The sequence below is a fragment of the Crocodylus siamensis genome, chromosome 1 (assembly GCF_052110815.1).
Source record: "Crocodylus siamensis isolate JL-2025a chromosome 1, ASM5211081v1, whole genome shotgun sequence".
Classification (NCBI taxonomy): Eukaryota; Metazoa; Chordata; order Crocodylia; family Crocodylidae; genus Crocodylus; species Crocodylus siamensis.
The window spans coordinates 43,643,113-43,787,291 of record NC_143395.1 but is presented as its reverse complement, the minus strand read 5'-3'; the positions used below and the strand labels follow the sequence as shown (position 1 = coordinate 43,787,291).

General features: G+C 45.7%; 1 protein-coding gene across 2 annotated transcripts; it reads left to right on the top strand.

Moving 5' to 3' along the window:
* The first annotated feature begins 58,105 nt into the window (after window positions 1–58,105).
* GCLC (glutamate-cysteine ligase catalytic subunit) lies at window positions 58,106–116,110 on the top strand. Of its 2 annotated transcripts, XM_090033807.1 has the most exons (16): window positions 58,106–58,396; window positions 84,850–84,962; window positions 87,223–87,405; window positions 90,863–90,976; window positions 92,041–92,099; window positions 92,180–92,316; window positions 95,002–95,076; window positions 95,975–96,091; window positions 96,797–96,935; window positions 97,395–97,507; window positions 98,090–98,182; window positions 98,930–99,034; window positions 112,356–112,437; window positions 112,532–112,635; window positions 112,729–112,849; window positions 114,412–116,110. In XM_090033807.1, the coding sequence occupies exons 1-16, from the start codon at window positions 58,247–58,249 to the stop codon at window positions 114,615–114,617; spliced, it is 1,911 nt and encodes a 636-aa protein (XP_089889933.1). In that variant the 5' UTR covers window positions 58,106–58,246; the 3' UTR covers window positions 114,618–116,110. The 2 variants fall into 2 exon arrangements, with proteins under 2 accessions (XP_089889933.1, XP_089889943.1); XM_090033817.1 differs by lacking the exon at window positions 58,106–58,396 and having other exon boundaries at window positions 87,184–87,405.
* Window positions 116,111–144,179: the final 28,069 nt, after the last annotated feature.

Genomic DNA, 144,179 nt, shown 5'->3' with positions numbered 1-144,179 from the left:
ATCTGAAATTTTGCTGCCATATATACTGATGCTCCCCTTCACCCTTGGGTCACACATGGCTGCCAGCATGTGGACCGTACTAGACTGCAAGGGATCAAGCTTTCCTGATGCCCTCCTTCAGCTGCCTCACCAGTGCCCGCATGTCTGGAGATAGCGGCTTGTCCCAGCCAGGAACACTGATCCCCTGGAACTTCTCCATTTGGTACTAAAGTTCTCTCACTACAGGGATCACCTGGCTAAGGAGGGCATCGCCAGTGCTGAGGCTGTCAGTGGCCTCAAGGAAGGGCTTGAGAACCATCAAGATCCAGGAGATGGTATCCCACTCAGTTCCTTTAAGGGGGTAGCTGATCCCAGTCTCCCCAAGCAAGGCCATTTTATGGATGGCTTTCTGTTGCTCCACCACCCTCTTAAGCTTCAGCTATGTGGAGTTCCACTGAGTCTCCACATCCTGTATGATTTTGTGCCGTGGGATGTTCAGCTCTGCCTGTTTATCCAGCAGCATCTTGCCCCCCTTGATGTTCCAGTGGAAGTAGCCTGCCACCTTCCTGCATTTGAAAATGAGTTTCCCGGTGGTGCTGGCATCATCACCAGGAGCCCTGTCCCCCTTCAAGGCATCCCTGACAATGAGGTACAACTTGTGTGCCACGTAGCAGATGCCAACAAAGTTGGCATTATGGACCACCTTGACCATATTGGCCCCATTGCCAGTGACCATGAACCCATGGGTGAGCTTGCCTGGCCCAATGAGCCCCCCCTGCACCAAATGGTCCATGATCTTGGTTGCCGTGTTGAAGGAGGGCCCATTGATGGCCTGACTGTTTGCATCAGTGCCCTGTGTGGAAGAGGTATGCATGATCTCCACCCCAGCTGCTCCAGATGTCTGAGGTGAAGTGTAAGACTACATGCAGACTAGTCTTGTGCAGCTCCTCCCTCAAGTACTCCTTGCATGCCTCATACAGGGAGGGCACCACCATCCTGCTGAAGGTGGTGCATGTGGTGCACTTGGTATGATGGGGCCACGAGCACCATGTGTCACCTGAATCCTGGCTGCTCAACTAAGGAGAAGGGCTGGCCATCCACAGCAAGCATCTCCCCAATGATCTGGATGATCTTGCTTGCCTTTGCAACGCATCCCCCTTTCTGTCTGCCTTTCTCCCACTGTCCCAGGGTGGCCTGCCTCTGGTTTGGGGGGGGGGCACAGGCTTTGGAGCGAGAGGGGGACTTCTCTTTGGGCACACTCCTGCTGGTATCAATCTGAGGAGGAGCAAGGGCAAGGGGGTGGTGCCTGCGGAGGAGCATCAGCATCCCCATGGTGCTCATGTGTTTCATTCCCTTGCCTCAGCTGGTTTTGGCTCAGCAGTGCAGCCAGATAGCACATGTGGGATCATCTGCCAGCTCAGAATGATCCCAGACCACACTACCCACTTGCTTTTGGGGTGCAGTGCATGTGCAGATGCTGCCTTTTCCCCCTTCTCAGCAGGCAGAGGCACAGAAAGAGGAGGAGCAAATTCAGCTGAGTCACTTGCCTCCACAACCTGTACCTCAGTCTCATCTGAAGTGCCTTCTGGGGAAGGAGACCTGGCTCTAGGGGAAACTTGAGGGGTGTGGAGAACAAAATCAGATGATTCGTCCTTCTTCCTCTATGGCACTCAGACGCAGATCCAGCTCTAGCTCTTCCTCTGGCACTGGAAGGCTCTGGATGGGAAGTGAAATGGGGGTAGAGAAGATTGTCATGCTGGTGCTGCTTGTTGTCATGGCAGTGGTGGGGGTCATGTAATGGCTGGTGCTCTTCAAGGGGATGCTGACTCAGGCAGTGGCACTGCTCCCCACTCCTTGCTGCTAGTAGAACTGAAAACCTCATGCCTGCTAGTTATAGGAAAGAAGTTGCATCTCAGTTCGGTGGTGGTGGGGGATTTACAGCTCTCCCTCTACCCCCTCTTCCACCCCTCCCTGAAGGCTTGCCATCTGCCTTCAAAGCACACTTCATGGTTTGTTTCACAGTGTGTTTGGTGTGCTGGAAAATCTGTATGTTCTTCTGTAATGCAATCTGTATTTATGTACTATATGTAGATAATTGTATGCATGTATTTATGTAATAGATAAAATAAATAAATGTATGTAGTATGTATTCCTGAATATATTCTATATAGACTTTAATAGATTTTGTAGACATTAGGGCTGGAAGGGACCTCGGAAGATCATCAAGTCCAGCCCCCTGCCCAAAGGGCAGGAAGTCAGCTGGGGTCATAGGATCCCAGCAAGATAAGCATCCAATTTACACTTGAAGGTGTTCAATGTAGGTGCTTGAACCACCTCCAATGGCAGGCTGTTCCGGACCCTGGGGGCTCAGACAGTAAAGAAATTCTTCCTTATGTCCAGCCTGAAACACTCTTGTAGTAGTTTATGACCATTCGACCTCGTCATCCCTTGGGGTGCTCTGGTGAACAAACGTTCACCCAGATACTGATGATCACCCCTGATAAATTTATAGGTGGCCATCAGATCACCCCTGAGCCTATGCTTTTCCAGGCTAAATTGCCCCATGGCTCTCAGCCTGTTGTCATAAGGTCTGTTTTCCTGACCTCTGATCATGAACGTGGCTCTTTGGACTCTCTCAAGCTTCTCCACATCCTTTTTGAATTGTGGAGCCCAAAACTGGATGCAGTACTCCAGCTGCGGCCTCACCAAGGCCAAGTACAAGGCGAATGACATCCCAGAATTTGTTTGAGAAGCACCTATGGATGCAAGCCAGCGTTTCGGTCACTTTACTAGCCGTAGCATCGCATTGCAGGCTCATGTTCATCTTGTGGTCAATGATGACCCCCAAGTCGCTTTCTTCTGTAGTGCTAGCCAGCGTAGCCGAGCCTGTAAGGATGCTGCAAGTTTTTCTTCCCAAGGTGGAGAACCTTGCATTTTTCGGTGTTAACACCATCAGATTCTCGTCCAACCATTTGCTGAGCCTGTCCACGTCAGCCCGGATCACCCGCCTGTCTTCTGGTGTGGATGCTTTGCCCCAAAGTTTGGTGTCATCAGCGAACTTGGCCAGTCCACTTCTGACTCCAACGTTCACATCATTAATGAAGATGTTGAACAATATGGGTCCAAGGACAGAGCCTTGGGGGACCCCACTGGTCACAGGACACCATGATGAGTGACTTCCATCAATTACTACCCTCTGGGTCTGACCACGGAGCCGATTTTCCAGCCAGTGGATCATGGTGGACCCAAGGCCACAATTGGCCAGTTTCACCAAGAGGTAATCATGGGATACCAGATCGAAGGCTTTTTTGAAGTAAAGATATATGATATCAATCTCTTCTCACTTGTCCAAGTGATAGGTAACCTGCTCAAAAAGGAAATTAGACTGGTCAGGCAAGACCTACCTGCAACAAACCCATGCTGGCTGTCCCTTAGGATGTTGGCATCGGCCTCTTTAATAAACTTTTCTAAGATCTTCCCCAGGATAGAAGTCAGGCTGATGGGCCTATAGTTAACTGGATCTACTTTCCTCCCTTTCTTGAATATAGGCACCACTTTGGCCTTCTTCTAGTCTTTGGGCACTACACCAGAGCACTAGGAGTTTTCAAAGATCCGTGCCAGAGGCTGGGCTATGATGCTCAGCAGCTCCTTGAGTACCCTGGGGTGTCGATTGTCAGGGCCGGCTGACTTGAAGGTATCCAGCATCTCAAGGTGTTCCTTCACGAGGTCATCATTAATGGAGTAAGAGAAAACAACTTTCTTAAGTAAGAGAAAACAACTTTGACAGCTTTTTGGCTGAAAATGAGTTGATGCTGGACAGTGATGTGAAAAGTGAAATTGAGGAACACTCACTGGCACTCAAGCCTCAGTTTTGCCAGTACTTTCCTGAAATGGGAGATGAGGACAAGTGGATACGTAACCCTTTTGTAGCAAACTGCACCTTTAGGTCCTATCCACTAGCTAAAGAAGAGTAATTATTTGAGTTAGCCTGTGAGAAGGGACTGAAAACTTAAATTTAAGCAGGAACCTCTTGCTCGATTTTGGTTGAAAATAAAAAGTAGTACCCTGATCTACAGATAAGGCCATTAAAATTTTGATGCCATTCACCACCATGTACTTATGTGAAAGTGGGTTTTCAGCCTTAGTATCCACACACATGAAATACCGAAACGAAATGGATGTTGAAGGAGATCTGAGACTGAAACTGTCACCTGTCCTACCAAACTTTCACATGCTTTCTGCCAAGAAGCAAGCTCAACCATCTAATTAGAACTGATGACAAAATGGTGTGTTCACAACATTGTATTATTGTTATTGTTGATATTACTTTTATTCCCAGTGTTAACATTTTACAGTGTTAATGCACAGTAGAATTAGTCTACTGTGCATTAGTGTCACCTTTGCTACTGTGTACTTTTGCTACTGTGCATTAGCACTGGCTACTGTGCATTTATGTAGTACCTCATATTAGAGGTACTAAATTTAATGCACAATAACAAAGGTGCATCAATGCATGTGTAGACGTGCTCAGTTTGTCAGTAATTATCTACTTATGTTCACTAGCCACCCACTAGAGTTCCAAAGGGGTCCGCACCGCTATTAAATTTTTTTAAGGGTCCACTAATAAAAAAAGAGATGTTTTCATGTTACCAGAACTTTTTTACAATCTACAGTTGTTAAAGCCTTGATAACCTCGCCATAGTGAGAAACGTATATTTATTTTTTTCACATGTGGATGTTGTTGCAATTCTCCCTGCCTTTGTCAGCTTGAAATTAAACATCTGTAATGTACATGGGGTTATGCAGTGAGTCCATCCAAAAATGGAAGTTTGTAAAAAATCAGCAGCCTACTTTAAGTGGTGGATTGCATAGAAATACAATATTGCTACATGATGACATTGTTTCTCTTTTCATAGATCATTTGGAAGAAATATCCATTAACCAGGATATGAAGGAAAGAAAATAGTGGTGAAATACATCAGGAAAGGGTTCCAGTCAAAAAGGCCATGTGGAAAGGAAAAAGAGTGGGAAGATATAAAGGGTGGCTATTTGAAAATTTGGGAGAACAAAAAGACAAATTCAGAAGGAGGAAGCATGAATACAGAGAGGTAGTCACAAACTGAACTGTGCCAGAAAACAAGGAATGATTTTAAGTGAATACTTCGGATTATTGTATAAATGACCATGCTTTATTTATTTGAGGCAGAAGGCAGGGTAGATTTGCACCCTAGATTTGTACATTAACTAAATCACAGATTTACAGCATAAGCTTTTGCAAGCAGCAGCTTGTTTCATCAGATGCTGTAAAGGGACTACAGGAAGCAGAGCTTCTGCCTGACTTCAGACTAACACAGCTAATTATCTCTGTCTTCTAGTGGCTATTTCAGTCACTTACATAAATTAAATTGGTATGAGAGTTCACACAGATTAAGGAGCTGGACATTGTTTGAAAAAAATCTAATGGTCACTGGGTGCAGCAACAGGTGTGCCTTTCTGTGCAGTTGACTTATTAGCTCCTCAGTAAAGCATCACCACCATCTACATGTGCGCTGCTATTAGGGCACAGTAAATTAATTAACATCGCTATAATATAGTACTGCTGGGGACAGTGCTATCCTATGCTGAAGTACTTAAGTGCACCGAAATGCACATGAAGACCTTTTGAAGTGCTGCAAAAACATACATGGCAAACATTAATCCATTTCCCGAACTCCATACTTGCAAATTAGATACCGGGAAATACCAGCATCTAAAAACCATGCCAAAAAAAAAGGTGGCATGGCTCACATGGCAGCAGCATGCACCACCAGACTGGAGCCTGGCCAGCCAGAGGCATGGTCCAGCTGCTGGCCAGGCTCCGAGTGGCCAGCTCACTACCACTGCTACCCTGGAAGGCTCCCAGGACCCCAGGTAAGAGTGCTGGGGTCAGCTCAGGTGATGGTCTCAGCCTCCTCTACCCTACCCAGGGCAATTTGTCACATGCCAGAGCATGCATGCAGGGGTGTACCTGGGAAAAACTAGCAGCTGCACAAATATGTGCCTGGGGAAATGCATACTCATGCTAATGGGGACGCACCCACTATGTTTATCTACTAAAAGGGTATTAAGAGTGCATATTAATGAAAGACAGTCTTTTTTGAGAAGTCCTGGTTTGTGTGTCACTGTCCCCTTGAATCTGAGAAATCCAATAGCTGCTGGGGCCTATTTCTTCTCTCCTATACTTGAACGCAAATTAAACTGACTTCCAGGAGAGCTGTGTGTAATTGCTGGAGGGCAGGATTCTGGTCCATGGCCACAGCGTCACATAGCATTTGCTGAAGTTCAACATTACACTATAACATCTTACAAAATCATGGGATGTGAAGAGGACATGGCCATAAGACAAACAGTAAGTCATAGGATAACAAATACAGCATATATAGGTAAAGAGGGCCTTTATTTATTTGGATTTACCTGCATCTACACCTAGATTTCATAGACATTAGGAGCTGGAAGGGACCTCATGAGATTGAATCCAGCCCCCCTGCCATAGGCAGGAAGTCTGTTGGGGTCAAATGATCCGAGGAAGAAAAAGATCTAAACACCTTTTGAATGAGTATAGAGTAGGTGCTTGCACCACCTCCAGGGAGAGTTTGTTCCAGACCCTGGGCACATGGACTGTAAAGTAGTTTTTTCTTATGTCCAATCTAAATCAACCCTCTAGGATTTTATGGCTGTTAGACCTTGTTATCCCTTGGGAAGCCCTGGTGAACAACTATTCTCCCAGGTCCTGATGCACCCCTTTATATACTTATAGGCTGCTACCAAGTCTCCCCTGAGCCTTCTCTTCTCCAGGCTGAAGAGTCTCAAGTCCCTCAGCTTCTCCTCATAAGGCTTGCCCTCTCAGCCTTTGATTCTATGGGTTTATCCTTTGATTATATGGGTATATCCTTTGGGCTTTCCCACATCCTCTCTGAAGTGGGGGGCCAGGCTGAGTAAAGCAGGAAGATGATGGTCCTTGTTTTGCTTGAGATGCATCGGTGCAAGCCAGTGTTTGGTTTCCTTTGCCAGCCATGGTATTGCATTAGTGGCTCATGTTCATCTTGTTGTCAATCAAGTCCCCCAAGTCTCTTTCAGTCATGGTGCTAGCAAGCATAGCATTGCCAAGCCTATAAGTATGCTGCTGGTTCTTCCTCCCAAGGTGAAGCATGCTGAACTTCTCTATGTTGAAGGCCATCAGATTTTGGTCTACCTACCTTGTGAGTGTGTCCAGGTTGACCTGTATCCCCAGCCTGTCTTCCAGTGTGACTGCCTTCCCCCATAGTTTAGTGTCATCCTCAAACTTTGCCAATCCGCATCCGATGCCAGAATCCAGATCTTTAATGAAGCTGTTGAAGAGTACTGACCTGAGTACTGAGCCCTGAGGACACCACTGGTCACCTTGCACCAAGTTGATTCGCTCCCATCAACTAGTACTCTTTGGGTCCAAGCCCAGAGCCAGTTCCTCAGCCATCGGACCATGATATGGTCATGGCTGCAGCTCCCCAGCTTAACCATGAGGACATCATGGGAGATTAAGTCAAAGGCTTTCTTGAAATCCAGATATGTGACATCAACTTAGTCTCCCTTGTCCAGGCAATGTGTCACCTGGTCATAGAAAGAAATAATGTTGGTCAGGCAAGACTTGATAGTAACAAAGCCATGTTGGCTGGTATTCAGATGGTTGCCTTCCATTAGCCTGTTGCTGATGGATTGCTTGATGATTTTCTCCAAGATCTTTCCAGGGATGAACATCAGACTGACTGGCCTGTGATTCCCTGGATCTTGCTTCCTTCTTTTTCTTGAAGATTGGGACCACATTGGCCCTTTTCCAGTCTTCCGGAACCTCACCCAAGCACCATGAATTTTCAAATATCTTCAGCATAGTGTGTGCTATGATGTATGCCAGCTCCTCCAACACTCTCAGGTGCATCCCATCTGGGCCCATGGATTTATGGATGTTTTGAGGTGTTCCCTCACCTGATCTATGTCAATTGTGGGCCTGTCTCCCACTCCCTGGGTGTTTTGTCCTGTTAGACAGTGTGACCCCCTTGGGCAGGTGGAAAACTGATGCAAAGTAATCATTTAGGAGATTGACCTTTTCTTGGCCCTCAGGGGTCCAATGTTGCCTTTGTTCTTTCTCCAACTTCCCACATATCTGAAGAAGGACTTTTTGTTGTCCTTGATTCCCCTGGCTTGCCTGAGCTCAGTTTCTGCCTTGGCTTTTCTGGATCGCTTTCTACATGTGAGGGTTAGTGCTGAGTAGTCCCTCCTTGGTGATGTTTCTGATTTTCCATCTAGTGCAGGTGTCTCTTAAGATTCAGGAGGTCCAAGAGGTCCGGCAGGTCACCTCCAGATAACTTAAGTATATTAGACAATTCAAATTTAAATCTTGAAACATCTGTTTGAATCCCCTATAACCCTGGCAGTGGCACTACCCACAGCCACATCCAAATTTTTGGGATCGTGGGGTGCCAATAGGTCTCGGTCTACTCCCATTCTGTTTACAGACTGGCAGCACCGCTCATTGGTGTGCTCTCCCATGGTCCTCCCCGCACCAGACCACACACTAAATAACTATTTACAATAATAACTGAGAGATTGACAAATTTGACATCCCATAAATAACAAACAAAATATTTTTGATGAGCTCAATAATAATCTATACCAACACATAAAGAAAATACTTATCATATAACAAAAGCAATTATGTTATTAACTTTAACACTCAGGCAACTTATAGCAGGTATATACACTTAATCAACCAAGTCTCCACTAAACCACTCTGCCTGCAGCAAAGTAGCCCACTGTGGAGTGGCTGCAGTGGAGCCCTGGGGAGCTCTGCCTCAAAAGAGGGGTGGCGATGCTGGCATCTGGACAGAAGATGGGGGTGCCTGTCAGGACCTCAGGTGTGGCTGGTCCTGAGACCAGGGTTTCTTCCCTTTTTCCACTCTTTTCTGGGTGCCTGCAATCAATCACACCATTCCCCAGACACTTCCCAAGGCAGGTCCCCTGTGTTTGGCACCTGGAGTGCCCCTTCTTGGCTGTACTTTATTGAGTTCTCTGCTAGAGCTCCCACACAGCCACGATTCCCTGCTGCTGTCTCTAGCTCTCCCAAAAATCCTCCTCTAGCAACCCCTGTCCCCGATTCCCTCCAGTGACTCCCTTCATCCAGGAGTGGGAACCTGTTTGCACAACCCCTGCTCCTTTAGTAAAAGCAATCCTGGGTGCTCATTAGCTGGTGGCTCTTCTGCCCTCAGTAGGAGTTCAATCAGTCACAATTCTTTTGCCAGTTATCCTCTCAGAAGCAATTGTCCTAGTAGCAGCCCCCGCAGATGCAGCCCTTCTCAGCACAGCTTCAGCTCCCCTCTCCCCAGCTGGTCTCCCCTGTTTTTTCCTGGGTGTCCTGCCCTGGAGTTCCAGCTGTTCAAACATGTGCAAGCATTCTGTATACACAGCCTGCTGCAGAGCCTTGTCCCAAGAGTACAAACACCCCGATTGAGCTTGCAAGCCCTGAGGAAACCCTTCAGCACCTTTACATCCCACATACCCTGGCCCTCCATAACCTCATCCCACAAAAGACCACTCAACATCCTTTAACTGGTCACTGCCCAATTCCTGGGAGAAACAAGCTTTGCAGCACATCTGGGAGTTTAACAAATGTCAGTTGTAGTAGATTAAGGGCTGAATTCTAAAGCCAAGGATGTTTCACAGAGCATATTGTGCCAGAAACACCTTTGCTTGCAAAACCGTCTTATGATACCTCAGGTGCCTTTTCTGATGCAGCTTCAAGGGTATCTAACAGGAAGGAGGTAGTTTCCATTTGGTAAAATTTAACAGCTTTACATTCTGCATGAAAACATATGGGTAGCCCATACAAAAGAGAGTGCCAGTGTCTGAATAAAGCAGTGCTTGCTAAATGGCAAGCTTTATTGTGCATCAACTTCAGCATTAAGATGATCTCAAAATTTAGCCCATGTAGTGCATATTATAACAATCAGTTCTGAAAGTGGTAAAGGCATGAATAACAGCAGTAAGGTTTGTAGTGGAAAGTTCTCAGTCTTCTCACTAGCCACATGGGGGAAAAAAAATCCCATAGCCATGGCTGTTATCCAAGTATCTAGTGTAAGATGCCTACTTAAGAATGCTACTTATTCTGTTTGATTCCATACTTCGTAACCCATTTTGTTTAGTTAATCAAGACCTGAGGAGACTAGGAACAACTTCAGAGAAACCTAACCAAACTAAGTAAAATGGGCAACATGATGGTAAATAAAGGCCAATATTGATAAATGTAAAGTAATGTACATAAGAGGAAAAATAATCTACTCCTACACCTTGAAAGAGTTCTAGATTCATAGATTTCTAGAGTCACAAGGGACCTGGTAGATCATCAGGTCCAACCCCCTGCACCAGTTAGGAAAGAGCTCTGGGGCTAAGTAACCCCACCCAGATGCCTGTCTAATCTCCTCTTGAACACCTCTAGGGTAGGGGAAAGCACCACCTCCCTTGGAATCCCATTCCATATTTTGGCAACCCTTACCATAAATAATTTCTTCCTTACATCCATTCTTAATCTATTCTCTTCAGTTTGTGGCCATTATTTTGGGTAACCCTGGGGGGTGCAGTTAGCCTTGCTTATTACCTTGTCACATTGGCAACTCATGTTCATTTTTGCATCAACCAGGACTCCGAGATCTCTTTTCACTGCTGTGGTGCTCTGAATGGTACCCCCAATCTACAGGTGTGTTGGAAATTCTTTCTCCCCAGGTACAACACCGTGCATTTATCCTTGTTGAATTGCATCCTATTCTGATCTGCCTACTTCCCCAGTCTGTCTAAATTAATTGTGTCAGCTGAGAAGAGGGATCTAGGCATCATTGTAGACCAGTGTTTCTCAACCTTGTTAAACTTGAGGCACCCATCAGAAAATGCAATTTTTCCATTGCAGAGAACCCATATTACAGTAGATGAAGATTTTTTTAACACTGATTCTTATTTGTGAAATCTCAATTTATTTTGTGAATCTTGTTTGCAGACCTAACAGTGCTAACATTGTGTGGCACCCTGCAGCACCTTGCTATGGCTATGGCACCCTGGTTGAAAAAAAATCACAGCTGCAGGCATTTAAATGAAGACAATATATAGCTGCGGTGAGATCAATCTGGATGGAGAATAATATGGACAATGTTCTGACACCATCATATATAACCCCAGAGTGCTGGTTTACTGGGAGAACTGTGCGAAGTACTGGTCTTGGTATCTCCCAAGAAATGTCAGAAACTGAGGTGGTGTTCAGAGAAACGTGGCAGGAAGGAAAACCTCTTATCTGAAGAAAGATTGAAACAAGGTAATTTTACCTTAGCAAGGAAAAAAATAAGAGAAGATAGAATTTGACAAAAGTATATAAAATGGTTAAGAGATGACAGATATAGAAATACCTGTTTTACTTTTGTCATAACATAAGAAATAGAGGGGATTCAGTGAAATACAAAAGGACTGGACACTCATATGCCTAACAAGAACGTTCAGAGACTTTCTGGTACTCAAACATTCCAGGGAACATTAAACTTTTTGCTCCAGAGCTTAGTTACACTTCTAATTAGTACAGACTAGGTTGAAATCTGATGTGGAGGACAAATTACCTTACACTTGCTACTGCAGTTCTTATATCTTCCTCTGAAGGACCTAGTGTTGGGTCATGATGACTGTGAATTAGACGAAGCAAAGATTGAATCTAGTATGATGAGTCTTATGTTTCTTATTTAAACTAAGGGCCAGGTTTTAAATGTAGTTAGGGCCCTAATGTCCTAATAGGTGCCTAATGGGATTTTCAAAAGCATCGAAGGCCAGATCCAAGAAAGGACCTAGGTATCTAAGTTGTACATTAGGTAGAATTTAGGCACATGAGTATGACTGAGTGATCCACAAACTCCACTTCATCCCTGACCACTTGGGAATCTGACAGGTGTTAGGCACCTTAGCTTTCTGGCAAAAATACTACTTAGAAGACTAATGTTCCATTGCTATGCTTAACAGGAACTGCTATTATCTGAGATGAGCATTTAGGTGTTTTAATTGGGGATTCATAACCTAAGCAAAATACACCCAGAATGGGCCTGATTCAGTAGGCATGTCTAAAAATGCCTAGCCCCAACTGGCAACATTGAGTACCTATGACTACTTCATGGAAAAGCATAGAGCCAATGGGATCTGTGCTAGATTTCTTTTGTCCAGCAGCCTACTGATTAGAAATTCACTTAGGAACTGGGAGACCTGAGTTCCTGGCCATTCTCAGCCAGAAGGCATTCCAATCAACATCTCTCATTTCATAGACATTCAGGTTGGAAGGGACCCCGAAGGATCATCGAGTCTAGCCCCCTGCCCCAGGTGCAGGAAGTCAGCAGGGATCATAGGATCTCAGCAAGATAAGCATCCAAATGTGTCTTGAAGGCATTCAAAGTGGGTGCTTCAACCACTTCCAGTGGCAGTCTATTCCAAACCTTGGGGGCTCAGACAGTAAAGAAATTCTTCCTTCTTTCCAGCCTGAATCGGCTGTGGTGAAGTTTGTGACCGTTCAATCTCATCATCCCTTGGGGCACTCTGGTGAACAGACGTTCCCCCAGATCCTGATGAGCACCCCGATAAACCTGTAGGTGGCCACCAGATCACCCCTGAGCCTGTGCTTTTCCGGGCAAAAGAGTCCCATGGCTCTCAGCCTGTCATCGTAAGGTCTGCTTTCCTGACCTCTGATCATGCATGTGATTCTCTTCTGCACTCTCTCAAGCTTCTCCACATCCTTTTTGAATTGTGGAGCCCAAAACTGGACGCAGTACTCCAGCTGTGGCCTCACCAAGGCTGAGTACAATGGGAGAATGATGTCCTGGGATTTGCTTGACAAGCATCTATGGATGCAAGCCAGCATATTGCTCGTTTACTAGCCGCAGCATCGCATTGAAGGCTCAAGTTCATCTTGTGGTCAATCATGACCCCCAAGTTCCTTTCATCTGAAGTGCTAACCAGTATAGCACTGCTGAGCCTATAAGCATGCTGCAGGTTTTTCCTTGCAAAGTTCGCCACCCTGGATTTTCTGGTGTTGAACACCATCAGGTTCTCGTCTGCCCATTTCATAAGCCTGTCAAGATCTGACTGGATCGCCTTCCTGTACTCAGGTGTGGATGCTTTACCCCAGAGTTTGGTGTTCTCAGTGAACTTGGCCAGCCCACTTCTGACACCAATGCCTACATCATTGATGAAGATGTTAAGAAGTATAGGCCCTAGGACAGAGCCTTGAGGGAACCCACTGGTCACAGCGTACCATGACAATTGACTTCCATCAACCACCACCCTCCATGTCCAACCACAGAGCCAATTCCCTAGCCAGCAGATCATGGTGTGGTCGAGGCTGCAATTAGCCAGTTTTGCCAAGAGGTGATCATGGATGTGGCAGGGCACTGTTTGTGCCTGCCACTTTAAGGGCCTGGAGCCGGCAGCTGCCAGGTGCCTGATGAGGGCAGCCATTTTGAACTGAGGGCTGCCCATATAAACAGGGCAGTTCTGCTGCAAGAGGCCAGGCAACAACATCGCCTGGTCAGAGGGCTGCTGGTATCATCTGGAGGTAAGGGAGGAACTGTAGGGGATGGTAAGGAGGCTCCTGGTCCTTGGTATGACCTAAAACTGCACCTGCCAGGAGTGGATGGCCTGGTGGGGCTCTCAGTGACACGGGAGCCCCCAGGAAATACCAGACCAGTTACCACCCCGGTGAAAGGCCTTAACCCCTAGACCCCACAAGCAGGTAAGTTACCCCTTGTTCAGAGGGTCTGGAAGGTGGACCCCAGAGGAAGAGTGTGAGGCCATGGACTCATGAACCTGTCTGGTCACGACAGGTTCCCCCAACTGGTCAATGCTGGGGCCGGGGCCAGGACCAGAAGGGTCGAAGGGCCAGGGGCCCACCACAAGGAACAACCAAGAGCTGAGGGCCTGGGGTTCCAGCTGACCTGGAGGTGGGCCAGGGCTAGTAGCCCAAGGTCCCGGGGGGGACCACACTCATGACGGGGAAGCAGCTCAGGGAGCCATGTTGCCGAGAATGAAGGTGGATCAGGGCGCCTGAATGGAGGGTTCGTAGACAGGTTCAATAGTAGGATTCTGGGGCCCAGCATGGGGCTGGTGATGCTGAGAATATCTAAATGCCATCTGCAAGGCTTGGGCTGCAGTGTAGGGAAGGAATGGAGCTGCAGAAAGCGCCCCCTGGGATTGGGGAAGGAAATGGGCAGCCTCCCGCTTATAAACATCTATTAATCAATTAACAACAAGGCATGGCAGGTGAGAATGTGGGCAGTTAGCCCAGAAACAGGTGGGCAGGCCACAGTTAAATCAGCCCTGAGAAGGCCCCCTGTTACAATGGGATACCAGGTCGAAGTCTTTTTTAAAGTCAAGATGTATGCCATCAATCTCTTCCCCCGTGTCCAGGTGATAGGTCACCTGGTCATAAAAGGAAATAAGATTGATCAAGCAAGACCTACCTGCAACAAACCTGTGCTGGGTATCCCTGAGGATATTGCCATCAGTTAGTCTGTTAAGGATGGCCTCTCTGATAATCTTTTCCAAGACCTTCCCCAGGATAGAGGTCAGGCTGATAGGCCTGTAGTTTGCCAGATCTACTTTCCTCCCTTTTTTGAAGATAGGCACCACATTGGCCTTCTTCCAATCTTCAGGCACTTCACCAGAGCACCAGGAGTTCTCAAAGACCTGTGCCAGGGGCTGAGCTATGATGCTAGCCAGCTCCTTGAGTACCCTTGGGTGTAAACCGTCAGGGCCAGCTGACTTGAAGGTATCCAGCCTGTCAAGATGTTCCTTCATGAGGCGAGCTTCGATGGAGGGCAAGGAATCTCCCTCACCCAGGCCTCCCTGACCCACAGTGGGCAGGGGTGTCCCATAGGACTGGTGAAAAACTGACACAAAGTACCCATTTAGCAAGTTCACTTTTTCCTGGGCATCAGTTGTCAGTTGCCCCATCTGGTTTAGCAGGGGTCCAATGTTGCCCTTGCTTTTCCTCCAGCTCCCCACATATCTAAAAAAGGACTTTTTATTGTCCTTGGTATTTGTAGCTAGCTAGAGTTCCATCGCAGCCTTGGCTTTCCTCCGAGATGGGATAGACTTTGCAAGCCTCCTTAGCTTGTCAAAGTCAGCTTTCCTGAAGTCAAGGACTTCATAGTTTCATAGTTTCATAGTAGCTAGAGTCGGAAGGGACCTAGGTAGATCATCTAGTCCGACCCCCTGCCTTGGCAGGAAAGAGCACCGGGGTCAGATGACCCCGGCAAGGTGCTCATCTAACTTCCTTTTAAAAATCCCCAGGCTAGGAGCCTGCACCACTTCCCCTGGAAGCTGGTTCCAGGCCCTAGCCGCCCTGACTGTGAAGTAGCGCCTCCTAATATCTAATCTAAACTTACCCTCCGCCAGCTTGTGACCGTTATTCCTGGTCACTCCTGGCAGCGCACGGGGGAACAGGGACTCCCCCAATACCTGCTGATCCCCCCTGACCAGTTTGTAGCAGGCCACAAGGTCCCCCCTTAACCTTCTCTTGTGGAGGCTAAACAGGTTCAGGTCCCGTAGCCTCTCCTCATAAGGCTTGCCCTGCTGACCCTTGATCATACGAGTGGCCCTCCTCTGAACTCTTTCCATATTGTCCACGTCCCTCTTGAAGTGTGGCGCCCAGAACTGGACGCAGTACTCCAGCTGCGGACTGACCAGTGCCGCATAGAGGGGGAGGATCACCTCCCTGGACCTGCTCGAGATGCATCTGTGGATGCATGACAGGGTACGGTTCTGTATTACTGACTGACTTGCCAGCTTTATGGTGGATGGTGAAGGTGATCAGGTTGTGGTGACTGTCACCCAGCTTCCCTTCAATTAATAGGTCACAATTAGGTCATCCCTAGTTGCCAGTACAAGGTCAAGCAGCACTTTACTTCTCAGTGGCCCATAGACTTCCTGTGTCAGATAGAGGTCATCCACGCATGAAAGAAAGCTTTGCAACTGCTCAGATTTGGCTGAGTGCTCCTCCCACAAGATGTCAGTGTAGTTGAAGTCTCCCATGACAACCATGCAGTGGAAGCGCGCGGCCTCAGCCAATTCCCTGGCAAACTCCTGGTCAAGGCCTTGACCCTGGGTAGGGGTCTATAGTAGACACCCACCATAGTATCCCCTGTGCCACGTTCCCCACTGATTGTAACTCAGAGGGTTTCAAGTCATCCACCATGGGTGCCACTGTCAGCTTGCAGGGATGCATAGCTTTCCTTGACATAGAAAGCTACACTTCCGCCCCTTTTGTCCACTCAATCCCTCCCATACAGTGCATAGCCATCAATACCTGTGGCCCAGTCATGGATGGAGTCCCACCAGCTCTCCGTTATCCCTATGACATCATAGTTATTTGCATTTAGCAGGAGGACAAGTTCCTCCTTTTTATTCCCCAAGCTCCTGGCATTTGTGTATAGGCACACATGTGTCCCCTTGGGGATCCTAGCATCGCCTACAGTTCATTCCAGGGCTGGGACAGGGGTGGGCTGCCTTAAGTGCTTTGGCCTGCTGGCTTTGCAAGGGTTGCTCAGCAGGCCAGCAGTGGTGGTTGTCCCCTCTCCTCTGGTGGGCTTAGTTTAAAGACCAGTGGAGCAAGTCAACCAGTCTGGCTGAGAAGAGCCTCCTCTCCAGCAGAGAGAGGTGGAGGTCGTCCCTTCCCAGCAGCTCACTGCCTCTCTTGCCAAAGAACGGGCTGTGGTCATGAAGCCAAAGCCTTCCCTATGACACCAGCACCACAGTCTTTGGTTAACTACCTAGATCCTCCTTTCCCTCCTCAGCCCATAGCCCAAGAATGGGAGGATCAAAGAGACCACTAATCACCAGACTACTGGCTGTTTCAACAGGCAGAAAGGAATGCAAAACATACATGAAGCCAAGGCAAAAAATAAATAAGAGGGAGTCTTACTCTATAACTGGGTGAAGAGGGACAGAGCCCTAAATTCCAGTCTCTGCTGCTAGGCCTGCTTATGTATTTTATCCATAGTTTCATAGTTTCTAGGGTCGGAAGGGACTTGAACCAAGTATCAAGTCCAACCCCTGTTCTGGGCAGGAACGAGTGCTGGGATCATAATACCCCAGCCTCTATCCAACCTCCTCTTGCAGACCCCCAATGTAGGGGAGAGCACCACCTCCCATGGGAGCCCATTGCAGAGCCTGGCAGCTCTAGCCATAAAGTAATGCCTCCTGATATCAAGCCTGAACCTACTCTAAATCAATTTGTGGCCATTATTCCTTGTTATCCCAGGTGGTGCCTGGGGGAACAGAGCCTTATCTATTTTCTGCTGGTCCCCCCTGGTGAGTTTATAGATCCCCTTTCAGTCTTCTCTTGTGGAGGCCTTTCTTCTATCTTCGTAGGGCCAGGTCTGCTGCTCCCTGACCATGTGAGTGGCCCTCCTCTGGACCCTCTCAAGGTTAGCCACATCCCTGGCAAAACTGGATGCAGTACTCCAACTGAGGCCTGACCAGCGTTGCATAGAGGGGAAGGATCACCCCTCTGGACCTGCTTGTGATGCATCTATAGATGCACGACAAGGTGTGGTTAGCCTTACTGACTCTCAAATGCAAAATATGCCCAGGAGCAGGAACTGGAGCCTAGATTTCTTTCCCACCCACCTGACAAAAGCATACTAGTCACCTCTTCATGAAACAACAAGTCTAGGCAGGAGTTTAAGGCTGTGAAACCAAGTCTTCCCATTAAAGTAACTTTAGTGCCTAGCCTGCATCTCTGGTTCTATTCCTGGACCTGAGCCCTTAAAAGTTAGATGCAGAAACATTCCACATTGCCACACCTAAATGTTTTTCTGTATCTGGCCTTCAATGTATAACTTTAAGTGCATATATGAATCTAGCCAACCAGGCTGTACTGAATACATATTAATTTAGTTGGAGTTATTAATTAATACTTTCTCTCTTAGAGTAGGGGTCAAGCTTGTCCAGCCCAGAGGGCTGGATGAATGTCATTAGGCCAGACTTCAGGTGATCTAGTGAAGCACTGCATGCAGCCTATACAGTGGACCCCCTGTTCTGCATATGTCCAGACAGCATGCTGCAAATACCACACTTCCTGTGCTGGTCCTGCATACTGTGTGCACAACAAGCACTGGAGCCAGCCCTGAGCACTGGCTCTGGCATGGCCAGTCCAGACCAGCCCCAGAACCAGTATGCAGGGCCAGTCATGTGCAGTGCTGCACGCAGCCCACACCCTGGACCAGCCACCTGTGGTGCATGCAGAGCCATGCAGCATGTAAAGTTGGGGCTGGCACTAGCATGTGGAGTCAGTCTGGAGACCCACGGGTTATATCACATGGCTCCAAGACCTCGATGTAGCTCACAGGCCATATATTGGACTCCCTTGGCTTAGAGCCTCTCTTGTCTCATTTATACCAAATTATGCCTAATTGTTGCATATGAAAAGGAAGATAAATGAGTCTTGTAGGACAAGTGATGCAAATAATTTGACAAATACCAGGTATCTGATGGGATGACCTGTATAATGAGCAAAACTATGGCTGGCAGTAAAAGACAGTACAACAGGGGTGGGCAAAGTACAGCCCACCAGGCCAAACTATCCAGCCCACAAGGCCCTTATAAATATTAATTTTCTAAATTTTTTTCTGCCCCTGGCTGCCCGTCATATGGCCTCCATGGCTTGCCAAAACTCAGTAAGCAGCCCTCTGCCTGAAATAATTGGTTTCCCCTGCAGTACAAGGACCCACTTTCCCATCCTACGCCTAAACACATCCAAGCTGAGATTATTAAAATAAAAATGTAGTGTTTTTTGAGCACTAAGGTGTTTAGCATCCTGCCTTGCACCAAATGGCCCCTGTACGACTATTAGCACCCAAAGACAGGCACAATGGGTGTGGCAACTGATAGCAGATTTAATTGCTCCTGCTCTATATGCTTTCATATTTCTCTCTACCCTATGAATTCTGAATTAATCTATCTCATGTGTGAGGTGTGAGGAATGCCTTGGGACAGCACTGTTTGGGTATTGCAGCTTTGCATCTCAGCTAATGCCTCAAAGGGCACAATTTAATTCTCTGCAAATCTATGTTGACCCTCCTTCAATTTAAGATGGTAGCATAGCTAGTTAATAAATGCCAATCTAATGAGCAAGACAGCCAATAGCACTGATGTCAGGACCCTGACACCTGAGAGCATTTCATTTTTACACAACAGAGCAAAGTATAGTTGATGAGATAAAAACTGCTGTCAGGTTTTAACAGTTTCTTATGGGCAAAAGTTAGATCTCCCTGTGTCTTACCTTCATGTCTTATGCATTCTCTGGCAATAGCAGGTTTAGGGCAACGATTTTAATTTGGATGCGGATGTGAACAAATGGGATGACCACATGGACTTTATTCTGCGTTTATTGCAAGAACAAAACAAAGTATTAGCTGGCATTTGAACTTGAAACATGCAATCATGTATAGGCACTGGAAAGAAACCAGACAGCTGTAAAAAAACACAACCATAAAACCTTAAAGAACAATAGAGCCATTAAGGATTTAGTCATGCGCCCTGGGGATTCATTTAATGTTTTGATTTTTTTCATTATATTAAAGGAGAAAAAGTGTCCCTTAGGGCCCCATCATGGGATGGGGTCCCTAAGGAGGGCCGTGTTACCCCTAAGGCCCCTTGACCATGCCAATTCGGCCCGATGGGCACCTTCTATTCTCGCCTGCCACATCTTGATACATTTTTGTAATATAAGGAGGCTGCCTTCACATCCTGTTGGACAGTCTTGATGGATTTCCCTAAACCCTGTGGGTCCCATTTCAAAATGGTATTTCAGGGCACCCTAGCCTTATGGGCTATATGCGTGGCTCCAACCTCCCCTTTACCATGCCCCAAGCCTTGCAGATGGTACCTACATTGTCTGGTCTAGGCCTTGTTGTAATTTGGCTCCCTTGTCCTCCCTGGGCTCTCCACAGCCCTGTCTCACTCTGCACAGCAGTGCAAAGTGCCATGCCCTCTCTGGTGCTGGGGTCTGTGCACCCCAAATGCCACACCCTTTCTGGCACCAGGGTCCCCATGCTGCCATGGGCCCCCAGTAAGGGCTCCTCCTTCCCCAAATAGCCTCACCCAAACCACCGGTCTTATACACAGTAAACAAAACACAAGCACCTGGGCTATAACATAACACAAAAGGTCAGGGTGTGCTCTGACCCTTTAAAAGGATCAGGTTTCATCCCTGGCACTAAGTGTCTAACAGGCAAAGGTACCCGTGGAGCTCATGGAACCCCCTTAGCCCTAGGTGCAGCATACCAGGTAGTTGCAGCATCACTGGGTGCTTCCTCCCTGGAGGCTCCTTCCCCTCTGGCTGCTAGTGGGGAACTGCATTCCTGGTCTCAGCCCTGGGGTTTATATATAAGCCAGAACCTGTCCCTTCTGGTCAGCTGACCACTGGCAGATGTGGGCCAACTAACTCTTCTGTCTGCCCTGGTAACCAGCAGCTGGGGCTCCCCACTCACTGCTAGGGCTCTCTCCGTAGCAGTTTCAGCTCTTTAAAGGAGCAGGGCACCTAAATGCTCTGCAACACGCCCCACTACACATGCAGGTAAAAGTGCGATGGGATCTAATGTGTAATTCACATAATGGCACTTCCTGCTATGCCACATCCTGCCAATCACAGAGGAGGCATGACTGTGGAATCACAAATGAGATCCCATTACACCTTATTGCCAGCACCATCAAGAAGCAAGCTTTTACAGCTGGGTGCTCTCTCAGTTGACAGGGCTCCCGGTTGCAGGGGCACCCCACATACTCCATGGCTGGGAGACCAGAGCTGATGTGATCTCCCAGTCATGGGGTCATTCCAAGAAACCCCATGGTTGCGAGCCCTGTTAGCTGGGAGATCCCAGGATCAGAGGTGCATATGGGCAGCCCCAGCTAGGAGCTGCGATCAGCTGATGGGGCTGCCAGCCACAAGGTCCCCTGGCCACACATTCAGTTAATGGTGTGATAGGAAGAAGTTACAAAGTTATTATACTTACTTTGTGGAATAACTTTGTAGCTTATTCCTCTTTTTCTCACACCATTACTTGATTGAACAGGTGGCCCGGTAACCACATAGGGTGCTTATACACATGCTTCAAGATTGGCGGGGGGGGGGAGCGCTTTAATTAGAGAAGCTCCAAGAGCCATGCTAATTAAAGTGCCCAGAGCATTTCACGTATCAGCGTCCCCATGCTGAAAAATGGTGGCAGGGTGCTTTATCTAAAGCTTGTTGAGTGAGCTTAAGTTAAACCACCCCTTCCAGAATTTTTTCAGTGAGGGGACTCTAATACACAAGAAGCTGGAGTCTGCTGGAACGCAGTAATTACCATGTGCCAGCAGGCTCAATTACAGTGCACTGGAGCAGCCTCACTGCACCTATATAGGTGACATTAAGGTTGGGGCTTGGGTAGTGCAGGCACTAAGGGGCAAAATTGACTGCACAGAGCTCACAAGTTCAAGGCAGCAGAAGTTCATAGCAGAAGTGCTCACAGCACAGTCATTGTCAGATTCCAACAAATCTACAAATTCTACTAAATACCTTGTCACGAGAACATGAAAAGGAAGGACCACTTAAGGCATGGTTAACTTGTTAATTTAGGTCTTAAGTGTAACATGTAGATGGGACCTTAGCAATGGCTGTGAACTGAAGGACATGTACATTATAAGAAAGAGTCCAAATGAAGTTGGTAAGTAAAAACCCTCGTAACATGCAGATAAGCCTCAAGACAACTGTCAGAGATTATTAGCACTGGCATGTCTGAAGCCTAAGTAGTATGACCATCTGTATGACTATCCTGCAGCACATAAACATCTGAAGTCATGCAGGAACTTCCTTACCAGCACCCAACCTCTCAATGCCACACCTAAGGAGACACAACTACAGATGTGGAACAAGAGGCTGAAGAAAATACCTAATAGTGAAAAAATGGCTTGTCTTGAGAAAAAGCAGCTGAGTCTTTACCACCAGGGGTTGACAAACCAATACAAAGGTGATGATGTCTCAACTGCACGCATACTGGAATTGGATGCTCCAAGGAACTGGAATCTGCCCCACAGCTGGCTGGGCTGAATGGGCAAAATTTTTGGCCGTAGTCACTGTCTACACGTGAGTTTGATTGTACATAATTGACTAAGTGAATTAGTTTACTGCACCTAATACTGACTCATGTGTAAATGGTGACACTTCATTGCAAAGCTAAGTAGTCTACTCCACAGTAAAGCGCATGTATAGATGCTCCCAGTCTTATCTTGCTAACTGCCCTTCCTGGTAGGTGAGCCAGCTTGCAATTGTTTGTGTCAAAGGATGTAGAATCTGTGTGCATTATTATTTAGGACAATAGAAGGCCTTTCCTCATTTGCTTCACTGTTACATAACCAATCGCCTATGAAAAAAAGAGATTATAAGCATTAACAGTCCCCATCACAAACTATTCTAATATTTAAACCAGATGAGGCAGAACTGCAACACACAAAAGGCTTTTCTATAATGAATTAAACAAACACAGAGGGAAAACAGAACAATCCAATGTCAGTAAATCGTTGATGTTTCAGGCTTCACAAAAGATATACAGAATCAAACAAAAGTAGGGCTGGAAGGGACCTCTGGAGGTCATCTAGTCCAACCCTGTCATTATAGTTTTAGTTCAACTTCTTAAGTTGGAACTGAGCCACATGCAAACCAATCAGAACTTTGGAAACAAGAAGTTCCAAGCTGAGATCCATATATGTGTCACTTTTTAAAATATTATTTTGGTTTAAGCTCTTTTTATTTTGAAACTCCTTAAATAAATACTAGGGCTATCAAATGATTTGAAATTTGATTGTAATTAGTTGCACAATTAAAAAAAGCCACAGTTAATTGTAATTTTAATTTCACAGCTAAAAACTCAAAATTATGTGCAGAAAAACTCAAAATTATACAAAATTATGCAGGTACTTTGTATGGTTGGGGGTGAGTGTGGGGTGTGTGTGTGGTGGGGGGGAATTTGTGAAGGTCTGGGGGGCTGTGTGTGAGTGTGAGGGTTTTGGAGGCTCACATCCTCTCATGACCTGGCAAGGTGTGGATGAGGACTGAGGGGCAGACACACATACATATACACACACACACAGAGCACCCAGCAGGTAGGCCTGGGGAGAGAAGAGGTGTGGGGAAAGGAAGGAGTGCCAGGGGGGAGGGCAGATCAAGGGCCCCATGGTGAAGAAGGGAGTGGGGCAGAGGCAGGCATAGGGGTTGTGGGACAGAGCCATGGGTGGCTAATCCAGGGGCATGGGGGGGAACAGCAGCAGGGAGCAGAGCGCCAGCCCTCTGCTGGTAGCACATCCTTGCCCTGTGCACAAATTTGGGGGGCACGTGCCCCCCATACCTTCCCCAGGGGTGCACACAGCAGCAGGCACCCCCCCCCATGCTACCTGGACAAGCTGCTCATGGCTCCATCCAGTGCCCCACTCTGATACAGCCCCAGGTCCCATTCACCCCAGTCCCTGCCCCTGTTCCACGCCCTCCCTCACAGTGGGGGCCTCAATCTGCCCCACTGCTCCCCACCCTCTACTGCTCTACACACTGCCGGGCTGTATTCCTGGCCACAATGCAAGAACAAATTAACGCATTTATTGCACATGTCAATTGAAATTAATTGACAGGCCTAATATGCACAGAAAATGTTGGAGTTCAACAATACAAGTCTTCAGTCCTGTATATGGCAAAGAAACCAGCATTTATTGTGGAATGAAAAAAATATTTGGCAAGTTTAACCACTATTCGTGGTTCACTTCTATAAGAAGGAGGAATTGCTATTGGAGTCAGATATTTCTGATGCAATTTTTTTAAGCACAGGAAATGACAACTGGCTCCTGTTTTCCTGCACACAGTAGGAATCAAAACAACAGGCAGCGACTTTGTACATAGACATAACCCTCTGCATTCAATACCTGCCAACACAAGACTGTGCATTACCTTTGGGTTGGCCTTGCACATGTCCTTAGCATGTGGTTACCTATTGTTTCAGCTATCTTACTCCTCAAAAGGAGCTTAACTGCTACTTACACTTATTCTGAATGAAACTGTGTGATGAGGCTTTACTCAACCTCCAACATGACACTTGTTTTGTACAACCATTATGAAGCAACTGGATGGCTTGAATTAATCCTGTCAAGGATTCTAAAGCAGTCCCCTCAGGCAGGAACTATTTTAAATTTGAGTTTTATTAACATACAAATTGAAACAAGTAGAGGGCCCAAATATGAAGTTAATGTGAGCTGAATGCATATACCATGTTGGAAGAGACAAATTAACTTCTGCATGATCAGGCAGAATGAGTCCAGCAAACAAAGGAGCTATTGACATCAATGGGAGTTTTGCACGAATAGGGATGGTAGAATGAGGATCTAAATCTGTAAAGCCCCCAAAGCCCCCAAACAAAAATGATAAAATCTCAGGCGCCAGGCAGCTTCTGAATTTCCCTGAAGAGTTTTGAGCTCTGTGCCAACATGAACTCACTATACACTACAAACTTGCAAGTGTTAGACAGTGTCAACAAAATGATGGCCCCTTTTTTGGAATTAAATTTAACTCCAGTTATATTCAAATCCTACCTTTTCATATTAAAGGGTTAACTTTAAAACACCACATTTACCCAAATATCAGCTTCAACAAGAAATCAAGCTTAAAAATTACATATATAGAAACAAGATTTCTTAAAATAATTCAGTGAATGACAAAAGAATAGGACCCAAACTAAACTCCTCAGCTTACCTTTTTCAACTCAACTCTTTCTGTTTCAGGGGCCACATCTACATGTCCTATTAATTTGCATTAGGCTTATTGCAGGCATGGCTGGTGAACTCAGACTGGTGAGGCGGTGGAGCATCTCCCAGGAGTGGGGGAAGCAGGGTTTGCAGCTGGCCGGGAGCTGGGGGGAGCAGAGGGGGTGGGGAATTCAGCCTCCCTGCTACTGGCTGGAGTGCATGGCCAGCTGCAAAACCCCCTCCTCCCTGGCAGGCTGCAAAACCCACCTTGTTACCGGCTGCTGCAAACCTTTCCTCCCCCCGCTCTCAAGCTGCACCTGGCTTACTGTGCAGTAAAAAACTGTGTAGTAAGCCTTCCCTGGAAGCACATCTACATGTGCTCCCTGTTGGGAGCAGATTTGCTCCCAGTCAGAGCAACCCAACACAGGGCTGCTACTGCCCTGTTCTGCCCCCCTGCAGCAGGCAGGAGAAGCTCCAGTCTCCAGGTTCGAGGGCTGGCAAGGGGCACAGGGCCAAGAGGATTCTGTCAGCTGCAGTGGCAACTGTGTCCCCATGCACATTGGGAGGGAACCTGATGTGCATCAGACCAGGAGACAGCTGCCCCTGCAGCAGACAGCTCTCCTGACTCCCTGTCCATCAGGACAGACAGCTGCTGGCAGGGGGTTCACTGGGAGCTGTCCTAGGTGTGGGGCAGCTACCAGCGAGCCTGCTGCTGGGTGCGGGGTGCATAGGGCTTGCCAGCACATGGCCTGCTTGGGTTCCCAGCCCGCTTGCCCCCTGGGGCAGCTCTGTGCAGTGTGGAGCTGGCTGCTCCAGTGGGGTGGGCAAGGCTAGAAATCCATCCCTCACTTTCACCCCTGAGCAGCCAGCTCCATGCTAGGAGAGGCCTGCGGGAACATCTCTCCCAGCCATGTTGGGATTGGGAGGGTCCCAATCCCCAAGTGGCTGCTAGGCAGTATCCCCACTAGGTGGGGATGCCTTTCCCAGCCATAGGGAGATCTGTCCTGACCCAATCCCTATATGTCTGAGACACAGCAATCCCAACTGGTGGGACAGCTCTCCCAGCCACGTGGGGATCAGGATGGCCCTGATCCCCAAGTGGTGGAACCTTAGTCAGGCAGCAGTTGGGCCTCCTGATTCCTCAGCTGACCAAGACCAAATTGCTCCCGGTCAGCATCTACACCTGCACTATTCTGCAGTTGGTAATGTGGAGCTAATCTACTACCTATTTATGGGTAGTAGAAAACCCTGCATTAGCCTAATGAACTGATTAGTAGCTGCTGCACATGGTTACATGGTGACACTTTACTGTGCAGTAGATTAGTGTACTGCACAATAAAGCTTCCCATGTAGACATGCCAAAGGACTTGTAAGGGTTCCTTCACACTTTAACATCCTAGTCCTGCTCATGATCCACAGGGCTGCCAGTGACAGGCCTTAGAAAGGCTGTTAGTCTCCCTACCTTGTGGGGTGGAGGAGAAAGATTCTCCTTTCTTGCTGTTTTTCAGCTGTCTTTTATCTCATGCTTGATGGGGTTTCTGGATTTGTTCCCTCAGTGGTTCCTTCCTCCTAACTGCTGCTGAAAAGTAATTTCTAGGACAAGAGCTGTCCCTGGTCCCACTGGCAGCTACCCCACCTGCGGGGGCTACAGCCTTTCATCCCATCTGCTGCTAGTCAGCTGCTTGGCAAATGACAAGATTCTGTCCAGTTTGTGCCTCTTATTGTTTATACGCCTTTTCACAGACCTCCTCCCTCCAAAAGCTAGTGAGAGAGTCCTTCAGCTGTAGCTTGACAGGGAATCATTTAGGCAATGGACTCAAAACCCCCACAAAGACTTGGAATAAGTCCACATTTCTGTGATGCCATCCCACCTGGTGCTCCACTGAGAAGTACTGTTGTCAGCTGAAGTTCAGCTGCATAATCCTTGTGAGTAGTATCTTTCATGTCATTTAGCTATTTTAGCTGCTATGGTTGGGCACCTGTCAGAATTTGTACCTGAAAAGATTATACCCAAGGACTTGAATGTTCCTTTTGCTAGCTAGGCGTCCTTCCTTTACTATATAATCATTGCAGGGAATTAGCTTGTGGCAGAGATACAGCACAGGACAGTATTCCCCTTTATGCTCCTGAGACAGACTGCACCTAGAGTGATGTCTGTTTGGAGCTAGAAAGCTTTCTCCCACATGTTCTGACCAAGAGAAATCTGCCAATTGCCTTGAGTCACATCTATCCTGGCTTAATTTCTCTAGAAGTTCAAAACAGGACTTGAGATAGGCATTGAATTTGGAGGGGGGTTGAGCTTTACACAAAAGCTGAACAACTCTTCAGGTTTGAGAACTATCCTAATGAAACTTCACCCCTCACTTGGCAAATCACGCAACAATCCCGTTTCTTCACATTCTCCATTTCTTCCATAACTACATCCAACATTTTTTTGGGAAGTAGTCACTACAAGACCTCACACACCTGTCTAAATTCAGTGTCTAAGTGATGGAACAGTAGCTCCATTTGAACAGTAGTTCTGAAAAAAATGCCTACCTCAGTCTTTCAAATTGGATATCTATTTCTGATGCTTAGGGCTTAGGTGCTCTCACAATGGGACAATAAGTTCTAGGATGATGTAATTTATTTGCTCTTCTTCTTATATACTTCATAGATTTCCCCCATACCTCCTTTCCAAAAGAAGACCTTGCCATTTGGCTAATAGCTGGGACTTGATATTTCTGCCCATTGCTAAGACCCCATATGTAGATTAATATTTTCATTTTCTAGGTTCAAACTCTCAACTGGCGTAGGCCTTGTAGTTCTTCTCTTAGACCAGTTGAGCTCTGGGGAGATTCTGGCTCATGAAAAACCCCAATACTTTCAAAATGTCCCTCACATAATAATGTAATGCACCACAATGAGCATTATGTTTATCTATTCTTCCCAGCCTTCTCACTAGGTGAAGGAGAGAAGGATGTCCCTAGACTGGTGACCATACAGGAGCTGAAAAGAGTGAAAAACCCACTGAGGCATTCTCTTCCAGAGAACAGAATTTTATAATGCTGAAGGTCCAAAACACTTTATCATCCTCTTCAGAGTCTGATTGGCTAAAAGCTTCAGTCTGTGGGTTTGCAAATGGTAGGCTAAAGTCAGAAAGGCATACTTATTTTGGCCAGCTACCCATAGAGGATGTCTCTTGGTCTGTTAAAGTTTCCCAGAGCAGCTGTTCTCTGTGGACTATGGTTGCCCAGTGGATAGCCCCAGGAAGCAGCAGGTAGAATCAAGGGTGATTGATGCCTCCTGAGTCTGGGGGGGCACCAAATCGCCAATGAGGGGGGGAGTTCCCCAGCGGCCAATTGCCGACCAGGGTTGGGGGTTCCCCAGTGGCTGATTGCCAACCGGGGGGGGTCCCCCAGTGGCCAATCACCAAGCCAGCATCGAAACCAGAAGTGCACTTCTGGTTTTGTGGCTGACGCTTCCAGGGGGTGCACGGCCAATCTCAGGGGGTGCACGTGCACCCACTATGTGTCACCAATGTGTAGAAGTATTCACAGGCTAGTATGTACTGATACCTTGCAAAATATTTTTTTGAGGGGTTCTTTACCCAGATTACAGGTAAACTTGCAGGCTGGCTCCTGATAAAAGAGAAAGAGACAAATCTACAGCCTGACCTTTTATTGCTTACATCCCAAAACACAAAAAACAAACACAACTCAAAATGTATCTGGTTACCTGTGGCAGCACAACATAGATTCTTACCAATGCTGGCTGGGAAGACTGGAGAGGTGGGAGGAGGGTGGCATGCAGGCAGACAGCAGGTCTTCTCACATTTTCTGCTTTCTCCAGATCTTCCTCCAGTCTATACCTAATATTTATACATGGCTTATCCTAATATTCTAATAAATGGTCTCTACTTGTTTTTATTTAAATGCATTTGTTTCACTATAATTGTACGGACTGGACTAAAGCAGAGCTTTTGTGGACTTGGAAGATGTCAGTTAGTTGGGATTTCTGCCCTTGAGAAAGTAAAGTGAGGGCTTCTTATCTCCTTCTTCACCACCATAGAATGCTGCTTGCCATGGTCCAGTTTCCTTTTCACCTTTGTTTACGGTCTTCACTGGTAAAACTGCTTTGTTTTTACAACTTAACTAAGAAACTTAACAAAAATACATCTATTATAGCAAACTGGAATCTAACACATTTGGTTACATCAATCACTACTATTAACATTTTAAGATAATGTTCTGATACTTGGTTTATTTAATTTAAGGTCTTACTTTACAATGTCTCCTTTTAGTATTCTGAGGAGGAACAGAGGGGCCCATCTGTCGACCTGATCCCATGACACGTGAGGTTTCCTTTCTACCCAGATCTTGGATTTGGGATGTGACAGAGATGATCCCGAACCTTATCCAGCCCACTGATTATTACCCCATGGTCTTAATCCATGTGGGCACTAACAATGCGGCCAGGAACAGTCCAGATCAGAACTGGTGTTACGAGATGGGCTTTGGCTTTCTGGACCATAACTACAGGCCTCCACACCAGGAAGGCGAGGTAGACAGGGATTGGTTAGCAGGGTACTAGGAAACAAGAGCCTAGATGCTTTGGGGGTCCAGGACGGGTGGTCATTCTTCCAGGATACCATTGTTTGGGCTCAGAGTAAGACAATCCCATGGCAGAGAAAAGGGGGCAAAGGGGCCAGGAAGCCCCTTTGGCTAACTAGGTTCATCCAGGATACCTTAAGGGAAAAAAAGTAGGATACAGGAAGTGGAAGCATGGAGTAGCTAGCAAGGAGGAGTACCATTCCTTGGCCCGCATCTGTAGGAAGTTACTCAGGAAGGCCAAGGCAGCTCTAGAACTCAGGCTAGTGGCAGGGATTAAGGACAATCAAAAGTCCTTTTTTAGGTATGTTGGGAGCAAAAAGAGGGTGCAGGGTAGCATAGGACCCCTACAGAACAGGCAGGGGGGCAGGGACAAGGCAGAACTCTTCAGTGAATTTTTTGCCTCTGTCTTTTTAAATAGGAATCTAGACAAACCCTCAATATGTATCATGGACCTCAACAAAGGGAGCATCAGCTGACCAACGGTAAATGACAACACAGTAAAAGGACACTTGGAGGGGCTGGACATGTTCAAATCACTAGGACCAGAGGGACTCTACCCATGAGTAATTAAGGAATTAGCAAGTGTCATAGCTGAACCACTAGCAAGGGTATATGAGTACTCATGGTGCTTGGGTCAGGTCCCAGAGGATTAGAAGAGGGCCAATGTCGTCCCAATCTTTAAGAAGGGGAGAAAGGAGGATCCAGGAAACTATAGACCGGTCACCCTTACCTCTATCCCAGGAAAAATCCTAGAAAAAATTATCAAGGAACACATCTGTGGGAGCCTACTGGCTAATATGATGCAGAGGGGTAACCAACATGAAACCCACGTCCTGCCTGACTAACCTAGTTTCTTTTTACAACAAGGCCACCAAATGTTTAGATGCAGGAGTTGAGGTGGATGTCATCTATCTGGTCTTCAAGAAGGCCTTTGACATGGTATCCCATACAATCCTTATTAATAAACTGAGGAGATTTGCCTTGGATGATTATATGGTAGAATGGGTAGCACACTGGCTATGGGGTTACACTCAGAGGGTGGTGGTGGATGGCTCAGCGTCAACCTGGAAGGATGTGTGCAGAGGAGTGCTTCAGGGCTCAGTTCTGGGGCCGGTGCTGTTCAGCATCTTCATCAGTGATCTTGACAAGGGGGTGGGAAGCACCCTGTCCAAATTCATGGATGACACAAAAATATGTGGTGAAGCTAACACCTGGAGAGGAGGAACCAGATCCAGGCTGACCTTGACAGGTTAGGGAAGTGGGCAGAGAGCAACAGGATGCAATTCAATAAGGACAAGTGCAAGGTGCTACATCTAGGGAGAAAAATCTGCCAACATACCTATAGGCTGGGGGGTGACCTTCTCAGCACCACTGAGGCAGAAAGAGATCTTGGAGTGACTGTTGACTCCAGGATGAACGTGACTCGTCAATGTGATGAAGCAGTCAGCAGAGCTAATCACACCTTGTCGTGCATCCATAGGTGCTTCACAAATAGGTCCAGGGAGGTGATTCTCCCTCTCTACGCGGCACTGATCAGGCTGCAGCTGGAGTACTGTGTCCAGTTCTGGACACTGCAGTTCAAGCAGGATGCGGACAACCTGGAAAGGGTCCAAAGAAGACCCACTTGTCTGATGGGGCCTGCAGGGATGGCGCTATGATGAGGAAAGGCTAAGGGATCTTAACCTCGTAAGCCTCTCCAAGAAGGGTGAGAGGAGACCTTGTGGCGGTGTACAAATTCATAAGGGGAGAGCAACATGAAGTAGGTGATGATCTGTTTACCAGGGCACCCCCTGGAACAATAAGGAACAATGGCCATAAGCTATTGGAGAGTAGGTTTAGACTGGACATTAGAAAAAGTTCTTCATGGTCAGGGTTGTCAGGATCTGGAATGAGCTTCCAAGGAAGGTGGTGCTCACCCCATCCTTGGGGGTCTTCAAGAGGAGACTGGACAGGCACCTGGCTGGGATCACATAATCCCAGGTTTGGTGACCCTTTTCTTGCCTACCAGGGGCAAGGGGTCAGACTAGATGGCACACTGAGGTCCTTTCCGACTCTAGAATCTATGAATCTATTTATGGATATATATCAGAGACTTGTGCTCTGTTTAACTGGATCTCATTACTGGTTTAGCTGGATATGCTGGTTGCTTCCTTTACTTTGCTGACCAAGCTGATTGTCATATCTGCCAAGGTTCATTCTATGGTCACTCAGTAACAGGCTTTTTGATTTAGCTACACTTCTGCAGCTTGGCATGGGCCCCTTGATAATGGCCAAGGCTGGTAACAATTCCTTCTAGAGCTATGGCAGTCTACTGAAAAGTAGTTCTACTAGAGAGTGGTGAGCAGAAAGCAGGGGTCTCTGATATATGTGTAAATCTTGGTTCAGAAAAAGCAGGTCAATAAGTAAAAAACCCTTTCCCGTCCCCTAAGGGCCCTGCCTGCCAGTATCTCTTGGGCCTATTTTAAGAATTTTCTCCAGAGCTTGTGTGGCACCATGGTTTGAGTGCTCTCCCTCTAACTCTCCTTTTGCCACGCAGTACAAAAAGTTCCTCCAGAACTCATTGTCAGAGAGGCAATCTGGAAATGAATAAGTGGTCTGGCCATACTTAAGCAGACAATAAACCTTTGCCAGGCAACCACAAAGAAGGGACCTCCTTCTTAGCCTTTCTGCTAACAGCTCTACCCTAACAGACCCTACCTTACCCTAACTTTTATTCCAGTTGTTGCCAACCAATTATGTAGCCACAGCTGTGAAAACAGCTGTTCTGTCCATTAACAACCTTGTAGCTATTTACCACTCCCCCTGCCTCCGGGGTTTATATATCCTGTCAAAGCACCAGGGTTTTATAGACAGCTATAAACCCTGCATAGCTTTCATGGACTGTTCAAAGCAGAGGAGAGAAAACAGAAGTATGTTGCTCCCTCATATCTCCTTCCTACCCTGGAACCTGTCCCACGCAGGCCTTTTGGCTGCTTATACATGTGCTTGGGGATGGGGAGAAGGTGGACATTTTAATTGGAGCCATCCCCAGGGAGCCTCATTGTCACATGTATTAAGCCTCCACATATTTAAAAAAGGCCGTGGGACTCTATATAAAGCTCATTTGACAGGGTTTAACTAAAGTGCCCTCACAGATATTTAAAAATGCCTGGGGACTTACTATGTGTGATGGTGCGGTGATGCTGGAGCATTTTAATTAGAACATGAAGCAGGCTTGATTAATCAAATTTTTTCCAACGAGTTCTAATTAGAATGAGAACCAGCACGTGTACAGGCAGCCTTTGTTCTTTGTTACAGAATCAGAGACCACAGAACTGGCCAAAAACTTCAATATTTCCCACCATACCCTAACACTATCAAACTAATAGTCAAGGACAAGCCTAGTCCAGAAAAAAACAGAAAAGGAAAGAATGTTATGATGGATTTGAGTCACAATGGTCTGCAGAGAGTGTTATGCTCTGCAGAGTTACACTCAATGACATTTATACCATGAGTGATTGTATCTCAAGGCAATGCATTTGATTGTATTGACTTGCTTTACCACTTTATCATGACTGCTCTGTAGAGCCTGTGCTCCAAGGAATACAAGTGGCCATCTGTCAATCTCTGGGGAGGGGATGGGCAGGACTTCTGGGGCCCCTCTTCCAGTCAGAAGCATAGAGGGGCCCACTACACTCCACCGTGAAAATGGTGGTCAGCGTTATGCCAGGACCATGAAACCCAGAAGCAGCCACCATGAATTAGGTAAGTCCCTACACATGACTAGCGGAAAGGTATAACAATTGCCCTCCTTCTGTCTCCCTCTCTGAATATAGGGAGATGAGACAGACTCTTTTTGGAAGTACCATGACCTGTTACTATTATAAAAGCAGAGTCCATGTAAATGTGTGACTATCCTAATACATATCAAAAAAGTACAATACATTTCCTAGGGTTTAGTGTTCAGTACTATTTTGTTTCTTTCTTTATTGATGAACCATATCTTGTGGGTATCGTATAAGAATAGAAGCTTTAAGAAGGGCCAAGATACAGAAGAGTACAGGCAAACTGGCAAACTGGGATGAAAAGGGGAGTCAGTGTGAGAGAAAAAAAAGGATTGGCAGGATTGAAAGAACTTAACGGGATATGAGCAGTCGTCACTGGTAGAACAGATTAATAGACAATTCTGAGATTTGCTAATATGATAGCAAATTAAAAGTACAGCTAAATGGAATTTCCCTGTCCTATATCATGCCTGTTGGGTGGAACCAGTAAAATTATATAATCAAAAAAACCAAAATATTTTTGTTATATGTGGCAATGGCTTCCCCAGGTCTAAAAATAAGAGTACAAATCAGGAAGGCCTGTGACATATCTGCACTCATCAGATCTTACAAGGAAATCATGAAATTCCATATTGAACTAAATAAGCATGACACAACCTGTGATCCATTAAATAGGAAATTAGAAATACAAGTTCTTTGCTGAATGAACATGTTGATCCAAATCAATAATGTAAAGAAAATGTAGCTCATCTCTCCTAGAAACGGATTTGCACTTTATACACTAAAATGCAACAAAAAAGGAACAAAAGGTTTTCTTTCACAGTCCCAAAACCTTGAATGAAAATACTGATCTTGACAGTAATATCATACTAAGATAAACCAAAACGCTGGTGAGCTTAATGGAGATACAACTGTAAAACTATTATGGCAGAAGAAATAGACCTTTTCTCTATGGCCTGGCCCAAACCCACTGAGATATGGGCTTCAGTTCAAGCCCTAAGGCTGAGTCCCTCAAAGATGTTTAGATGCATCCTTCCTATGCATGCGCAGGAATCTATCTCCCATTAAAATCAGATACCTGGCCTAAAGGCCATATCCCATTTGGCACTTAGACTCAAATCCAGTTCTACTTCCTAAAAGATGACTCTAAATCCCTGGATTTATAGTATTTTGGGTGGGGGTATTCTCCATGCCTCTTAATGAAGCTGAGCCATTGGCCAACCAGGATTGTAAAAGTAATGACACCAGTAGAACAAGAGAGAGATTCCTCTGTGGCCTAATGAGATGCATGCTCAGTATTGCTTCTAATATACTGAGAAGGGTTTATCTCTCAGGGTGAGTCCAAGTTCTCTCAGGAAGTGGTATAGACATAGCATTAGGTATCTAAATCCTGCTTAAGGCTACAAACAGATGTTGTCAACTGTTGGTATAGTGGATCCAATAGATGGGCAAAGACAGATGTCACCTACGCCATTGTCCAACAAGATTGAGCCCCTCCTGCTTCCATGGCTTTAGGGGCCTGATCATGCAGAAAAAAGCCTCAACATGGACCTCTTCTACATTTCTTCTGTGTATTTAAACAATCTCTGCAATGGTGGGACATTGACAGCCCTTGTGGCCCTGCTTTACCTGTGGCAGGTTAGGGGGCTCTTGGTGTTTTAGGGCAATATGCTTTGTAGCTGTGCAACAGGGTTGATTTGTGTAGTTTTAGGAACAGGATAGATAAGTATTCATATGGGCCAGTTTGGAAATGAATGATTCTGTCTTGAACACAGGTTTGGACTAAATGGTCTCCTGAGGTCCCTTCTAGCCCTACTTTTCTATGATTCTATGAACTGTAAGACATTATAACTGTACTGAGCTTTTACTGTTTCCTATTCATACTTTTAAGGATACATCCTGCTTTTGAAAACCACATCTAATTCCCAGAAATTCAGTGAGAAGTGTACACATAGTTCCAATGATAGGATTTAGTTCTGAGTGCTTACTAAAGATCTGGTGAGGAGTGGTGATAGGCTGAAGGTGCAGTGGGGTCAAGGAGGGTCATGATATTGTTACATATACTGACTGAGGAATTTGTGAAGCAAAGGGCATGTCTACATGTGCATTTACCCTGGCATTTACTGAGCAGTAAGCAGGAATAAGCTGGTCTTTACACTTGCAGGCATTAAGGTACATTAATGCTGTTAATCCCAATACTGTTAAATTAGTCTTAAATCAGTTTACACAGACAGTGTTACTGTGTAGTAAGGTGTCTACACATGCATTACTGCACAGTAACTAATAGGGTGTAAATTTGATACCTGCATAATGCAGATATCAAATTTATGTGCAAGTTGCATAAGTCACCATATTTACTGCACATTATGGGCATGTACATGGAGAAATGTGCCCATATTGAGCAGTAATTTTGGTTACTGTGCAGTAAATGCACATGTGTAGACATGCCAACTATGACCACAGTAGGTAATTCTAGGTCATCTTCTACTCAGATTTAAGAATCCTTAAACTCCTAAATTACAAAGAACCAAGCTTAATGCAAAATGTTTCTGGTAAAAAAAATTAATAGTTAAGTGTTTCCCCCCAAATAACTTGGCCTTTTTTCTCCATAATGGAAGATGTAGTACATCTCAATAGTGGGCAAAATATTCACTATCAAGATGTGACTTCTTGACAACAGACATTGCCAACACCTTCCTGAGGACACCTGGAGCCCCACTATCTCAATGGAAAGCAATATCTACCACTAGCTTTAATCAGCTCTGATGGATACAAGTGGTGTTTGTAAGATGTTACCTGGCAACAGGCAAATTCAATCGTAGAAGACAATGAATTGTCCTAGGGATATATTGTTCTGAAATGTTTTAAGTAGCTCAGTCTATGTGAACCTTTTCCCCACAGAATAGTGTAAAAATGTCTTAGAGAGACAAATAGCACTTTTATAAACACTCAAAGTAATTCTACTGTGTAAGATTTTGCTGGTGGTTAATGGAGGTAAATAAATCTTTATTTCCTCTGTACCAACAACCAAACCATAAGATGTAAAATACTTATGATTTCTAAAGTGTTCTTATTTTTGCCTATTATATTTGGTATGGTACTTAGTAAAGGAAAGTATTAGGTAACAGTAATCTCATTCAGGATTTTAATCTGAACACAGACCTACCATCATGAAATGCGTACACATTCTGTAAGCATGAAGTAATTGAATTTAGATATAATATACCTGCAAAATACTGACTTTCAGCTTTTTTGGAGCTATACAAAGGACAAAACAAGTTGTTATTGAATTTCTAATAGTTTTTACGGCAAGACTGTGAATCTCTTATGAACATGGAACTGACCTGCATATCTATATATTTTGGTCCCATAACAGAGTTCACCACATGCTGTTCTGCTCTACAAACATCACTGAGAACAAAGAATTGAATCTCACTAGGAAAAATGTTTCTACCTACCCTGAGAAACAGTTTAATTGATACAACTATGAAAACAGGTCTTGTTCCTTTTAAGCACAAAAAATGTTATTTTTGCATTAGGACTTTTAGAGAGTTTCTCTTTTAAATTGCTTGGCTTTTCCAACAAATAATTTATTTTTCATCATCATCAAAGTATTAGGTCTTACTAATTTGTTTTTATTTTAAAAATTGACTATTTTCCTTTATTTCAACTTTTAAAATATGTCACAGATATCTAATGCACTGCTAAAACTGGTCTTTTGTATACTGTAGACAAAAAATGTTAAGACAATCTTTTTGGGGGGAATGCTGACTTACGATTTTTGAATGGTGTGTGTTGGCAATACTGTCAGCAGCTCCCATGTTTGTTATGCTGACAAAGTGAGGTACCTGGGAAATTTTATATTATCTACTTTTTCTCTTCTATGGTATTTCATAGATTTCATAGAGTTCATAGACATTAGAGCTGGAAGGGACCTCGGGAGATCATCGAGTCCAGCCCCCTGCCCAAAGGGCAGGAAGTCAGCTGGAGTCATAGGATCCCAGCAAGATAAGCATCCAATTTACTCTTGAAGGTGTTCAATGTAGGTGCTTGAACCACCTCCGCTGGCAGACTGTTCCAGACCTTGGGGGCTCGGACAGTAAAGAAATTCTTCCTTATGTCCAGCCTGAAATGGTCTTGCAGGAGTTTGTGACCGTTCGACCTCATCATCCCTTGGGGCGCTCTGGTGAACAAACGTTCCCCCAGATCCTGGTGGTCACCCCTGATAAACTTAGAGGTGGCCATCAGATCACCCCTGAGCCTGCGCTTTTCCAGGCTAAAGAGTCCCATGGCTCTCAGCCTGTCATTGTAAGATCTGTTTTCCTGACCTCTGATCATGCGCGTGGCTCTCCTCTGGACTCTCTCAAGCTTCTCCACATCCTTTTTGAATTGTGGAGCCCAAAACTGGACGCAGTACTCCAGCTGTGGCCTCACCAAGGCCGAGTACAAGGGGAGAATGACGTCCCGGGATTTGCTCGAGAAGCATCTATGCATGCACGCCAGCATTTTGGTCGCTTTACTAGCCGCAGCATCACATTGCAGGCTCATGTTCATCTTGTGGTCAATGATGACCCCCAAGTCTCTTTCTTCTGTAGTGCTAACCAACGTAGCACTGCCAAGCCTATAAGGGTGCTGCAGGTTTTTCCTCCCAAGGTGGAGAACCTTGCATTTATCGGTGTTAAACACCATGAGGTTCTCGTCTGCCCATTTGCTGAGCTTGTCCAGGTCAGCCTGGATCACCCGCCTATCTTCTGGCGTGGATGCTTTGCCCCAAAGTTTGGTGTCATCGGCGAACTTGGCCAGTCCACTCCTGACTCCAATGTCCACATCGTTAATGAAGATGTTGAACAGTATGGGTCCCAGGACAGAGCCTTGAGGGACCCCACTGGTCACAGGGCACCATGATGAGTGACTGCCATCAATCACAACCCTCTGGGTCCGATCACGAAGCCAATTTCCCAGCCAGCGGATCGTGGTGGAGCCAAGGCCACAACTGGGCAGTTTGGCCAAGAGGTGATCATGGGATACCAGATCAAAAGCTTTTTTGAAGTCAAGATATATGACATCAATCTCTTCTCCCTTGTCCAGGTGATAGGTCACCTGGTCATAGAAGGAAATGAGATTGGTCAAACAAGACCTACCTGCAACAAACCCATGCTGGCTGTCCCTTAGAATGTTAGCCTGGGCCAGTCCCTCAAGGATGGCCTCCTTAATAAACTTTTCTAAGATCTTCCCCAGGATAGAAGTCAGGCTAATGGGCCTGTAGTTAGCTGGATCCACTCTCCTCCCTTTCTTGAAGATCGGCACCACATTGGCCTTCTTCCAGTCTTCAGGCACTACACCAGAGCGCCAGGAGTTTTCAAAGATCTGTGCCAGGGGCTGGGCTATGACGCTCGCCAGCTCCTTGAGTACTCTGGGGTGCAGACTGTCAGGGCCAGCTGACTTGAAGGTATCCAGCTTCTCAAAGTGTTCCTTCACAAGGTCAGCATTGATGGAGGGTAGGGGATCCCCCTCACCCAGATTTCCCTCTCCCATAGCAGGCATGGGCATCCCATGTGACTGATGAAAGACTGATGCAAAGTACCTATTTAATAGGTTGGCTTTTTCGTGGGCGTCAGTTGTCAGTATGATTAATTCTTCTTATTTTTCTCTTTTAAAATACTATTGTTTAGCTTTTTTCATTTTGCTTTGGTTTGGAGGTTCTTTTTGGGGGAAACAGTAGTTGAGGAAAGATATGAAAAGCCAGTAGTTATTTGGCCAGAAGCATAAATGAAACAAGCCAGTTATTTTTATTGACCAAACCAAGTGTAAAGTGAAAAAAAATACAATTTGAGAAAGACAATTAAAAATTACAACTGCATTCACTCCTTTCATCCCCCAAACCAAATATCTCCCTCTCTAAATTCAGGTTTGCAATGTGATGCTCTTACAGGAATGCTCTGATTTCAGCTTCTTAGGAGAGAGAGTAACGCAGAAAGATTTTAAACTATATTACCAGATAAATCTTGGATTAAAGAAGTGCTTAGTTTATGGTCTGTTTGGACTCTGCCTATATTTCTAAAGTTCACATTGGTAAGTTCAAGCATAGTACATTTCTCAGGAAGGGGTTAAGTCAAGTGAAGTCAGTCCCGAGGCCATGCCAAACATTGGGACACCTTTGATATAGAAATAACTTTCCTCCATTCTTCCCAGGCTTTTGCAATCCTTGTACAATCAGTAAGTTTTAATCCCATACAGTCTTTGATGTTGGTAGTCTATCTTGTCCTAGGTCTTCCTCTTCTTCTTTGTCCATCCACAGCACCCTCTAGGATGGTATTGGTAAGAGCACTGGGCCTTCTGGTTATATGTCCAAAACACTGGATCTTTCTTATTCTTATGATTTTGAGTAAGGGTTTGTATTTGCTGACTTCTTGTCTGATTTCATCTTTCACAGATTCATTTGTTCTGTGTGCCATGTAGGGTCTTCTGAAGCACCACATTTCAAAGGTCTCAATTCGCTTTTCCAGTGCCCTAGTGAGAGTCCAGTTATGGCAGCCACAGAGAGCTGTTGAAATGACAACAACGTATAGTACATGGAGTTTCATTTTCATTTTGATGTTACTGCTAGTCCAGATTTTCTTCAGCTATGGCTATTCTTGCTTTACTAATGTAACATCTTTTGCGATGGGTTCTCAAAGGTGTTTAAAGTGTGTTACTTTTTCTAGATTCTCATTACTAATTTTTACTGATGCATCATCATTATTACTGGCTGATGTCATCATTACTTTGCTCTTCTCCACACCAATTTCCATTCCATATCTCTCTGTAGCCTTATGCAGCCTTTCTGTTATTTTCGTAAGCTCTTCTGCAGTTCCAGCTATTAGATCCATGTCATCAGCAAAATGAAGGTTGTTAATTTCTTGTCCTCCAACTGACACTGTTCCAGTGAAGTTCTCTAAGGCATCTCACATGATTTGTTCCAAGTATAAATTAAATAAGCATGGTGAGAGAAGACAGCCTTGGTGTAGTCCTACTAATGTTGCATACCACGCCAGAACGTTATTGTCAAGCAGGACTACACTACTTGTATTGTTGTAGAGTTCTTCTGTAAGACTTATGAAAGTGGCACTGATATTATGCTTCTTCATTGTCAGCCATAGTGCTTTTCACCCAGGGCCAGGATTTCTAGCAAAAGGAAGCTTTTCCCTGGGAATGTGTGGTAAAGTATTAAGGTCTTTGAATTAGGGATTTGGAGGGGAGAGAGAGGGTTTGTTTTTTTTTAATTAAAAAAAAAAATCACATTAATTGCTCAACTCTCCCGGTTTCCCAAACAATTTTACAATGTTTGCAGTGTGTTTGGAGATTCTACTTTTATTTGTGTGGAAATAAAGAATATAATATACAATATAATATTGATGTGCATTTTAAATAATGTTCTATTTTATGTTATGCATGAATCAACAGTTCTGCATGGAATGGTGTTAGTCTTCAGATGCTGCAGTTTATTCACATATCAGTGCCCAAAGAAGTAGAAAACTATATCCAAATGCTGTCAAACCGCATTTATAGTAAAAGATATCCAAGAAACTCTTGTTGCTTGTCCCTGCTATTATGCTAAGCATTGTGTTACACATAAACATGGTTAAAGTCTCCATCACCTGAACTAATTATGCAGTGAAGCTTCTTGATTTTGTGTTGTACACGCATTCCAGGCTAGAAGTAGAATAGGCATAGGCACAAATAGTGTAGGTTCAGAGGAATGAATAAGGGTCTTGAGATAATGAAGGGTAGATCAAGGTGTAAGTGCTTAGAAAACCAGGTAAAATTAAATCTTGAATCCCAAGACAAAGGGTAACATTGGAGGTCAACAAAAAGAGACAAAATGCCAAATAGCACTTTACATTAAATTAGGTCTTCCCTGTTTGTGAATAATGTTCTCAGTAGTTTAGCTTGCTGGAAATGGTGTATGCTTACAGTCAGTGAAACTGAGCAATAGAGTAAAAGGAGCAGGGGTCAATTCAAACATAACCCATTCAGAAAAGTACAAGTCAACTCTGAATTTAAAATGAACCTTCTCTCCCTCTCCCCTGCCTTCCTCCTTCCCCTTCCTCCTCCCCACAAAGATGAGGTGGAAGGACAGGAGCGAGGTGGAGACAAGCAGCAGCTGCAGCTTAGATCCCAACCCTGGTTTGGGGCTGCACCCGCAGCTGCACCCACAGCCAGAACCACAGCAGCCATCTGCCCCCAACACCACCTTGTTGTTGAATCCAAGATGAAGGGCTTTTTCTCTCATGTTAAACATGGAAAAAAGATGTTTAAAGGAGACTTCCAACAAAAATCCAATTTTCAGATCCTGGTCTTCTGACTGCAGAATGGTTCATAAGAGGTCATGGGGCTTTGCGGTTTTTTTTAATAAAATTATATTTTTTTGGTCACCTAAGAACGACTCTGTTTTTGTAACAGGGGACCTTCTTGGGGCCGATTTGCCTGTGGCCCACCCACCTGTTTCTGGGCCAACCACCTGCCTTTCTCTCCTGCCATGCCTTGTTGTTATCTAAATAACTATCTTAATTAGGCGGGAGGCTGACCATTTTCTTTTCCGATGCCGGGGGCGCTATCTGCGGCTCTGTTCCTCCCCTACACCATAGCCCAAGCCTCGCAGATGGTATCCACTGATGTTAATCTCACTGGCCCCACGCTGGGCCCCAGAATCCTCCAGCTAAGACCCCAACTGGATCCCTCACTCAGGTGGCCTACCCCACCCTTATTCAGGGCTGCTTAGATCCCTAAAACTATTTTCCCTCTTGGGCATGGTCCCCCTGGGACCTTTGCCATGCAGCCCCTGGCCTCGCCTCCAAAGCCAGGCCCTCAGCTCTGGGCACCCTCATGGTGGGCCCTTTTGACCAAGGTCAAAAGGGTCCCTGGCCCTTTTGACCATTCTAGTCCTGGCCCCAGCACTAACCAGTCAAGGGTACTCTACATCAGGCCTCTAAGCCTTTAGCCCCACTCTCTCTCTTGGGTCTGCCCTCTGGACCCTACTAGCAGGTGACCCACCTGGTTGTGGGAGCTGGGGTTATTAAGGCACCCTGACCCACCTTTCACCAGGCTGGTAACTGGCCTGGCACTTTCTGGGGGCTCCCACACTACTGAGAGACTCACCAGGCCACCTACTTCTTGTAGGATGCAGTTTTAGGTCATGCCCCATACCAGGAGCCTCCTAGCCATCCCCTACAGCTCCTCCCTTACCTCCAAAGGTGATACGTGTAGCCTTGCAGCCAGGTGATGTTACTGCCTGGCCTGCCAGTAGGGGACTGATCTGTTTATATGGGCAGCCAGGGATCTAAAATGGCTGCCGCAATCAAGCACCTGCTGGCTGCTTGGCTCAGGTCTTAAAGTGGAAGGCACAAACAGTGCCCTGCCACAACTTCTGATATCCAATAGCAAGAAAATAATCATTCTCAATTGGTGATGCGCTGAAAAAAAAATGTAGCTTAGAATGTGGAAGTTTCAGAAAGATATGAGCAACCAAAATAAAGTGTTATTATGGACATATTTTGTAACCTGAGTTATAGTAGTTGCAGTTTTTCCTGAGATAAAGTAGCTTTATATAGTCTCATTATCTTTTCATCTAACAAGATAGCCCACATCAATAAGAAAATCATAGAGAACTGTATTTAAAAGGATGTTAAATATTTGAAATATTAATATTTTTAAATTATTGTTTATGTAATTTGTGTTTATCTGGAACTTACTCTAGGTTCTAGGCATCTCATATTATCTAAGAAATACAGTTAAAGAATGTTTGCTATTACAGTTGGTCAGCTACTCAAGGATCCTGTAACAAATCCAAAATTAATCCATTACCTACCACATTACCATTTAAAATACCCTGCTAATACCCAAAACCCAAACTCTACCCTTGTACTGAGTACAAATACTAATTCTTTTATATATCTACCTTTTTTCCCCAAAGCCTGCATCAAAATAGCTGACTAGAGTACAACCACATAAGCAAACTGATTTCCAAGGGACTGAAATATTAGATCCTTTGCCTTCTTGAATCTTCAGTTTGATTTTTAAACAACAGCTTTTTTTCCTCTCTTTCTTAAAAGGACAGTCTTCTCAAAAATAAGTAATCCTTTTCTCAATATTTAGTTCTGTTTCTTTACCTTCATTTAGAAAAAAAATGGAGCTCAGGTTCCTTTTTATTGTTTTATTGTCACGTGTATTAACACCGTGGGGCTGAGGGAGATCCACGGCGGTTTGGCAGGATGCTGCCAAACCCTCCCAGACCCTACCAATCCCTGTGCAGATGCTTAATCCCTTTACTCCCCCCCCCCGCAAGACCTCTCTTGTCCCTCTGATCCCTTCACGTCCCCCCTGATAGCCCCCTGATCCCTTAGATCAAGTGGTCCTTTTGTAGGCCAGGTGTACATGAGTTTGTACTCCCCTCTTCAACTGAGGGAATTATTGGCAGGGTAGTGTGCTGTGGAGGGACACAACAGCCCAGTGGCTGCCTCTGTCCACTATAGAGTCAGGCCCAGTCAATCAATTACTTAACTATATACAAATTTATTATTACAACAAAACCATTAAAGGGTAAGGGCATAGATTATATATATATGTACAAATTTACAAAACAATAAGCCCTATACCATATATATATATATATATATATACACACACACACACACACTCTTATTACTCAAAAATACAAATGAACAATAGAACAACCCAGAACAAAGGATATTGATCAGGCAACCTTATAACTCTACTAATATACAAATTATTAGTTCAACTTATTCACATAAACTATAAGGCACAGTCTACAAATATAACCAGCAATCCTTAGATGACCTGGGTGCCCTCCAGGGCAGGGGCCCCACTCCCAAGGTACCACTACAGGAAAGGAGGTGAGGGGAAGGAAAAGGAGAGGGGGACCCCAAAGACTCCTAAGCTTCTACCCCCATCACCCAGGAGCGGCTCACATGGTGCCCCTTCACAACCCTGGGTTCCCTTCCCTGGGGGACCCTCTCTCCAGGGTAACTTTTTATTCCACCATCCCAGAGGGTTGCTTCCCATTCTCCAGGTTGAGCTTTCCTGCCAGCTGAGTCTGCTGCCACTGGCCTGGCTTAGGGCCACATACACCGCTGTGTGTAGTGGGCACTTCACCTTGTATTAGGGGTTGGAGGCCCAGGCAGCTTTGTGCAGTACCGGGACTCAGTCTGCTCCCAGACCCTCTAAGTAGTGTCGTCTGCACTGAGCTACTGCCCTGTGTTGCCTATCAGCTCTGTGTTCCTGAGGGAGCCCTGGCACCCAGCTTGCTGGACTTACAAAGGACCTTTTCTATTCTTCATCCCCTCCCCCCCCACACACCTCATCTAACCAGAACTATGCAGAAGAAAAGTTTAATAGGCATCTCAGGCTGTACATTCCCTGGTCCTAGTATGGGAGGCCTACTTTAACTTGATTGACTAAAACTTGGTTGCTGGGTTAGGGAATGCTGAGGCAAGAGACTGAGTCAGAGGAGGTATGGGCAACATTTGAACAATGGTTAAGGGTTCATCACAATGTCCCTGACCACAAATGTTGTCATACTTTTCCCAGGATGACTGTTGGAAGTCCTCCCCACAAAGTTTATGAACACTGCAAGTAATCAATCCCTCTAAGTATGTTAAAAGACTACAGTAAGATCTGGAAGTCATGCTAAGCTGAAGCTTATTCACAACAGGTAAAATACAAAACACCAATGCTGACTTCACAGTGCAAGCATAGCTAGGCCATTTGAGAAGAAACAATGTGGTATCCCTTCCAGTATATCTTCTATATTCATAATAATTTCAAGCTGGCTCCTAGGTGCCTGGTTACTCCTTAAAACTTAATGTTTTTCCTAGCTGTTAATCAGTTTCTTGAGATGTTCCAAACCAGATATCCCCTTGTCACTGAAAAAGGTAATTCATTTAAATTGAAACTGTTTATATAACAGGATTTTCCCTATCAATTATGGCTTGGGACCCTCTTGATTTACACAATTAAAATAATGCTTTGAAGAGGCTGGACTATAGGAAAGCTGTAAAGCAGCAAACAGGGTACTTCAAGAGGGAGAAATCTCTCTGACATCATCCGCTGTTGTTCTTGAGAAGCTGGGAGAAACAGATAGACTCTTCTGGTCGCCTGTTTAACCTTCAACTATTGTGCTAGGAACTTTACCTGTCAACAAACCACCCAAGTGCCTTGGAATGGTGAGATCCCAGCTCTTGCTCTCTCTCTTTCTTCCTCTTTCTCTCTCTTTTTTTCTTTTTCTTTCTAGGCATAGCTTTCTGAACCTGAACTGTATTAGTTAAGCTTGAACTAGGTTTCCCTATATAATTGAAACACGGTAATATTGTAATAGTTTTTGTTTTCCCCTGTATGTCTATTACTACTAATACCATCATAAATTTCATAAACTTAGCAATAAATACCTTTTATATTCAAACTGGTGGTAACCAGGTGAATTTTTCCTTCTCTACTTCCCCTTCCCTACTTGCTCTGCAGCAATGCTTATTTTAACCTAAGCCAAAGATCTCTGTGAAGCCCAGAAATACTGTGGGGTCCACTCAACAAGAGGCTACCAGTACTAGAACAGTTAGGGCAAAAGATTGGGACATGCTGTGTTTGAGACACATAAGGGGATCAGCTCGTATAGGCTTATTGACCCAGGTTGGCTCACACGTGCCCTAATGAACTGAATGCTGGCCCATGAGGGTGTCAGCTGGACACCCAGCCAGGTTCAGAGGTATTCAGTTCACCTGCGTGCTTGTATCTGACTTCATTTTATTGTTACCTTAATGAATTAATTGTTGCCATATGAGGGTATTAGCCTGTACATGCTGATCCACCTGACCAGGTCAGACATGTCACGTTAATCTGTGTGTATATATTTGACAGATTTGGTGGCTGGAGGAACCCAGCCCCATGGAAACTAAGTCCTGCAAGATAGGTCCACTGGCGGTGAGGACTTGCAAAAGAGAGAGATACATCTCTGTATAGAAACACAAATAACACAAGCAGCACATTGATAGAATTACAAAGACCCTAGAAACATACCCCTAATAAATGAGCACACCTCAAAGTGATGGGCAAATCTGGTAACACCTATACCAACAGCTATAGACCCAAGCCACCTCAAATGGCTAGCAGGGTCCCTCACCCTCCATGCAGTGCCTCCTGCACTGAGCTCCTGGCCTCATGCGGAGGTTGGGGACCTGAGCCAACCAACCAGCACCAAAGATCCTGCTTCATGCACTGGCCTGTTCACTGTGTCTCTGGCTGCACAACTCATGGTTGCAGACCCAAGCCACCTCACGCAGCTCCCAGGGTCCAGACGCCACGTGCCGAGTTGCACAGTGACAGCCTAAACACTGGAGCCATCCTCAGCTCCCTGCCAATATAAGTAAGTCTTCAGGGGCTCTCCTGGGCAACTGCTTCACCCTGTGATGCATCTCTCTCATGCTAGGCACACAGCTCCTTTTATACTCTTCAGGGCTCTGCCCCAAAGTTTTCCAGACCTGACAGTGTTGCAGTCTACAATCAGATCTGAGGGAGCTCGTCTCTCCCTCCCCTCAGGAAAGGGGCATGACTTCAATTCTCTTGCCGCCTCCTGATTGGTGGACAGGCTCCACCAATCAAACAACAGAATCTCAAGCCTGGGACTCAACCCAAGCTCTGAAAGATAAGCCTGCTAGACTTTTTAAGTCAATCTAACCTCCCCCTAACCTCCTTGAATTTCTGTATGTACCCTTAGTGACATTACTGTCAAAAGTCCTTTGCTCTACTCCCTGTTTTGGAAGTACTATGTATTGGACATAGCTGGGGATAAGGCACTGGGTAGGCTGGATCTGTGCTGTAAGGTGATATAAAGAATCTTTTTTTAAGATGCCTGGATAATGGGTCTTGTAGTTAGAGGTCAAGCTGATTGTTAGATTTTGGAAAAGAACTTTTTCCTGGGTCAAACTGGCATGGCCCTTCCTAGTAGTTTCACCTTCAGCTGCAACTGCAAACTGATTTCTCCTGTTTTCAGCCTGAGGTACAAAATTGCTTAGTATCCTGAGGACTGAAAAGCTTTTGCCTAACTGAAGTAACTGAACTCAATATAGATGTATCTAAGTGAAATGTAATGGCCTGTGGTATACAGAAGATTGCACTAGATCAGGGTGACTAACCTGTGGCACACATGCCACAAGTGGCACAGTCAGCTTCTGTGTGTGGCACACGGCAGTTCAGAGAAGGGGTAAGCAGCACAAGGCTGATAGCACTAGGAACAGAAAGCAGAGCAGTAGAGCTGGCATAGGAAGGGGATTCATAGATTCATACACTGTAAGGGTCGAGAAGGGACCTTATAGATCATCGGGTCCCGTTCCCTTGCACTAGGCAGGAAAAGACAACTGGGGTCAAGTAGGTGACTGTCCAGTCTCCTTCTGAAGATTTCCAGGGTAGGTGATTGTACCACTACTGGAGGGAGTTTACTCCACAGTCTGGACACCTTGGCTGTGAAGGAGTTTTTCCTGGAATTGAGCCTGAATTGGCCTTCCAGGAGTTTGTATCCATTGCCCCTGGTATTCCCCAGGGTGTCCTGGTGAACAGCTGTTCACCGAGTTCTTGATGTACTCCCCTGATGTAGCGGTAAGCCACTACCAAGTCCCCTCTCAGCCTTCTCTTCTGTAGGCTGACGAGGCCCAAGTCCCTCAGCCTTTCCTTGTACAGCTTGTCTTGCAAGTCCCTGATCATACAGGTGGCTCTTCTCTGGGCCCTCTCAAGTTCTTCCACGTCCTTTTTGAAGTACGACACCCATAACTGGACACAGTACTCCAGCTGCAGTCTCACCAGTGCAGAGTACTGTGGGAGCATCACTTCCTTAGTTTTGTATGAGATGCACTGGTTAATGCATGCCAGCATGCTGTTTGCCCTGCTGGCCACTGCATCACACTGCTGGTTCATGTTTATACGATGGTTGATCACTACCCGTAGGTCCCTTTTGGCCATGGTGCAAGTCAAATGGTCACCACCAAGCCTCTAGGTATGTTGGGGATTGTTTGCCCCCAAATGGAGCACCTTACACTTCTGAGTGTTGAACTTCATCTGGTTCCAGTCCGCCCAACTTCTGGCATGACCACACTCCCCCATAACATGGTATCATCTGCAAATTTGGCCAGTGAGCTTTTCACCCTCACATCCAAATCATTGATAACGATGTTGAAAAGCACCGGTCCAAGCACAGACCCCTGAGGGACACCACTGGCCACTTCTCACCAGGACAACACAGATCCATTCATGAGAACTCTCTGGGTCTTACCATGCAGCCATTTTTCACCCACTGAACTGTTGAGCAGTTAAGCCTGCAATCTTCCAAATTTTCCACAAGGATATCATGGGCTACTAGATCAAAAGCCTTTTGGGGGTCTATGTCGACCTTCTCTCTTGCATCCAGGAGGCGAGAGACCTGTTCGTACAAGGAGATGAGATTGGTAAGACAAGACCTACCCATGATGAAGCCATGCTGGCTGTCATTCAGAATCTTACCCTCAACAAGTATATCGCACATAGATTCTTTAATGAGTTTTTCCAGGATTTTCCTGACATGGAGGTTGGGCTGATTAGCCTATAGTTGCTCGCGTCCTTTCTCTTCCCCTTCTTGAAGATGGGCACAATGTTGGCCCCTCCTCCAGTCCTCAGAGATCTCCTGTGTGCCACAATTTCTGAAAGAGTTTTGCCAGGGATTCTGCAATAACCTCAGCCAGCTCCTTCAGGACTCTTGGGTGAAGTCTATCTGGTCCTGCTGACTTATAAATTTTTAGCTTTTCTAGCTGGTTTTGCACCAGCTCAGTATCCACAGTGGGAAGGCTATCATTCCCATCATGCCCCCTATGATCCTTAACTTGCTTGTCTTTCCCCTTGGTCTGATGAAATACTGAAGTGTCGCAGAGCACTCAGGTGCCCTGCACCTGAGAGCAGAAATGGCTCGGGAGAGACCCCTAGTGGCAGGAAGGGGGAGGCTCAGCTGCCAGTCACCAGGGCAGCACTGGTGGTGGTTGCTAGGGCAACTGGTGGAGCCAGCTGACAGGAAGGGGCAGGGCTTGGCCTTTCTTAAGCCCAGGTGTGAGGCTAGGAGGGCAGTTCCCCTCTAGCGGCCAAGGAAGGGGGAGCTCGGCCAATGCAGTGAGAGGGGAGAAGCCCGACTGCATCAGCATCCCCTGGTTGCTGCCATGGGTTGGAGTATTTCCTGGTAGGGATTGAATATTGGTTTGGCCAGACGGTTTAGCTTTTTATGTTATAGCCCAGGGGCTTTGTGTTTTTGTGTTCGTTGTTACACTGGAGGACTGGGTAAAGCTATTAGGGGTTGGAGGAGGCCCATAGGGACTCCACGGTAGTGTGGGGATCCTGGCGCCAGAGAGGGCGCAGCATTTGGGGTGCATTGGCCCCAACCCCAGAGCAAAGGGGGGCAGTGAGGAGCCTGGAGAGAGGGCCATGAGAAGCGAGAAGCCCCAGAGCAAGGGGGCAGTGAGAAGCCTCAGAGCAAGAGGAGCTGTGGGGAGTGCCTGAGAGAAGGCAAGGGCCACGTTAGTACCATCTGCGAGGCTTGGGCTGTAGTGTAGGGGAGGAAGAAGGAGCTACAGACAGCGCCCCCTGGCATCGGGGTGTGTAAAGTGGGCAGCCTCCCGCTAATTACAATCAATCAATCAATCAATCAATATCAAGGCGTGGCAAGTGAGTAAGCTGGCGGTTGGCCCATTACAGGAGGGTGGAGTCACCAAGAGAAAGGCTCCAGTAGCAATACTCCTGTCACACAAAGCAAAGTGGGTATTCAAAAGTTCAATTTTTTCCTGACTGTCTGTTACCAGCTGTCCCAAGGTGTTAAGCAGGGGTCTCACTCTTCCATTTGTTTTCCTTCTGCTCCCTACATAACTAAAGAAGGACTTCTTATTGTCCTTGACTCCCTTGGCTAACTTAAACTCAGTCGCCACCTTAGTTTTCCTTTATTTCCCTACAAGTGCTGACCACTGTTGTATAGTCCTCCTTGAGGACTGCTCTTAGCTTCCACTGTCTGTACAGCTTTTTTTTCTTTTTCAAGAGGACCACAATGTCCCTATTGAGCCAGGAGGGCTTCCTAGCCCTTCTGCTACTTTTCCTCTTCATGGGAACAGTTTTATTTTGTGCTTCGAGGATCGTGTCCTTGAGAAACAACCACTCTTCATGCACCCCATTCGCCTTCCATTCCTGGTCCTGCATTGCCTCTCCTACTAATGCCCTGAGACTGTTTTTTAAATCCAGGACTTCAGTCTTGCTAGTTTATTTGTCAACCTTGTGGTGGACAGTGAACCTGATGAGCTTATGGTCACTGTCACCCAGTCTACCCTCATTGTTCAAGCCACACACCAGATCATCTTCCTTGGCCAAGACCAGGTCTAGGAGAGAAGTACCTCTGGTTGGCACTTGCACTTCCTGGGTCAGAAAGTGCTCCTTGATTACAGTTAAGAAGCTACATGACTGATTTGACCTAGCCAAATGCTCCTCCCAATCTATGTCCAGGTAACTGAAGGTGCCCATGACAATCAAGTCCCTTGTACATGCAGCCTCTGACAGTTCTCGAGAGAACTCCAGATCCAGCTCCTTCCCTTTGTTCGGTGGCCTGTAGTAAATGCAGGGTCTCTCTCACCTGCTGCCCCTCTCGCCTGCCCCAAAGCTTGACACAGAGGTTTTCAAGCTGCTTATCTTTGGACCCAATGTCAGCGTCATGCCCTGAGTAGTCACCTTGCGTCTGGCTCTGCGCCACGGTCAGGGTCCCTCCCAAACTCTTCTGCCATGACTTGATGGTTTATATAAGAGGAAGGAGGTTCAGTGGTGTTTTCTTTCCCTCTGGTTCTGGGGATGGAGGTACTCACAGGTACCCTGTGGTGTTCCTCAGGGCTCCGTCTCCCCTATACCCTGTCCACTTGCCAGCTGCTCAGGAATCCTGGTCTTCGTCTTGGTGATCGTGAACCCTTTTGGCAAAATGGGGTGTATTGTTGCCTCTAATGATCTGGTCCGGTACACAGATGAAGATTATGCCAAGGGCTTTGGCCCCTAGCCTCAGGGCCTCCATCGCCAGAGTCCTCCTTGAGAGGAGTGCCTGCTTAAATCTCCTTACAGTTGAGGGGCTGGGAACTGCCCATCTCAGCCTGGTTCCAGCTAAAGCCCCCGCTCTCCTGTGGCGAAGCAGTGCCAGCAGAGCTGGTGTTGCCAGTGCACGGAGCCTCCCTCCGTCCAGCGTGCTTCCAGTCGGCTCCCCCACTGCCAGCTTCCGGTGGGATTTTTTAACTCCCCATAGTGGCGGCTCCAGCTGGCATAATCAGCTGGCTGCCACCCCACCTGGGAAGCAGCTGCTTGAAGAGCCAGTGAAATGCTGGCTCACACGGCTCCTGGCCCCTGCCTGCTCCAGCTGTGAGTTCCCCAGGGCTCAGGTGTCTCCTCTTTCCCTTTCAGGAATGCCGGGGTTTGCCCTCAGCATTTCCATGGCTTGTGGGAGTTTCTCGCTGCCACAGTCAGCCTCCAGAGAGATGTACTACTCCCTCACACAGAGCGCTACCCCTCCACCTGTTCTCCCTGCTTGGTCCCTTTTGTGCAGGGTATAGCCCTCTATGGCTATGGGACTCCAATCATGAGAGGAGTCCCACCATGTCTCCATGATCCCTACCAGGTCATATTGCCCACTAGAGAGCAGGAGGGCTAGCTCCCCCTGCTTGTTACCCATGCTCCGGGCATTGGTATACAGGGAGCTGAGGCCCCCAACTGACACCCTTGATTTCCTGAGGTGCTGTGGAAAAGCCGTTGCGTTAGCATTTTCAGAAACAGTTATCTTAGTGTCCTCCACGTGGGAGCTTTCCTGTGTGCTAATCCTGTGTGCTCCACTTGGAGTTCCCCATCCTGCAGCAAAGTCAGTTTAAAGCCCTGTCCAGTACATCAGCCATCCTGGCTGAGAACAGAAACTTTACCTCTGCACATGAAGTGGATGTCATTTCTTCCCAGGAGTCCTCTCTCCCTGAAGTGCATGCTGTGGTCAAAGAAACCAAAGCCCTTGTGGTAGCACCACTGTCAGAGGTGTCTGTTTACTTCTCCCACATAGTCTTCCTTCTTGGACTGCAATGGCACTTTGAAGAGTACAGGGCTTAATTTGTGGCATGCCTGCCCAAAAGGTTGACCCCCACTGAATTAGATGATCTAATAGTCCCTTCTGGCCTTTACCTCTATGAAAAAAAATGTTTTTACAGCTGCTTAACTTTTCTGCTGCTGTTTTAATTTGGCATTCAAAGGCATACACAAGGATGTCAAATACTGCCAACTTGGTCTAATTCCTGTCTATATTTTTTTCAGTGAGGTCAAATACTTTTCTGCATAACTCTTGCTTTAGTCATTTCCTGTATAGATGTACTATCTCCTGAAGGAAATATTAGTGTTGTTGAGGTACCTAGAGAATGTTCCTGTAACAGCAAAAAGGTGTTTGATGTGACCAAGAGCAAACTGAACAATATGTAATCTATTCCTAAATGGACTGTGTTAGGCTTCTGTGGCATTTGTGGGATTCACTATGTCTCTTGGTCCTGCAAGGCTTCAGGCCTCCCCTCTTATCACTCAAGTAATTTAGAAGCAGACTGGGAAGGATTATGAAGCTGCTCAGCAGATGCCTCTGGAACTCATTACGCTACAAGCTCCACGTCTCATTTAAAAAGGATGAGGAGGAAGATGTCTTTTGTGTCTAAGGGATGACTTCAGAAGCACGTCCGAAAGGTGGTTTTTGTGCTTGGGAATGCTCTGACTAATTGTCTTTGATTTATTCTGAAAGCTTAGAGTAGAACTAAATAAACACACCGTATATTTACAGATGGTTATGCTTCTGCCCATTCCACCTTAGAGTCTTTCCACAAAGAAATAATATAGCTACCACCATCTCATTTTTTTCTGGTGCACACCAGAAAACCAATTCATCTTATTAGCAGGGATCTGGGTTTTCTGTTTCCCATGGAAAATGGAGGCAAATGCAAATTCCCTTCCCCCACCTTTATCTGAGGAAAATGTGGGTTTTTCATTTTAACAGAGAAACCCATGGATTTTGCACATTTTCAAAGAGCATTCTGCAGGCTGGCAGAGTTCCAGCCTGCAAGGGGCTGGGCGGGGAGCAGAAGGAAAGTGGTCAGGCAGAGGACAGCATGTGCATATATATACACATGGCCACCAGGCAGCCTGGACAGCAGCTCCTGCAGGTAAGTAGAGGGGGGGCAGGGCAAGGGGGTGGGAACTGAGACCCCCATAGGAAGGGAGGGAGAGAGTGAGTTTGGAACGGCAGGGCTGGAGCTGGGGATGCTGCCCAGCCAGGAGGTGTGTGGGGCTTGGCGCCTGGGGCCGGAACGTGCAGCTACAGGCCCTGGTGGGGAGCAGGATGGGGCCGCGGGATCTTGTCCAGAGGGTGTGGGAGGGGTGGAGCCAGCTCACCACCACTGCACACAGTCTGGGGGGGTGGGCAGGGGGACCTGTGCCCCCCATATCTATGTGCAGGGCAGGGGTGGGCACAGACTTGTGCCCCTCATTGCTGCCAGGTAGTGTGTGGGTTGCAGTGGCAAGAAGCTTCCTCACACAACTCCACTCCGCTTTGCAGCACCAGGTCACACCCTGTGGGCTGCAGAGACTCTAAGGGAGGGCACCAGGGAGGGGACCCCAAGCTCACACCTACCCCTGTCCCCATCTCCACCCTGCACACAGATCTGCGGGGCATGGGCCACCCTGGGAATGCCCACAACACCAGGGAACCTGCCCCACCCCCTGCCTGAGCCTGCAGCAGACAAGCAGCAGGCAACAAAGTGGGAGAGCCAGGCTCCGTGCTCTACTGGGCTGCAGCAGCAGCTGCTGCCTCCTGCAGGAGGCAGCTGGGGCTGTGTGGGGCAGGGATGCTGCAGACCCAGGTCCCTGTCCCTGTTGCCCTGGTAGCTGGGCCTCCCCTCCAGCAGGGCTGGGGAGAGAAGATGGCTGTGGGTAGGGAGTGAGGGGCAGCAGCAGGGTTGGAGGATAGTGGGGGGAATGAGGGGCATGAGCAGGGCCAGGGAACTGTTGGGGAGAGTGAAAGGTACTAGCAGGGTCAGGGGGCTGTGGCTTGGGAGTGAGGGGCCTGGGCCTGCGTTCTGTGGGCTAAGGGGGCATGGGGAGCTCTGATTTTCCATAATAAAACACCTAAATCAAACACCAAAATTTATAGGTATTTAGAATGTATTTTTTATAGTGATTGAGGCACTGGTAGGCTTCCAAATTGCTTTAAAATTGTAAATATATCAACAAAGCATTGTGTGCAACTGATACCTGTACAGTATAGATAGTGGCCTTTCATTTTAATTGTACATTTGGGCTTTTTAGTCAGAGAATTTGTGATTTTTTTTTTATCAGAGAATTTGAATTTTTTTAATCAGGGAAAACCAGGATCCCTGGTTGTTAGGCATCCACTTCTATTTGTTTAGACTTAAGTGTAACATGTTCTTTGATAGATAGGAGGGAAAATTAATTCAGGTGCTGCAAAGAGGTTACTCAGTTAACTTTTAAGTATTGGGAAGAATTCACCTCTCTAGGAAATGCAAATTACTCCTTATCTTGCTAGGTTGTGCAATGTAAGAAGCAAAGGAAATGGCATAATATTCCCCAGGACCTTCATTTCGTCATCGTGGGAGGCACTCACTGTATTGTTGACCTGAAGCATTAAAAAATCCTGAGTCAGGCCTTCAAGACAAAAGATTAGCTTTAAAGAAAAAGAACTTTAAAACAAATATGGTGGCATAAGAGTGATGTTGTAGCTGTGATTGTCCAGAAATTATGTGAGAGGCAAGGATTTATTACAGTGATATCTTTTATTGAAGCAACTACGTAGTTATGATAAAGTTAGACAAGCTTTTGAATGTAAGACATTTTTCTTCAGGTCTCTGATTATAGGAAGCTGGCACAGCAAATGGCACATGGCATGAGGAGAGGCTGAGAGAAATTCTCAGGTATAGAGGACACACAATTAGCAAAAGAAAAGAAGCTGAGTACTGGGAAATGAAGACCTATCAAAACAGGGAATAGGGGGTGAGATCAGTCCTACCTTTCTTGTGTGGCAAGTATTCAGGAGTTGGATAAATTATAATGGGCCACAAATCCAATATCAGTGTTTAGTCTTTGGTTCTTAGTGTCCAGCCAGCTTATAAATTTTTGTTCCTAAAGTCACCTTGTAAAGGTGTTTGGTGGATTTTCTTTTGGCGTAAGGATAGTGAGGTCAGAGACACAGTGGCTGTTCTGTGAGAAACATGTTCTTAATGGAGAATGTACATCTCCAGCCTTTATATTTTTCTGTGAGGATTCATTCTGGTGCATAGTTGCTGTTTGGTTTCATCCACGCTGTTGCCATAAGGGCGCTTGGTGTACTGCATTGGGTATACTCCATTTTGGGAAAGGCATGTGTAGGATCCATGGTTCTCTCTGTAGCCCCGGTACACCTGAGATGCGTGCCCTGTCCTCCAATGACTGGCGGTGGTCAGGAAGGGGGCTGAGGAAAGGGTCAGCTACTAGAGCGGCTTCCTCCCCTCTCTACAGAGCTAGGCCAAAACCAAATACTTAACTATGTACAATTTATTACAAGAATAAATACAGATGCTTAATATAAAACATAGAATATTTACAAGGCTTAACATATAATACTATATATAATATTACATAACTCATATATAAATACCAAATATGAACCAAATAACTTACAACCTATACAACACAATTAACACATAGGGATATTAACCTATATAACCCAAGTGACTTAACCATAATATTTCTTTAAACATTCACAAATAACAATACCAATATACACACTGAGATATTAAAACACATAAACCATATAACCCCCCTTAAAGAATACCCCTAGCTATATAGCCTTTAACACAACAACCTCAAAATAGGGAATGCACTCAGCACCTCCCCAAGGGGTTTCCCTGCAGCCCCTCCACTTTAAGGCCCTGGGGGTGGAGATGGCAGACTCTCCTCACCCATGTCAGCCAGCCCCAGGGGGCCCACTTCCCCAATAACTCACGCTTCTTCTCTGGAGAAGTCAAGGCTCATCCCCTGGTTACCAATCCAGCAAGGAAAAGGGCGGGGTATTGCTTCCTTTGTGCTTCCTCCTGATTGGTAGGTGGGCTCCACCAATCAAACAGCAGACCCTTGATCCTGGGACTCAACCTAAGCTCCAAAAAGGTAAGCCTGCTGCATCTCTATTTGCTCCATGCGCTCTGAGCCTTTTGTGGTATAGTGCTATGGAGTGGTAGTTCAGAGTGGGAGGCTGAAGCCAGGCAGAGCACACTTGCACCTGACAGACCGGTTAAAGCAGGGAGCAGGGTGTGAAGCCAAACACGGAGGGGGATGGAGGCAGGAGAACTACAGGAGAAACTGATGTGCTTCCTTGGTAGAGGAAATGGCTGCAGTGCAGAGGGGCTGAGCCCTGGGGCAAGCAGGGGTGTGTGGAAGGAGAGGAAGGAAGAGCCACTGCTCAGATTTGCATGATGCTTTCATGGATTCATCCTCATGATCCTACTCTGCAATACTCTGTGGTTGTCACCCCGTATGGTACCTTCACCCTGTGAACCTGGCATGCTTCAAAGTGGTTTGTGACTGACTCCAAAATCTCCATATGAGTCAGGTCCATATCATTCTTCGTGCATTAGTGGTGGAAAACAGGAAGTTCCACACTAGGCCAGGCCAGTGGTCCATCTAGCTCAGTGGTGCTCAACCCTGATGAGGAAAGTGGGCATGACCTGACCCTCACTGGTGTGGGGAGAGGCAGAGCATGGCCTGGCTCCTACCTGGCCCTATGCGGGGTGGGTAAGACAGGAATTTGGAAGCAAGGGATGGCGGTGGTATTGCTACTGCTCCCCAACCACCACATTTCGCAACCCATGAGGCGTTCCATGGGCCAGATGCGATGACTCCGCCAGCTGCATCTGGCTCAGGGGTTGGAAGCTGCACACCCCTACTCTAGTCCAATATCATGCATCTGATAGTGCCATGTAGTGGGTGCTTGAAAGGGAGAACATATGAGGGGGGAATGTCTAGTGTCCCCTCTCCCTGTCATGACCTGTGTGGCATGGGCCTGTTTGACCTAGGAGATTAACATGGGCCTGGTGCCCACAGAGCAACTGTTACTGCTCCCCCCCCACCCCCAGTAACTGCAGACGGCTATAGGGTATGCCTCAGTTGATTTTGGGGGAGGGGGTGCAATGCCAGCCCTGGCAGGTGTGCAAAGGGGACTGCCAAGACCACCTGAGGTTTCCAGAAGGAGCTTCTGGCATGCCCAGCACTCTGCCTCTGGTAAGCTCCCTGTTTCTGGCAACAGAAAAAAAAGTTCTATTATTTTTCTGGAACCAAAAAAAGTGTGCAGTGGCGAGGAGGGGGAACAAGAGTGAGCATTTGCCAGGGCTGAAGCTAGGCTAGCCCAACACAAGAACACAATGGCTGGGCACCGGGGAACACCAGCACAGCACCTCTCCCAGTGAGGCAGGTGACCCCAGCTTTGGAAAAGGACTCCGGTGTTGGGGGGGGGGGTGTGTGTGTGTGTGTGTGTGTGTAGGTGTGAGGGAGGGGGGTTGTGAAAGGGTAGGGGAGGGGTGTGTGTATATGTGGAGGGGTAGGGGAGGGGGCTGTGTGTGTGGAGGGGGGGGTGTATATGTGGAGGGGGAGGGGAGGGGTGTGTGTATGTGGAGGGGTGGGGGAGGGGTGGAGAAAGTGTATGGTGGGTGGAGATGCGGGGCGGGGCTGTCAAGGAGGCCACGCCCCTGCAGGGGGAGGGAGAGGGGGCGGTGCGTGCCCCGCAGCGGGCGGGGGCGGGGCCCGGTGTCAGGGAAAGTGCTGAGTCACGGCGTGACGCGCTACAGCCCGCCCCAGTCACGTGCCGCCGCCGGGAAAGAGCCGGGTTCCTGCCGCTGCCGCGCGCACTCCCGCTCCGGGCCGCCGAGCGCAGCGCGACCCCTTGGCCCCGGCGGTAGCGGCTCGGCTCGGCTCGGCTCGGCTCGGCGCGGCATGGGGCTGCTGTCGCAGGGCTCCCCGCTGAGCTGGGAGGAGACGCGGCGGCACGCGGCGCACGTGCGCTCTCACGGCATCCTCCAGTTTCTGCACATCTACCGCGCGCTGCGCGACCGCCACAAGGACGTGCTCAAGTGGGGCGACGAGGTGAGCGCCCGGCCTGACCCGGCCCGGGTGTGGGGGGGGAGCACCGCCGCGCGGCTGCACTTGCCGCCGGGTCCTGCCGGCTGTTGCCTGCCGTCGCCGCCAGGCTGGGGCCAGTGGGGTGCGGGTGTCTGGCTCGGGGCCGCCGGCACGAGGCTGGCGGGGGCGGAGGGTGGCTCCGGCGCCGTGCGGCTCGGCGGTGGGGTCCTGTAGCTGCCCAAGTCCACCATGCAACACCGGGCCCAAATCTGCAGGTTTCCTTTTCCATGTAGTACAACTGTGTCCAGCTCCTCCATATCCACCGCTCAGGTGAAGGGTGTCAGGTTGGTCCATGGGCCCCCAGATCCACCTGCCTGGGCTAGTCCAGGGCACCAGCCTTAGCAATGGACCCAAGGACCCAAGGTGCAGCCGCAGGGATGGATTATGGGGTGCTGCAGGCTGGATCTGGCCTGCAGGCCAATGTTTGACGGCCCCTGATTTCATGTTTCAAGACAGAGTTGGCTGGGTTGCAGTCTATGAGCCAGGCTACTGACAGCGTGGGTAGGCAACCATGGCTAATCTGTCCACAAAAGATGAGGAAGAGCCTTTAGGTCATGGCTTGAGCTGCGCTGCTGATACTGGCTTTCTTAGCCTAAACTGTGTTTATGGTTCTAGCATTTCTCCAAGTGAAATAGCTCCATCAGGCTGGGAGATCCAGTTGGGAAATGAGCAGTATCTGGATTCGTCCATTGGACCTCATACTGTTTTGCTAGACCTCTGTGAGTACGTTTGTACAGTGCACAGCAGTGCCATGCGAGACATGTGGCCACTAGATTGAGGTAGGCTCCACCCGCTTAGTGGACACTGTCTCCTGAACTAGAAGCAGTGTGATGCTAATGTGATCCTACTGCAAGCATGCCAGTGAACTGGGGTCTCAGCATGGCACTGCCTGTACTGGATATACCAGGCTTGCAGTTGCACATGTTGTGCCAGCCTTTTTCTTCCAAGAATAGTGACCACAAGTGCATCCCACCTGTGATAGTGCCTCAGGATGAGAGAACTTAATTGTGACCATAAGTGCTTATAAGAGCTTATGGAAGAAGGACATCCTTGTCCTCCCTGAAGGGTCTTTCACAGACCTGGGGTTCTGGAGGGTGGTCTTGATTCAGCTCAACTGCCAGGCCCCCATACTGTAATCTGAACAGGTGCTGGAGATGCTGGGTTGTGCCTCCACAAGATGCTGCCTTCTGTGTATCCAGCATGTGAAGAGAGTGAAGGAGAAGCCAGATCACTTGTATTTAGGTGGTTTGCAGGTTGTTGAGTGAGGGATTAGCTCTACAGCCAGGCATTGCATTACATACTGACTAGGGCAGGGGTCAGCAACCCCCAGCACGCGTGCTGAGCATGGCACGCAAGGTCATCTTGCTCAGCACACTCCCACCAGCCCGGGCTTTAAGCAGCTGATGCCAGCCACGGAGCCCAGGCTGGTCCCAGTAGGCAGCTGGGAGGCTGCAAGCCCCGCTGCCAGCAGACCAGGCTCTGAGCCATCTGCAGCCACGAGGCTGCAAATGGCTGCTCCAGGTCCGGCATGTCGGCACTCCGGCACCTTCCAAGGTAGGCATTCCGGCCAAAAAACATCTACCCCTGGACTAGGGTCTTACTAATTTTGTCTTACCCTAGCTGGCAGAGGTTATAGCAGAAGATGCAGCAGTGGAAAGGAAAGAGGATAAGAGGAGACTGATGATAAAGGAAGCGAGGAAGTTAATTTAGAATGATTTGCTGTTCGCTGTGGCTTTCAGTACAAGGGAAACCACCAGCTGGAGCACAGTAGTGGTCCAGCACAGCAGATCAGAGAAGCAACACCCTTTGAAATAAAAGCAGTAGCTATCAGATAGAGCACCTCATGGGTCCCATTTAGTTGTTTGCTGTGGCAGTATGCAACTCCTGGCTGGTTTGCAATGTCCAGAAAAGCTCAAAGTGATTTACAGTAACAGGCAGAATAACAAAATCTTAGAAAATTGATGCAGAAGGGGCATGAAGTCATCAAATACACTCCTCCCCTCCCCACCTCCAACAGCCCAAAGCAGGCCCACCCACGAATCTGGGTTCTGCTGTCTTACTGTAGACAGACTAAGGCTATGCTTACACATTTATCACTCAGTGCTGTTAATTAACCTGCCCACGGTGCCATGTAAATGCAACTGTGGTACTTCTGGTTCAAAAGGTAACCAAGGCAGAACAGCATACAGGCAGTCCTCAAATTTATGGTTTTCAGAAACCAATTTCGTTATGTCTTAAGTCGAAACGTTGTAACTCAGAACCAATTTTCCCATAGGAAACAATGTTATAAATGGGGGGTTGGTTCCTGAGCCAAGGCCTGATATCCTATTTTCACCCAATATAACCCAGAATTTTGTACAGTACTCAATCAGTTATCTAAAATAAATGTAGCTATATTACCTGTATATATGTATTTATATTGTAAATATACCACATCTGGGTGGTCACAAGTCCCTCCCTCAACCTCCTCTATTCCCTCCTAGACCAGCGGCAGCAGCCGCTGGACAGGCTGCAGCGTCTGCAGCCGTCCAACTCAGCCCCGGCACTACCTGTCTCACTCCAGTACAAGCAGCTGGATGAGCTGTGGTTTCTCCTGTGGCCTCCTGGCGCAGCCCTGGAACTGCCTGCCTCATCCCGGTGAGGACAGCCAGGGGAGCAGCTGGACAAGCTGCGTCTTGAGCTGTGGCTTCTCCCGCGGTTGTGCCATGCAGCCCTGGCACTGCCTGCCTTGCCCTAGTGCAGCCAGCGGAGCAGCTGAACAAGCTGTGGCTTCTGCCACCCAGAGCCCTTGCTCCTAGAACCCGATGCAGCCCCAGCTGGGCAGCATTTGCCCCACACACCCCCTCCGCAGGGGCCCTTCCCTCTTTCCTTCCACCAGCAGACCTGTATCCAGCATTCAGTGTTGTCAATTTGAAACCTGTGTCGGAACTTCAAAACCCAGGTGTCAATTTACAAACATTGTAACTGTGGTTCATCCGAACCCGAACGAACCATTGTAAGTCGAGGACTGCCTATACTGTTCTACAGTGTACAGCTGCTTACCATGAAAAGTTTTCTCTGTAGGCCTGCCCTAATTGTTTCATGTTCTCAAGCATCCAGAACTAAAGCTGTGGGAGTCTGTCAAACTTGTTCTAAGGAACTGAGACCTGAGCTAGGAGTGAGCAGTGTCTGAGTCTTCAGAGAAATGCAGATGTGAGCAACTCATTTTCCTTTTTGGTAATACTGAATAATAACATTGTCTCACGTATTGGCAGACTTGGAAGCGTATTGTGTTAGTTTATGCCTTGCAAAGACCAGATTTATATAACTGCACTTACCTTTGTGCTGCAGGTAGGAGTTGCCTCAAAGCAATCAGAAAGATGATATTAGTTGCACGGAATAATCATTTCAATGCAGTTGCAATGCATTGTATTTGTACCTACTGCTCTGGTTGCCAGGATCAAGATATTTTAGGGTATCTGTTTCTATTTGAATGGCCCTTACAGTGTTGGAATTGTCAGATGTTAGTTGTCGCATGTGCTTTTTGAAAATGTAGCTCGTGCTTCACAGACTAAGCTGGCTTCCATAATTTTCTGTACTGACATTGAGACTGACTACTAGAAAACACAACAAACTTAAGTTTAAGCAGAGGAATCTAAAATATACAAAAGGATGGTGATAATAGCGGGATGTGATATAGCATCTCTGCAACTTGAATGAATGAACCCATTCTAAAACTTTCAGAGAGCTCTTCTGGACTTAGACCTTGTATACTAATTTGGGGCCCAGAGAAGATTTTTAGCAACCTGATTATAAAGCCCTGGTGAAACAGCTCTCATTTAACTGTAATGATGCAACTTACTCTGGACTCCTTTAAGAGTCAGTTGGACATTTATCTTGCTGGGATCCTGTGATCCCAGCTGACTTGCTGCCCTTGGGGCAGGGGGCTGGACTCGATCTTCTGAGGTCCCTTCCAGCCCTAATGTCTATGAAATTTATGAAACTTGGGGAGGTAGCAAAATAAACTGACAATCATAAAATGCTCTTGAAAATAAAAATTAAAAAGATACCTCAAATTTTTTTTTTTTTTAAAAGAGGGGTGCCTGCCTCTGACACGCTTGCCTTGCCAGCTGTATAGCCAGAACAGTGAGGGTAGGTAGGCAACATGGGCCCTACCTACAGATGTAGCCTGTCCATTCTTGTCCACAATCAGATACTAACATTTTGAAGATTCCTTTTCCCTGTGCCTCTCAAATCCCCATGTAAAAAGGAAAGTCATTGTGGGTAACTGCCCCTTTGCCATATCCCTGATATGTCATGGCAGAAGTGCTCCCATTCATATAGACCCAACCCAGAAATACAATAGTGAAGTTATTCTGGAGGTCTGCCCCCACTCCTGCCACTTCCAGCTGCTTTTGAGGCCTTGGTGTCTGACATGTCTGTGAGCAGCTCTTGGGATGACCTGGAGCAGCTTCTACAGTAAAACTTGACACCAGTTGAGCTAGTAACATACTGATATCCTGCTTATCCTGATGACCTTGTTGTTTCCTTGTGCTTTCCCCTTCTTCCCATCCTCCCACCCCGGTATACAATGTCTGTTTCTTGCCTTTTGTCTTATATTGTAAGATCTTTGGGGCAAGGATCAGTTTTTTGTTCTGTTCGTTCAGTAGCTTGTGCAGTAAGTTTCGGGTCCATGATTAATGCGGTGTATTACAAACAAATAATTACTGGCGGTTGGCAGATATTAGCAAAACAGGGAAGTAAGACTGAGCATGTTTTCCGTGCTTCAGTTGTTTTCTGGAAAGACCTCTCTAATGCAATAGTTTGTTATCAATGCCCTGTGTTGCTCCCTGCATTGTCTAGCAGAGTTTCTTTTTTTTTAATTTCGCTTTGCAGCTGAATGTGGACATACAGCTCAGAAGAATGGAGCGGCTGGGCTTCTAGCTCTTGGTTTAGATCCATTGATTTGTGCTTTGGGCAGTGGGGTCCACGAAGTGGAAAAACTTCATGTGTGCATTAAGCTATTTTATTTTCAAGTTTGACTGCAGTATGCTGTGCTGTGCTGCAGGAGAATGTTTGCAGTTCTGCAGTCTTTGTAGAAATGATACCAATTAGAATGACAAGCAGGTACCCATGGAAAGGAAACGAAGTAGCAACAATGGAAGAAGAAGACAGTGCTCCTTCTTGCCCATGTAAAAGATGTGGAAATAAGGTGATTTTGACATGAAGGTAAGCTGCAGACTGAGTAAACAGACATTGTTACATGTGAAGATATCTGGGAATGAACTAGCAGTGTAACTTGCAATTTCTAGTCTGTCGTTGCTGTTTTGCAATATTAGACATAATGATGTTTTTTTTTTTTCTGAATGTAAATGTAACTACTGTTTTGGGGCATAAGATACAATGAATGGATTCAGGTTTTTAAGGGTTCATTTTCTGTATAAAAGCAAGCTAGATGATTTTTCAGGATTTGAAAATCTGTGTGTTAGCCAAAGCAACAAAAATGTGGCACTATGCTAATTTACGACATGAATAAGATTGTTGTATACCAGTTGTACACTATATTTACTTTACAATTCTATTTAGAACATAAAAAGTTGTATGCTCTGCCCTGCGTTCCCCTCCTGACTTCATCTTTTCTCAAGGGTGTGTATTTCCTGGAGTCTTTTATTCTCTGAAGTCTTCATCTCCTTGCACTGTCTTATGCCTACCAGTCTGTCATAGTTTTATAGTTTGTAGGGTCGGAAGGGACCTGAGTAGATCATCTAGACCCCCTGCCATGGCAGGAAAGAGTACTGGGGCCAAATGACCCCAGCAAGGTGTACATCTAGCCTCCTCTTCAAGACCCCCAGGGTAGGAGCCAGCACCACTTCTCTTGGAAGTTGGTTCCAGATCCTAGCTGCCCTGACCGTGAAGTAGCGCCTCCTGATATCTAACCTAAACCTACCCTCTGCCAGCTTGTGACCGTTATTCCTGGTCACTCCTGGTAGTGCTCGGGGGAACAGGGACTTCCCCAGTGCCTGCTGATTTTCCACCCCCCCGGCAACTAGTTTGTAACAGGCCACAAGATCCCCCCCCCCACCTTCTCTTGTGGAGGCTGAACAGGTTCAGGTCCCGTAGCATCTCCTCATAGGGCCTGCCCTGCTGCCCCCTGATCATGCGAGTGGCCCTCCTCTGGACCCTCTCCATGTTGTCCACATCCCTCTTGAAGTGTGGCACCCAGAACTGGATGCAGTACTGCAGCTGCGGCCTGATCAGTGCTGCATAGAGGGGGAGGATCACCTCCTTGGACCTGCCTGAGATGCATCTGTGGATGCATGACAAGATGTGGTTGGCCTTCCTGACTGCCTCCCCACACTGCCAATCCATGTTTATCTTGGAGTCAATGATGACTCCAAGATCCTTTTCCACCTCTGTACTGACAAGAATGGAGTTCCCCAACCTGTAGGTATGGTGCTGGTTGTTCTTCCCCAGGTGCATCACTTTGCACTTGTTGGTGTTGAATCCCATCCTATTCTCATCCGCCCACTCCTGTAACCTGTGTAGGTCTGATTGCAGCCTATTCCTCCCTTCTAGCATGCCCACATCGCCCCACATCTTAGTGTCATCAGCAAATTGAACAGGCTGCTTTTTACCCCCTTGTCCAAGTCACTGATGAAAATGTTGAACAGCGTGGGCCCGAGAACTGAGCCCTGCGGAACCCCACTGCCCATGTCCTTCCAGGTCAAAAATGACCCATCCACCACCACTCTCTGGGTGCGGCCCTCCAGCCAGTTGGTGACCCAATTGACTGTGTGGGTATTGACACCACAGTCCCCCAGTTTCTTAATGAGAACAGGGTGAGAGACGGTGTTGAAGGCCTTTGGAAAGTCCAGGAAGACTATGTCCACTGCTACCCCTGTATCTACTGATTTGGTGATCTGATCATAGAAAGCCACCAGGTTGGTCTGACAGGACCTGCCACTAATGTTGTATAAATGGCTTGAAACAATGATCAGCCACCTAATTAATAACTAAAATGGAGAACAAAAATGAGGATGCCTGTTGTTCAGCAGTAGCTATCAGGGCGAGAAATGCTTCATTTCTTCTCAGGTTCGGTGAAAAAGAACAATGTGTAGGTCTTTTAAATGTAGTCCCTGGAATCTCTTTAGAGGTGTGGTCCCTGGTTAGTAGTTGTCTGATAAATATGAAGCCTTTTCTAATCACCTTTTTCCTGGTGGAAGAGAGGCATGATTATGGTTTGGATGGTGGTGAAACTTATTAACCTTCTGTCACCCTTTGTATCGTGAATGGTCCTCAGAAATTGAGTCTGCTGCTGTTTACAGCTTTTTCCCAGCAGAAGCAGGGTGAAAGCGATGTGGTCCTTTACGGGTGCATTAGTGCTCACAGGATGCTCAACTAGTAAATTAACTCCGGTGGGTTTTTTTCTGTAGAACTACAGTTTTCTTGCACATTGCTCGATTAAGACTTTTGTTGGATGTGTAGTAGTGATCCTAAACCAGAAATCTAACAATGTTAGATTTCATAAGCATGACAGATACTATGCTATAATGCAGATGAATGCTATTTGCCCACCTGAAAACTGACATCCATTTTGGTCCCCTCTGAAAATGGAAATAAAGTGTCAGGATACAGTTAAAGTGAATAAAAGGAGATGTTACCATATGAGGAAAAGTTAGGTTGTGAATATTTAAAGAGGAGTTAAAATTGGTGGATATGATGATGTAAACATAAAGGGCAAATTAAATACTTCAATTCACTTTTTTTTTTTTTCCTTACAACAGGTAAAGGAATGGCCAGTGAAACTGGAAGTCAGCAAACTTAATTGTTTTTAACAGCACAGTTATACTGTGGCCAAAAACTTAACAGGATTCAAAAAGTGTTTGCTGCCTGAAAAATAAGCAGCCAGTTGCATTTCCCCATCATTTACATAGGCAGTAGCACTGTCTTCTTGCGCCATTGTCACAGTTTAGTTCCCTTTCCATGGTTACCTCCTACTCATTTTCCTTGTGTAATAACAACAGGGATTTTTTTACATATATAAACTGTCATGCATCAGGGCACGAACAAGCCTCTGCAGAGGTTTGCGGGGGGGGGAAATCCATTATATAGGTACATTCGTAATGGCCTATTTTGAGTTTTTGTGAATTTTGAAGCATCCACTGCTTTGGTAGTTTGGTATTGCATAAAAATCTTTAAAACTTTAGCTAACTTAAAATAGAAGTGTGTCATAGTTGCTTTACTGATACTAATAAAATGAGATGATATATATATTGGATTAAGATGTTTTAACAAGTCCACACCCTCTCCTCCTCAACCATACACACGCTCTCCCACTTTTTTGCATCTTCTGCAATGTGGGTAATGAAAGTGAATGAACTCTCATTATTGATTTCTACTAGGTACAGCACTGCTTTGGTTAGATGCACAGCACTGCTTTGATTTCATACACTGCAGAGGAATGCTTTGTTTTAAAGCTTTTCATGTTATCTTATTTTCTAGAAATGTTTATTTTGGACTGACCCTTATAAAATTTGTATTTACAGATTCTAAATGTTGTTTCATATGAAAGTTGTCTGTCCCTTTTAGAGACTCTACAAAGCAAGATGCATTTTAAAAATGCTTCAGTGCAAAAATTAGTATATAGTAGTGGCCCCCTGCCAAATACAACATGACTGGCTGCATTTGAATGGTGGTTGTTGTAATCACTATACTTGCCTGATGCCATGTGAGAAAAGTAGTACTTGTGAGTGATTTAGATTTATTGTTGCATGACTACTTGCTCATGCTTTATCTCTGAGCTCTTTTTGACTGAACACAAGTTGGACAGTAGATTATTCATACACAAATAAATGATTTAGCTGCCTTTCATAGGACAAATTTTTGAAGGTGTGGTGTTAACATGTTAATTGACCCCTGTAAACTCCAGGGTCTGTACAAAACACCTAAAATGAATTGGCTAATTCTTTATTATCTGGACAAGATGCACATCCGTATGCAACTCTCTCTTTCTCTTTCTCTTCGTGAAATGTCCAAGCCTGGAACCCCTGTTTTCTCTCTCATTTTTCTCATAAAAAATAAGTAAGAGTGAAATATGCACTTAAAACCACTAGGCTGCAGAATCCATACAGTCTCCTTCACTAGGGACAGAAATTACACATACATTGGTGTAAGTGATCAGAAACTGGTTCAGATCTGTAACACAACAGAAGTTCAGTGCACATAAGCTGCTTTCAGAATGACTGAAATCAGTTTAAGATAAACTGGTTTAAGATGAGATGAATGGCAAGTGTATGATAAATGGCCAAAACCTGGATGGATGGTAGTATCAGACTTAATTGATTTAGGTTAAATTGGTTTACTGAACTTCTGTCCCAGATCCTCTCCAAATTCAATTTAACTCGCAGTCCCCAGCATCCCAGAATACTTTGCAGGGTGGGCAGGCTAGCCTTGGCCCAAGCTGTCTGCTCTAGCTGAGCAGAGAGGCATGTTCTAGCACCCCTCAGCTTCTGGCCTGAGTCACTGCAGGCACACGATCACATTTCCAGAATCAAAAGTGAATGTCTCTTCACGTGCTTATTGGTTAAATCTGTGCAGTTTAAGCTAATCTGCAAACATTGAACCAGTTCAGCCTCGGGCTTTTTGACTGTCTGTACTTAACCCTTGTCTTTGCCATCAGTTCCTGTGATCTGGCCTTAGAGCTTGTCTTTGCTACAGATGGTTCTCAAATCTTTCTTGGGGAACAGAAAGGAGTCCAGTGTTTCATATCAACCTCCTCAAGCTAAAGGAAGACAGAAGTAACTTCCCATTTCTTCTCCTTCTCCCATTTGGAGCTGCTCAGCTTCTTAGAGAATGGAAGGATTCTACTATTCTGCCCCTTCCATTGCCTTTTATACTTTGGGTTCTCTTCCTCTGTGCCTGTTGCTGTTTTGGAAAACTATTTACACTGCAGCCTCCAGGCTAATCTAAGTCTTCACTGAAATTGACTAGGATCGTATTAATTTCATCCTACCCTAGCTGGCAGAGGTTATAGTAGAAGATGCAGCAGTGGAAAGGAAAGAGGATAAGAGGAGGAAAACGATGATGCAAGACTAGAGGAAGTTCCTTTTGGAATGATTCACTTTTGGATGAGTTATTTCTTCAATCCTTCAAGGTTAGGAACTTCCTTTTTAAGAGGTTTTTTTTTAGCAGAAGTAGACATGGGTCCTTGTACCAGATACATTAATTTATCAAATGCACAGATTTCAGTAAAAGGTGCTGTGATCATCCAATATTGGGTTTCCACTGGTAGGAAAATATCTTGTTCACCATCACCCACTTCATTATGACTGTGAAAGTTGAATTCAGTATTGAAGCAAGAACAAGTCTTTATTTAGAAAAGGGAAGCAAAGTTATGATTCTGGTTTTGACCGGCTTTATAGCTGACTTTTCTCTTGTGTCTCAGGGATTCTTTATATCTGGGCATAGTTCTCATGGTCATTTGTCACAAGGACTTTATTTCCTTTGCTTGTCACTGTTAAATAACTGTATTTGGTGAAAAAGCTGGGTGGTGAAAATAAATGTGGACAAGCCTTTTCTCCACTCTGAGCTGAGGGCTACTTCCAGGCCAGCCACCTGGCCTGGAAATGTTTACATTTACATACCAGGATCTATTCCTCCATTGGTTCACAAACAGGTGTGGAGTAAAAAAAATATAAGTGTACAAACTAATACCTGCACAGAATGAATGACACAGCTTTTCTTTCTTAAATCTGACCATTCATAACTAAAAGTCTCTGCCCAATGTTTGTTTTATGTAGTAAACATGACTCGTGTTCTGTAGGCTTGCTTTTCTGTATTTGTGGTTCAATGGTCAGAGAAAGGAGTTCTTTGTTTTATATTGTGGCCCATTTTTTCTTTAGCTGCATACAAATGACTTTAATCTCTAGGTTTAGATTTCAGTAACCTGCTTCCTGGTTCATGGTATTAGCTGCACAGGACTTCCTCTCATCATGTAGTACCACATGCAAAAAGAACAAAAATAGCCAGTCCTGGTGTGAGTTGGAGGGGGAACGTTTAGGAACGCTTGTCACTAATTTTGTTTTTACTAGCTAGTGCAAGCTGCTGCATTCTCTTCGTGTTTCTCTACAGTCAGCTCTAACATGGCATAAACTGTAGGAACGAAAGTAGCAGAATCGTTTTCTATTTTTGCAGTTGTAGAGTGGCATCATGCTTTGTCATGCTCTTTTTCCCCTTAATGCTTGGCTTGTAGAAGTTTTGCTTAGTTATATTCACATACATTGGAGAACATAAGATATTTATTATATTAGAATGGCAAATTTTGATTCAGCTGCTAGAACAAAATTATGCATGTTTGGATATCTGCTTAAACTTGAGTGTCAATATTATCCTGAGTCAGTCTTCATCTTGACTGTTCTACAAATAAAAATGTCTTTCTGGGCTTGGCCTGAAGACTGTCTGCTAGTAAGATCTTTTGATCTTTGTTCATGAAACAACAAAGGATGGAAAAGCTTCTCATGTTCTACCTCCAAAGGCATTTTGCTTCTTCCTCAATTCCCAGAGGCTAGATCTCCGACACTATCAGTGGAGGCTGCTGATAAATCTGTCTTTAGAGGCATATTGCAAATTGGGTGTTACCATGACCACATTTAACTGGCTTGTTTATATTCAGCATAGCAGTGGAGATTAAATACTTAAAAACTTGCTGGTTGGCACAGTTTTTCTAAATGTACAAAAAAGTGGCTTCCCTCCATTTTCCTTAAAACAAAACAAAACCTCCAAACCTTGAGGTTCTTCAGTAAGCTGTCAAATTACTAAACATACTAAATATCCTACATATGATCAGACGGAGGGCGAGGTAGATTTGCATCTTCCTAGACTAATTCAATTGGAGATGCACAGAATAAACCCTCTGTTTATGAAAGTTTTCTTCATCAGATACAATGAATGGACTGGAGGAAACAAAATGGCTAAATGGGGCAACCAACCAACCAGAATAGCTTGGGGGCAACCAACACAGGTTCATCAGTGGCAGGTCCTGTCAGACCAACCTGGTGGCCTTCTATGATCAGATCACCAAATCTTTAGAAGGTAGCAGTACATATAGTCTTCCTGGACTTTCGGAAGGCATTCAACACTGTCTCACCCCGTTCTCATTAAGAAACTGGGGGACTGTGGTGTCGACACCCACACAGTCAATTGGGTCACTAACAGGCTGGAGGGCCGCACCCAGAGAGTGGTGGTAGATGGGTCATTTTCAACCTGGGCACCGCACTTCAAGAGGGATGTGGACAACATGGAGAGGGTCCAGAGGAGGGCCACTTGCATGATCAGGGGGCAGCAGGGCAGGCCTTAAGAGGAGAGGTTATGGGACCTGAACCTGTTCAGCCTCCACAAGAAAAGGCTGAGGGGGGATCTTGTGGCCTGTTACAAACTAGTCAGGGGGGATCAGCAGGCACTAGGGAAGTCCTTGTTCCCCCAAGCACTACCAGGAGTGACCAGGAATAATGGTCACAAGCTGGCAGAGGGTAGATTTAGGTTAGATATCAGGAGGCGCTACTTCACGGTCAGGGCAGCTAGGATCTGGAACCAACTTCCAAGCGAAGAGGTGCTGGCTCCTACCCTGGGGGTCTTTAAGAGGAGGCTAGATGTACACCTTGCTGGAGTCATTTGGCCCCAGTACTCTTTCCTGCCGTGGCAGGGGGTCGGACTAGATGATCTACTCAGGTCCCTTCCGACCCTAGAAACTATGAAACTATGAAAGCTCTAATTAAATACCAAGGGTAGGGAAAAAGGTAAGAAAAAGAAGGGGGCACTGCTGAGAGAAAGGTAAGCTGGATAGAAGGGAGAAAAACAAAGTGGTTAACCCAATAAGGGACATAGTTTATAACTAATTCAAGTAATGTGATAAGAATCCATAGTCTTAGCTGAGATGACGAGCAAGCAACCTTTTTCAGGCTGCAGGTCAGAACAACCCAGCTCCTCTCTATTGTGGACCAGGTGACTTTTTAGCATCATGTCAAGGCTGGTAGGGGACTTTTCCAGTGCCCCTATTGGAGCCATGCATCTCGGAGCTGTGCCTGTGCTGGGACTGCTTTTCCGAGTTGCCTGCTTCTGGTCTGGGGTGTGAGGGTAGCCTTCAGCCAAAGCAGGGCTGGACTGGGCAAGGAAAGGGAGGCAGGGAGAAACAGAAGCAGCATGGAAGCAGCTTCCAGCTACCTGGCTCTGATGCCACTGTTGCTTCCAGGCCCTCCCCCTGCAAATCTTCAGTTTCGTTGTGGGCTGTACATCACCAATTCCTGGTTTAGGCTATAGTTCAGGGGTAGGCAACGTTTTTTGGTCGGAGTGCTGAAAAAACCACGATATCTACCTTGGAAAGTGCCAGAGTGCTGGCATACCAGAAAAACAAAATGGGTTGGGGGGAGGGTACATGGCAGGACACGCTGCATATTAGTGCATTTAATCATCATAAATGTTGCCTTTGTTGTGTATTCCTTTTTTGTTGAGCATGTTGCAATTACAGAGAGAGGAAAAAAGAGACAAATAAGAGAAAGAGGAGAGGAAAAAAGAGAAAAAGATAAAGAAAAAGGAGAGCAGAGAAAGAACCAGACATGCATGCGCACACAAAGAACCATGTGCACAAACAGAGAACCAGAACAGACACATGCACACAAACATCCAGAACCAGACACGTGTGCGCATACAGATGCACAGAACTAGACAGAGGCAGACAGACATACAGAACCAGATGTGCTCTGGCTCCTGGGATCAGGCTCCTAGGCTACTGTACAATGTCCAACCCAACAATGCCATGGTCCCACCAGAGCCCCTGTGCTTCCTGCAGGAGCCAGCCCTCAGGCTACAGCGTAGCTGGCTGAGGCCCTGGCTTGGAGCCTGCCCATTAGCCAGCCCACCCACCCACCCCACACAGCTAAGTCCACAAAAGGTTCAGTGCTCCTGGCAAGGGGCAGTGCTAGCCTCATCCTGGCTGGGGGCTGGGCTGGGGTTGGGCTTGGAGCAGCTGGGAGTCAGGCAGGCTCAGGTACAAGCCCTGCTGCAAGCAGCCTGGGCTCTGTGGTTGGCAGCAGCTACTAGAGCCTGGGCTGGCTGCAGCCAGGAGGCTGCAAACAGCTGCTCTGGGCTCTGGCATCAGCTCTATACCGACTGGTGTCAACGTGCCTCAGAGCGGACAGTGGGGATAGGGCCTGAGGCAACACAGCCCTCCTGCTGTCTGCTCTGAGGTGCGTGGGCAGTCACCACTGGCATGGAGCTGATGCTGAGCCCAGTGCAGCTGTTTGCAGCTTGCCTGCTGCATCTGCCCAGAGCCCAGGCTGGCTACAAACATCTGCGCTGGGCTCTGGAGCCCAGTCATGAGCTCTGTGCCGGCAACAGGGAAGAGGCTGGGGTTGTACTTGCCTCGGGCCTCTCCCTCACTGTCTGCTCCAAGGTGCGCATGCACTTGCCAGTACGGAGCTAATGCCAGAGCCCAGAGCAGATGTTCTCAGCCTCCTGGCTGCAACCAGCCCAGGCTCTGGGTAGCTGCTACCAACCGTGGAGCCCTGTCTGCTTGCAGCTGCCCAGCCACCTGCTGGGAGCAGCCTGGACTTCGTGGCTGGCAGCAGCTGCCTAGAGCCCAGGCTGGTGGTGGCATGTCAAGCAAAATGGCCTCGCATGCCATGCTCGGCACACGTGTCAGGGGTTGCTGACTCCTGCAATAGTTAATCAAATCCAGTCTGTCATTGATTTCCTGTTCCAAAATGTTCTGTTTAAAGTTGTTTTTAAAGTTTTATTATCTAAGAAGAGCCCTTCTGGTGTCAGAGTTATCAGTGCAGGTAAATGACCATTGGGTGTTAAATCATTAGTGATGTTTGAAGTATTCAAGCTGGAAACCGTGGGTTACAACCAAAGGGATTCTGTTATCCTTGTCTTGGGGTTGGTATCTTGGCAGATTGCAATATGGTCTTTGTTGGGGTCTCAACACAGACCATGTTATCACCAGACCAAATAACAGGTTATAACTTCTGAGGTTCATTTACCTGTACTGCTGCCAACATTATATATGTAGGGACTTACTCAAATTGCAGTTTCATGGAAATTGCTTAATTTGGTATTACCCCCATTAAAAACAAAAAAAACCTTACTGAAAATAAAATTCTGGCTCTCCAATGGGAGCTGATATTTTTCAGGGCCTTTGCAGACTGGCTGCGTAGCTTGCTGGGGGAAAAGGAGATTGGAGAGGGGGTTGGCTTGAAGGGAAGTCCAAGATGGCTGCCACCGCGACCCTCACCACTGATTGGCTGAGAGGGCTGCCTGTCATGCAGCCCCACTACTCTCCACCAATCAGTGTCAGGGGGTGGGGCCATATTACAGATAGCCCTCGCAGCTAGTCAGAGGCATAAGCCTGCAACACTGGTGGCCAGCCCTGCAGTCTTCCTGCGAAATCAGCTGGCTGCCTCCTCAAGTTGGGTCGGGCCCTACATATAGCGCATCGTCTTCTTAGTGCCCCTCTGCTGTCTACGTTAGACGGACAGGACAGTGAATGAACACTGATCTGACATCAGCACCAGAAAAACAGACAAGCCTGAGACTGAATACTTTAACCTCTCTGGACTTTCCATACAGACCTCTTGAGTTGCTGTTCTTAGACAACAAAACTTTAAAAATGAAATTCAACAAGAAATTAGGGAAGAAGAAATTGTGCGCAGACTGGATTGTTAAGGATAGTGTAAACTGATGGTGATCAAACTTTTCTTTCCGGCGCGGATGGACAGTGCCCAGTCTCCACAGGCTGGATCCTGGTGCCCAGTGCAGGTGTGGTAGGGCCCCATTTGCTGGGTAGAGAGAGCTGAGGACCATGACCCAGGCCCAATCCAGCCCTGTGAGGAGTAAGGGGGTTGGGGAGTTTGGCAGTGGGGGGTGGGGGGGTGGCTACTGCTCCCCTGCTCTAAAATTTTCCAAACCATGCAGAGACCTGCAGGCCAGATGCTATGGCTCTACAGATTTGCATTTGGCCTGTGGGCTGGAGGTTGCCCCCTGGTCTAAACTAAGGCTACAGATTTGTATCCTTATCCTGTTCTGTAGACTAGTTTTTTGAAGCTCCACATCCCTCAGTGAGTTAACTGCTTGACTTTTCTCTCTCCTACAGACCTTGCCTCTCAGTAGCTCTTTTCCTTTCATCTTTCCTATCCTTTGGATTCAAATCAGAGCTTTCTCTTTAGCAGTTAATGCTTCGTTCAGTCCCTTCACAGTATCTGATGAACGCCTTCTGCTTATGAAAGCTTATGCTGTACATCTCTGATTTAGTTTGGTCTATGAACGTGCAGTGTACCCTGCCTTCAGACTAACATGAGTAGCTACATCTTCCAACTTATGATTTAACATAGTGCATCTGTTTTAGAATTTATCATACTAATTCACAATAAATTTCAGTCAGTTCTGAGTCCCTGGAAGGAGATGGTCAGTTAAGGCAGTTTGCTTTATGATGCTAATATACTTAACAGAAAAACGTGCATTCCCTATCTTTACTGGCTTTCTGTATTTGCAAACAATAGCATATGATGCTATTTGACCTTTAGGAGCATTTCTGACTTTAAGGCTGCTTATCTATAACAAGAAGACAGTAGGTTAGAGAAGAATATTAGCTGGGTAGCTTCAAGGTGACTTGAAAAGAAACATTCCATGTATTTTTGGCAGTATTTGTAGAATAAAAACACTGGCAATGAACACTGTACCAAAACCATATCAACTAAGTTCATCCTTCAAGAAGTGTTGATCCATGAACCGGATCATGGATGGTTTGTTTGACTTGGACTGATGAATGGAAGACAGAGGGCATAGACGAGTGATGCACTGCCTTGGAGGTATGAGTCACCCTTTCCAGTATTTTCAAGCAAGACGTTGAAAAAACAGTGAAGAACAGGCAACCTTGGAAGCTGTGCCTTTTGATAAGTATCTTCCCAAACTTAGTTGTTGCATCATGGCTGAGAAGGAAAAAAGTGTACACTTCTTGGCCTACACAGTACATCTGAGCTTCCCAAAAAAATATAGGTTCTGTATGTGTACTTTGACTTTGCAAATGATACATGCAATCAGAATTGGACATTTTATATAAGGTTCCTATTTGGCATAAATCAACTCTAAATATGAAGGTTTTTTGGTTTTGGTTTTGTTTTTTAAGTACTTTGCACACTTGGCATGATGTGAATAAGATAAAGCATGTGTTTGCACAGTGCAGTTAATTTGCATAACTCATTACCACAGGAAGATGTAGAGGCAGATAGTATATCCAGTTTCAAAAAGAGACCAGATAAATTCATGGATGATAGATCCATGAATAGCTATTAAACAGAAGTCAGGGGTGTATCCTCTGGCACCTTTAAATGAGTGATGGTGGATATTATGAGATGGATCATTCTAGATATACTCTGTTCACATGTTCTTCCTTTTGAAGCATCTATTCCTGCCACTGTCAGATACAGGCTACGGGGTTAGTTTGGCACTTCTTATGGTTTTATGCTGTTGAAACTATGTGTGACAAAACCTTTTGTCATTAGAGACTGTCATAGTACTGGCTGCTTAAAGATTAGCATTGTGCTGGATGCAGCTGTTTAACTTAACGGCATCTTTGCTTTTTATGCATCTGTGTTAGAGAGAGATTGCATGAGCACCCTTCATTTTAGAGATTTATTTTTGTGTAGAAGTAAATCTCATGATTTCTAAATGAGATTATACATGTGCAGCACACAAACACAGGGTTAAGTATGCTGACTCTCTCTATCCTGGGTTTATCTCTCTGTGGGACATGTCTAGTGAAACGATTAATTTCCTTTGTAAATAGCATCTGCTTCTATCCAACAGCAGCTGATTCAAAACATGTATTGCAGCAAACTTTTTCTAAAGCTTTAAATGGCATCCGTGGCCAGTGGTTGGCATGTGTACGTTTATGCTAGGCAGACATCCTCAAACATGCTGCCTAATATGACTGCATTGCTGCTTGTTGGGGGGCCTACCCCACCTGAACCAGCATGTTATGTTTGGGGTATTGCTGCTTAGCACACCAAGACAGTTTAAAAGTGTGTATGCAATCTGGGATATTTCTTCCAAGTTTGTATTCCCAGTAGAAAAACTTACCTGGGGACACGTGAACCAATATTCTATTGCTGAACCCTTAAAGAGCAGAGAGTTGGCAGTGCTGACACTGCAGCCAGGGGGCCCACACTTTTTGGCATGCTCTGCAGCAGGGGTGGGCAAAATGCAGCCCGGGGGGCCGGATGCAGCCTGCCAGGTCATTCTATCTGGCCTGCGGGGCCCCTAAAAATTTAGAAAATTAATATTAATCTGCCCTGGGTTGCCTGTCATGCGGCCCTTGATGGCTTGCTTAAACTCGGTAGGCGGTCCTCTGCCCAAAATAATTGCCCACCCATGCTCTGGAGGCTCCCTCATTCTGCCTGGTGACAGTTGCATCAGGCACAAGGCAGCCCTGATTGGCTGACTCTGAGCTGTCTGAGTCACCTTGCATCTCCTTGCAGTACAATGTAGGAATGTGAAGGGAGCATGTTCTACTCTGTGCTCAACTGGAGCAGCAGAGTCCAATGAGTGACACTGTCAGATGAGGGAGGTGACGAGAGCTGGGATGCGGCAGGACTGTGCTGCGGCTTTTCTCGGAAGAGAACATGTACAGGCATTCACTCTTTCACAAGAGAGTCTCCTGGGAGTGATTTAACCTTGGTTGTTCCCAGGTTATTTTTTTTTCTTAAACCAACCTTTTTTTGCTCTGGGAGAAACATTCAGAACATCTGTACATTTATGGCTTCTACTGGGAAATCGGTGACCCTCCCAAGAGAAACTGAATGTCTGTATGTGGCCTAAGTTTGTAGTACAGACCTAGTTAGTGAGAAGTACCTTTGCCAGTCAAAAAGCCACCAAGGCACAATGTTTATAACACTTTCAAGAGACAGCAAATAGAACTGAGCTTGCCACTGTCTCTGTAGTAAACATGGTGTATTTTAGAGTTGTTGGTTGTAGCTATGTTGGTCTAAGGACATAGGCAAAGTTCTTTGGAGAGATGCAATTTGCTAGACCAACTAAATGTTTAGTTCCAATAAAAGATGCATCTCCCCAAAGAACTTTGTCTGCCTGCGTATTTTAGAGGCAGCTGAGCCCAGTGGGTGCCATTACAGCTTGTGCAAGTCGAGAGAATCGCTGGGCCTGTAAGCTAGTTAGCTTTGGAAAGCTCCCTGGGCATGCAATCCCCAGACATCTTATTCCTGTAAAACAGCAAGGCACACTGCCCTCTCAGATTCATAGCAATGTTTTTTGTCTGACATCCTCATTAGTAATTTGTTCTAACATGTTGGAGTTCTGCTTACTTTACAGGCTAATTAAAATTTGAGAGAAAAGAGAGCTACAAACCATGTAACAGTGCCAGGTAAAAGTCCACATAGCAAAATGCCCAACTCTTTCAGCTGTTGTGGGCAAAGAATTCTTGTTGAAACTTTCTAGAGACTGTATTTATCTAAGCTGGGAGCAAAGTTTCTTCTAACAGTGAGAGGAAAAAAAAAATCGGTCATGAAACCTTTTTCCAGCTAATTCTGACTCCATCACATGAGTGTGAATTCTGAATATGCTGCTGTTCCTGTAGCCTCAGGAAAAAGCTCCTGACAGATTGAAATTGCTTATAGCTGCTCACTCAGTCAAGCCTGCATTGGCAAGCGAATTCCATGGATTGCTTAGAATTGTTGGCAGCCCTGTAAGGGTGTTTTCCTTATTAAAATTAACAGCAGGTCTTCTGTTTTTCAGGAAAGCTTTGTAAATCTTGTCTCTGAAAGCAAAATCAGTCGTTGCATTTATAGCTGGGTACATGGAGGGACGGTGTTCACTAACCATGTTCAAATTAGTCAAACACAAGCAATTCAAAATAATATACATCTCGGCAATCTTCCACTCCTCCCCCAAAGAACTCGTTTTGCTTTGCATTGTGAAATCTACAGTTTACAGAGGAATTCATCCTGGCTCTAGGTTTGTGGGAGTTTTTTGGGTGGGTTTTTAACATAAAAAGCCCTTGATAATTGTGGGGCTCAAAATGGCATGCAGCATGTTTTGAAAGGTCTCAAGTTAGATTGTGTAGTTAAGGACAGTTGCTCCTCCTGTAAGGGCAAGTCTCTTATCTACAATCTCCAAAAGAGGTCTTCATGTTGGGGTAATCTGAAACAGAACAGGGTTAATGTAACAATTTTGCAAACCTTTTGGGTATCTAATAATGAACAGAACTGTAAATTCCTGGCGGCACAACAGAAATGTTACGATTGATCTCTTCGATTCATACAATGTGGTTTGTCATTGGGATTAATTTTCTAACCCTAGTGGGGGATGAAATACCGACCAAAGCATGAATTGATGGCAGTCATCTTGGATTCCAATACAACGGCTGCATGCGCTCACTATTTGCCATATTGGCAACATGATTTTTCTGACAGATTGCCCACCCCTCCCTGAAAGATGCTGCTGCTGCTGCTTGTGGCAATGAGTTGCTTGTGTGGCATGATATGTTTACCTTTTTTAACTGTACTACTAAGGACTTTTCATGCAGGTGCCATTCTGTTACACTCTGGTTCCCTGTGTATATGTGGGGCTCTTAGAGAGAGTAAGGAGGCGGGTAGTGCAGTGATTTCAGAGTGCTGATGGCATCCAACTGTCTCTCTTGCTTAGTGTTAAGAAATAAGAGTCCATGCCTCAACCGGCATTTAGTTGAGACTGGGGCACGGTAAGCCCTGAGTTGGAGGTACTGTTGGTGCCTTGCAGGGAGGATGTCTTCCACTAGTTAGTTGCAACTTGAGCATTTATTAGATCTTTGATACTGCTGCTGTACAACATTTCAACAATAGCTAATAAAAGATAACCTAGCTATACTTGGGCAGAGGCTTTCCTTTTGCATGCTGACCTTGCTGTTGTTACCCTTTGTCATTTTAGTATCTAGGACTGTGTGTTAAAGTTTGGAGGCTGAAGTTGCAACAGCAGCTTGCCTCATGAGAGAGGATCCTGGTTTTCTCTAGTTTAAAAAAAAATCCCCAATTTTTGGATTTAAAGTAATCCAAAATCCACATTTTTCCATGACCAAAATGAAATGCCATTATGTGTGTGTATGTAGTTTCATTTTAATCATGGAAAAATATGGTTTTCAGGTTACTCTTTTTTTTAACCTGAATATTGGGGGGGGGGGGGTTTGTTTTGTTTTGTTTTGTTTTTACCAGAGAAAACCAGGATCCCTGCTGATGAGGGGGACACAACTTGCTGCAAGTGCATAAACAGCATTCTTGGTTCTGTACTGACTATCACCCTGCCTGTTGGTAGAATTTAAAGGTAGTGATTCTCAACCAGGATGCCATAGGTGTGCAAATGTGATTTAAAAGAGAAACCCAGATAGTTCAAATAGGAATCCATATTTAGGGGTGAATCAATAGAGATTTTTGGGGCCAGTACCAAAAGCTGATTTTTAAGGAGGTATAGCTGCTGATACCAATCTGATGCACAGCTCTTCAGCTGGTAAGTCTGGTGTGCAGGGGTGGGGGGGCAGATCAAGTCCCGTGCGGTGAGCGAGGGAATAGGGATGGAGTAGGGGATGGGTGCTGAACAGAGCTGCAAGTGGCTTGTCCAGTGGGGAGCATGTGCCCCCTGGATCTGCATGGCATGAAGCGGGCTGCAGCTGCAGGCTAGGGTGCGCATGGGACTGAGGGGCGGCTCGTCTGGTGTTTGTCTGGCAGGTCCCATCACTCGTCTGGGAGGAGATAGGCAGGCATGTGTCCCCAGATTTGCCCAGCTGGGAAGAACCTGGCCCCCCTAGCCAGCCCCCCCACCCCCACCCTCGATGCTGTCCTAAGTGAGCAGCAACAGGAGCTGTCAGACGAGCACTGGACAAGCTGCACCTCCGTCCCACCCCCACCTTGGCTGGGCAGCCCCATCCCCACACCCTCCCTCACTGCAGGGGCCTTGATCTGCCCCCCCATGCCACTGCCCTTCTACCACACCAGATTTACCAGCTGCCCACAGCAATCCATGCTACTGGCTCTGCTGTTCGCTGCCCCTGCACTGTGGCTGTGATCCTACACAGGCATTTATCGGACAAATTTTCGGCCACATCGGGCCGATTTCTGATGCAGAAAACTTTGTTTATATCAGTGCCGATCCAATATTGGACTGATGTATCGGTGCACCTCTATCCATAATGTTAAAAACATTCTGATCTGTTGTGGTCTCTGAGTTCTTTGCAGCAGAAAAAATGCTCTATTATTTTTCCATAGTCAAAAAAACAAATCAAAACTAAAAAGATTTTCTAAAGGGTGTCTTGAGTCTAAAAAGTTTGAGCGCCACTGGTTTATGGTGATGTTCCTGAGCTCTGAAGCACCCAGTGGCCCAAAACCTCTGTATCTCAAATAGTGCCTCTCTTCCATGGTACCCCTGCTGTGAGGTCAGTAGCACCCTTTGAACTGGGTTCTTTGAACAAGCCCTTGTATTTTTTAAAAAAAACAACAAAAGCAAACAAACTGAAGCTGCTGGCAAGGTATAATCTGTAAGGGCCAGGGGACACTGAAATGTGCTTCTTGTTCTTTGATCCAGAGCAGCCTGATTTGATGCCACTCCAGTGCCACACACAGGCCTTCTGCTTGATAGGGAAGTTATGTGTTTTTTAGAGGTAAGAGGTATTTTAACTGTTCTTTGCTGTCTGTTAGTTGAGGTAAATCCTCTGCTGGAGTATATAGTAGAGTCCATATTTATTAGTCCAAAATGATACTCTGAGTGGTTGTGTTGTCATGGTCTTAGAGCTTTTGTAAGGTCCTTTTCTTTAAATATACCATTAATAGGGGTGGAATATCTGTTGGTAACTTGTTCTATACCCCAAGTCCCTAAAATCCCTCAGAGCTAAAAATATTCTCCCTTGTTCTTTTACTTTTTACCCTGGGGTTTTTCTTGATGCATTGTCTTGTGCGGAGTATAGATACCTTGCAGGTCAGGGTCCTGACCAGCTGGTGGCTTTGATGATGGAAAGGAGAGAGCCAGCAGAGGGACTACAGAACAGAGGTTTGTATGGCGTATAACAGGTGTGGAATCATAACCTGGAGCCTCTAAACTGGGTTCACCTTTAACCCTCAGGGACACTGCAGCCTAGTAGCAAGATAACTAATATGTAGATTGCTACAAACCTTTATCCAAGAAGAAATGTTTAGTCTCTTAACCAGCTGAAGATGGATGATGTCAGCATTGTAGTTGCCCAGTTAGAATTTGTGAAGCCCTAAGGCTTCATCTTATTCTAAAATGGGGCTAGAGATCTGGAATGAAAAAGAGGTGTCAGTATCTAAGCAGCTCTTTGGACCTTTTCAAAACCCAACCAACATCACTTCAGCTTTTCCTGGGTTTTGTTTGAACCAACTCTTCTTCCAATTAAATGAATTGATCTCTTTCAAGCATTGAGACATTTTTGTGATGAAGCTGGGAACAGGCAGCTTAATTAAAGGAGACTGCCTTCCTCATGTAAGCAGAGTCAAATGTGCGGATGGAACTGGTGAACTGTGACATTGCCCTGTTGAATAGTAGTTAGGGAAACTGATTGTTTTAATGTTCGCTCACATCTCCAAAATGGCTTGGCCTACAAATTCCAGATCACTTAGCCTTGCATTTAACTTATGAAGAGGAGAAAGCAGGCGTGCAAGCAGGAGAAGTGCACCATTATAAATTCTTACTTGTGATACCATATCTTTATGGCCCATGTTAAGGTAAGTGCAGAAAGTACTAATGTGGCATTTGTTAGACAGTTATATAAAATGGAGAGACATACCCTCCTCACGCCATGCATCTGGGTCCATGAGGACAGGTTTCCTTAAGCGTTCCTGGGGATAACTGTTCTGGCATGGTTTAGTACCCACCGAGGTGTTGGGGCTTAAAGCCCACTTTATGGAAATGGGAGGCTCCTCCCTAGCTCGCTCCTGGAGCCATATAGCTGAGGGCAGGTGAAACTTGGGGGCATCTGAACCCCAAGCCTCTGGCCTTGGGCCTGCATGTAGGATGTCTGCCAAAAGACTTTGGAAATATCTGAAGCCTCTGGTGGGGGTGTAGGATGTTTGCCGGTTGATGGGCCACTTAGTAGTTCTGGACTGACTTATGGATTTGGACTTGATTTGGCTTGGAACACAAAAAAATTCTTTAAAAAAAATGTAAATTAAATTATATAAAAAAAACAAAACACCCAAGAGTAGTCAGTTTTGGGGCTCAGATTTCCCTACATACAAATGAGATGAGGGGAAAGTTTATATGATTGTATGGCTGTAAATCAGTTGAAATAATAGTGAGTAGTTAAGGTCTTGGCATATTGGAAATTGGCTAGGTAGAAGATTAAATGAATTGATTCTGTTCAGAACAGCTAGTTTTTGTGTTTTCAGATAAACAAGAATTATAGAATTCTCAGAAATATAAATGCGTTGTGGAACTCTTTATGCTACTACCTCTTAATATTTAATTTCCTGAACTACTTATATTACAGAACTTTAAACTAATCCAACTGGTTATTAAAAGGTCACTGTTCTAGCAGCACTTGATCGTCAGGAGTTCATACGTTTATTTTGCAAAGGAAAACACAAAACTGGAATATATTAAATCTACTAATTAAATATTAAAATAACATATTTACAGTTTCATGATACAATACATGAAGCTATTTCCACAGAAACTAGAATAATATTGTGTCTAATTTAAGAATCAAGCTTGTGAATTACTCTCTTCAAATCAAAATGTATCTGTGTCGTAATAAGCCCTTCCGAGCTCTGATGTGACCGTTTTTCATAGAATTTCAAATATTCCTGTATAGTGCTGTTTTAGATGTAATGAAAAATCCCAGTAGTAGGTTACGTTCACTGTCACTGTGACATCGGTAGCTCATCCATACAAATTTAAGTAACCAAAGAAAAACAATGTTACTTCAAATTACAATTTTCTAGAAAGTAAGTTACAGCAGCAAACTCTTTATAAGGAAATGGTTTTCAAGTATGCTATCGAGTACAGTGCATAAGTTAGTGTGGTGAAATATGGCATGGTAACTGAAAAAGTCATCTTGTGGAAATAACAAGCTTAGGTCAAGTGTATAATAACTATGGATCACAGTTGGTAGTAATGGATGTTGGTGGGCTTCTGTTGTCTAAAATGTAGTAAATCATTTACTGTACAATACAAAGGTAGTAAAACATTCCTGCATGAAGAGTTACTGCGTTTAGTGCCCTTCAGAATTCTAATTATGGCTCAATGTTAAAGTTTCCATTTTCGGTGTCAATCAAAAGCAAGAGCCCATGCTTCAAAAAAAAAAAGGGGGGAGGGTGGTATTTATAGGAATACAGTATTGCTGTGGGTCTGTTTGTGATTTTTCTAACTCTTAAGTCTTGTGGGGAAAAGGCTTGGGGGAAAATAACTCTTGAAAAATGGTCTTGAAGTATTGCATTTAACTGTCCTTTCCAGAGATAATGTTCTATTTCCTGATTCAGAAAAGTCCATAATTCTTTTTTTTTTCTTCTCCCCCACCTCCCTAAAATATATTTCATGTAACAGAATTAAGCTTATAATTGAGTGTTAAAGTCTTACAATATCCAGATGGGGTTTGTGTTGGTGCCTTTGGCATTACAGCTTTCAGACGGTCCCAAAAGGCACTTGACATTTAGATATCCTAAGCTTGACTCATTTTAGCAAACTGTACTGGAAACCAATTTTCCTTTAGGTTTTTCCCTATAGAATGGCTGGTAATGCTTCTCCAAGCTGGCCTGCTGCTATTTCTTATAACCTTGGACTTTTTAGTTTGTAAAAATAGTTCTTTAAAACAGGCCTGTCCATCATTCATACAGCCAGGGGCCCAACACAGCACTGGTATGCAGCCCTCAAGTCGTATACCACATGCACAGAATGCTGTGGAGGGCAGCTTTCCACCCTCCCTTGGCAGTGCCAGCAGGACAGGCAGCTGCTGGGGCCTGTGGGGTGCATGCAGCCCCTCTCAGGCTACTAATTGAAGAGTTCTACTTTATGCCATCGGTCATAAATTGCTTATTCAAGTAATTGTTGTATATTGGGTCTCGCTTGCTTGCTGACTTTGGGAGTCTTGGGTATTCTAAACAGAAATATAAAGAAATAATAATAAAAAAAAAAAATTCTCTTTGCCCCTGCATTAAAATACTTGTCAAACAAGAACTAAGAAGTACAAGTCCATGAAAACTGCTAACAGTTAGTCTCTAATCATTCCTGTCTACAGTATCTTTTACTGCATTCCTAGTTGCTAATCATTAAATAGAAATATGTAATCTGCAGAATTCCAGGGATCCCAGTGATTAGCATATGACTCATCCTCTTTTTTTAAGCGCTTTCTAAAAATGTTCAGAAAGTATTAACTTTTTCCCCTCCGTTATTTGAAATAGGTGGAATATATGTTGGTAGCTTTTGATCATGAAAATAAGAAAGTGCGTTTGTTGCTAACTGGAGAAGACGTTCTTCATACTCTGCAAGAGAAGGGGGAAAGAATTAACCCCAAGTAAGTAGCAGTTTCCTTCCATCCCCCACCCTTGGTGTTGCACAGAACTGAATTTACTTACAGCGGTTTACCCTTCAGATCTGCATTTAGTCAAATTCAATGGCACAGCTATGTTTTTGAATGTTTCTATATTCCAGCCTTCATGGAGATGCGATTTCAGTAAACACTGCTTTCAGGATAGTCTAGAACAGGGCAGGAATATGGCAGTGTAGCTGCAAACCCCTCCACCCCCCTTTTGGCTGTCTGCTATATGCCTACTGAGCTTTCTGAGCTTCTGCTCTGGCTGGAAGCTCTGAGTTTACCTGCCGATTTGGCATGGGATCTGGCTGGAGCCCCTGTTTTACACGGCTCTGGAGCCCGTGGGTTATGTCGCTGCTGTTCACCCTTACTTCCTGTACCCTTTCTGCCCCCTACCCTTCAAACTACAGTGGCAGGGGAAAATAGGGGATGAATAACAGTGGTGTCTTATACCCAGGGCTCCTGAGGTGCATGAAAGATGAGGCTGAGCTCTGCCATTGCTCATCCTGTCTTGTTTCTTCTGCTGCTGAATTGAGGGGTGGAGGAAGAGAGAAAAGGGGAGTGGTATCAGGAGTGGTGCTCACCCCCTAGGCTGCAGAGCCATGCAAAAGTAGCAACTCCAACCAGAGCCTGCACCAACCAGCTGATGAGCTCAGAGAGCTCTTTGGCATCCAGAATCACAATGTGGGGAGTTTAGTTGTATGGTGCATATATGGTGAAGACACCCCTTCCCATGATCCTAGATCTGCCTTGTAGGCTTCTGGGCTGCCTTAAAACATGCCTTCAGGAAATGTCAGATTTAAGGTTGTCTCTGCTTCCCTTAATTTGCACCTCCTTGTGCCATAAGCATTAATACAACAGTTTCTTTAGCTACAAGATCACCAGACTTCTTACTCAGTGCTCTGGGGATAAATCAGAATTATGTAATTAAGATATTTGTCCCTAGGAATCATTAGTCCTGGAGAACTGGATTCAGTTTCTTCCTGTATGATGCATGGCAAGTCACTTAAAACTAAAATGTTCACATTTGGCCACTGTTTGCAAATTTGCAGTTACTTGTTTTCTGGGTGTTGAGATGAGAAATCTAAGCTACAGCTGTAGTAGCTAGATACAAAGCATCATTGCATGTTTAGCACTCTAAAAAAATGAAGCTTTAAATGTTTCAAGTAGAATCTCCAAATTAGAGGATGTTCTTGACAGTTTTGGCCTTCCCCTGGAAAAGTCTCTAACTGATTTCCCTTTCTGTCATGTGAAGTGAGGCCTTATGGCAGAGGTGGGCAATTATTTTGGGCAGACGGCCATTTACTGTGTTTTGGCAAGCCATTGAGGACTGCGTGACAGGCAGCCAGGGGCAGATAAATATTAACTTCCTAAATTGTTTAGGGGCCCTGCAGGCGGGGTGGAATGGCCTGGTGGGCCGCATCTGGCCCTCGGGCAGCATTCTGCCTACCCCTACCTTACAGTCAGTGAGGGTAGAAAGAAATTTTGAATGACTACCCATTCTATGAAAGAAGCAGGGGAGAAGAACAGCAGGTGATAACAACTAAAAACTGTCGTAGTGGTTTTGTATGAGAGAGACAAAGGAAGCTTACACAGACAACCTGAATAATGGCACATCCAATTTTTTGAGTGCTTCTATTTACAGCCTAAGTCATCTTTTAACATAGCTTTTGAATATAGATTCCTAATTAAAACAAGCATGCATGCAAGCCTCCCCTCCTCCTTCCAGCCCCCCGCAGCTGCCCATATTGATCTCTAGTTGGGTCATTGGCAAGATTCATCCATAAGGGTAAGTCTGTATGATGCACTGCGTGAATTGCAAAGCCAGAGCCAACTTGATCCCAGCTAGAAACGGCATAGCTACAAAATCAGCCACATATTCCTGAAACAGATGCTTCACATGCAAAATTTCAGCCTGAGTGATTCAAGTTTGCCAAAGTAATAAATTACTAATAGGGTCTCAAGGTAGAAAATATTAGGTAGCTTTATCTATTAGCACCACTGCCAGCCCTGCCTAGAATAAAACTTAGTTGCAATGACACAGTCTTTAGAAATGAGAATGTAGCTTTTACGTTTCACACACTGCAAGAAGGATACTCTGAAGTTTCTAATTCTATTGAACATTTAATAGACTTTGGAGGTATATGACCATTCCTTCTTATTATTTCTATAATTCATACATACTAATCCATCTCTTTTGCAGTTGCATAAATATTTAAACTAGGCTGTCCTTTTATTAAAGCCACCCAACACTCTGGCGACCAGAGTATGGAAGGTATATGATTGAAGGGACACCTGGGCAGCCATATGGAGGAACAATGTCTGAATTCAACACTGTACAAGACAACATGAGGAAACGGCGACTGGAAGCTGCTTCTGTACTGAAAGAAAATGAGGCTGTTTGCACTGTAACATCATTTCCAAGGTTAGACTGTGTGTTTTGTCTGAGTCATGCTTGCATAACAAGGGTGTGCTGAATAGCCTCATCAAACCTAAAGATCTTTATTATGCGTGTGTTTTCCCCTTGGATTTGAACTTTTGGCATTTTCTAAGTGTTCTACTTGTTGCATGAATCAGTCAGTCAGTGCAGCTAAATTGTATGACTAGATCACATAAAACATTCATTTGTAAAGATTTGAATTTGTACCTCTGTTTTCTTTACAGAAGCCTTTTCCTGCTGCTGTTATGGCTTGTGTATCATCTTTTTACATCTTACAGGCATTTCTAAGCATTCCCTGATAGCTTTGTTACTTCAGTGAATGCTAAACTATTAAATATACATACGTGCATGCATGTATGAGCACGTGCATGCACAACCTGGAGTGTAGTGTATACTCTTTAATTAACATGGCACTATAGATATAACTCTTCCAGGATTCTCCTTTTTTATTTTTTCCCCACTCTGTTTTTTATTAATAAAACTAATTATTTGATCAAAATACATGCAGAAAAGAGAGCTTCTTTGGATGATTTTTTTGTTGAGTTTGGATTTCACAGAAAGATTTGGGAAAGCTTTGAAAACAAAATATTGCAAAAGCACAGAATTGGGATGTGCTGACATAACTTGTTAGGGACTTCTGCTGTGGGATCCTTCTGTCCTTTTTCCTGTTGAATAATTGTAGAAAAAATAAAATATTCAACAAAGATTAAGCCTAACTAGAATATCCGTTTATTATCAACCAGGAGCAATAACACTATGTGATATATCACAGATAAATTATGACCACACAGGAAGATTTGTTAATATGTTCTCTAGTTTAGTGTATCTTGTCAAGCACTAAATGAAAATTATGCTAGGATTTATCTTCCCATAATAAGGAAGCTGGTGCCTAATAAAACGGGGAGAATTCCAGCTCAGTTCCAATTTAGCTTGTATATTTGATTTGTAAGGTAGCAACATAAAAACTGAGAAGCATGTTGTGCCCATTTAACAAACAAATACTTTACTTTCTGATAGAGATGTTATAATTTACCAAAGGTCTTGGAGCATTTCATTGGCCACACTGGAAATAGAGCAAAAGTCTCCTGAAACCTGGCCAGTACTAGGGTCACTGGGTCATCACATTTCACTGCTTTCACAGTTGGAGATCAGTTTTTGAGTTTGCCTAGTTGAACAGACTTTGAGTAGTTACATAACAATAGTATGAAATGTTGCCTTTTAATCGGCTAGTGCAGCCTATAAAATGCAGCTGCAGGACTGAATGCCATACCTCTGCTAAATCTAATTGTTTTTAAGTATTTTGAGGTATGTTTAGCTGTTTGTTTGTATTTGCATGTAGCCAGATTTTCTTTTCACAGCTTATGGGTTAGTTCTAAATAACTATCATCCGCAACATGTGGAGCTGGGAAGTTAAACACACTCACTGTCTCCATCTTCACTGGTGTTACTTTTTAACTGTACTTCAGTTCTTGACAAGCTAGTGTCCAAGAGCGTATTTAGCAAATATACACATAGGGTAACTTCTGCATGTCACTAGCTAAGAGGTGTATGTGGTTGTTGTTTTTGTTTTTAATAGTAGAGCTAATATGACAAATAGGATTCCCTATTCGTTTTCTGAAACCATTTTCATATTATATGGCCCAGATGGAGTAAGGTGTGGAAGATCGAACATTAGACATAGTCCCTTTTAAAAATCATACTTGTGTCTGGAAATGTAATTTATCTTAAACACTTTGTTCTTTTGAAAGTATAGAGTGGAAAATACTATATTGGTTGTACTGAAGTTGGTTCCATTGTTCTCTGCAGTCTGTTTTCCATATTTGTTTAAGTATTTTATACAGTAATGGGAGAAAAGCATTGTTAAGTTGCAAAACCTCAAATTGTCAAGGAGTACTTAGGTCATATGTATCACTTGACACTACTTTGTACTGTCCTGAAATAGCCTAGACTTCATGTTGGCTACAGCCCTTTAACATGATAAACTATTGGGAACACTATTGAAACGTTTTAAAGGGATTTGGAATTAAATCATGCCCTAGGAGAATGATTTAATTAGAGACTATTGCTATATGTCATGTTTAATAATGATAGCTGCCAATTAGAGGTGCACAAATACATTGGTCCATATCATATTGGTACCAATAAAAGGAAAATTGACTTTATCAGCAATTGGCTTTCTTGGCCAATTAATGTGACTGATAAATGCCCTGTGCATGTGCTCAGCCAACAGTGCAGCCTCGCAGCTTGGAGAGCGGCATTCGGCTGGTAAGTTGGGGGGCAGTGTGGGGAGGAGCAGATTGAGGCCCCTCGCTCTGAGGGAGTGAGTTGGTCAGGGACAGGTGCTGCACAGCCAGGGCAGGACAGAGTGCTGGACAGACCCACAGCGGCTCGTCTAGGGAGGAAGGGGCAGATGGCTCCCACCACTATGCACATCCCCAGGGGAGGCATGGGACCATGTACCCCCCAGATTTTTGTGGGCCAAGGATGGGCTGCTGCTGCACACTCAGGGCCAGGGGCTGTCCTGGGCTCTTCCTGGCGGCTGCGCTCAGGTGGGGTGGGTGGTGGCTCTGGGAGGCAGTTATGGGGGCCTACAGTGAATTTTGGGGTGGTTTTGGCCCTCTTCCCACTGCTGCTGCCTGCTGTGCCAGGCCCAAGTGCAACCTTCAGGAAGAAGCTAACACAGCCCCTGGCCCCAAGTGTGCAGCAGCAGCCCACCCAAGCCCCACACAGATCCAGGGGAAGGGGGTTACATGCCCCCCATGCCTTCCCCAGGATTGCACACAGCAGTAGGAACCTCCTCCACCCCTGCACTCTCTGGATAAGCTTGCGCCCCACCTCGCCCCAGTCCCACTCCATCACCATGGGGGTCTCAATCTCTTTCCCCCCACCCATGCCCCTTCTTTGCCCCTTCCCCCTCCCCTCCCCAGCAGACTTACCACTTGGACGCTGCTCTCCAAGCTGCTGGGCTGCAGATTGGCAATTGGATCAGTATTGGTCAATTATGGCTGGTTAATAATTGGCCATTGGTACTGGCCCAAAAAATGGTTATAAGTTCACCCCTACTGCTAATATGTGGTCAGACCTATGCAAGAACTAGTATTCCCTAAAGTTTTCGTTAGTCATTGCTTTTGCATAATGTGTTGGCATTAGTGCCCAGCAGCATGAAGTACCACCTATCTTAATCAAAATATAAAACAGTGACAAAGGTTGCCAGATACTGGCCTTCAACAGCGAGTGCTCTAAGCCTGTTACATTGACTATCAGGACTTAGGTAACAAGCTGAGAAGCATATTAAAAATACATAAAGTGAACAAAATATATATTTTATTTAACTCTGCCCAATTCCTTTATCTACTAAAGGCCTACCCTAGCCATAAGCTATTTGATTGTTTAAAATCTTTTTCCACATTCATATTAAGTTTTATTCAAATTTATCACACAGGCTAGGGTGTCCAGGATTTACCCTACCAGAACATGAGCCAACACCAGTAGAAGGAGGAGTATCAAAGTCTCTGTTCTTTCCAGATGAAGCCATCAACAAACATCCTAGATTTAGGTAAGAGCATTTAGAAAACGCAGGTTGTTGAATACCTTTTAGTATGCATTTCTTACTGTGCTAAAAATATAACACTTGAATAATTGATGTCTGAGTCCCAAAGACAGACAGATATGTAATGAATACATATTTATGGTTAAAGAGACCCTTAAGAAAGGTAAACTGCAAAATTCCAGCAGCTTTATATGGTGAAATCTGTCATGAATAAACTTTTCTACATGTCACAGGTTAATAGGTTAATTGCACAATTGCCTTTAGACCAGCTACACATGCAAAATGGCTATTGGACCATAAAGCTCCAAACTGGCTCAAAAATGTGTACTAACTTTATAGCTGGCTGCTGTCAAGCTTTTATTTGCATGTGTAGCAGGGTCTTCCCTGCAGCTGGGAGCTCTGTCAGCTGACAGCTCCTTACTGGTGCACCATGCCTAGACTGATGGGACTCTTCCCGGCAGCACAGGAAGTCCTGTGATTGTGGAATTACACATTAGATCCCATTGTGTCTTTACTTGCATGTGTAGAGGGGGCCTCAGGTTAACAGCATTCAGTACCTATCTTAAAATGACTATTTTTTTTATAAGAGTTGCAACAGCCCCATCTGCCACAGCCCTTGGACTGCTTCTTACTGGTGTCCCAATCTGCATTGCTCTGGGAATATCGCAGCACCCTGGAATATATCTAGAGTATGGAGTTGGTCTGTTTGTGCATATGGTTCTTAATTTTGTGGAGCTGTATAGAGGTTTTTTGATCATAAGATTTAACCTTAGGAAAAGCATTCCAAATCAAAAAACACTTTTCTTTGCCTCATTCTTGTATGTCATAGGCCTCTTAATTCTATTTATGATATCTATATTATGTGCTGATACCACAAAAATAGGATTGAACTCAGTTGAGGGGAGGGAAACTGATTCTCCAACTGGTAGAATATGTAGTTATACAGAAAATGCATATAACGCAAAGGAGTGTTGGTGTAACAAGACTTGAAAAATTAATGAGAAGCCAAATGCTTAAACACTAAGAAGCTTCTCTGAGGAAATGTTTCAGCTAATCTCTTTCTGTTTTAGTACACTGACAAGAAACATTCGACACCGGAGAGGAGAGAAAGTAGTGATAAATGTACCAAGTGAGTAGACTCAGTGCTTTTCTTCAATTAATTGTTCAGTGTGGCATACTATTTATTGAGTACATGTATTTTTTACTTAGTATTTAAAGACAAGAACACACCATCACCATTCACTGAAATATTTCCCAATGATGATGGCGAAGCAGCTAAAGCAGCTAAACCAGACCATATATACATGGATGCCATGGGTTTTGGAATGGGCAACTGCTGCCTTCAGGTAAATTGTATCTGAGTTCAAAATGTAATAAAATAATGCAGATTTTTGCCATAAACTGCTCTTTCATAGACACATTCCTTAAAATGATTTGTGCTCAGGCTAGGTCTTTGTTTAAACATACTTTTATTTTGCACGCAGCCCTGCTTTCTTGATTATGGTTTTGCAGTTTGTTTATGATTCATTTTTGTCTGCTTATATCCTAATAACTTTGATTTGTCAGTATTTAACAACCTCTGCTTGCAAAAACAATAGGCTGTTTCAAATTGATACTGTTGCCTGCTTTTGGTCTTCATTAATAAAGGAAACAGTCATTTGCTGGACTTGAGGCTTGAGATAAGTTTCTTTCATGTGACCCTGTTTGGGAGTCTCACCATTTTTAAGTTGGAAGATGTGCAGCTCAAGCCAGAGGACCCCTTTCAGATTGGTGGAAAAACTTAGGTCACATTTCACTTCAGCTCACAGCTGGCCAGACATTTGGAAATAAGTGCAGGTCAGTTTTCCTCACCTAAGAGTGGAATTCTGTTAGTGGCTCCATTCTGTGGTGATCAGATGCAGTAAGGGCAGGGAATTCCAGCTGGAACTTCCTGAAGATTTGCCGAGGATAAATAACATGGATAAATAACATGTTTATTGGATAAATAACACGATCTGTTTATTCCAACATACAGTTGAAAAACTTGGCACCAACTCGTTTCCTTTTCTTCCTAGATATTTTTAGATATGCTTCAAGATGTTTATTCTTCCTTAGTTACATAATCCTTCTAACTAATCCACGGAGATCCCATTGTTTACTACTACAAGCCAAATCTTTGAGCAAGAAAATACCTTTTTTGCTTTAACTTACTGTTTTCCTTCATACTTCCTATCCATTCCTTCTGTTTTACCAACTTTTTTTTCTCGCTTAGGATAAAATAGCGCATCTGATATTATAGAGTGTTTTGATGCTCTTAATTTGGTTCTCTTAGAATGTTTGTCTAACGAATGAATTTAGCACAAGTAACTGCTGACTTGGTGCCTGTGGGTTTGACTTTTTATGTTACGTTCTGTTTTTACTGTTGCTGCTTTCTTGGTAAGTAGGAAGAGCTATGCTTCTGGAATTGAGTAAAATTCTCCAGGAATTAAGTAAAATTCTCTTGTTTCTCAGCATATGCAGCACTTGTAAAACTAACCGATTTTCAAACCGCCTTTGATTTAAAGGCCTTAATGAATTAATAAAATAGTCTCCCACACAGCAAGGTAAACATATTAATAAGAAGAAAGTGCACTCACTACAAATGCATCTAGGGAGATTCCAAGCATTCAGGTTTATTTTTACACTGTTAAACATGTAAACACAATGCTAACTTTTGAAAAATATGAACGTTTTTCATGTCATCTCTCTTTATATTTAATGATGACAAAAAGCAACAGATGACTAATTACACAGCATACTGTAAATAGGATTTTATATAACTTTAGATATTATTGTATGACCGCAAGTTAGTTAATATTCAGTGTCTTCCTAGTCAGTTTTTCCCACACTACATACTATGAATATTGCTTAAGAGAGACTGAATGATGATACAACTATGATAGATGTTGTAAGCAACCTGGAATTAAGACTTTAGGTGTTAACCATTGACTTAATGGAATGTAGAAAATAAATTAAGCCTATTATCTGGGAAATGCTTAATATACAAAGATATAAGCTTAACCCCCACACTTCAAAGCCAATAAGTCAATAAATGTATAGCCTGTTTTTGCCAGTTCCTACATAATTGTCACATCAAGTCCGTGTGTAATTATCCCATTGCCCTTGCCAGAGCATAAGCCAGGCGGGGGATTCAGTTCTGTGTAGAAGGCAAGGCAGATCTTTGCATCCACCCTTCCCAGAGGTTTCTACCTTGGCCTCGTGTCATTGCATTCCCTGGGCACCCTGCTGATCTCCACACAGTTCTGGAGCCCTTAACTGCCCTTAGAGGTATGAAATGTTACATTTTTCCACTTTTAGGGATCCTTTGGCTAGAAACAAGGATAATCCAGGAGTGAGTTAAACCCCCAATTTCATTTGATTTGGATTAAATCAGAGGAGCACTATTTTTTGCCTTTAGACTTGGGAGCTGAAAAGAAATACTTCTTCAGCAGACTTTTGTTTTCAGTTAGTAACATTCGGGTCTGATCATTTCTTTTCCATGTGTAGACTGGTTCCAAACCTGAATTTTCACCAAAGCGTTCATTTATTTTGCAGTTGGCTGGAGGCAACTGAGGCATCTAGGATTAAAGGCTTATTTAAAAATGGGTTTACCTGTAGAGTCAAGAAAATGCTATATCAGTAAATCCTCTCAGACGGCATTGCTTCAAGAAAGTTGACTCCTGGCATAGTTCCTGAAAGCCCATTATTATTATTGTTGCTGGAGATATTAAGTCCTTGGTTTTTCTTGCTTCTGGCTGATTGTTTGAACTCTTCATCTCAGCATCTAAAGAGTACCTTTATACTACAGCCTAAAATTTTTACTGAACATTGAAGTAATGGGAAGAGCTTTGTGACGTGGTTACTCCTGGTAGCAAGAATTGAGTGTTCTCATTTCCTGAACAAGTTAAAATAGTCAATGCAAGTGCCTTTTACAATACCATCGATTCCAGTAAATCTTTCAATGTCTGGAACAGTGAGTCTTCAGACAATAATAATTCTGCTTCTTCTAACAGGTAACATTCCAGGCTTGCAGCATTTCTGAAGCAAGATATCTTTATGATCAGCTAGCTACAATCTGTCCCATTGTGGTGAGTAATATAGTTATCACTAAGTCCTGTTGTTTACTATGTTAAAGAAAAAAATCCCATAAAGGACAGCAGCTTAACATACTGAATGGACTAAGTTGTCAGCAAAGGCATCTTTTTCAGCAGTGTGTTTCAGTGAATTGTTACACCCATAGAGTTTATTCTTGTTAGAATGATCTGAGGAACTTCCAGAAAAATCTGCTTGTCTGAGCACTCATTACATAATACCTTGCAATATGTACAAGACTCACTTAATTCAAATGTCAAGTACTGAGTAGACCATGGAAGGAATAGTTGTGACTTTTTTTTTATTTAGTAACAAACAAACTATGATTCTATGGGTACCAAAAATGTTTGTGCTGAGAGAGGCCCCAGTAGACAGAAGGCTAGAGTTTTACAGTCGCAGTTTAGGCATAACATGGCAAGGAAGTAACAAGGACATTTGCAAAAATGAGCAAATGAGAAGGTTATAGGCATTGTTTTCAGAAGTTGTCCTGGAATTTAGGACCTGTAGCCTGTGTTTTTCAAGTGAATTATAGGCAAATGAGATTAGATTATTTTTCATAGGCTTATAAATTGGACATTCTTGAAGAAGAACATCAAATACTAGATGGTTACCAACAAGGAAGGGCAGTGTTCTTTCTACTGCCTCAGTAGAAGACTAGTAGAATAATAATTTAAGTCATGTCTTTATTCACCTGATGTTAAATTTCCCATTCTTACCTACTCCCTCCACTGCAAATAGTTAGTTTGGCTACACAATACATTTCTTATTGCTCATAGAGAGGTATCCAGGGGAACGTAGCTAGTCCAGTAGTAAACTGTCTGTGAAATTGCGTAGCATTGGTATTAGTCACTTGGTTTATACTGTGATCTCATCTCTGACTTGGTTTTCTTTTAGATGGCATTAAGTGCTGCATCTCCATTCTACAGAGGCTATGTGTCAGATATAGATTGTCGCTGGGGAGTAATCTCTGCATCCGTAGATGATCGAACACGAGAGGAGAGAGGGTTGGAGGCAAGTGGTGGGCTAAGTTAGCATTTGTACTTCCTTGTGCTCTCATCACTCCCTTGGAAAAAAGAAACTGTTACTATCATTCTCTTATTTTAGAGAATAAAATTCTTTGACCACTGGAGAATATTGCCTTTGTAGTAAATGCTTCCAGAGGCCTAATGTTCTCCCCACTCATACTGCTTTTGGTGGAGATGCTATAGTTGGGGATTCTATTTAAACTCTGCTTTCATTCATTCACAACTTCCTGAAAATTTCTCTTGTGCTTCCCTTCCCCTACGTGTCTGAGATATGTTCAGAAAACAAACTTTGGATTCCATATTGTATAGGCTGTACCGTATCTTATCAAATCCAAGACTGCTTTGAATTTTAGATGACCCCCCCCAGTAATAAGAATGTATAACATGAAAAACATTTTTTTTATCATTTGTCCATGTATAAAATCTAATTATTAGGTGTGTGTGTGTGGGGGGGGTCATCCTTAAATTTGTCCTCCCTTCCCTCTGACCCCCTCCAGCTACAGCAAGGAAAGAGGTGGCAGAAGAGTCCTGAGAGAGACCCTGCCAGCTGATGGCAAATCAGGATAGCCCAGCCTTGAGTGTGGCTTTTGTTAATGCATTAACAGTGTTTGGGACAATAGTATAATTTCACAAACTGAGGCATCATTGCTTATTAGCTGCTAAAGTATTGTATTTTTTTTTAAAATTGTAGCCACTGAAGAACAATCGTTATAGAATCAGTAAATCCAGATATGATTCCATAGACAGTTATCTTTCTGAATGCGGTGAAAAATACAATGACATTGATTTGACCATTGACAAAGAAATCTATGAACACCTAGTAAAAGAAGGTATGTATACTGACTATGAGACTGTTTAGTCTTGTAATTCTTCTTTGACTTCTAGTTTGTTGCACTCCTAATAGGACTTCTATGGAGAAAGCAAATGGGTGGTCTAGTCAACAAGTAAGATCCTTGGTCTGCAGTGATAGAAGTGCCCGTTCCTTCAGCTCAAGCAGCTGATTTAGTGACATACTAACATTTGTCAAAAGCAACAGAGGGGACTGAGATGGAAAAAATGACAGCTGTACTCATCCTTAATAAATGCATCGATTTGGCAACTAGCATCGTCCTTTCTGCAATCATGTTACTTTTTTAATGCTGTTCATTTATTTCAGGTAGGATATGTAGGGTTGAGGAAGCCTTGAACAGTCATGTTTTCACCCTTGGTTACTGAGTAACTTGGCTATTTTATAAATTCCACTTTAATATCTCTGGTGGTAAACTTGATCTTGGGACTTTGTTTTATAGGAATTGATCATCTTTTGGCACAGCACATTGCTCACTTGTTTATTCGAGACCCATTGACTTTGTTTGAAGAGAAAATACATCTGGATGATGCAAATGAGTCTGATCATTTCGAGGTGGTATCTTTTTTAATAGTAATTTGATGAATGAATAGTCATAACTGCCTACCCCATATTTTACTGCTTAAATAGCTAATAATATTGACAAAAGGAAGGCGTAGAGGCAGAAACCAGGAACAGCTCATTTAAAACACCCTAAAAAACTGTGCACTGTGAAGAACTTTACTTTGAAGATGCAAGCATGCTGGGTTTTTTTTATGTTCTAAAATGTTTGGTTTTTCAGTCAAGAGAAGTGAGGGCTTCTATTTTAGGACTTCTAAAATATAAACAGCATTAGAAGCTGCAATGAAAATAAGAGAAAACACATGGGAGTAAAACCAAACCTCATCTTGTGTATAATCGGTATCTTGGTGAGTGTGACATACTGTCCTTTTTAAATGAGTAGGTGGTTACTCTTCTGCTTTTGAGTAGGACCAGCCGAGTTACTTCATATTACATCTTTAACGTGAATATAATGATTTGTTGAGGAGTCAGCAAATATTCTTCCTCCCTTCCCACCCTCCCCCCCCCACTTCCCCCTTGTATATGCTTCATAGCAATTAATGTGTTGTCTGTAACATAATATCTTGTTCCTTGCAGAATATTCAGTCCACAAATTGGCAGACAATGAGATTTAAACCACCTCCTCCAAATTCAGATATTGGCTGGAGAGTAGAATTCAGGCCCATGGAGGTAAGAAATAAATATGCTCAGTGACATATTCCATCATAAATGGAAAAATACTAGATGTGCTATTCAGTATCAAAACCTTAGTACTTATGGTATAATTTCTCCCCTGGGGATTGCTAGTCTTCTGAGATAAAGTAGACAATAGTGTTTAATCGGATGTGCTATTGGAATGTAGCCGGTGACACTAATAGGAACAGTGAGGGAGAAGCTGGATCTATTTGTTAAACCAGCTCTAAATGAAGCTTTCATACTCTGAGTATCCATCACCTTTCTTCTGAGGTTTTATCCATACTAAACAAGTCTTTATGGCATTGCCACCTTTGTCATGTTGTGTTGTTTTGGGTTTTTGTGTGTTTAACTCAACGGTATAATAGATCTGACATTTGTTTCCCCTCTTCTCCTTTCCTCTCCCCCTGTTCTATAATCCTTTTTCTCTCTCTTTTTACCATAAGCTTCCCTGAGCCTTCTTGGAAGGTTCTTTGTATGAAAAGGTGGCCCTTCAAACATGTAACTTTTTGGTTTCATTTAGAGGGCTGAATTTGCAGAAACTTGTCTGAAGAAGTGTGCACCTGATTTCTTATGTTAAAGGTCTGAGTATGTGAGCCTTGCATATACAGTTCTGCATGCCTAAGTACACATGTTCTTGCAAGTCCTTTGAAAATTTGATCCAAGCTGTTTCAACTTGATATTCAGTGACTTTATTTTTTCTGTTTGTAAGCATTCCACTGACTCTGATCCTTTGTTGTCTAGGTTCAGTTAACAGACTTTGAAAATTCTGCATATGTTGTGTTTGTAGTATTGCTAACCAGAGTGATTCTGTCATATAAACTGGATTTTCTCATCCCTTTATCTAAGGTAAGAGTGAAAGCCATTGCATGAATTTTGAAACTTGGGATGCTCTTTCTAAACATTAAATCAGTAGCTGGCAGTGTTTTTGCAACAGCGGGCCAGAATGACCTGGCATGGGTCCAAAGCAGGCGGGTACTGGGACCCACAGGCTAGTGCTAGGACTCGGCCACTGCTGCTGCCACATCTCCCCACTGCCTGGCTTATGATACAGCATTGGTGAAGCTTCTGGATTCATAGATTCATAGATGCTAGGGTCGGAAGGGACCTCAATAGATCATCGAGTCCGACCCCCTGCATAAGCAGGAAAGAGTGCTGGGCCTACATTACCCCAGCTAGATACACATCTAGCCTTCGCTTGAAGACCCCCAGGGTAGGGGAGAGCACCACCTCCCTTGGGAGCCCGTTCCAGACCTTGGCCACTCGAACTGTGAAGAAGTTCCTCCTAATATCCAATCTAAATCTGCTCTCTTCTAGCTTGTGGCCATTTATTTCTTGTAACCCCCCGGGGGGGCCTTGGTGAATAAATACTCACCAATTCCCTTCTGTGCCCCCCTGATGAACTTATAGGCAGCCACCAGGTCGCCTCTCAACCTTCTCTTGCGGAGGCTGAAAAGGTCCAGTTTCTCTAGTCTCTCCTCGTAGGGCTTGGCCTGCAGGCCCTTAACCATACGAGTGGCCCTTCTCTGGACCCTCTCCAGATTATCCGCATCCTTCGTGAAGTGCGGCGCCCAGAATTGCACGCAGTACTCCAGCTGCGGTCTGACCAGCGCCCGATAGAGGGGAAGTATCACCTCCTTGGACCTATTTGTCATGCATCTGCTGATGCACGATAAAGTGCCATTGGCTTTTCTGATGGTTTCGTCACACTGCCGACTCATGTTCATCTTGGAGTCCACTAGGACTCCAAGATCCCTTTCCACTTCCGTGCCACCCAGCAGGTCATTTCCTAGGCTGTAGGTGTGCTGGACATTTTTCCTCCCTAGATGCAGCACTTTGCATTTCTCCTTGTTGAACTGCATTCTGTTGTTTTCTGCCCACTTGTCTAACCTGTCCAGGTCTGCTTGCAGCTGCTCCCTGCCCTCCGGCATGTCCACTTCGCCCCATAGCTTAGTGTCATCTGCAAACTTGGACAGAGTACATTTCACTCCCTCATCCAAGTCGCTGATGAAGACATTAAAGAGTATCGGTCCAAGGACCGAGCCCTGCGGGACCCCACTGCCCACACCCTTCCAGGTCGAAACCGACCCATCCACCACGACTCTCTGGGTGCGACCCTCCAGCCAATTCTCCACCCACCGGACTGTGCAGTCATCCAAGTCACAGCCCCTTAACTTGTTCACCAGTATGGGGTGGGATACCGTATCAAAGGCCTTCCTGAAATCCAAGTATACGACATCCACCCCTCCTCCTGCGTCAAGGCGTTTTGTAACCTGGTCATAAAAAGAGACTAGATTGGTCAGGCATGATCTGCCTGCCACGAACCCATGCTGGTTTCCCCTCAGCATAACTTGCCCTGCCGGGCTCTCACAAATGTGAGCCTTGATAATTTTTTCAAAGACTTTGCCAAGGATGGAGGTGAGACTAACTGGCCTATAGTTGCCTGGGTCCTCCTTCCTCCCCTTCCTGAAAATGGGAACCACATTGGCCCTTTTCCAGTCCTCCGGGACTTGACCCGTGCGCCACGAGCGTTCAAATATTCCCGTGAGTGGCTCTGCAATGATGTCGGCCAGTGCCTTCAGTACCCTCGGATGGAGCTCATCCGGGCCTGCCGACTTAAAGGCATCCAGTTCTTCCAAGTGACCCTGCACCACCTCAGGGTCCACGCATGGAAGTCTGGTGCCTTGCTGCTGCCTCCCTACACTCCCAGTGAGAGACTTGGATGTAGCACAGGCCAAGTCCCCTGCCACTGAACACCTTTGACATCTCCTGGCCCTGTGGGTCAGATCAGGAGAATGTTTAACCAATCTTCTATCATAAAAGTTAGGCATCTCCTATGATAAATTAGATTTAAATTTTTTGCACTAGTCCTGTGCACATCTGCTTTTTCTTTAAAGGCTCACTTCTGCAGCAACCCACATAAGTACCTGCACATTTTAGTGCATTTCACAAGTCACTAGACAAGTCCAAGCCTTATTTCAGCACTGCAGACTCTCTTAGAAAATATCCTTATGCCACCTTGCCATTAATTATTTACATAAAGAAATTAAATGCATATTATTAATACCCTTGCTTGGATTGTAAACAGTACTGTAATCCTTGTCCCAGAGCAAGGACTCTCACAATATGCATGTAGAACATCTTGCACATTGGGACCTCACTACCATCATAACAGTTTACACAGTGCACCCTAGTGACTGTAACTGTGAGAGAGTGCTTATGCTAAGCAAGGCCTAGCATTAAAAAAAATGCACTGAAGCTCCCAGAATGCTTCAAGGAGGTTGAGGAGTCAGCGATTGACATTCTGGTAATCACTTTCTGACCCTTAGATGAAAATACTGAATTTCTGACCTTTAAACAATGATAAAAATAGCAGACATGCCGCTTACATTGTTAAAAATAGGAAACTGCATGGCTAAACCACAATGACGAAAAAACAACCGCATATTATGTCAGTTTTGATATGTTAAACCTGCAAAAACCAGCAAAACATATAGATGAATAATGTATTTAGGTTATAGAAAATTAGCATAAGAAATATAAAGGTCATTAAGGATTAACATAAGAAGTGTAATGATTATAATACAAAGCGTATCACCTGATATTATAATATAGATAAGTTAACTAAATAACCAATAGAAGTAAGAATTAGAAATGCATATGTATAAGTGTTATCATATATAATTAATAGTAAAGTTATGTTAGATGCCTCACTTCCACCATGGGGACAGTTTTGTATCTTTTGCCTAAAAAAAGATAAGGGACTCCTTTTAAATGAGCTGTTGGCCAGTTCTGAGACTACTGAATCAGGCAGCCGCACCTAGCCTCCGGGTTAGAGAGCAAGGGCTTGATTTGGGAACCTCGTGAACCAACAGACCTCCTTTAGTTTATGACTTTGTGAAACAATAAAAGTTTTAAATTGAACAGGTCTGAGCCTGTGCTTAATTCAGTCCTATATAATTCGGCATCGAGCTCCCACAACTGCAGGCTGGGGCCAGTGGCAGCATTGCAGTCTTCCCGGTGCTTGGCGCAAGGTGTGTCAAGCAGTGCTGCTGGCCCCAGCCTGCAGCAGCTGCCTGCTGAAACCCTGCACACAGATCGGGGGCTTGAGCCCCCTGGGAAGAGCTGCGGGAAGCGATCAGAGAGCTGAGGAATTGAACTAGGAGCTACATGTCAGTATCAGAGCAGTCATTCCGTGACTCCTCTTAGTTTTTGTTTCCCTGCAAGCCCAGGTCCGAAACGTTTCAGAGCCTTCCGTTTTGATTTGGATTTGGTCTTTTGGGTGCCAAAAACAGCCCCAAATACCTCTGAAATGAAACTGCTACCAAAATTTTGTACAGCCCTAATAAACTGGTCTTACATGACAAATTGTTACTGTGGGAGCTCGATGCCGAATTTTTTTTAATGCTAGGCCTTGCTTAGCATAAGCACTCGCTCAGCAGTGGTAGCCTGCTGAAACCCAGCACAGAGATCCGGGGGCCCACACCCTCTGGGAAGAGCTGGGGAATGATCAGAGCAGGGGAATCAAACTGGTGATAGGGAATCCCTGCCATATGTCCTGGCTCCGAAGGGAGCAGAGATCTGCGCCAGGGTCTCCTCCCTGCTGCTGCCCACCTCACACAGCCCCACATGGCTGGGGTAGCATAGGGTGGGCAGCAGTGACGAGAAGACCCCAGCACGGATTTCTGCTCCCTACAGAGCAGAGTTGCACAGCAGGGAGCAGCAGGCTTGCTCACCTCTCTGCACTGCTTCCCTGCCCTGGGACCCAGCGTGACGGGGATCAGAGATCCATGTGGGGGTCTCCTTGCCTGCCCAGCTGAGTAGGGCTGTGCAGAGTTTCCCTTGCAGCCCATTCAAAACAGATTTGCAGGAGATTCAGCCAAAACGAAGCAGGACAGTGATCTGAAACACTGAAATAAATCACTGTCCTCCGAAACAGCCGAATCCGAAATCGAATCGAAACATACCTGTTTCGCACAGCCCAATGATTTATAATTTCTGCCATCTTGCTCAGTTCCACTGACCTCTGGTCTGTCTTATCTTCTCCTGTGTCTTGATGAAAGATACATGAAAGTCATGCTGCAGATATTGTCTTGGTCTCAGCACTATGTAGAAATGTTTCCTACATACAAGCTACTTTTAAAAGAACTGTATTATGGTTGTAGACTCCGGGACCCAGAAGTTTGGAAATGCCGGAATTATGGTTGCTCATGCAACCTGATTTCCTTCCCCACTCCAAGGACTCCTGCCTTGTTTAGGATGCAAGCAGCTATTCAATAATGTTTTTATTATTGATCAGTATGACTCCATTGCTTATTTACTGAACAGTATTCAAACCCTTCTCTGGAAAAGCACGCACATAGCTTGAAAGTCTTTTTAATACCCCTGTGAGCTGAGGGGTAATGGTATACCTGTCTTATGGATTGGGAACCACAGAGGTTTGGTAGAAGAATCCACTAATTTGGGGTCCCCAGTTTTAGATGTATGGGACCTGTTTCAGTTACCCCTGCCTCCAAGATAATACTTAATATTCTATGGCAACTTTTTAAAGCACATCTCTGACTCCAGCTGCAGCTGTGACTGCTTCATTCAAATTGGCATGGCAAAATGTATTTTTCCTGATCTTGCTTTTGGATGAACAATTTTGGCTTAAGATTTTTGAATAGCAGCCTTACACAGGCACTTGACAAGGAAAACTTGGTCTAAACACTGACAGACAATTGAGAAGAGCATCTAATAATGGGAAGCTTTGCACAACTTGAATATGAGTGTTACCAGCCTTGCACACAATTTCATTGATAGTATCTTGTGCAGGGGGTCAGACATGATGATCCTTTGGGGGCCCTTCTGACTCTACAATCTGTGAATCCTATTGCTGGTATTCATTCTTTAACAGTTCTAAGAACAATAATAACAGAAGCAACTTTAAAAAGCTAAATACTTTTTGGAGTCTGGTTTTTATATTTTAAAAGTAAGCAACAGAAATGTCTTTGAGCATTATCCAGTACCACATCTGTGGTCTGCAGGTAGGAATGAACATAAATAAGCAGGCACGTAAAATGATCATTATGTGAAGTGCCTTTAAAGTCTGGCTCATTACTTTTTGTTAGTGAAAGCCAGTTTAAAATTGGGTCAAGTACATGGTGAACCTAGATCCAGTAAAAAATTAGGTCACTCAGACCTGTTGAGGCTTCATCAGAGATTTACATGGCTATTAGTAAACCTGCTTTTGTCACTTAGACTAAGGATTTATGGGGCTATTCTCTCACTAATGCCACCTCTTCAGCCTCGTAAGTTATGCTTGTTTAAGAATGGTTTTAATTGTTCAAAATAGTCTAAAGAGTATTGTCGCAGAGCACTGAGGTGCTCTGCTCCTATAAAGAGGGGAGGTGTGTCACAGAGCATGCAGGTGCCCTGCTCCTTAGGGTGGAAACAGCTAGGCAGAGGGCCCTAGCAGGGAGTAGGGAGCTCAGCTGCTGGTTACCAGGGCAGCCACAGTAGTAATAAAGAAGCACAGCTGTGGGTTGCCCAGGGAACTGGTGAGTCAGCTGACCGGAAGGGGCAGGGCCTGACCTATATATAAATTCAGGCTGAGGCCAGGGATGGCGTTCTCTGTCAGCGGCCATAGGGGTGGGATCTCTGCTGGAGCAAGAAAAGAAAAAGGCCAGGGTGCACAGGTAGTTGTTACGGGTGAAACAAGGAGACACCCTGTGACAGGCTTGAAATGTGGTTATAGCCAGATGGCTTAGTTTATGTTGTAGCCAAGGGGCTTGAGTTTGTGTTGATGATTTACTGTTTACAACCGGAGAACCGGGTGAGGCTATTAGGAGTTGGAGGAGGCCTCATAGGGGCTCCACAGTAGCATAGGGACCCCGGTGCCAGAGAGGGCACAGCATTCAGGGGTGCACTGACCTCAGCCCGGAGAAGGGGAGCTGAGAATTAGAGGCCAGGTAAGGCTGAGGCTGCCTGAGCCCAGCAGGAAGTCGAGACCCTGAGGAGGAGAGTTGGGGCCAGGCACAATGACAGCCACCTGAGCCCCAAGGCTGCGGTAACCACCAAGGCAAAGGGGGTGGTATGAGAAGGCCCCCTGAGGCAAAGGGGGCGGCGACTGACGAGTGCCAGAGCACCTGTGGGGCACGGGGTTGTGAGACAAGACTGCGGAAAGCCAGAGCGCCAGAGGGGGTGCAGAGAGCCAGACAGACCGAACGACGTCTGGGATATCTGCAAGGCTTGGGGCATGGTACAGGGGCGGTTGGAGCCACGCATAGCCCATAAGGCTGGGGTGCACTGAGTCGCACAATACTGAACTGGGGCCAGGATACAACAGAGCACCATGTCCAAGGGGACAGAAGGCAGCCTCCCTTATACATATAAAGATCAAGACGTGGCAGGAGAGAATGAGGGTGCTTTAACACAAACTTGGCACAGCAGGGGGCATTAGGGGAAATCATGGCCACCCCTAGGACCCCATGGTGTGACAAGTATACACAACTATATTATAGTACACTAGTAAAGGATTAAGAGAATAGATATTTCTGATATACTTAAATAAGACTAAAGACAGGTGTTTTTGTAACTTCTTTAACACTTTTGCATGGTGTTTAAAAATAAAAGAGCAAAAGCCATGTAGTAAATCCTATCCCTTCCTCCAAAGACCATGTTAGTTGTTTGAAAGTGATATTCTGTTTACTCCCAACAAACTTACCAATTAAATAATTTGAATACAGTTTTTACAGTTGCTTGCTGGCATTGCTGCAGAGCTCATTGAAGGCTCAGATTTTAAAATCTTTGCCCTAAACTTCTATTTTTCTTCTGCCTGAAACATACAGGTCACTTTTGGGATTGCATTAAATATATAATTGTATCCTCACTAAATTGGTAAAAGTCCCCTTTTTTGAAAGTGTATTTTGGGATGCATTGAGTTTCCTGCAAGTTTGAAGAAAACTATTTCCGATAGCTGTACTCTGACTGCTTTCTGGTTAAATCTCGTTTAAAAAAGAAGCCTCTTCTTTTTAAAACAAAAAACAAAAAAAACCTCCCATTCTAGTCCTTCATGTCTTGTACTGTAACAACATAGAGGTGCACCAATACATTGGTCCAATGTCATAAATTTCATAGATTTCATAGACATTAGGGCTGGAAGGGACCTCGGAAGATTATCAAGTCTAGCCCCTCACCCAAAGGGCAGGAAGTCAGCTGGGGTCATAGGATCCCAGCAAGAAAAGCATCCAGTTTACTCTTGAAGGTGTTCAATGTAGGTGCTTGAACCACCTTCGATGTCAGGCTGTTCCAGACCTTGGGGGCTCGGACAGTAAAGAAATTCTTTCTTATGTCCAGCTTGAAACGGTCTCGTAGTAGTTTATGACCGTTTGACCTTCTGACCCCTTGGGGCGGTCTGGTGAACAGATGTTCCCCCAGATCCTGGTGGTCACCCCTGATAAACTTATAGGTGGCCATCAGATCACCCCTGAGCCTGCACTTTTCCAGGCTAAAGAGTCCCATGTCTCTCAGCCTGTCATCATAAGGTCTGTTTTCCTGACCTCTCATCATGCGCGTGGCTCTTCTCTGGACTCTCTTGATCTTCTCAACATCCTTTTTGAATTGTGGAGCCCAAAACTGGATGCAGTACTCCAGCTGCAGCCTCACCAAGGCAGAGTACAAGGGATCACCCGCCTGGATCACCTGCCTGTCTTCTGGTGGGGACGCTTTGCCCCAAAGTTTGGTGTCATCGGCGAACTTGGCCAGTCTGCTTCTGACTCCATTGTCCACATCATTAATGAAGATGTTGAATAATATGGGTCCAAGCCTAGAGCCTTGGGGGACCCCACTGGTCACAGGACACCATGATGAGTGACTGCCATCAATTACAACCCTCTGGGTCCAACCACAGGGCCAATTTCCCAGCCAGCGGATCATGGTGGACCCAGGGCCACAGTTGGCCAGTTTTGCCAAGAGGTGATTATGGGATAGCAGATCAAAGGCTTTTTTGAAGTCAAGATATATGACATCAATCTCTTCTCCCTTGTCCAGGTGATAGGTCACCTGGTCGTAGAAGGAAATGAGATTGGTCAAGCAAGACCTACCCACACCAAACCCGTGCTGGTGTTACAAATTACGCTCTTAAAAACGCATGCAGTTTGCTCTAGGCTGGGGCAATGATCACGCAGAGCAAGTATCCAAAGTCAGATACAGAATCTTTATTCACTGCAGCAAGGTGCCTCTGAGGAGGGACCCCACCTACCAGTTATAATACTATTTTATACCTTGTTAGTACGTCAGCAGTAGTTCGTGATTAGCTCGTGCTTGTAAGAATACCCAATCATCTACTAACTAAATTACTATTCTATCTAATCAAGTGACATTGTGCGCGTGAACACTGAAGTTTAACTCTCATGACTGCATATTCTATATATTCTTGCCAAGTAGCCTGCTTGAAAGAAAACAATCTTTGTACTGCTTTCAAGGTTCCTCTGTTGATGAGGCTCCTCTGTTGACCGGATTCAGCTAGTGTCATCTCTTATCAGTAACCCTTTACGCAGCACTTCTCTTCTCACCCGTCTAGTATGTGCTGTGTCCACTTCTATGTATTGAGGTTAAAGGTAAAAGAAATGGCCGTACTTCTATATTGCAAAATCCCCACACAACGCTGGCTATCCCTTAAGATGTTGGCGTCGGCCAGTCTGTTAAGGATGGCCTCTTTAATAAATTTTTCTAAGATCTTCCCTAGGATAGAAGTCAGGCTGGTGGGCCTATAGTTAGCCAGATCCACTTTCCTCCCTTTCTTGAAGATAGGCACCACGTTGGCCTCCTTCCAGTCTTCAGGCACTACACCAGAGCGCCAAGAATTTTCAAAGATCCGTGCCAGGGGCCTGGGCTATGAAGCTTGCCAGCTCCTTGAGTACCCTGGGGTGTAGATTATCAGGGCTGGCTGACTTGAAGGCATTCAGCTTCTCAAAATATGCCTTCACGAGGTCAGCTTTTATGGAGGGCAGGGGATCTCCCTGTCCCTTAGCGGGCTGAGACTGATGAAAGACGGACACAAAGTACCCATTTAATAGGTTGGCTTTTTCCTGGGTGTCAGTTGTCAGTTGACCCATCTGATTCAGCAGGGGTCCAATGTTGCCCTTGCTTTTCCTCCAGCTCCCCACATATCTGAAAAATAACTTTTTATTGTCCTTGATGCTCGAAGCTAGTTGGAGTTCAGTTGCAGCCTTGGCTTTCTGGTTTGCTCCCTGCGGGACCAGACCAGTGCAGAATAATCCTCCTTGGAGTTGATTCCCGTCCTCCATCCTTTGTAGGCTTTTCTTTTTAGCCTTAGGAGATCTGCTAGGTCCCTGGAGAGCCAGGGGGGCTGCTGTGCCCTCTTGCTGCCTTTTCTTCAAGATGGAATAGAATTAACTTGTGCATTTGAGGATCGCTCCCTTGAGAAGCAATCGCCTTTCTTGAACCCCCCTGTCCCTGGGGTCATGGTCCCTTAAGGCCTCACTGACAAGCCTCCTGAGCTTGTCAGAGTCGGCTTTTCTGAAGTCAAGGACTTCCGTGTTGCTGACTGACTTTACGGTGGATGATAAAGGTGATCAGCTCATGGTTGCTGTTACCCAGCTTCCCATCAATCACTCACTAGGTTGCCGATTTGGTCATCCCCTGTAACCAGTACCAGATCGAGCAGCACTTTGCCTCTTGTTGGCCCATACTCTTTTTGAGTCAGGTAGAGGTCATCCACGCATGAGAGGAAGCTTTGCGACCACTTGGATTTTGCTGAGTGGTCCTCCCATGAGATGTCTGGGTAATTGAAGTCACCCATGACAACCCTGGTCCTGGAGCATGCAGCCTCAGTCAGTTCCCGGGCGAACTCCTGCTCAAGCTCAGGACTTTGGGTGGGAGGTCTGTAGTAGACTCCCACTGTGTTGTGTCTCCTGTGCCGTGTTCCCCATGAATTTTAACCCAGAGGGTCTCCAGTCATCCACCCTGGTCGCCAATATCAGCGTGCAGGGACATGTAGCTTTCCTTAACATAGAGAGCTACACCCCTGCCCCTTTTTATCTACACGATCCCTCCTGTACAGGGTATAGCCACCTATACCCATGGTCCAGTCATGGGTGGAGTCCCACCAGCTCTCTGTTATCCCAATGACATCATAATTATTTGCATTGAGCAGGAGGACGAGCTTCCCCAAGCTCCTGGCATTTGTGTACAGGCAGGAAAGTGTCCCCTTGGGGAGGCTCTTGTCTTGCCCACAGATTGTACCAGGGCTGGGGCAGGGGTGGGCTCCCTTAAGTGCCTTGGCCCGCTGGCTTTGCAAGCGTTGCTCAGCAGGCCAGCAGTGGCAGTAGTGCCCCCATCCCCCAGCGGGCTTAGTTTAAAGCCCGGTGGAGCGGGTCAGCCAGTCTGGCTAAGAAGAGCCTCCTCCCCAGGGGAGAGAGGTGGAGGCCATCTCTTCCCAGCACCTTGCTGCCTCTCTCGCCAAAGAGCGGGCTGTGGTCATGGAAGCCAAAGCCTTCCCGATGACACCAGCACCGCAGTCTTTGGTTCACTGCGTGGATCCTCCTCTCCCTCCTCAGCCCATAGCCCGAGACTGGGAGGATTGAAGAGAACACCACCTATGCCCCCAGACCCTTTAGCCCTGCTCCCAAATCCCTGTAGCGCCTCATGACCCAGCTGGGAGCGCTCCAAGCAGTCTCATTGATGCCCACATGAATAAGGAGCATAGGATTGGTCTGTGGGCTGGAGGAGCTTTGTGATCTTCTTCGCAATGTCCCAGACGTGGGCCCCCGGGAAGCATCAGACTTCCTGGGCTAAGGGGTCAGGGCGGTAGATTGCCCCCTTAGTCCCCCTCAGGATGGAGTCTCCCACAACAAACACCTTACATTTTGTCTTGGGAAGAGTGGGGATGGTAGCTACAGTTGAGCCTGTGTTGTCTGTGGGAGCTGGCAACTCAGCAGGCTCTGCTGGAGCAGCAAGAGGTGTATACCTGTTGCTAAGCTCCAGCAGGGCAGTGGCCTTGGTGTGGCAGGCCTTAGCACCTTTGACCACCTTGGTCCATGCCTCTGACTGGACAGAGTGGGAGGTCTCAGAGTCCTCCTTTGTCCTGGAGGGAGATGGTGGTCTACCCTCCGTCTCCCAGTGGAGAAGGGCCTGGCAGTAGGAGTCAGTCTCCTGCTCACAGTTCCCTGATGGCACGCAGTCTCTGGATTGTGGCCTGGAGCTCCTCCAGCTGCCAGAGACCCCAAAAGGGAGCAGACCCCACACGGGCAGGTGGCCATGCTCCCGGGCCCCAGAGCCTGAAAAAGGGACAGGCAGCGCCAAGAGCCAGGCCCTCCGTCTGCGTGGAGCCCGGAACCATGGGCTCCATCTAGGTGGCGGTCTCTGAGGAGCCCAAGGGGTGCGGCACGTGCTCATCCATGTCATGCCTCTGGTAGGCTGGCTATGGCTGGGACTGTCTACCCTGGGGAGTTTGCAGGCAGGGCCTCGGGTCCTCCTGCACATCCTCCTGCGTGAACTCTGTGCTAACTCACGTGCTGGCAGACAAGCGCTCCTGTTTGCGCAGCCTGTTCACACGGCTCCAGTCATGTAGCTCCCTGGGGGGCTGGGCCAAGAAGGGGCCTGGGCGGGGGCTTGACTCAGCCCGGCTCCACGCAGCCACTGCCTCCCATTCAGAGGGGGGTTAACCCTCAGCACCGATATAAAGAAAACTTTCTGTATTGGAAATCAGCCTGATGCAGCTAATAATTTGTCCAATAAATGTTGGTGCATGTGCGCAGCGCAGCATTTAGGCAGTGAGGAGTCAAGCCAGCAGCATGGAGAGCTGCTTGCAGCTGGTAAGTGGTGTGGTGGGAGGGGATGTGAAAGGGGTTTGTGGGGGAAAGATCAAGGCCCCTGTGGTGAGGGAGGGTGTGGGGCTGGGACAGTTGTAGGGAGAGACCAGCCAGGGCATGGGACAGAGATGTGATTTGGTTGGGGGGTGTCAGCTCCTGCTACTGTGTGCAGCTCATCCGGTGCTTGCCTGCTTGTCTGGCAGCTCTAGCTATTGCTCCTGCCACTGTTCTGTGGGGGTGGGGCATGTTACCCTGAATCTGGACAGGGCAGGCTGGGGCTGGGGCTGTGCTAAGCTCTCTTCCCAGCGGAGTGGGCCTAGGTTGGGCTGGGCCGTGCTGGAAGAGGGCTATGGAGGGAGGGAGGTGAAGCTATGACAAATTTTGGGGTGGCTGCAGCCCCCCCCCCCGCGCAGCCCTGCCCTGCTAGGAAGAGCTTGGCATAGTCCCAACCCAGATCCAGGGGCACACGCCCCCCCATGCCCTCTTTCATCAGTGGCAGAAGCAGCGGCAGGAGCCATCAAATGAACACCAGACAGTCCACACACAGCAGCAGGAACTGCCCCCCTTTCCCCTTTTCCTGTACCCCCAGATGAGCCACAGCTTTGCCCTGCACCAGCCTCAGCCCTCAGCTGCAGCCCACCCTGCACTATGCAGATCTTGGGGGCACATACCCCCTTCTGCTCCCTGGACGAGCTGCTTGCAGCTCTGTCCCGCACCTCTCCCTACCCTGAGTGGGCAGCATCTGCCCCAGCCTTAACCTCACTCCCTCCCTCATCTCAGGGGCCTTGTTCTACACCCCTTCCATCCCTGCTTCCCCTTCCACCACACCAAACTTATCAGCTGGACACAGCTCTTCAAGCTTAAGAGCTGCGTATTGGAAATCAGATCGGTATCAGCCAGCATGCCTCCTTAAAAACTGGCTATTGGCATTGGCCTCAGTAATCTGTATTGGTGCACCCTTACAATAATACCATATTTATTTACAGGTAAATAAAGAAGTTTACTTGACAGGATATAGGACATGGTGAACAGCTGCTCCTCTGGTTAAGCTTACGGTTAATAGATTTGCACAGGTTGGCTCTAAGATAATTACCAATTATTCATATCCATATTTTCCCACTGGTGCCACTTACTGACAATGGTGCTACACTTCAGTAGAAAGAAGCTGTTTGATTCTGTGAGGCATGTTTAACCTTTGAGAAATGAAATAAAACCCATGGTTTCCAGTGGAACTTAGTTCATCTTAGAGAAATTAACAAAATTGTATCTAGAAATCCTAGCTTCAAAGTCCCATAGGTAAAGTCCCCATTTTCTGGAATCTAATAAATAATTTCTGGGATTTTTCTCATAACTAGGTTGATGAAAATATGAAGGTAGCCCAGAAACGAGATGCTGTCCGGCAGGGGATGTTTTATTTCAGAAAAGATATTTGTAAAGGTACTGAGCTTGCTATTTTCAGACGTCTTCTTAAAGACCAGTTCAGGAAATGCACACAACTAATTGGTTTTTCTTTCCCTTCTTGCCTTATTAGGTGGAAATGCTGTTGTGGATGGATGTGGCCCAGCTCAGAATGGGACAGATACAGATGCGGAAGAGTACATCTTAATGAGCATAGATACTATCATCAATGGGAAGGTGGTGGAAACTTAAATTTGGAATCCTGAACTAGTTTTCCTATTCACAAAGTAACCCAACATGTTAATTTTGACCATGTGTTATCTTATGCAGGAAGGGGTCTTTCCTGGTTTAATCCCTGTTCTGAACTCTTACCTTGAAAACATGGAAGTGGATGTGGACACAAGATGCACCATTCTAAACTACCTGAAGTTAATAAAGAAGAGAGCCTCTGGTATGACTAACACTTGGTTGGGTGCAGAAGAAACTAGACCTTGACATTTCTTTTCCCCCACCATGTGAGAAACAAGCCTCTCAGCTGCTTTCTGACTGTAATCACTGTACCTACCTCATATAGATGGTGTTACTTTTTGCACCTATTGAAATATATGGCTGAAAGTGACCACCTAGGTCTGGAGTCCTATGGGGCATTGCAGTAATGAAGGGTGTTTTTTTTTCATTTGGTCTGGTTTTTTTTTTTTTTGGTTTTTTTTTAATCCCAATTTTTACTTCTTCATAATATCCTTTCTTTTAAGCATGTTAACATCTGCTGTGTAATTGTGTTGCATGCTTATTGTTTGTACAGTGCATGAGACACAATGCAAATGTGAAGGTTTATATACTTCATTCAAAATCGGGTACAAACAAAAAACCTTAACTACAAGGAAACTGCTTATGCAAACACCACAGTATATGAGCTTGGCTGCATATTATTTTGGGTAATACAGTTAGGGACTGGTTTTCAGTTTTATAGAAGATGAATCTCTTAATGCATGAGTTACCAAATCAGTTTCTGAATCCATGATTTCACACACACCAAGAAAAGGCTTATCGAGTCCCTCCTCAATTTTTTAAAATGCCTTTAGCAAGGAAATAATTTTGTAAAAAAAATTGCATTTATAACAAGGGTGCTTAACTTTTGGTCCATGAGCCAAATGCAGCCTGCACAACCACAGCATCTGGCCCATGGGTCAAGAAATTTGGTGGCAAGGAAGCAGTAGCCATCAATACTGCCACCCTCCCTTGTTGCCAAATTCCCATGTCCCCTTCCCTCTACACAGCTGGTTTGGGGTCAGACCAGACCCTTTTCCCTCTGTGCGACCCAGTTGAGGCCAGGTTGTTCCTCACGCCACTCCCCATGGCCACTGCAGCCACCCTCAGTGACAGATCAGGGCCACATGTAACACCCATTCTTTCTGTGTGCCAGCCTGGCCCACCATGGGGGAAAGGTTGAGCACCACTGCATTATAACATTCTTTCTACCATTAACTTTAATACTGCTGGTAGATGCTCTTGCTTTTGCTTTGTTAAATCTCAAAGCATACTTTGTTCAGAGTTTTTTTGTTGCGTTGGCTTTTATCCACTAGCAGCACCTTTCAAAGGACCTGGCAGTACTCTGGTTGAGAATCACTGATCTAACTCTAAACCTCAAAATGAAGGCATGAGTCTAGTCAAACATCCACCTGAGTTTACATGTCCTACAGGGCTGATGTTAAGACAAGCCAGATTCTGTAGTCATACTTTTCCTTTTTTTGTGGTATTTCCAGCCACTCTTGACTAACCAGGTCTGAATGACCAGTTGCCTGTTTATAGTTGGGTCTGATGGGACTCGCCTTTTGCCTAAGTCTGAAACAAGGTTCAGACTTGTGCTTCTGGGCCTTAGCTTTCATGCCACTGCACCTGTACAAAACTTTGTGTGTGTGTAAATATGGAACTAGAAATATTTGTGAGTATAATGTACTTAAGTAGATGCTAAAAGAAGAATATCAGATGTCTAAAATATGACTTCTATTTCAGGAGAGTTAATGACAGTCGCCCGGTGGATGAGGGAGTTTGTTGCTAATCATCCTAACTACAAGCAAGATAGTGTGATAACTGATGAAATTAATTATAGCCTGATTTGGAAATGCAACCAGATCGCGCAAGGACAGACAGAGTGCCCTGAATTACTTGGAGCAGGATTTAACAAAAAACACAGTGGAATTAAAACTGGTTCTTCTTAGTGAAATGCTTTCTAGCAGTTGTAGAAAGTGTAAGCATTCTAGTGAAGCACTAGGTATAGTACTGTGACTCCAGTACAGTTTTGTGGTGTGAAGACCAAAACAGGTAAAACTGCACTATGAAAAGGGCCAATCTGCCTAAATATTTGTTTAAGGCTTCATAAAATGGATATATTCTTATTGCTGAGGTTTATACAGTGTATCTGTAAATAGTAAAATATTTTTATGATTAACATCAATGTATTTTAATAACATTGTACCTAAAGTTATTGTGAACCAGCTTGTAACTTTTTTATGCTCATTCTGGAAAACAGGATTGTCCTGAACAGCTATGTAAATGTAATGTAATGGTACTTATAAATTATATATGCATTCCAGATATTGAATGTTTACTGTAATTTTGTTACCTGGAATGTACTAAATAATCTACCTTATTTTAAAGAGTTTTTGGGGACCTGACTCTCAGACTTCTCTTCCCAGTCTGTTTTTAAAGGCTATTTAAAAGAAATGAACATATTCTGCCTATTCCACTTTGCAGGAATCCCTCAGGTAGCACAATACCTGCATGCACTCATCAACCACAAAACCAGTAGAATCTGTTCAGCCTTCCTTCAAATATGCAAAATCTTTGTTTCCTGATAGCCAGAGCCCCAAGAATAGGCTTGCCTCATACCCTACAAGAATCATTTGCACAACCACACACCATGTGCTCTTAAAGCACCTTTTATTGAATGTAGGGTTGGGGGCGGGGGGGGCGTTATTTGTAATTCTGTTAATTCCTCATACTCCAGCAATTTCCCGAAATTCATTTTTGCCCTGAGCTTATGTTTTAAACAAAAGGGGCAGGAAAGCAGGGGAAGGGCAGAAGAGCTGGAATATTGAGAAATGTTTAAGTGAAATGAAATGTTCTGGATGCCAGATTTATTTTGTGCAGCTAATTGTTTTTTCCCCTTCAATTGCTGCTGTTTCTAAACAATGTGTTGAGCACATAAAATAAATAGTAAAACAAATGAGAGAGATATTTGTTCCTCTTTTGTCTCTCACCCCTAATTATAGTCAAGGTATTGCTTGTTAGCATGCTCCTTTCCTATAAAGTACTTTGAAAGGTAGCAGAGAGTTGTAAGAGAACCCTAATCCTTGCATTAAATTGTTTGAAAGAAAAATCATGAAATGCACTAATCCTTTGAATCAGGAGCCTAAAGTATAGAGAGACTGTAAATAATTTAAAACTTGGCCATTAGAGCTGTATAACTTAAGTTTCATGGGGGCTTTTTACTTTGTTTCCTAACTGGCTTCTTAAAGTGACTTACTGCTTGGTAGATTATGCAAAGCTTTAATACAAGCATATATAAATACCTAATATGTAATTTTTAAAAAGGAACTAATGGAAATTTGCAGTGAAGCTCACCAGGAAACAGCTTGTATGTATTGATATTAGAATTTGTGCTGTGTTCATAGGTGTGGTTTAGAGAATAAAAGAATGCTTCTTTCTGCTACTGGTGATTTTATTTTAATTGGGATGTAAGTGACAGGTGTATGCCCATTTTAGTTGGCAGAATAAGAAAATAAAAAATTAGATTTGCAGTACAGTGGTCATTTCAATGTATACAAGTCAATAAATATTGGGTCTGAAAGGAAGAATTTTGCTGTTTGGGTCTTCACAATTGTTGGATCATGCTGCTCTTGGTCATGGTCATTTTTTTTTAAGTGGCTAATCCTGAACATTATCACACCATGTAACATAAAATTCCTGTGCTTCCTTCTGATGACTGATTGCCACAATCAGGAAATTTCAGCAGAACCAGCTGTCAGGGGAAGTGTCCCATCAAAATGCCAGCAGAAAGCTGTAAGGAGTGGTATGATCAACAGATGCTACTCTTGCTTTACACTGATGCTGAATCAGTTCTTGAGCCTGATGGGTCTGACAGCCTTGCAATTTACTATCTGTTTAAGACACTGAACCAAATGTGGCTTGCAAATTTTGGAAATATGTTTTGAGAGAGAAACCCCTAAAGCTATAATTTGCATCTAAGAAAGATACCTGTCACTATTGTTTCTAGGGGTGTAGGCTGTAGCCGTGTTGGTCTAAGGACATAGGCAGACAAGGTTCTTTGCGTGAATCTGATGTCTTTTATTAGACCAACTTAAATAGTTGGAAAACAATTATTAAACAAGCTTTAGGGTTCAAAAACCCTTTGTCAGGCTAAGGAAGTTTCAGCAGTTGGTGTGTGCTCTTCCTAGATGGAATGAAAAGTAAAGAAGCCAGAGGCTGGTCTGGTATGCATGCAAGACAGGTAGTCAGTGAAAATGTAGTTTGAGGAGTCAAAGGGTGAGAGACAGGCAGGGGGTGTGGGGGGGGAAGAGAGAGAAGGGGGATAAATAATGGAGAGGTACCTGGGGAGTCAGATGTCAGGCAGGTTATAATGTGTTATAAATCCAATGTCTATATTTAGTCCATGATTTTTAGTGTCCAGGCAGCTGATGAGTTCATAGGCTCATCTCTGGGAAGTATTTTGTAAGTTTCCTTTGAGGATCAGGACTGAGAGATTAGAGAGAGTGGTTATCTTGTGAGAAATGTGCCCCCACAGGTAATTGGGTATTCCTGTCTATAATAGATTTCCAGTGTGCGTTCATTCTGGTGCACAGTTGTTGTTTCATTTCTTCTACGTATTTTCAATCGGGGCATTTGGTGCATTGGAGGAGACATATTACGTTTTTGGAGGTGCAGCTGTAAGATCCAGGAATGCTGATGGCTGTCTTGTGGGGTGTAGTAATTGTGGGGGTGGTGGAGATGTGTTGGTAGGTTTTGCATTTCTTGTCATGGCACGGTCTGGATCCTTTTGGTATGTTCTGGGCTTGAGGAAGTTTGCTTCTGGTGATGAGGTTAGCAAGGTTCGGTGCTTGTTTGAAGGCTAGGATGGGTTGCTCTGGGAAGATCTTTTTAAGAGTAGGGTCTCTTTCTAGTACGAGTTGCAATTGTTTGAGGATTTTCTGTACAGGTTCAAGGGAGGGGTGATATGTCATAACCAGCAGTGTGCAATTTGTGGGGAGTTTTCTTCTGTCCTGCAGCAGTTCTTCACCTGGTATCTGGGTGGCTCTTTCAAACGTGCTATCTGTCTCTCTGGAGGAGTGTCCTTGTTGGGTGAAAGCCTTTTTAAGACTGGTGAGGTGGCAATCCCGGGTGTTCTCTACAGTGCAAATTTGGTGGTATCTGAGGGGTTGGCTGTATATCACAGCTTTTTTGGTGTGTTTAGGGTGATTGCTGGTTCTGCGCAGATATACAAGAAACCCCACAGACCAACATACATAACGTGGTCTGTATTTCATCATTCTGGATACTGATCATCATGTCTAAAAAGGAGATGTTGGTGCTGGAGTATTCTAGAGAAAGTTGGATGGAGGGATGGTGACTGTTGAATTTCTGATGGAACTAAATCGGAGATTGCAGGTTTTCAGTCCAAATGATGATGATGTCATAGATATATCTTAAGCATAACAAGGGTTTGATGGTGCAGTTCTTGAGGAAGTCTTCTTCCAGGTGGCTCATAAAAAGGTTGGCATACTGTGGGGCCATTTTGGTGCCCATAGCTGATCCCATCATCTGGAGGAAGTGTTGATTATTGAAAGTGAAATTGTTGTGTGGGAGGATGAAGTGTATAAGGTCAATAATATATTTGGATCTGTATTCAGAGTTGTAATCTTGTTCCTGTAGATATGTAAGGCAGGCTTGGATGCCATCCTGGTGTGGGATGTTGGTATATAGGCTGGTAACATCCATGGTGGCTAGGAGGATGTTGCTGGCAAGGTGGTTTATGTTTTTAATTTTCTGTAAAAAGTCTGTAGTGTCTTGTACAAAATTTGCTCTGTGCGTGACTAGTGGTTTTAGGGTTGATTCAACGATATTTCCTCAGGGTCCCATGTTTGGATATGATAGGTCTGCCAGGGTTCCCTTGTTTTGTGGATTTTAGGGAGCATGTAAAGAGTCCCTGGGTTAGGTAGTGTGGAGATCCTGGTCTGCAGTTTTTCTTGTAGCCTTGCTGGAAACGATTTGAGTTTCCCTAAAGAAACTCAAGAATACCATCAAATCCATTGAGTTTTAGACACCAAGAGTTTAACTTTGTGGTCTCTGACTTCTCAGTGCACTATTCTGACCACTGTACCACAAGATAACCATTATACTATCCATCCTCTTTCACTCCTTTTTAAAACTTGCTCTTTGGACAGTCATGAGTGGGAGAAAAGGTAGCTCAATGGGGTGGCAGCAGCACTAGTAAAAAGGGAGCCCTTGATTCCCCTACCCTGCCCTCCATCTTACGTTTCCAGTGACTATTAAAGGGCAGTGGCTTAGCTTCAGAAGGAGCACTGGAGCAGGGGCTGTTTATTGCCCGGCTTGTGATGTGGTGGTTAGAGTGCTATTCTGGGAAAGTTCAAACCCGTTCTAGGGGAGGAGTGGGGAGCTAGATGTCAGGTCCTTTGGTTTGCAGGACAAGTGCCCTAGCTACTCAGTGACTAGGGGGAACAAGATGGGGAGAGTCCATCTCTGCATTCCCTTTCATTTTTTTCAGTGGTGGCTATAAACAGATGTTGTCTTTGGAGTGGGATCAGCTGTGTTGGGATGTCCTAGCACAGCCAGCAGGGCCAGGACCCTGAGGCTTCAGGGGCCCAATCCTGTAGAGCAATTGGCCCTAGGTTCCAGCACCAGGGCATGTCTGTGAAGGCAAAACTTTATGGCAGCACAAGGGCAACATCTATTTACAGCCCAAGTCCTGTTAGTCATGGGTTTTGATTGACTTTGCTTCTGGGCAATGCAGAAACCCCTGCACATCTACAAAGGAAGTACACATCCAGGAACAGAATTCCTATCTGGGTGTAAGTGGCATTTTGGTACTTGGAGAATCAGGAAGGGAACAGCACATCACCAAAAGTGTGCTGAATCTGAGTGTGACTTTCTCAGGTTTGGGAAAAAGTTCACTAGGCAAAGGATCATTTTCACAGGTCTGAGTTTGGTAAAGCACGAAGAAGTCTCCTTGGCTATGAATTTGGGCTTTCTGGTCCTGCAGTTTCTATCTGGTAGGTCATTATAAATTTTCACACCATATGTGAAAGAGAGGAAAAGCCATGAGTGACCTGAGGTAGAACATGACAAGTTTCCTTATCTGAAAAAATACACTGCTCGCAGAAATATGCATTGGCTCTGGTGTTCTAGCCAAACTTGGACTCTACCTAAACCTACCCTTGTCCCAGCTCTATGCTTTCAGGTGGAGAGCCTGTTTTCATCTCACAAACTGGTGCAGTGTTGCTATAAGACACTTAAAATGTATCTCTTGGCCACCTAAACAGCCATGTTCAAATATGCCCCCAGGGTGCACCCCGTGCCAGTCTCAAGTCTTCCTCACACTCAGCACTGCTCTGATAATAGTTACATGACTTTTTTTTTCAGGATGTGGTACACACAGAGCAGGAGCAAGCAAGTGCATGTAGCACTCCTTGCATCCACTAGTGTAGTGTAGATAGACTTGGCATAATAAATGAATTGTATACAATGCAGTACAGTGTGATGAATGCTGAGACAGACAAAATTAATATAACAAAGTGAGGGTGCACTGCAGGCCAAGTGGAACCACAGGTGGGCAAAATACAGCCCATGAGCCAGATCCAGCCTGTAGGTGCCCACCAGCTAATTGTACCCTGCCCAGCCCTTCTGTACATGAGGGTGGGAGCAAGGCACCCCCATATACCTGCCCCCCCCAAGAAACATACCCTATTGTACCTTGCTCCCACCCTTGTACACGGAAGGGCTCAGCCCAGCCAGCATGCAGCTTCCAGGCAGGACTGCTGCTGCCACTGCTGTAGCTACCAGAGGACCTACTCAACTTCCCCGGTGTCCTGCTTGTTCCAGGCACCAGGTAGAGAAGCAACAGCAGTGGAGGCAGGTGGGAGGGGAGATGCTGCCGGGCAACAGCACACAGCATGGGGCTGGGGCTGGTGCCGGCAGCAGTGCAGAGACTGCACCCAATGGGGTGGCAGGAGCATGGAGCTCCGGTGGGCAGGGTGTGGGTACAAGGGAGGGTGGGAGAGTATGGGGCCCCCCACACACTTCCCCCCCCCGCCATGGCGGCAGCTGGCAGGAACTCTCAGGGTGCTTATGCCTTATGCAGGGGCTGTCACTGGCAGTGTGCAGCTCCAGCCAGCACTGAATATGGGGGTGAGGAGCGCAGCCAGCCCAACCTGCCTCTATCGCATGGGGCTCCCCAAGGTGCACATGCAGCTCCTGCACTCACGTGCCATCAGGGGAAGCCCTGCACAATGAAGCCAGCTGCCTTCCCTGCCCCCTGCCATGCAGGTCCAAGGACTCTGCAGGGAAGTGGGGGCTGTGGCTCCCCTCCACTTCTGGCAGAGTCCCTGTACCTGCACAGCAGGGAGAGGTGAAGGCAACCAGCTCCATCGTTTGGGGTTTCCCACAGTGGTATGCAAGTGTGGGAGCTGCACATGCACAGTGGGGAGCCCCGCACAATAGAGATGGGTTGACCTGGCTGTACTCCTCACCTCCATGTGAAGTGCTGGCTGTGCCACACACAACCGGTGGTAGGACCTGCACTGGGCATAAGTGCCCCAAGGGCTCCCGTCTGCTGCTGCTGCACAGCCATGGGGTTTTGCACCATAGAGGGGGGGGAATGTGTGGGGGTGTCCCCATACCCCCTCACCCTTCCTCACACCCCACAAGCTCACACACTGCCCCCACTACTTCCCCACATATACACACAAATCCCCCCAGCATCTCCCCTATTGCCCCCCCACAAAGCCCCTCACACTTCCCCCACACACCCCACTATACACCCCCCCACACCCAACCACACTTCCCCGCACACAATATAAGAGTAGGACTTTATCTTTTAGTTATTACACAATCATCTCTATATACACTACACATACACAAATTATGACAAAAAATATTTTCTGTAATAAAATATGTAATAGTAGGTGTTTTAGTACATGATTTGGTTTTATTCTGGTTCCAAGATGGCAACCTCCTCTCCCCCTTCCCCGCCCCCTAAAAAAGGAACATTTCTGTGGGAAAGGGGAGAGAAATCAAGTGGCAAAGATCAGGGGATAGGGGCCGAACTTCCTGTCCCAAGATGGCGCCCAGGGGGTGGAGCATCTGTCAAGTGCTGGGGCCACCAAAGCTCATTAAGTGGCCCTTCAGCCAAAAAAATTGCCTGCCCCTGCTGTAAACTATATTGAGGCTGACAGATCTTACCCTAGGAGCCCCCTCACCCAGTAGTAGTAAACCACAGCTGCTGCTCAGAGAAACTCTACGGAGAAACAGAATAGGTCTGTGGGTAAAAACAGATGTCAGGTTTATCTCAGGTCTGAATGTCTCAGGCTTTGATTTGTATCAAAACAGACCCAGGGCAGTCATTCATGCACGCAGCTTGAACGGCAGTTAACTTGAATTAGGCACAATTGTCCTGGGACAAAGCATTATCTTGGATGCTCCACAAGTACTTTAAGTGGGACAAGTGTTATTGGTTGTAGCCATGTTGGTCTAAGGACATAGGCAGACAAGCTTCTTTGGGTAGATGTGATATCTTTTATTAGACGAAGTAAAATAGTTGGAAAAAAGTTCTTTGCAAGCTTTTGGGCACAAACATCCTTGGTCAGGCATAGGGAGACTGCAGCTGTTATGAGTTCTCCAAGGTAGAAAAGAAGCTGAAGTGTAACAGAACGTCTGTGAAAATGTACATGAGTGGAAGTTTGGAAGACAGTGGGTAGAGATACAAGGAGAGGAGGGGAAAGGGAGGGAGGTGTGGAGGAATGTAAAGGGTCAGCTTCAGGCAGGTTACCTGGTGAATTATATGTCAGGCAGGTTATAAGGTGTCATACATCCAATGTTTATATTAAGTCCAGGATTTTTTGTATCCAGTAGATTTATGAAGTGAAATTCATAGGCTCATCTATGAGAGATGTTTTGTAAGTTCCCTTTGAGGATCAGAACTGAGAGACTGCAGAGGGAATGATTGTCTTGTGAGAAGTGTGCCCCAACAGGTAATTGGGTATTCCTGTCTATGGTAGATTTCCAGTGTGCGTTCATTCTGGTGCACAGTTGTTGTTTCATTTCTTCTACGTATTTTCCATCAGGGCATTTGATGCACTGGAAGAGATATATTACATTTCTGGAAGTGCAGGTGTAAGATGCAGGAACGGTGATGGCTTTGTTGTGGGGTGTAGTTATTGTAGGACTGGTGGACATGTGTTAGTAGGTTTTACATTTGTTGTCCTAGCATGGTCTGCATCCATTTGGTGTGGTTTGGGTCATAGGAAGTTTGCTTCTGGTGATGAGATTGGTGAGATTCAGTGCTTGTTTAAAGGCTAGGATGGGTGGTTCTGGAAAGATCGTTTTAAGAATTTGTTCTTCTTCTAGTAGGGTTGCAAAGTGGAACAGGGGGCTTGTAGGATCCTAGGATAAAAGGCTTTGTTCCTGGAAAAATCCAAAGTCTGTTGTTAGTTTGTCTTCTGCTTGAAGCTTTTCCACAGATATGAAGCCTCTGTTTTTCACATTTTTAGCACCCCTCAGGTAGGTTACAGCAATGCAGTTTAGCTGAGTAATTAGCAAGGAATTCCAGCTGATAAAGATCTGTGCAGTATAACTCTTCAGTAATACAGGCCACCATGAGCACATCATTAGGAAATAAAAGAGATGACACACTGGATCAGACCACAGGCCAATCTTGCCCAGTATGCTTTATCTCACAGTGACAAAGTGGCTGCATCAAATCTGTCCTCTGCTTCTTCCACTAGGGTTTTACAGATTATTGAATCAAGCTCAGTCCTTCACAACTCAGTATATCCAAAAGACTGTCTAAAATTGCAGGATGAAGACAGTGGTCAACACGTGCACTCCTCTGCCACAAGAGAACAGTCAAGTTGCAGCAAGGAGAGTTTGGGTTAGTTACGAAGAAAAATTTTCTCACTAGGAGGGTAGTAAAATACTGGAACAGGTTCCCCAGAATGGTGGTGGAAGATCCATCCTGGGAGGTTTTCAAAACCTAGCTAAATAAAGCTTTAGCTGGTATGATCTAGTTGGGAACTGAACTAGATGACCTCCTGAAGCCCCTTCCAACCCTCATTTTCTATAGTTCTATGTAAATAAAAGTAAAGCTCATCTCTGCAGAAGACATAATAGTCAGAGGGTCTGGTCCACCAAAGCTAAGGCCCCTCACTAACCTTACTGCCTTCTCCTCTGAGTGCAGATAAATGTCTTTGACCAGCCTTTTTAAATTTAAAAATAATGTGTATGCTCTGTGTGTAAAAGTGTGAAAAATATTCAGAAACAATACAAGCTACTATATATACCTCTCCACCAGGGGAATGATAGAGAGAACAAATGTGATGGCAGTTAGTCACGTGGCTTAATGCACTACTGGAAAGTGCCTAGACATTATGAGGAGGAGTGTAAGAATCTATAAACAATATAATAAAAAGGAAAAAAAAGTGTAACATCTAAATCTAGGGGCTCCAAAACTCACGCAAAGGATGGGATTTTTCTGTAAGAAGATGCTACTTCGAGGGAAACACTACCAAAATAACATCAGGCACTGACACCTGTTTTGTAAAAATATGGCAAAACTTTTAAAACTGGAGTACATTAGCACACACTAGCGGCCAAATCCAGTATTGCTACATTTACAGTGTCTTGTCAATAAATGTGTAGCCAAAAGAGCAACTCAACTCTATATTGTATTATGAAAATAAACAGTTCCACGTACTGCATTCAAGATTCTTTGGATAAATATAGTATCTTTTATTAGACCAGCTAAATAGTTGGAAAAATTGTTCTTTGCAAGTTTTTGAGTGTTTAGGTGGCCTAATAAAAGATATCACATTTACCCAAAGAACCTTGTCTATCTATGTCTGTAGACCAACATGGCTACAACCAACAGTTCCATATATTAGCATTTTACTATTGAGCATAAGTAGTTTAACACTTAGCACAAGTCAGAGCAATGCTGACATACAATTCAGCTCAGACGTAAATTACATATTTTTTTAAAAATTGATTGTGTTTTGCTTTATTTAGATCAGCTCCAACATATGTCTTTTAGCAGTGTTATGGGAGACAAGGCTTTTTGGGTGATCACTAAAAAAAAAAATGTCCTGAACTTAAAACAGCTAATCACTTTTGCTTCAGTTTGTGTTAGAGTAATCCCCATAAGCAATGTTATATTTGATTGGGAAAAAAGCGTTTTGAGATCATTATTGGCTTCTAAAAGCTTTTCAGCTTACAGTTTATTACAGTTTTTGATACATATTATATATACTGTACTGATATGAGACCCAGTTTTATTTAAATTTTAATTTAAATAGCTCCTATCTTTTAGCCTGAAGCAGTAGTTAAAGGCCCCACTCAAACATTCAGGAAAGTGGTCTCTAAGTGTGACTGAGGTACCGTCTAATCATTTGGTTGTCTCTGTCTCCCTTTGTAAAGGAATAAGTTATTTCTGGATTAATTTGTCTCTCTCCCTGTATGGAACACACTGTTTCAAGGGGAAGCTCTGCCCAAGAAGAAATCTTGTCTAGTCTTCCTCTTCTCAGTGCCTCCCTGAAGCCAGCCCTGGTGTGGCTTCACAAGGGGCAAGTGTCTGGCTTTGAGACCTGGGATCTTCTCCATCCCCGACTTTACAAGTGAACTGTAACATGCACACCCTGGAAAGCTCTTTCTTTTTTGGTAGCTCCCAGGAATAGTGGTATTTTCTTCTTCAAAGAGGTAGTGAGGCAAGAGTGCCAATGTCCCAAACAACACAACAGACTGCTCAGTACCAAACAAACAAGTCTTTATTGTGCCTTTATGGCATCTTTATTGCAAGGCACAGCCAGCCACCTTCACAATTAAACAGTTACAAAACTACAATAGTCAATACAAGCACTAACAGTCACCCAGTAAATGAAACATAAGCTGCAAACAAGCACTGTCTGTGAAGCACAGTCAGCTAAACCATGATATATCTGATCGTGCTCCACTGATAATGTGGGGGCAGCCTACGCAGCACAGCTGATCATACTCCATGGACATCTACACACGTCCTCGATTTCCCTGACCACCCGAACAGAGGAATCCCTGTGTGTCTGCAAGCAAAGAGAGAGATTCCCCCAGCACACAAATCACTGCTGCACCAGGTTCATGTCTGCAAGCAAGGCGCTTCTGCCACATGCCCTGTGTAGCAGGCTCACCTTTCAGAGCTTGGGTTGAATCCCAGGCTTGAGATCCTGCTGTTTTGATTGGTGGAGCCCATCCACCAATCAGAAGACAGAAAGAGAAATAACATGGCACCTCTTTCCTGAGGGGAGGGGGAGAAGAGCTCCCCCAGGCCAGATTGAAGACTGCAACGCTGTCAGGTCCGGAAGACTTCAGGAGCAGAGCCCTGGAGCGTATAAAAGGAGCTGCGTGCCTAGGTCAAGGGGCAGATGCGCCGGGGACAGAGAAGAGAGAAGAGCGGGGCTTAGAAGAGCCGAGGAGAGCTGCTCAGCAGCGCCCAGGAAGGGCCCCTGAAGACTTCTGTCAGGGAGCATGGCACGGCTCCAGCAGTTAGGCTTTCGGTGTGCAGCACAGCGTCCAGACCCTGGGAGTTGCATGACTTGCGTCTGCAACCTCTGGCATGCAGCCAGAGACATGGTGCACAGGCTGGTGCACAGACCAGGATCTTTGGAGCCCCTGGGGCGGCTCAGGTCCTCAACCCCCAGAACGAGGCTGGGAGCTCGGTGCAGGAGGCACTGCACTGAGGGTGAGAGGCCCTGGGAGCTGCCTGAGGTGGCTCAGGTCTACAGCTGCTGACACAGGGCAACAGCTGTACAGAGGGTCTGGGACCAAACCAAGCCCCAGTCCTGCATAAGGCTGTCCAGGCCTCCAACAAGACAAAGTGACCACTATGCACAGCGGTGCATGTGGCCCTAAACCAGGATGGCGGCAGCAGAGTCAGGCAAAGGGAAAGCCTGACGGGGAACAGAGTTTGACCTAGAGAACAAGAGGCAACCCTCCGGGACTGTGGAGTAGTAAGTTACTCTGGAGAGAGGGTCCCCACAGGGGAGGGACCCCACGAGGGTTGTGAAGGGGCACCATGTGGGCCGCTCCTGGGTGATAGCGGGGGAGCTTAGGAGTCTTTGGGGTCTCCATTTCTTTTTTCTTTCCCCCCATCTCCTCTCCTGTAGTGGTACCTTGGGAGTGGGGCTGTTGCCCTGGAGGGCACCCAGGTAGTCTAAGGACTGCTGATTATTTTTGTGGACTGTGCTTTACAGTTTATGTGAATCATTTGAAGTAATAGTTTGTATATGAATAGAGTTATAAGGTTGCCCAATCAATATCCTTTGATCTAGTTTGTTCTATTGTTCATCTGTATTTTAAATGATAACTGGGTGTGTGTATATCTGTATATATATATTATAGGGTTTATTGTTTTGTAAATTTGTACATATATATACACAAAATCTGTGTCCTTACCCTTTAATGGTTTTGTTGTCATAATAAATCTTTATATAGTTAAGTAATTGATTGACTGGACCAGACTCTATAAGGGACGGAGGCGGCCGCTGGGCTGTTGTGTCCCTCTGCAGCACACTGCCCTGCCAATAATTCCCTCAATTGAAGAGAGAAGTACAAACCCGTGTATACCCGGGCTACACCTGTGTCCAGGTGAAGCCCTGACTTTCCCTTCTAACTCAGACACATCCCTGAACATCCCTGGGCGCTCTCAAGGCTTGAGGGGCCTAAGCCTGCTTAGGAATTTCCACCCCTCAAGCACCACAGAGCTTCTGCCATAGGCAGCTGGACAGGGCAGGCAGCCTTGAACTGCCTGAGCTCCTCCACCATAAGACTTGGGTTATAATAAAGCAGCCTAATATACTACCACCTTCTATGGTGGCCACAATTTTAGCCATTGTGGCATGACAGGAGGTATTAACATCTGTTTGTTTTCATCTCATGGCACCATGATTTTTGTGGTGACATGAAAGTGACATCTGTTTTCACCCTTAAAGTCAGGGGGAGCCAATTATAATGCAGTCTCTGCCATCTGCTGCCGGGCCCAGACTGCCATCTGCCCTTGGGGTGAAAAGGGCACATAGTCATCTTGTGTATGGAACAATTTGCAGCAAGGCAGACTAGAACTCAAGTCTACTCAGCCTCTTCCAACACGTACCTCCATCCTTTAAAAACTGAAGTGAGCTGGAGCACTGCAAGCAGTGAACCAGGGAAGCTCAAGCCCCGCTTCCTCCTAAACCTTTTTTTTCCCACTCCAGAGCTAACTTCAGAGGGTCCTTCAGGAGAGGAAGACCAAATAAGATGTTTTTTTGGGAAGCTCTGAGGCAGAGAAAGGGGCGTGAACTTGCGACACTCCGTCTAGGTCACACAGCACGGGACAGAGTGATGTTCTGATCTGTTCCTTTGCTCCATACCCCTTTGAGGGGCTGGTTGCAGACCACACAGGAGTGGAACTTTCTTTACCAGGCTTTGATGGCTAATGAATATAAATGTATGCATGTCCTCAGCACAGAACATATTAATGCAGTGGGAATGGAGCCTCACACAGGAGCAGCTGCCCTTTTGAAGGGATAGTACCTTTTGCACAACAGCATAATGAGCACTGGGTGACTGGGGCACTCGCTGCGGACTCACACTTGAAGCTGTGCAAGACTGACAGCTACTGCCACTGCCAGACCAGCTGCCACAGCTACTTCAGGCAGCCTGAGCTGCCTGCAGTCACTGCCCCTGCTGCATATTGCTTAGCATTTAAACTAAACAGTATGTGTTAATGTTAGTACATGCACATTATTTAATTACAATCATCTGCAACTGTATGAAACAGAAAGTATTTCCCTAAGGGGGAATGAAGACAGAGTGAGGTTAAATGGTTTGTCATAAGCCACACAGCATATCACTGACAGTGCTGAAGACAAACTTCTAGGCCATGCAGAATCTCTGCAGCATCCTCTGAGGATCCTGTCAGCTCTGGAGTCTGGGTGTCATAACTATGAAACATCAAACAAAAAAAAAATTGGGAAACTGGTTGTAGGGTAGGAAGCTTACAGGGTCACTGGTATAAGAACCATCATGATTATTGTCAAAGACAATGAAGAACTAGAGGCAATACCATGGAGACCTAACACTAGATCATGATGTGGGAGTGGCTCTCAACCAGAGTGCCATGAACCCTTTCCAGGGGTGCTGTGATGTGAGTGCCTCCATGGCCAAACTGAAATACCCTGTGCGCCCTCCTATTGAAGCAGCTTGGGAAGCAGCTGAGGCTGAAGTGCATGTTCTTGTCACAGGCCTTCCTGGCCCAATCCTACAGATGCCTCCCAATCCTCCCAAAAAATAGAGGCAGGTGGGACTGTGCCATGCCCGTCTGTTTCTGGGAGGACCAGGCAGGGCTGTGGCAATGCAGATAGAAGCAGGATTTCCCCCTTTTTTCTTCCCCCTGCCACCCCTGCCCCAACTACTTTGGGCTTTTATAGACCCCATCTATATGCAGATCAGTGGCAGCTGTAAGAGGGTTTACGCAGTAGAGGGTGAGTGAGGATGAAAGCCTGCAGCCCCTGGGTGAGCCCTTGCTCCTTAAGGTAAGACTGCCCTGCTTCCCCACCCCTCCATTCTTCTGCATTCAGCATAATCCCCTTCCCCTCTCACCCATTCCACCTTCCCTGTCCCAGGCATCAAAATAACTGGCTATGCCTCCAGGATGCTTTGTTGCTCCTTCTGCCTTCCCCTACTGCTGCTGTTTTCCTCACTGCCCCAGGGGCGGAGGAAGATCTAGAGTCATTCCTGCCCACTCCAGTCAGGATGCATGTCAGCCAGGCTCAGTTGGTGACTGCAACAGTAGTGGGGAGAAGGGAGGATGCCTGCTTCTGCGGGGAAGCCTGGCTGGGGGGAGAACCCACCTTCCTGCCTCTACTGCTGCCACTGTCTCCAGTGGAGCCCAGCCCCATGCAGCCTGCTCCTACAGCTGTTATCAGGTCAGGGGCACTTGGAGCACCCATCAGGAGATACACTGCCTGAAGATAATGCACTCATCTTTTGAGGGCTGTGGGAAACACTAAGGTGACTTCCATTTACCCCTTCATCTCAGTTATTGAGTAAAAACTCCTTGAAAATACCTTCATTAAAATTTCTGCCTTGGAAATGTGGCAGCTTGCCGGCAACAGCCTGCCTTGCCAGCTCAGAAAAGCTTGGAGCAGTTGGTGGGGTGTTCCTACTAATCAGGCAATGGCAGGGGAAAGGTTTGCCCTGCTCCTACCCAGAGGCAAGGCAAAGAGCTGGACCTGAGAGAGGACTAACCCCCCTCTCTTTTGATTGGTCCATTTTCAATCTGGGAAGAAGCCCCAGAAGAAAATAAAAGGGCAGCAATGCCTGGCACATGGGCGGCTGCAACAAGAGACAGACAGAGAAGTGGGTGAAGAACAGCTGGCAGAGTTCTCCAGTGGGGTGGAGTTATTGCCCCAGAAGAACCTGAAGCCTCCTCATTAGGTAGGGAGCAGCAAATGGCCACATCCCCCAGCCTTACCGTGAGGGAGTGCAGTGAGCAGTGCACAGTCAGTGCATGGAGGATCTGAGACAGACCAAGACCCTGGGAACTGCACAGGGTTGCTCAGTCTCCAGGCCCTGGCACAAGGCCAGGGAGTTAGTGCACAGCTGTGCACAGAGGATCTGAGAGTGGACCGGGATCCAGGAGCTGTTCAAGGCAGCTTGGGTTTCCAATCCCTGGCACAAGGCCCGGAACACAGTACACAGAGGGTGCACGGAGAGGCTGGGAGTGGACTAAGATCCTGGCACCGCACAAGGCAGCTCGGGTCTCCAACCCTTTGCACAAGGCCAGACATGTGGCGTAGAAGAGCCATCGGTGCACAGGATGGTGCACAGGGCCTAGAGAGGGTCCAGACTGGGGAGAGCCATGAGCAGCTGGAGACTTGCCTGTTGAGGGAGGAATCGCCTTGCCCAGAGAGTTGTGAGTTGCCCTGTGAAGGGGGAATCCCAGAGGGGAGGAGGGATATCCCCCTCCCACCCTCAGTTGGGGCTAGCAGCCAAAGGGAAAGCCCCAAAGGGAAAGGGTTCCCCAGGGGTTTTGAGGGTTTCCCTTCATGGGCTATTCAAGCTGTGTAGCAGAGAGCCTGAAGGGCCTTGGGAATCTTTTTCCTCTTATCTTTGGGGCATTGCTACTGCCTCAGGACAACAAGGGCTGTTCTTTTGTTCCTTTTAGAGATCTAGCTTTTTCATCTGATGTTTATGCATCTCATATTTTGTGAACCCTGCACCTCATGTTTTGTGGATTAGTATTTCAGTAGAGTATAAGATTGCACAACATTTATGGAGACCCTTTGTTTTCCAGATCCCTCACCTGCACCCAGAGTATTTGCATAGAGTTGTGTGTGCGTGTGTATCGATGTCGACCTGGGAGGGTGTGGGCAGTGGAGTCCCCCAGGGCTTGGTCCTTGGGCCGGTGCTGTTCAACATCTTCATTAGCAACCTGGACAAGGGTGTGGAGAGCACCCTGTTCAAGTTCGCTGATGACACCAAGCTGTGGGGTAAAGTGAATATATTGGCAGGCAGGGACCACATCTAGGCAGACCTAGATAGGTTGGAGAAGTGGGCGGATCTTAACAGGATGTGGTTCAACAAGGACAAGTGCAGAGTGCTGCACCTGTGGAAAGGGAACCAGCATTATGGTTATAGGTTAGGGGCTGACCCTCTCAGCAGCACAGAGGCAAAGAGGGATCTTGGAGTCATGATTGACTCCAGGATGAATATGAGTCGCCAATGCAATGAAGCAATAGGCAGAGCCAACCGCACCCTCTCCTGCATCAACAGGGGCATCGCTAACAGGTCCAGAGAGGTCTTGCTCCCCCTCTATGCGGCGCTGGTCAGGCTGCAGCTGGAGTACTGTGTCCAGTTCTGGGCGCCGCACTTCAGGAGGGACGTGGAGAACCTGGAAAGGGTCCAGAGGAGGCCACTCGTATGGTTGAGGGCCTCCATGGCCAGCCCTATGAGAAAAGGCTGAGGGACCTGAATCTCTTCAGTCTTAGCAAGAGGAGACTGAGGGAGGATCTTGTGGCTGCCTACAACCTTATCAGGGGCCACCATCAGGGACTCGGGGAAAGTCTGTTCACAAGGGCCCCCCTTGGAGTCACCAGAAACAATGACCACAAGCTGAGGGAGGATAGGTTTAGGTTAGATATTAGGAAGAACTACTTCACTGTAAGGGTGGCCAGAGCCTGGAATAGGCTTCCCAGAGAGGTGGTGCTCTCACCTTCCCTGGAAATCTTCAAGAGGAGACTGATAGGCACCTGGCTGGGGTCTTATGACCCCTGCCACCCCCAGTGCTCCTTCTTGCCCATGGCACGGGCTTGGACACGATGATCTGTCTAGGTCCCTTCCGACCCATTGATTCTATGATTTTATGATATATTTTGCACATAATTCCGAGGTCCTTTGTATATATGTTATTTTTTAACTCTTTTTATATGTGTGGCAGACTTACGAATTCAACCCAGCTCAAATGGACTCAGAAAATCTTCGTTTTGATTGGTGGAGCCCATCCACCAATTGGGTAAGGGCTGGGCAGGGCCGGCCCCACCCCTGCATAGTGGGGGGAGGGCAAAGAGCCTCCCAGACCTGATTGAAGTCTGCGTTCTGCAGGTCCAGCAAGGCTTTGGGGGCGGAGCCTCGAAAGTGAATAAAAGGAGCTGCATACACAGCATGAGGAAATCATGTTGGAGGATGACAAAGAAAGCGGGGCAGATCCAGCACCCAGAAGAGCCCCAAAGACTCCCCATGCCAGTCTGAAGCTCTAGCCCCAGTGGTGTGCAGCGTGGCGCATAGGGCCCAGACTCTGTGAGCCACTCGAGGCAGCTCAGGTCTGCAACCCTGGCAGGCAGCTGGGAGTGTGGTAGTGCACAGAGCCAAGGCCCTGGGAGCCATTCAAGGAGTCTCAAGTCCCTCATTCCTTGGCAAGCAGCCAGGTTTTCTCAGAGCACGGACGGTGAATTAGAGGCCCTGGCTGCAGGCCCGAGCCACCATATGACATGGCTTGGGCCTGCAGCCGCTGGCACAGGGCCAGTGGCTTGGTGCAGACGATGCTGCACAGAGGGTCCAGGAGTGGACCAAGCTCCGGTGCTGCACAAGGCAACCTGGGCCTCCAACCCCCTGCTGAAGGCAGGGCCCTCGGTGCACACTATGGTGCACAGGGCATCAGCGGGCAGTAGCCCTGAGAAGCCATTGGCCCCAGAGGCCTTGATAGAAAGGAGCAGTGGGAGTAAGGAGATACAGATCACCCATGCAATTTCCCCCCAGAGCGTGAGTTACCCAGGAACACAGGATCTGCCACAAGGGAGGGAACATCCAGGTCGGACCTCTCAGGTGGGTTGTTTGAAAGGTGACCTGCCTAAGCCACGGAGCCCTGCAGAAGTTCCCCTTTCCTACTGGTTGCAGGAGTGCTGCTAATGCACCAGAACCAGTCTGGGCACTGGGCGCTTAAAGGGTTAAATTTAATCTAAGGCTGATGCACTTTATATTTTGTGGAAGTGCCTTATATCCTTATATTTTGTTATTTATAGTGTTTATTTGTTGTTCAAGGTTATTATATGTATGTATGCATGTATATAGTTGGGATAGCAACCTTGGTTTATATACATAAGTGCATATCAATAAACCTGTAAATAGTTAAGATATACTTTGTAGGGCTGTGCGAAATGGCGACATTTTGTTTTGATTTTGGATTCAGCCATTTCGGAGGACAATGATTTATTTCAGTGTTTTGGATCACTGCTCCATTTTGACTGGGCCGAATCTGTTGCAGAGTTTTGACGCTGTTTTGGAGATTTGGATTGGACGGGGTGAGGCAGGCACAGCCAGGCAGCTGCAGGTTCTCCCGTGGCTCCTCTGGCTCCCCAGGCAGGGGGAGCCACTGCAGAAGCCCCCATGGCTGCCCTGCCTAACCCCAGCCCCTGTCCCTGCCCTTGCCCAGCTGGCCCCAGCCTAGTTGGAATGATCTAGTCAGCCACAGCCCTGCTTTGGATCCCCTGGGAGGCCAAGGAGTTGGACTAGATGACCTCCTGAAGTCCCTTCCAACCCTAATTTTCTATGATTCCAGAATGCCTATAGTTTAAAGACAATCAAATGATTTTAGTCAGCATTTACAATATTCTTTTTAATTCATCTTCCCTTGGCAGAGTCATGAACCATTTGTGAAAAATTAAGTGCTTCTCCAGAGGTACAACCAATCTTGCACTGTGTTGGTACCCACAGAAGACAGTGAGGTGTGCCTGTTATACTCCCTCTGGTCCTGTAAAACCACAGGCATAAGCATAATTTGAAGTTTCTGCAGCAATTCAAATGTTATGAGATGGAAAGATTTACAAGGAGGAACTCAATCCATAAATGGTCACATGCTTTTTATTGGGGATTATTGCTATAGGGTGGCATTGTCAGCCAGCCAGAAAGCTCTCCCTATGTCTAGACTAGTGGCTCTTAACATTTTGGGGGGGCTCAAGGCACTCCTCCATAACTTTTCTAAATTTCCTGTACCTCAGTTGAGAACCACTGGCTTAATACAGCAATCATTTGACCAGAATATGGTGGTTTAGGACTTTATTCTGTGTCCATTTGTTGTCATAGGTACAGACAGGTGGATCCAAAGGGTGTGCTGTACTGTGGTCGCACCCCGCTTTCATAGACAAGATCACATGCTAGCAGCTCTGTTTCATAGTTTCATAGTTGGTAGGGTCGGAGGGGACCTGAGCAGATTTCATAGATTTCATTTATTTCATAGACATTAGGGCTGGAAGGGACCTCGGGAGATCATCGAGTCCAGCCCCCTGCCCAAAGGGCAGGAAGTCAGCTGGGGTCATAGGATCAGATCATCAAGTCCAACCCCCTGCCATGGCAGGAAAAAGTACAGGGGTCAAACGACCCCAGCAAGGTGTTCATCCAGCCTCCTCTTAAAGACCCCAGGGCCAGCACCAGATCCTAGCCACCCTGACAGTGAAGTAGCGCCTCCTGATGTCTAGTCTGAATCTACCCTCTGCCAGCTTGTGACCACTATTTCTAGTCACTCCTAGTAGTACTCGGGGGAACAGAGACTCCCCCAGTGCCTGCTGGTCCCCTCTGACTAGTTTGTAACAGGCGGCTAGATCTCCCCTCAGCCTTCTCTTGTGGAGGCTGAACAGGTTCAGGTCCCGTAGCCTCTCCTCATAGGGCCTGCCCTGCTGCCCCCTGATCATGCAAGTGGCCCTCCTCTGGACCCTCTCCATGCTGTCCACATCCCTCCTGAAGTGCAGTGCCCAATTGCGGCCTGCCCAGTGTCGCATAGAGGGGGAGGATCACCTCCTTGGACCTGCTCGAGATGCATCTGTGGATGCATGACAAGGTGTGGTTGGCCTTCCTGACTGCATCCCCACACTGCCGGCCCATTTTCATCTTGGCATCAATGATGACTCCAAGATCCTTTTCTGCCTCTGCCCTGATGAGAAGGGAGTTCCCCAGCCTGTAGGTATGCTGCTGGTTCTTCCTCCCCAGGTGCCTCACCCTGCACTTGTCAGTGTTGAAAGCCATCCTGTTCTGATCTGCCCACCCCTGTAACCAGTCTAGGTCTGATTGCAGCCTATTCCTCCCTTCTAGCGTGCCCGCATCCCCCCACATCTTAGTGTCATCAGCAAATTTGAACAGGGTGCTTTTTACCCCCTCGTCCAAGTCGCTGATGAAGATGTTGAACAGCGCGGGCCCGAGGACTGAGCCCTGCAAAACCCCACTGCCCACATCCCTCCAGGTCAAAAATGACCCATCCACCACCACTCTCTGAGTGCAGCCCTCCAGCCAACCAGTGACCCATTTGACTGTGTAGGTGTTGACACCACAGTCCCCTAGTTTTTTAATGAGAATGGGGTAAGAGACAGTGTCAAAGGCCTTCCTAAAGTCCAGAAAGATTACGTCCACTGCTACCCCTGCATCTAAGGATTTTGTGACCTGGTCATAGAAGGCCACCAGGTTGGTCTGCCAGGACCTGCCTCTAATGAACCCGTGTTGGTTGCCCCTAAGCATGACCTCCCCTGCTGGCCCCTCATGGGCATATGTTTGTTTGTGCCTAAGTCCCCTGAGGTGTCCGAGGTACAGCTAGACCCCTGAACTAGAGGGGAAGAAGCAGGGAGCAAGGTGGGGGGAGGAGGCGGGGGGAACCCATTTGTGGCCATTGCCAACCTGACCTGACATGGCTGGAGTGGGAGAGGAGTTTCCCCCACCTTCAAAGGCTACAAAGAGCATGGGGTGCCAGATCACCAGGAGTGGCAGGGTTGAATCCCTGCTCCCTTCCCCTCTGCCATTTTCCCACTGGCTTGGAGGCTCCAGCTGCAGGGTGCAGCCTTGCAGAGTTCTCAGCTGGACTGGGGATGGCTGTATCCTCCTCCTTTCAGGTTCATCTGCAATTTGCCTGTGTCCCAGGTGTCCCTTTGATCTGGAAGCAGACACTAGAAGGGGTGGGGGGGGGTCTCTAAAGACCCAAAGGTCAGGGTCAGCATTAGGGATTTGGCTCAAGGACAGGATAAGGGTGTGAGTATGCAGTGCAAGTGAGGCCATGACCTGAGAGCTCTGCATTAGCAAAGGTGTTTGGATCTGGGAAAGGGTCATGGCTCAGTGTTTGGTATTTGGATCTGGGAAAAAAATAGGAGAGATTCACAGGTACAGGGGAACAGGTTGTCCAATTCCCTTGGCCCTGAAGGAACAAGCAGAACCTAGGAGACTGAACAGACACTGCAACTGGGTCAGTATCCAGCTGCAGCAGAGGGTGAAAGAGAAGCGGGGTCAGGGCACGTCTGTGAGAGGCAGGAGGCCTGGCCTCAGCTCCCAGCTCTGCAGCTCACTCCCAGGGTGAGGCTTTGGGGAGAACCACCCCAGGTCTCTGCACATCAGCATTGTCACTGGAACAATGGAGCAACCCCAGTAGGAATTGCTGAGTTCCTTCTACCATGAGCACAAGCCTGTGGGGAGTATTTCCAACAGTTCCTTTCCCACCTCGCCCAAGCTTAAATACCAGCTTTATTCAGACACTGCAGTGATTTAACATGACATTTAATATAATACTGTATCTCAAGTTTTATTTCAAGCCCAACTTACTTTCTCTCTGCTTTACTTCCATCTTTAGATCATATCCCATTACATATGTCTTCTATGTAAAGCACACGCACATTCTGTCGGAACTCAGAAGAGTCACCTCCACCGGTGTCCTTTAAAACAAGCAAGGCTGATTTTCTGTTTCTGTAGCCCAGGTAGTACCCAATGATGTACTGCCCTCTCCAATTGAAGGGAATGTTACCAGGGCATGTGGGGGGCTGTGGGGTGAAACTGCTGGCTGCACCCAGTTTCTGTCCTTCCCCTATAGAGCCAGATCAAGACGCTCAATAACAGAACTATGTACAAATGTATTTATATATATATGTTGCCGGGATGTACATGGGTATGTACTCCCTCTCCAAAGAAAGGATAAGTGGTTAGGCCAGAGTGCTGTGAGAGGGAACTGTAATTATCAGCCAGTTCCCTCTGCCCCCTACAGAGACAAGCCAGGACAAAGTGTTAGGGCTCTGCAAAATTTCAGCAGCTGTGTCATTTTGGGGGTATTTCAGTGCCTGAAACACTGAATCTGAAACAAAATGGAAGGTTCCAAAATAAAACGAGCCCATCCTAAATATTTCAGATGTTTCAGAGCTGGTCTTGCAGGGAAACAGAAGCTAAGAAGAGGGGTGGAGAGACTACTCTGATATTGACATCTGTAGCTAGCCATAATGTCTGCAAGCAGTCCCTTAGGTCCCTTCCAATCCCAGTGCTCTGGGGCAGGGACAGAAGCCTGCTGTCATCCCACACAGATCCGGGGGCCCCAGGAGGAATCTGGCACGGTCCTGCAGCCCTCCTAGGGGGCGCGGGCCCCTGGATCTGTGTGCGGGATGACAGCATGCTCCCCCATTCAGGGAGGTACCCACACTTGCCCTGACCTTCCTCTTGTTGCTAACATACTTGTAGAAACCCTTCTTGTTACCCTTCATATCCCTTGCTAGCTGCAGCTCCAATTGCACTTTGGCCTTCCTGACTTCACCCCTGCATGCCCAAGCAATGCTTTTATATTCCTCCCCAAGTTGTTTGTCCAAGCTTCCAGTTCTTGTAGGCTTCCTTTTTGTTTAAGCTCACTGAAGAGTTCTCTGCTAAGCCATGTTGGTTGCTTGCCACATTTGCTATTCTTCCTGCACAGCAGGATTGTTTGTTCTTGTGCCCTCAGTAAGTTTCTTTAAAAATACAGCCTGGACTCCTTTCTCCCTCAGGCTGGCTTTCCACAGGATCCTGCCCATCAATTCCCTGAGAGAATCAAAGTCTGCTTTTCTGAAGTCCAAGATCCCATACTCTGCTGCTCTCTTTTCTTCCTTTTGTTAGGATCCTGAACTCAAATCACGTTGTGGTCACTGCTGCTGTAGTTGCTATCCACTTCTACATCCCCCAGCAAGTCTTCCCTGCTTGTGAGCGGTAGGTCAAGAAGAGCATGGCTCCTAGTTGGTCTCTCCAACACTTGGACCAGGAAGTTGTCTCCAACACCCGTTCAAAAACTTCCCGGATGGGCTGCACACTGCTGAATACCAGGGTGACTGAAGTCCCCCATGAGAACCAGGGCCTGTGATCTGGAAACATCCGCTAGTTGTCTGAAGAAAGCTTCATCCACCTTATCCTCCTGGTCTGGTGGTCTATAGCACATACCCACCACAACATCACCCTTCGTTGCTCTCCCCACTAACCTTAATTCAGAGACTTTCATACTGGAGCTCTGAGCAAGCATACAGCTCTCTTACATAGGGCACAACTCCTCCTCCTCCCCCTCCTCTCCCATGCCTGTCCTTCCTGAACAGTTTGTACCCATCCATGACAGTGCTCCAGTCATGTGAGTTATCCCACCAAGTCTCTGTTATTCCAATCACATCATAGTGCCATGACTGTGCAAGGACTTCCAATTCTTCCTGCTGGTTTCCCAGGCTCCACACATTAGTGTAGAGACACCTGATTACCCTACTTCCTCAGGAAGAATGAGGTCTCCCCTGTTGCCCCCTGCTGCTTTGGCTTCCTCCGGGTCCCCTGCTTCCCCACTTACCTCAGGGCTTTGTTCTCCATTCCCCAGCAAATCTAGTTTAAAGCCCCCCTCACTAGGTTAGTGAGTCTGTCTACGAAGATGCTCTTCCCTCTCTTCATCAGATGGATCCCGTCTCTTCCCAGCAATCCTTCTTCTTGGAACAACATCCCCTGATTGAAGATGCCAAATCCCTGCTGGTGACACCGCCTGCACAGCCATACATTGATCTGCACGATGCATCTGCGCCTGCCAGGGCCTTTCTCCTTGACTGAAAGGATTAAGGAGAACATGACCTGTGCCCTGGCTCACTTCACCCTTGCACCCAGAGCCCTGTAGTCGCTCTTGATCTGCTCAGGATCACCCTTGGTAGGATCAATTGTGCCCACATGTCTAGGCAATATGGGGTAGTAGTCAAAGGGCTGGACAATCCTTCTTGATAATCCTTCTGTGATATCTCAGATCTGGGAACCCAGCAAGCAGCAGACCTCCTGGGACAACAGGGATCCCTCCGTCCCCTGCAGAAGGGAGCCTCCAACCACCACCACCTGTCACTTCTTCATGACAGTGGTCTCCATCTTCCCCACCTTCGGGATTCCTGGCCTGACTTCTTCCACCAGTGGAATGCGCTTCTCCTCCTCCTCTGTTGCTAGCAGTGCATATCTGTTCTCCAGACAAACCACTGCACTTGGGGATGATGACAACTTCTTGCTGACAGAAGATATGAGCTTCCAGCCTCCACCTTCCTAGGAGTGGATGCCCTCTTTCTTTTTTAACACAACCCCTGGCAGTCCTTTTGACACCCTTTGTGTGTCCAGCCTCCTTTTAAAGATCTCCAGGATAGGAGCCTGTACCACCCCTGCTGGGAGTCTATTCCAGAATCTGCTCATATGAACCATGAAGAAGTTTTTTCTTATATCCAGTCGGAAACCTTCTACAAGTTTATGACCATTGCTCCTGGTTTTCACCTGGGGTGCTTTGGCAAATAGTTGTTCCTTGATCTGAAGGGTTTCCTTTTGCCTGCAACCTCTTTCCTCTCAGCAAGCTTACAGTAGAGGAACATGAGAGAATTTCCAAGGAAATACACACTCGCTCTGGACTCTAGTTATACAAAGTGCTTAAGTCTTGGTCTAGCTGCTGAGTTTTAGCTGCTAAAATAAAATCATGTAGTTAGTCTTAATTTCATATTTTAAAAAATAATCTTACCTTTCAGGCTTCCCTTCAAAGAGAGGGGCAGCAAACTGACTAGTGAACTGCTCGGAAACTGTCCTGTTTGCTTCTCTCTGCTCATTGCTCCCCTGGTTGCTTGGACTCCCTCCTTATAGACCTCTCATGGGCCTGGATTAGCTAGCCCCCTTTGTTAGGGCCCTTTGTTACACCCAGGCAGCAATCAATCAGGAATCAGTCCACTCAGTTGCTCAGAGCACACACCTAAGCACACAAACCCACCTGGCTCAGTTACCTTCCTAGAGCAGGATCTAGTGCCTGGATCCTGGTTCCTCTTCCCCTTCCTCCTCTTGCGCCCAGCAAACTGCTTGCAAACTGTCCTGTTTGCTCCTCCTTGGAAAGCTGCCTACATCGCTTTTTGGTGCAGATGGAGAGAATTTTAAATGTAGAAATAGAAATATGGCCTATTTTGTGTTTGATAAAATAGCTCATTTAATCACAAAAGCTTATTTTCTACAGTTTTAAAATCTATGCATTTCAATGATCAGGTATCAAGATTTCTTAATTTCTCTGGGTTTATGGGATTTCTTAGCACTGGCTGTTTAAGGATTTCTATTTTTCACTTTCAATCAAGGTTAAACTCAAGGTGCTTTATGATCCCAGGAGTTTCCTGGTGGTGGCAGTAGTTGTTCTTGTAAAACTGCAAGCAAAACTATACTCCATAAAACGTATGCATAAAAATGCTTGAGCAGCAACTTTTTCCCCCAGTGAATGTTGTGAGCAACTAAGCATGAATCCTGAATATTCATGAAATACAAGATAAAATACCTATGTCCTTCAGTTATTTTATTCAAGAGAAAAGGCATTGGATTAAGTGGTCCTTTGCTTACCCGTGCAGGAACAACTTGCTTTTATACTGTGGCTTTTTTCAGCTCTGACATGTTAACAAGCACTGGACTCTCAGCATAATGTCAGGGGTAGTAGAACCATTTTTAACTCTACCACCAGTTTCTTTTTTCTGCGTCTCAGCTTAAATCTTTGTTGAAACAGCACAGTGTGGTATTTTCTGGGGTTTTCCAGAAAGCCACATACAATTTTATCTCATACACAAAGCTTTACACAAAGCTTTGGGCATAGATGTGAATAAACAGCTCCCAGCCAGTTTCAAAGTGAAAGTACTTTACAGTGTTTTAGTAAACAAAATGTTAATATCCATCAAATGTTGTAAATAGTATTTGGAATAATCTAAATATTTTCTAAATAGCTGTTATTCCAATGAAACCTGCCTACGGCAGAATTACAGGGGACCTGGAAACACTTCTGCTTTAAATACTTTCCCAGCCCCTTTGTCTACTCAGTATTTTTTGCCCACAACTCCATATCCTAAAAATATTCCTTCTTAAAACTACCCAGTTGAATATCTGTTAGCTCCATCAATCGCCCGTAAGACAATCATAATCTGAAAGTATCAAGACTGGTACAGAGAAGTAAAGACATTACAGACATACCTCAGAGATATTGCGGGTTCGGTTCCAGACCACTGCAATAAAGCGAGTCACATGAATTTTTTGGTTTCCCAGTGCATATAAAAGTTATGTTTACACTATACTGTAGTCTATTAAGTGTGCAATAGCATTATGTCTAAAAAAAAATGTACATACCTTAATTAAAAAATACTTTATTGCTAAAAAATGCTAACCATCATCTGAGCCTTCAGCGAGTCGTAATCTTTTTGCTGGTGGAGGGTCTTGCCTCGATGTTGATGGCTGCTGACTGATCAGGGTGGTGGTTGCTGAAGGTTGGGGTGGCTGTGGCAATTTCTTAAAATAAGACAACAATGAAGTTTGCCGCATCGATTGACTCTTCCTTTCACGAAAGATTTCTCTGTAGCATGCGATGCTGTTTGATAGCATTTTACCCACAGTAGAACTTCTTTCAAAATTGGAGTCGATCCTCTCAAACCCTGCCGCTGCTTCATCAACTAAGTTTATGTAATATTCTAAATCCTTTGTTGTCATTTCAACAACGTTCACAGCATCTTCACCAGGAGTAGATTCCATCTCAAGAAACCACTTTCTTTGCTCATCCATAAGAAGCAACTCCTCATCTGTTAAAGTTTTATTATGAGATTGAAGCAATTCAGTCATATCTTCAGGCTCCACTTCTAATTCTAGTTCTCTTGCTATTTCCACCACATCTGCAGTTACTTCCTCCACTGAAGTCTTGAACCCCTCAAAGTCATCCATGAGGGTTGGAATCAACTTCTTCCAAACTCCTGTTAATGTTGATATTTTGACCTCCTCCCATGAATCACAAATGTTCTTAATGGCATCTAGTATGGAATCCTTTCCAGAAGTTTTTCAATTTACTTTGCCCAGATCCATCAGAGGAATCACTATCTATGGCAGCTATAGCCTTACGAAATGTATTTCTTAAATAATAAGACTTGAAAGTCAAAATTACTTCTTGATCCATGGGCTGCAGAATGGATGTTGTGTTAGCAGGCATGAAAACAACATTAATCTCGTTGTACATCTCCATCAGAGCTCTTGGGTGACCAGGTGCATTGTCAATGAGCAGTAATATTTTGAAAGGAATCTTTTTTTCTGAGCAGTAGGTCTCAACAGTGGGCTTAAAATATTCAGTAAACCATGTTGTAAACAGATGTGCTGTCATCCAGGCTTTGTTGTTCCATTTATAGAGCACAGGCAGAGTAGATTTAGCATAATTCTTAAGGGCCCTAGGATTTTCAGGATGGTAAACAAGCATTGGCTTCAACTTAAAGTCACAAGCTGCATTAGCCCCTAACAAGAGAGTCAGCCTGTCCTTTGAAGCTTTGAAGCCAGGCATTGACTTCTCCTCTCTAGCTATGAAAGTCCTAGATGGCATCTTCTTCCAATATAAGGCTGTTTTGTCTACATTGAAAATCTGTTGTTTAGTGTAGCCACCTTCATCAATTATCTTAGCTACATCTTCTGGATAACTTGCTGCAGCTTCTACATCAGCACTTGCTGCTTCACCTTGCACTTTTATGTTATGGAGACGGCTTCTTTCCTTAAACCTCATGAACCAACCTCTGCTAGCTTCACACTTTTCTTCTGCAGCTTCCTCACCTCTCTCAGCCTTCATAGAATTGAAGAGAGTTACGGCCTTGCTCTGGATTAGGCTTTGGCTTAAGGGAATGTTGTGGCTGGTTTGATCTTCTATCCAGACCACTAAAACTTTCTCCATATCAGCAATAAGGCTGTTTCGCTTTCTTATCATTCATGTGTTCATTGGAGTAGCACTTTTAATTTCCTTCAAGAACTTTTCCTTTGCATTCACATCTTGGCTAACTGTTTGGCGCAAGAGGCCTAGCTTTCGGCCTATCTCGGCTTTCAACATGCCTTCCTCACTAAGCTTAATCATTTCTAGCTTTTGATTTAAAGTGAGAGACGTGCGACTCTTCCTTTCACTTGAACACTTAGAGGCCATTGTAGGGTTATTAATTGGCCTAATTTCAATATTGTTGTGTCTCAGGGAATAGGGAAGCCTGAGGAGAGGGACAGAGATGGGGGAACGGCCGGTCAGTGGAGCAGTCAGAACACACACAACATTTATCGATTAAGTTCGCCGTCTTATATGGGCGCGGTTTGTGGCGCCCCAAAACAATTACAATAGTAACATCAAAGATCACAGATCACCATAACAAATATAATAATAATGAAAAAGTTTGAAATATTGTGAGAATTACCAAAATGTGACACAGAGACATGAAGTGAGCAAATGCTGTTGGAAAAATGGCGGCAATGGAAAAATGGCACCGATAGACTTGCTCGACGCAGGGTTGCCACAAACCTTCAATTTGTAAAAAACGCAATATCTGCGAAGCGCAATAAAACGAGGTATGCCTGTATACACATTTTTTATTACTAGCAAAGCTACCTCCAAAAAAATCACAAAGGAAAGTTACTGTGACATGGATTTTTGTCTCTGGCTTTAAAGTTTCTGTGTCCTTTCTGGAAAAAATGTAACATTATATCATTTAAAAAAATAAACAACAAACTACCCTCCTCCCCATCTAGTTTATTTATAATCTGAGCACTCAGAGGCCATGAGTTTACAATATTTTTCATGATTGTGAAAGGGATTAGCCCAGGGATGGTCATGAATTTTCCTATGCCAGGAAACAAATGCTCCGCAAAGAAAGGGGAAGCAATATTTTTTGCATCACAGGCATTTCATAATGTTCAGACTGTCTCTACCTTCCTCATCCTTGTGATAG

Excerpts from the sequence above, each read along its gene's own strand:
- GCLC (XM_090033807.1), top strand. The coding sequence starts at position 58,247 with ATGGGGCTGCTGTCGCAGGGCTCCCCGCTGAGCTGGGAGGAGACGCGG. Across the intron at positions 90,977-92,040 it reads AACAAACATCCTAGATTTAG|TACACTGACAAGAAACATTC; the intron begins GTAAGAGCATTT and ends TTTCTGTTTTAG. Across the intron at positions 92,100-92,179 it reads AGTAGTGATAAATGTACCAA|TATTTAAAGACAAGAACACA; the intron begins GTGAGTAGACTC and ends TTTTTTACTTAG.